At 53.4% G+C, this 139,578-nt stretch overlaps 6 protein-coding genes across 6 annotated transcripts; 4 read left to right on the top strand and 2 right to left on the bottom strand.

The window, feature by feature from the left end:
* Window positions 1–21,886: 21,886 nt before the first annotated feature.
* CLDN5 (claudin 5) lies at window positions 21,887–22,540 on the top strand (the record flags this gene model as incomplete). Its single annotated transcript, XM_080717948.1, has 1 exon — window positions 21,887–22,540. One exon carries the CDS (start codon window positions 21,887–21,889, stop codon window positions 22,538–22,540), a length of 654 nt encoding a protein of 217 aa, XP_080574074.1.
* Window positions 22,541–26,547: 4,007 nt separating this feature from the next.
* Window positions 26,548–55,297, bottom strand: CDC45 (cell division cycle 45; the record flags this gene model as incomplete). Its single annotated transcript, XM_080717841.1, has 18 exons — window positions 26,548–26,612; window positions 29,765–29,841; window positions 29,963–30,081; window positions 33,476–33,559; window positions 33,632–33,770; window positions 38,777–38,938; window positions 40,143–40,241; window positions 40,382–40,513; window positions 41,400–41,519; window positions 42,304–42,354; window positions 42,775–42,836; window positions 45,601–45,649; window positions 47,261–47,316; window positions 48,419–48,562; window positions 50,330–50,467; window positions 53,375–53,467; window positions 55,073–55,132; window positions 55,247–55,297. The coding sequence occupies 18 exons, from the start codon at window positions 55,295–55,297 to the stop codon at window positions 26,548–26,550; spliced, it is 1,701 nt and encodes a 566-aa protein (XP_080573967.1).
* Window positions 55,298–56,262: 965 nt separating this feature from the next.
* UFD1 (ubiquitin recognition factor in ER associated degradation 1) lies at window positions 56,263–68,540 on the top strand. Its single transcript, XM_080717927.1, has 12 exons — window positions 56,263–56,340; window positions 58,577–58,709; window positions 59,073–59,105; window positions 60,200–60,321; window positions 61,565–61,695; window positions 62,847–62,919; window positions 63,386–63,454; window positions 64,180–64,245; window positions 64,442–64,489; window positions 66,471–66,559; window positions 66,914–66,995; window positions 68,460–68,540. Exons 1-12 carry the CDS (start codon window positions 56,338–56,340, stop codon window positions 68,532–68,534), a joined length of 924 nt encoding a protein of 307 aa, XP_080574053.1. The 5' UTR covers window positions 56,263–56,337; the 3' UTR covers window positions 68,535–68,540.
* A 3,467-nt stretch (window positions 68,541–72,007) lies between these two features.
* LOC308277913 (synaptic plasticity regulator PANTS) lies at window positions 72,008–73,450 on the top strand (the record flags this gene model as incomplete). Its single annotated transcript, XM_080717419.1, has 3 exons — window positions 72,008–72,031; window positions 72,140–72,307; window positions 73,319–73,450. The coding sequence occupies 3 exons, from the start codon at window positions 72,008–72,010 to the stop codon at window positions 73,448–73,450; spliced, it is 324 nt and encodes a 107-aa protein (XP_080573545.1).
* Window positions 73,451–74,978: 1,528 nt separating this feature from the next.
* Window positions 74,979–79,046, bottom strand: MRPL40 (mitochondrial ribosomal protein L40; the record flags this gene model as incomplete). Its single annotated transcript, XM_080717397.1, has 4 exons — window positions 74,979–75,303; window positions 76,334–76,492; window positions 78,793–78,876; window positions 78,994–79,046. 4 exons carry the CDS (start codon window positions 79,044–79,046, stop codon window positions 74,979–74,981), a joined length of 621 nt encoding a protein of 206 aa, XP_080573523.1.
* Window positions 79,047–79,536: 490 nt separating this feature from the next.
* On the top strand, window positions 79,537–138,796 carry HIRA (histone cell cycle regulator; the record flags this gene model as incomplete). Its single annotated transcript, XM_080717396.1, has 25 exons — window positions 79,537–79,573; window positions 93,859–93,921; window positions 95,757–95,867; window positions 97,053–97,143; window positions 98,566–98,660; window positions 105,196–105,291; window positions 106,319–106,479; window positions 108,254–108,421; window positions 110,418–110,531; window positions 111,326–111,396; window positions 112,093–112,198; window positions 114,845–115,060; window positions 117,350–117,435; window positions 123,559–123,756; window positions 125,403–125,564; window positions 128,658–128,862; window positions 128,981–129,085; window positions 130,279–130,427; window positions 132,357–132,518; window positions 132,984–133,042; window positions 133,342–133,447; window positions 134,893–135,015; window positions 135,330–135,493; window positions 136,632–136,720; window positions 138,680–138,796. 25 exons carry the CDS (start codon window positions 79,537–79,539, stop codon window positions 138,794–138,796), a joined length of 3,054 nt encoding a protein of 1,017 aa, XP_080573522.1.
* Between the last annotated feature and the right edge of the window lie 782 nt (window positions 138,797–139,578).

Raw genomic sequence — 139,578 nt, 5'->3', positions numbered from 1 at the left:
ATGCCTGCCATCCTGGTCCTTGGGAGGTTGAGACGGGAGGATTTTTTTTGTGTGTGTGGTACTGGGGGTGGAACCCACGGGCTTTTTTCTACCTCCGGGCTGTGCTCCCAGACCTATTTTATATTTTATTTGGAAACAGGGTCTCACTAAGTTCCTGAGAGCCTCACTCCGTAGCTGAGGCTGGCTTTGAACCTGTGCGATCCTCCTGCCTCAGCCTCCCAAGCGCGGGGATGACAAGCGTGCCCACCACGCCCGGCTGAGACAGGAGGATTTGCAGGTTAGAGGCCAGCCTCTGCGATGCAGCAAGACTCTCAGAAACCCACCAAGACCCTATTTCTAAACAAACAAACAAAAAATAGGGTTTGGGCCGGGCGTGGTGGGCACGCTTGTCATCCCAGCATTCGGGAGGCTAAGACCGGAGGATCACGGTTCGCGGACAGCCTCAGCTACTTAGCGAGGCCCTCTGCAACTCAGTGAGACCCTGTTTCAAAATAAAGAATAAAAAATAGGGCTGGGGGTGGAGCTTGAAGTATCCCCCCAAAAAAAAAATTTAAAAAAAGAAGCAGCACGTAGTGAACGCCCCTGTTTCTCGGAAGCCGATAAAGATGAGTCCGGTTCTCTCTGGCAGAGTCTGGCCGGTTTTCCTGGGGCTGTGAGTTTTCCTGGGGCTGTGAGTGGGGCGATGGAGAGGGCGGGAGGCCTCGCTCGCTCAGCAGGGCTCCAGGGTTTGAAGGCAGCGGTGGTCGCAGACACTTATGGAAAAGTGACTGGGTTTGATTATATGCGGGTTGTCTTCCGATAAATTTGATTTGAAAAAGCCAAAAGATCCGAATCCCAACGTGTTCATCCTCTGAAGTAGTCATTAAACTAGCGAAGGCCGTGGAAGGGCTTGGACGCAGACAAACGTTGGCAGTCGCATGACTTTTTTTTCCCTTTAATGGGACTGGGGATGGAACCCAGGGGCGTTCCACCTCTCAGCCACACCCCCCGCCCTATTTTCTATTTTTATTTTTGGTTCTGGGGATGGAATCCAGGGGCATCCTACCTCTAAGCTACACTCCCAGCCCTATTTTTTATTCTTTATTTTGAAAAAGGGCCTCACTAAGTAGCTGAGGCTGGCCTCGAACCTCGATCCTCCCGTCTCGGCCTCCCAAACACTGGGGTTACAGGCGTGGCCACCACAAGCTTCTGTTGATCTTTTCCAAGAACTGGCCTGATTCATGTTTACCTGTTGGCTTTCCTCAAAAGATCAGTATTCTTGAGCTCACCGGAGCTGAACTTCCTTACGCCCCATGACGTCAGCTTTGACAGTAAATACGCTCCCAGACGCAGGACCCCCTCTTCCTCGCCGCTCAAAACAGTGACGGGAAGTGGAGCCAGGGACGCCACCGCGGTGCAGTCTGTGACCGAGCCGGCCGCTCCGGAAGGAAATGAGCGCAGGGCACCTGTTCAGGGGCGCGGACGTCAGGAGGACAGGACGGGAACTGCTGAGCACCCGCCCTCCTCCTGGGTACAAACTGGGTCACAGGCGCACGATGGGATGTCTGGGCTCCTTTCTAATTAACAGGGCTGGGGCTGGAAGAAACAAGAGGTGTGATCTGTTCGGCTGGGGGTAACGGAGGGAAGGGGATGTCCTTGTACCATTTGGATTTTATTTTATTTTATTTTCAGTACTGAGGATGGAACCCAGGGGCATTCAACCTCCGAGCCACACTCCCAGACCTATTTTATTTTTATTTTTGAAACAGGATCTTGCTAATTGATGAAAGTCTCACCATTTTCTTTCTTTCTTTCTTTCTTTCGTTCGTTCGTTCTTTTTTTTGGTGGTACTGGGGTTCCTGGAAGCCCTTCTACCTCCGGGTTACACTCCCAGACCTATTTTATTTTTGGAAACAGGGTCTCTAAAGCCAGAGGCTGGCTTCAAACCTGTGCGATCCTCCTGTCTCCGCCTCCCAAGCGCGGGGATTACAAGCGTGCGCCACCACGCCCGGCTCAGTCTCACCATTTTCTGAGGCTGGTTTTGAACCTGCGATCCTCCTGTCTCAGCCTCCCAAGCACTGGGATTACAGGCATGAGCTGCCATACTTGGTAACAATACCAAATCTTTTGTTTGTTTTTATGGCACTGGAGATTAAACCCAAGGGCATTCTATTTCTGAGCTACACTCATAGCCCTATTTTATTTTTATTTTGAAACAAGGTCTTGCTGGTTTAATGAGAGTTTCACTACTTGCTGAGGCTGTCCTCAAACCTGCAATCCTCCTGTTTCAGCCTCCCAAGTATTGGGATTACATGCATGGGCCACCATGCTCAGATAACACCAAATTTTAATATGGCTTCTAAAGAAAATAAAAGACCCAGCAATTCAGGAAGCTGAGACAGAAGGACTGAAAGTTCATAGCCAGCCTAGACAATTTAGCAAGATCCTGTCTCAAAATAATAATTAAAAGCCTGGTATGGTGACCCAGGCCTGTAACCCCAGTACTTGGGAGACTGAGCAGGAGGATCACAGGTTTGCAGCCAGCCTTAGCTATTTAATGAGGTTCTCTGCAACTAGAGAGACCCTGTTTCAAAATAAAGAATAAAAACTAGGGCTGGGGGTGTAGCTCAGAGGTAGAATGCCCCCAGGTTCCATCCCCAGTACTGCAAAAAAAAAAAAAAGGAGAGTAGTGGCTTTCCCAGCAGGGTGCATTTCAGACTGTCTCTAGCATCCAGACTGTGTCTGGATGGGGCTCAGGACCCAAGCAGCACAGACTAGAGGGCTGAGTTCTGGCTCCCTCGAGTGCCCCGCCCAGAGGGTCTGCAGAGCCGCCGGCCTCCCCAGTTCCCCTGGATCCAGGCCCGGCTCCCCTGGCCCACGGCGGCGCGACCATCAGAGCCACCAGGAGAGGTTGTGACCCAGGTCCTTGGCCCCAGGGACTCAGCCCTGGGGCATCGCAGCTCCAGGGCCCCACCAACCCAGCCAAACCCTGACTAAGCCGACCTGCGGCCCAGACCTCCCGGCTGTGACAAGAAGCGGCCTGGCCCCTCCTTATCGCAGATGAGACAAACGGACACAGATGGACTGATGCCAGTGGGTGAGACAGGCAGAGGAGGCGCAGTCACAGACACAGAACGCACAATAGTGGGCGGCCTGGCGGCTGGGCGCGGGCGGGGCTGCCGCATGGGTCCGAGGTCTCTTTTGGGGTGATGCCAATCTCCTAAAATTGATTGTTATAAGAAGCACAGAACTCTGGTGTACTAACAACGGCTGAGCTGGTAGTGGGTGAATTGTGGAGCATGTGGACTGTGTCTCAGTGAAGCTTCCAGAAAACCAATGAAACAGACAAAGAAGAGGAGCAGGGCGTGGTGGTGCACGGCCATGACCCCAGTACCCGGGAGGCTGAGACGGGATCGTGGTTTGTGGCCACCTCAGCTACTTAGTGAGGCCTCTGCAACTTAGTGAGACCCTGTTTCTTTCTTTTTTTTTTTTTTGGTGGTACTGGGTGTGGAACCCAGAAGTTTTCTACTTCTGGGCTATACTCCCAGACCCATTTTATATTTTATTTGTTTTTTTTTTGTTGTTGTTGTTGTTGTTTTGGTAGTACTGGGGGTGGAACCCAGAGGCTTTCTACCTCCGGGCTATACTCCCAGACCCATTTATATTTTATTTTGAAAACAGGGTCTCACTAAGTTGCTAAGAGCCTCATTAAGTAGCTGAGGCTGGCTTCTAACCCGTGTGATCCTCCTGTCTCAGCCTCCCAAGCGCGGGGATTACAAGCATGCGCCACCACTCCTGGCCATGAGACCCTGTTTCAAAATAAAGAATCAAAAAGGGCCAGGCATGGTGGCGCACGCTTATAATCCCTGCACTTGGGAGGCTGAGACAGGAGGATCACACGGGTTCGAAGCCAGCCTCAGCTACTTAGTGAGGCTTTCAGAAATTTAGTGAGACCCTGTTTCCAAATAAAATATAAAAAAAAAGGTCTGGGAGTATATCCTGGAGGTAGAAAGCCCCTGGGTTCCACCCCCAGTACCACCAAAAAAAAAAAAAAATCAAAAAGAGAGGTGGGGTGGAGCTCGGAGGTAGAATGCCCCTGGGCTGTATCCTCAGACCCCCCCAAAAAATAATAAAAACAAACTGAAGCAAGCAGATGCAGCTGGGAGAGAAGAGAGCAGCTGGCTGGGAGCCTTCTAACAGGACTCGCACCTCTGAGCCCTCAGGCTTCACATTCCATCCTCCCAGGATGTCGGGAGGTGCCGCAGAAGTCCCCGGTAGCAGCGGAGGCTCTTCCTGTGGCCACCTGGGAAACAGCCGGGGCGGGCTTGGGACCCTGCGATGATCCTCGGCTACAGCCCGGGGGCTTCCTGGCTGATACCAACTGCAGCATCAAACTCTGGGGCTATTTTAGGGTCACCTCAGAACGCTTGTAATCCCAGTACTTGGGAGGCTGAGACAGGAGGATCCAGGTTCCTGGCCAGCTTCAGCTACTCAGCAAGGCCCTCTGCGACTTAGTGAGACCCTGTTTCCGGATCTAAAACAATAACAAAAATAAAATAGGGCTAAGCCAGGCGTGGTGGCACACGCTTGTAATCCCAGCATTCGGGAGGCTGAGACAAGAGGATCGCAGTTCGCGGACAGCCTCAGCTACTTAGTGAGGCCCTTTGCAACTCAGTGAGACTCTGTTTCAAAAATAAACTAATTTAAAAAATAGGGCTGGAGCCGGGCGTGGTGACGCACGCTTGTAATCCCCGCGCTTGGGAGGCTGAGACAGGAAGATTACACGGGTTTGAAGCCAGCGCTGGCTTAAAAGACCCTGTTTCAAAAATATAAAATAGGTCTGGGAGTGTAGCCCGGAGGTAGAAGGGCTTCCAGGAACCCCAGGACCACACAAAAAAAGGGGGGGGGGGTCTGGGAGTATAGCCCGGGGGTAGAAAGCCTCAGGGTTCCACCCCCACCCAGTACCACCAAAAAATAAAAAATAAAAAAAATAGGGCTGGGGGTGTAACTCAGAGGTAAAATGCCCCTGGGTTCCATCCCCAGTACTGCAATAAATAAATAAATAAATAAATAAATAAATAAATAAATAAATAAAGTGAGGCTGAGAGTGTTATCTCCGCCGGCAGAATGCCTGTGGGTTCGAGCCCCAGTACCAGGAAAACAACACGTGCCCTTTGAAGGAGGAATTCCTCACAAGTAACCGAGCCCAGAGCCCAGAGGGTGCGGAAACCCGCGGGCTGGACATCGTTGAGTGGCCATCGCGGGCGGCCTGCCGAGCTGCTGACGCGCTCGCGGCCCGCTGGAATGGCCCCGAGGAGGAACTACCTCATCATCGTCAGGTGGTGAAGTTATTTGGACAGCAGCCGAGCCTTCCAGCAGCCGGCCGTCGCCTTCCCGGCTGCGCCACACAAAGAGATGCGCTGCCTGGAGTCACCTACTTGGCTGAACCGCGCACCTGCTGACCTCCTCGGGAGCTTCCTCCCGGAAGTGAGCTTTCCTACCGCGTGCTACACACACCCAGCACGACAAACAGGAAAGTCCCAGGAGCCCGGGCCTGGGAGCCCCGGCCCCTCGGTCCCATCGAGAGAAGAGTCTCATAAACTGGTGGCACATTTATTTTTATTTTTATTTTTTTGCAGTACTGGGGATAGAAACCAGGGGCATTCTACCTCCAAGCTACACCCCTAGTCCTATTTTTTATTATTTTATTTTAGGGGCTCACTGAGTTGCAAAGGACTTCACTAGGTAGTAGCTGAGGATGTCCTCAAACAGCGATCCTCCTATCTCAGCCTCCCAAATGCTGGGCATATAAGCATGTGGCACCACGCCCGGATCCTATTTTTATTTTGAAACAGGGTCTTGCTGGGTTGATGAGAGTCACACTACTTGTGAGGCTGTCTTTTTTTTTTTTTTTTTTTTTTTTTTGCAGCACTGGGAATGGAACCCAGGGGCGCTCTACCCCTGAGCTAAGCCCCCAGGTCTAATTTGTAGTCTTTAATTTTGTGTGGGGGGGGGTCTAAGGATGGAACCCAAGGGCATTTGACCTCCGAGCTACACCCCTGCCCTATTTTTTATTCTTTACTTTGAAACAGGATCTCACTGAGTTCACTAAGTAGTAGCTGAGGCTGTCTATGAACCACAATCCCCCTGTCTCAGCCTCCGGAATGCTGGGATTACGAGTGTGTGCCACCACACCCGGCTATTCTTTATTTTGAAATAGGGTCTCACTGAGTTGTGGAGGGCCTCACTTAGTAGCTGAGGCTGGCTGCAAATGTGCGCCACCACGGCCCAGCTTGCTGAGGCTGTCCTTGAACCTGCAACCCTCCAGTCTCAGCCTCCCAAGTACTGAGACACAGTGCCCAGCTGCAAGCCCTTCCCTCCCCCTGCCTCCTCCCCCCCCCTCCTCTTCTTAGTACTGGGGATGGAACCCAGGGGCATTCTACCGCTGAGCTACGGCCCCAGCCCAACTTTTAATTCTTTATTTTGAAACAGGGTCTCACCAAGTAGCTGAGTCTGGCTGTGGACCTGCGATCCTCCCGTCTCAGCCTCCCAGTACTGGGATCACAGGCGTGCGCCCCCACGCCCAGCCTTGATGGCACTTTTTCTGTGTCCCCTTTGAAACCGTGAACTACGGTATTGAGAGGAAAGTGCAAATGAGAATATGGGTCACCACACGCCCAGGGACAGACGTGCTGGCCCTGGGCGCCTCCGCAAACGTTTTCCCAGCTGCTGTCCTTGGCAGCCTCTGCTCCGCGGGGCTCGCGCGGTGCTACCGTCACCTCTGACACAACCGGGACGGGCCGAGGCTCCGCATCTCCAGGGGCAGGGGGGTGAAGGGACGTGATGTTTTTGTATTCCTCACTGCAATTATACAAAATAATGGGATTTAGCTGGGCGTGGGGGCGCACGCCTGTGACCCCAGGACCTGACCCTTTTATCTCAGCGTCCGGGATTACGAGCATGCACCACCACACCGCGCCAAGACACTTAAAAAATTAGCGAGGCGTGGCGGCACGCGGTTATAACCCAGTACTTGGGAGGCTGAGGTAGGAGGATTGCAGGTTCAGTCAGCCTCAGCAATTTCTCAAGGCTCCCGGCAACCTAATGAAACCCTGTTTCCAAATAAGAAATAAAATTGGGCTGGGGGGGGGGTGTAGCCTGGAGGTAGAGTGCCCCTGGGGTTCAATCTGAAGCAAACTCCCATCTCTGGCCAAAACACTCCAGGCATACGGCCTGTCCGTCTTTTCCTGCCGCCATGGGATTCTGGCTTACTCAGTAATTATCTTCTTTTTTTTCTGGGAGCAATGATAGGACCCTCTTTTGTATTTATTTATTTTGGTACTAGGGATTGAACTCAGGGGCGTTCTACCTCTGAGCTATACTCCCAGCCTTATTTTATTTTTTATTTTGAAACTTGATCGGCCCTCTGCAACACAGTGAGACCCTGTTTCAGAATAAAAGATAGGGCTGGGGGTGCAGCTCGAAGGTAGAACACCCCTGGGGTCCATCCACAGTACTGCAAATAAATAAAAACAAACGTCCTAGTGACTGCTGAGGACATTCAGGCGGTGGCGGTCCTGTGTCTCCGCAGCACAGCACGCACGGCCCCCGGCAGCCCACTGTCCAGACCAGGGGTCACCAAGCTCCACGTTAAGGGGAGGGTGCCAAGAAAGCCTGTCGATGACCATCTCTCAACCTCGCTGGAATCCCCGCGGCACCCCAGACTGCGGCCCCCATTCTTCCCCAGGACCGTGAGATTAACTTCCTTCCTCCAGCATTCCCTGGTACAGTTACAAATCCTGCCTGGTTCCTGCCAGGGTGACCGCTGCTCACATCTCGTGTGAGGTCCTAAACACCGCCTACAAAGGAGGCCGCCTTGGTCTGCAGGTGAAGGGGCTTTCGGGGTCCCCGCGCTCCCCCGAATCCGGTTCAGCCAGGCCGGTGGCGCTCTGCTGCAAGCCCTGTGCCCAGGAGGCGGAGACAGAGGGGTGGCAAGTTCCAGGACAGCACGGGCGGCTTGGCGGGATCTTGGCTCAAAATCAAAAGGGCTGGGGCATGTGGGAGGCTGAGACAGGAGGATGTTGGTTCGAGGACAGCCTCAGCTACTACTTAGTGAGCCCCTTTGCAATGCAGTGAGACCCTGTTTAAAAAAAAATAAGCCGGGCGTGGTGGGACACATTGTAATCCCCGCGCTTGGGAGGCTGAGACATGAGGATTGCACAGGTTCGAAGCCAGCCTCAGCTACTTAGTGAGGCTCTCAGCAACTTAGTGAGACCCTGTTTCCAAATAAAATGTAAAAAAATAGGTCTGGGAGTATATCCTGGAGGTAGAAAGCCTCTGGATTCCATCCCCAGTACCACCAAAAAATAAAACAAAATAAATTTAAAAAGAATAAAAAAAAAATAAAATAGGGCTGGGTATAGCGCGGAGGTAGAACACCCCTGGGTTCCATCCCCAGCACTGCAAAAAAAAAAAAAAAAAAAAAAGGGCTGGGGTGTGGCTCAGTGGTAGGTCCCTGGATTCAATCTCCCCCACTCCCCAGCCCAACGGTTGCCGCCCTCGTGAAGCAGGTGCCCCTGGCCACCCTGCACCACCGTCCTCTCCACCTCTCAGCAGACCCGGCGCCCTTTCCCCAGCCCTGGCACCGGCTGCAGTGCCCAGCACCAACGCGTGCTACGAGTCACTCAAGCGGACACCTGCTTCCTTGAATTTAATACTTTGCCGCGCTCAACACGTCGGCACCCTCCTCCCTGAACATGGGGAAAGAGACGCCCTGGCCTGCAGCCGCGCGGAGCCTGGCCCGGGTCGCAGTGCAGCTGGGGCGCTGGCTGCAGGCTCGGTCGTCCTTGAAGTGGACAGCCTCCTCCTCTCCCCTGAGTGGACAGCCTCCTCCTATTTCCAAGTGGACAGCCTCCTTCTCTCCCCCACCAGCTGACCCTTTCTCTTGTCCCACTGCTGATGGGAGGAAGCTGGCTTCCAGCGGGCAGGTGCAGGTGTGCGGAAAACCCAGCGGCTCCCCTGGGAACAGGTGAAAGTGGGGGATCACCCTCTCCTCCCCGCAGCTGGGCAACCCCCCAGTGAACTGCAACCGTGTCCCCGCAGGGCTTGCAGAAGGGTGCTGGGGGGAGGGGCAGGATGTGTGGGCTCCTCAACCTAAGGCACAAAGATGGAGAAGCAAGGTGTGTGTGTGTGTGTGTGTGTGTGTGTGTGTGTGTGTGCGCGTGCGCGAGTGCGTGTGTGCACGCGTGCGTGTGCGTGCGTGTGTGTGTGTGTTACTAGGACTTGAGCCCAAGGGCATTCTACCTCTGAGCTGCACCCCCAGCCCTATTTTTTATTCTTCATTTTGAAGCAGGGTCTCACTGAGTTGCGAAGGGCCTCACTAAGTAGCTGAGGCTGTCCGCGAACCGCGATTCTCCAGTGTCAGCCTCCCGAATGCTGGGGTTACAAGTGTGCGCCGCCATGCCCAGCTCGGCCCTATTTTATTTTTATTTTGAAACAGGGTCTCACTAGGTTGATAAGAGAGAGTCTCACCGCTTGCTGAGGCTGTCCTTGGATCTGCGATCCTCCTATCTCAGCCTCCCAAGTACTGGGATTACCAGCATGTACCACCACAGCCTGGCCGGGATGCAGGACTTGCACCTCTGTACCGACCATTGACTTAGTCATTCTCGTTTCGTGTCGACTAAGTTTGCAGCCAACGTGGTGCCCAGGGTGGTACCATCCTCTGCCTGTTCCCCGTGGAGGGCTGCAGCCCTGGCTCCGGCATCGTGGGCTCCAGCAGAGCTGCCCGCACTGCACGGCGGCGCCGGGCAGCTTCGTCCGAGCTTGGGCAGTCTTCCCTCTCTGTGCTCCGGCTCCCTGGCTGGGAGGGTTGAGCCGTCTACTCCATGGGGTGGACCATTAGGAAGAGAGCTGCGATGCCGAGTGGAGTGGGGGGGGGGGCTGCTGAGCACCGGGGAGGGGCTCTGGTGTTATTATTGCTGTTTTTATTAGCGCGGCATGTAACGGAGTGTTTAATGGGCCTTTTCCTGTTGCCCTGGAACTCGTGAGTCAGGGCACATGGGTGAGGACCCAGAGCCATTTAGAGTCCCACGCTGCAGAGAGAATCTGCAATACAGAAGCACCCAGGACTCAGAGGCAGGGCTGCGAGCCGTCCCGCGTGCAGCGCCACCACTCTTAACTGCAGAATTGCAGATGGGATGCCGGGCGTGGTGGCGCACGCTTGGAATCCCCGCGCTTGGGAGGCTGAGACAGGAGGATCGCACGGGTTTGAAGCCAGCCTCAGCTACTTTGTGAGGCTCTCAGCAACCTAGTGAGACCCTGTTTCCAAATAAAATATAAAATGGGTCTGGGAGGATAGCCCGGAGGTAGAAAGCCTCTGGGTTCTACCCCCAGTACCACCAAAAAAAAAAAAAAAAGAATTGCAGATGAGGCCGGCTTGGGCAGGAGAAACTAATAGGCGATTCCTTCAATGGCCTTTTAGGTACAGAATAGGAGGGTGCTTTGCTGTACCGAAGCCAGCAGAGTCTAGCTCCAAGAGGATTACCAGGACGAATGTATTTATTTATTTATTTTGCGGTACTGGGGTTGGAACCCAGGGGCATTCTACCTCTGAGCTACACCCCCAACCCAATTCTTTATTCTTTACTTTTGAGCCTCACTAAGTAGCTGAAGGTGTCTGCAAACCGCGATCCTCCTGTCTCAGCCTCCCGAATGCTGGGATTACAAGCGTGCGCCCCACGCCCGGCCACCAGAACGAATTCGGGTGCCTAACAAAGAGGGGCTGGCGCCTGGTTCCTTGCTTGGGTTTGGCAGGAACCGTGTAACTTGCTGCCTGCTCAGACCTGTCATTGTAAACTGCTACGTCTAGCAATTTCAGGAGACCCCTGGGCGGGGGCTGCAGCACACATGCGTATCATTGCTACGACTCTCCAGTGTCAGATCCCTACGTACATACCAAGACGGGTTCAAAATAGAAAGGGCAAGCCGGGCGTGGTGGCGCATGCTTGTAATCCCAGCACTTAGGAGGCTGAGATGGGAGGCTTGCAGGTTCCCGGCAGCCTCAGCTACTTAGTGAGGCCCTAGCAGTTTAGTGAGATCCTGTTTCAAAATAAAAAATAAAAAATAGGGGTGCAGCTGGGAGGTAGAACCCCCCTGGGTTCAATCCACACACACACACACACACACACACACACACACACACACACACACACACACACGAAAGGGCAGAACGCAGGAGGTGGTGGTCAGAGGCGGAGAGAGGCCAGAAGCAGACAGAGCAAACCCCAAGCGGACTCGGAGGCACAGACCCTAAACCCCGCGCCACCCGCCGCCTTCTCCAGCCACTCACCTCTCACTAGGTAACCACCCAGCCGGCCCATTAAAGGGATATTACAGCCCTGGTGGCGTAATCACATCAGCTCTGAACAGGAGCACGCGGTCAGGGGACGAGCTTGTCCACCATAACAGCCCCAGTACCAAAACGAGAAGAGAAAAGAGCAGGAAGAGAAGCTGTGAACAAAGCGCCCATGGTTTTGGGCTCCGGAGTTCAACAGGCCCTGGGTGTGTACACGCACGCCTACCGTCCTATGTCCTAGCGAAGCGCAAGGTCGGTCTGTCTGTCTCTGTCTTTCTTTTGTGGTACTAGGGATTGAACCCAGGGGCATCCTACCTCCAAGCTTCACCTCAGCCCTCTTTTATTTTATTTTTTTGGGGGGTTGAGCCCCTTTGGGCATTCTACCACAGAACTACACACCCAGTCCTTTTTATTTTTTACTTGAAAACAAGATCTCCCTAAATTGCTGAGGCTGACCTTGAACTTGCAATCCTCAGGTCTCAGTCTCCCCGGTACCAGGATTACAGGATGTACCACCATGTCCTGGGCGTCTGTCTCTCTCTTTCTCTCTCTCTCTCTCTCTCTCTCTCTCTCCCTGTGATACTAGGAATTGAACCCAGGAACACTCTATCTTTGAGCCACAGCCATGACCCTATTTTATTTTGAAACAGGGTTTTGCTAAACTAAGTTGCTGAATCTGGTCTTTTTTTTATTTTATTTTATTTTATTTTTATTTTTGGTGGTACTGGGGTTCCTGGAAGCCCTTCTACCTTCGGGCTACACTCTCAGACCAATTTTATATTTTTGAAACAGGGTCTCTTACCCCCGCGCAGCTGGCTTCGAACCTGCGCGATCCTCCTGTCTCCACCTCCCAAGCGCGGGGAATACAAGCGTGCGCCCCCACGCCCGGCTTGAATCTGGTCTTGAATATGGCAATCCTCCTGTCTCAGCCTCCCAAGCACTGAGATGACAGGCGTGCACCATCACACCTGGTTTTATTGGTTGGTTGATTATTTGATTGGTTGTCCAGGGGACTGAATCCAGAGGCATTCAGCCTCTGAGCTACACCTCCAGACTGGTTTTATTTCTTATTTGGAAACGGTCTTGCTAGGTTGCAGAGAGCCTCACTAAATTGCTGAGGCTGGCCCCAAACCTGCGATCCTTCTGTCTCATCCTCCCAAGTGCTGGGATTACAAGTGTGCACCACCACGCCCGGCACCAGCCCTCTAAACATGCCTTCTGCTGCTGCGGCGCTGCCTCCACCCCGAGCGGCAGCCATGGGCGTGGGAATGGCGCCAAGGGCCAGGGCAGAGACCGGGCACCCCGGGACCTCGGCTCCCAGCAGGAAGCCACACGGTGATGGCTCCCCAGAGCCAGGATGTCAGAAAGGAAGGCGGCCACGGTCGGGCCGGAGCGAGCTTGCAGGGGAAGCGGAGGTGCGGTTCTCGGTGTCCAGGACAGCAGGCCTGGCCTGGCCCATAGTGGAAATCGGGCTGTCTCAAGATGGCTCCTCTTTGGTGCCAGGGGACAGTTCTCAGAATGGAAATCGAGCTGTGTCAAGCTGGCGCCTCTTTGGTGCCAGGGACAGTTCTCCAGCGACCTCCCTGTGATGGAGGAGGAGGGCCTGCCCTTAGGAGAGAAGTAGCGACTGCCCCACCGTCAGTCCCATGGGCAGTCCCCCTGGGCGTGGCAGCCCATGCTTGGAATCACAGTACCTGGGAGGCTGAGACACGAGGATCACAGGGTGGAGGGCAGCCTCAGCAAGGAGTGAGGCTCCCATCAACCTAGAGAGAGCCTGCTTCAAGATTAAAACAAAATATGAGCTGCGCATATTGGTGCATGCTTATAATCCTGAGGAGTACTCAAGACAGAAGAATCATGGGTTCGAGGCCAGCCTCAGCAACTTGCAAGGCCCTCTGCAACTTAGTGAGACCCTGTTTCAAAATAAAGAATCAAAAACAGGGCTGAGGGTGTAGCTCAGAGGTAGAATGCCTCTGGGTTCAACCCCCAGTACACTAAATAAATAAATAAATAAATAATTAAATAAATAAATATATGTTTGGCCTTCCATTTTCCTTACTCGTTTCCCAGAAAAGCGCTCACCTAAACAGATTTTCTGGAGAGCTTCTCCACGAAGCTTCTCCCGATGTGATGCTGGTCCTTCGCCGTCCTCCCAGCCCCGGAGACTGTGCCGCGCGGCCCCTCACTCTGGTCACAGGCGCCCCAGCAGCGCCCTGCGCACTCCCCTTGGCTATGAAACACCAGCGTTTGGGCCAGCGCTGGGCTTCCTTTCTGAGTGGGCAGGAACAGTTTATGGCTGACAGCTCTATCTACGTTACTTAGTTTTGTCACCTTTTTCCTTTGTTTGTGTGTGGGATTCTTTAGGCTCAGTTTTCCAAAAAATCTACAGTGGTTGGTAGAAATCTAAAGCTGAGCCAGAGCCGGGCGTGGTGGCCACGCTTGTCATCCCCGCGCTTGGGAGGCCGAGACGGGAGGATCGCACAGGTTCAAAGCCAGCCTCAGCTACTGAGTGAGACCCTGTTTCCAAATAAAATACAAAAAAATAGGTCTGGGAGTGTAGCCCGGAGGTAGAAAGCCCCTGGGTTCCACCCCCAGTACCACAAAAAATAAAAAATAAATAAAGCTGAGCCAGGCATGGTAACACAGGGCTATAAAACCAGTCCTTGGGAGGCCGAGACAGGAGGATCAGAGGTTCACAGACAGCCTCAGCAACTAGTGAGACTCTCATAAACCTCGTGAGATCTTATTTCAAAATAAAAATAAAATAGGGCTGGGTAGCCAGGCATGGCGGTACAGGCTTGTAATCCCAGTACTTGGGAGGCTGAGACAGGAGTTTTGCAGGTTCGCAAACAGCCTCAGCTACTTAGAGAGGCCTCTGCAGCTTAGTGAGACCCTGTTTCAAAATAAAGAATGAAAAATAGAGCGGGGGTGTAGCTCAGAGGTAGAATGCCCCTGGGTTCCATCCTCAGCACCACGAAAAGAAAAAAAAAAAAAGAGCCAGGCGTGGTGGCGCAAGCTTGTCATCCCCACGCTTGGGAGGCTGAGACAGGAGGATCGCACAGGTTCGAAGCCAGCCTCAGCTACTTAGTGAGGCTCTCAGCAACTTAGTGAGGCCCTGTTTCCAAATAAAATATAAAATAGGTCTGGGAGTATAGCCCGGAGGTAGAAAGCCCCTGGGTTCCACCCCAGTGCCAATAAATAAATGAATAAATAAATAAATAAATAGGAGGAAGAAGCCTAAAGGTGTCCCCCACAAGACCCCGTCCCCTGGTTAGTCACTAATCTCACTAACCTGAACACTAATCTCAGCACTGCTGTGACAGGACACTGCTTATGGCACAAAGGTTATGCTGACTATAAATTAGAGAAACCTCCCTGGCTCATCTGGATGAGCACATGGAATCATATGAGCCCTGTATTAACCTGCTTCGTGTTGCTGCAATGAAACGCCCGAGGCAATTGACTTTATAAAGAGAAAAGGTTTACTTGGCTTCAAGTTTGGAAGGTCAAGTTGGTTTGGCTTCTGGTGAAGGCGGTGGATGGCATCTTGGTTAGAGTGTGCGTGGAGCAAAGAGTCACATCTGGAATGGAACCGAGACGGAGAGGGAGACAGACACCAGGGTCCCACATCCCCTTCAGGACGCATCCCCAATCACCAAAAGCCTCCTGCGAGGCCCCGCCTCCTAAAGCGTCTGTCTCCTCCTCACGGCACCACCCTGGGGACCAAGCCTTGAACACACAGGCATTCGGGGGCCGGTAGCATCCAAGTCATAGCCAGCCACTAGAAGTAGCAGCTGGCAGGGGTGGGGAGGGGAGGGAGTGGGACACATCCTCCGCCCAGTACTCGGGAAGCTGAGATAGGAGGACTGCAGGTTCACATCCAGCCTCAGCAACTCAGTGGGACTCTGTGTCTTCATAAAATAATAAAAAGGAGCAGGTGTGATGGTGCAGGCTCGTAATCCCAGCACTCGGGAGGCTCAGACAGGAGGACCGCACAGCTTTAAAAACTTAGTAAGACCACGTTGCTGTGTTTCAAAATAATAAAAGAGGGCTAGGGGTGTGGCTTGGAGGTAGAATGCCTGGATTCGATCCCTAGTACCACACACACACAAGAAGGAGGAGGAGGGGGAGGAGGAGGAAGAGGAGAAAGAAGAGGAGGAGGAGGAGGAAGAAGAGAAGGAAGAGGAGGGGGGAGGGGGAGGAGGAGGAAGAGAGGAGGGGGGGGGATAAAAAAGGGTCCAAGCTGGGTACGGTGGGACACAGCTGTAATCCCAGCTACCCAGCAGGCAGAGGCAGGGACGTGCTGCCTCTGAGCTACACCCCAGCCCCTTTTGTTTTGCTTTGAAACAGGATATTATTGCTAAGTTACCGAGGGCCTCACTAAGTTGCCGGGTCTGGTCTCAAGTCTGCAATCCTCCTTCATCCGTCTCCAAAGTTCTGGGCTTTCAGGCGTGTGCCACCACGTCCAGTTCGACTTTGGCTTGTTCCTTTTTTGGACAAAGGCTGGCCGTGGCCGGGCTCAGATGCCAAGTCCCAAGGCCTGCACAAAGGCAGGGGAGAGGCCGATAGCATCTGAGGACCAGCTTCTGGGAGCCTTGTGGGTGCCCGCCCTGTTTACACCCGCTTCCTGCTCCTGGCTCTCCGTCTGGCAAGCTGGGCGCGGCCGCAGGCTGAGGGGGTGAGGAGGTGGGGACATCCTCTCCTGGACCCCTGGGGCGACTCTGCTCCCCAGGCCTCGCCTGCCTGGATGGGAGCAGCAGCAGGTATGGGGCTAAAAGGGCCAAAGGTTTTAGGACTGAGCGGGAAGAGGGAAAGGTACTAATTTTGGGCATCACTAATTTTAGCGACCACTGAAATCGTTGCAGAAAATGCAATGGCCAAGCCGGGTGCAGGCACGCTTGTGATCCCAGCACTCGGGAGGCTGAGACCGGAGGATCCGGGCTCACCGACAGCCTCAGCTGCTTAGTGAGGCCCTCTGCAACTCAGTGAGACCCTGTTTCAAAATAAAGAATAAAAAATAGTGCTGAGGTTATAGCTTGGAGGTAGAATGCCTCTGGGTTCCATTCCCAGTAACACACACACACACACACACACACACACACGCACACACACGCAATGGCTAAGAAAGTGGGAGGGGGTCAGGGAAGAAGCTAAAGACACACGCAGCCGGTCCTGGTGGCGCTGGCTTGTAATTCCACTACTGGGGAGGCTGAGACAGGAGGATTGCAGGTTGGAGGTCAGTTTCAGCAATTCAGTGAGGCCTTCAACAATTTAGTGAGACCACGTTTCAGAATAAAAAATAAAACAGGGCTGGGGGCGTGGCTTGGAGGGACAACGCCCTTGGGTTCCATCCCCACTACCCGTTCACACACCAAACAAACGATTTCAAGCCAGTATGGTGGCACACACCTGAAATCTCAGCTACCCGGGAGGTGGAGGCAGGGGCATGAGTTTGACACCAGCCTCAGCAATTCAGCAAGACCCCATCTCAAAATGAAAAAATAAAAAGGGCTGCCGCTCAGGTTAATCCCCAGCACTACAAGAAGGGAGAGATTTTGTAGGAAATGCTGCCTTCCCAGTGACGCCATCTGCAAACAGGACGGCTTGAGCTCTTCCTTCCTGGCCGGTATCTCTCGTGAGTCTTTTTCTTGCCTCTTTGCAATGACTCGAACGTCCAGCACGGGGCCGAGGAAGAGCCGTGGAAGCGGCATCCTGGCCTCGGCCGCGCCCCTGGGAGAAAGGATCCAGTCTTTAAACGGTAAGTCCACCGTCAGCTGTAGGTTTGTGTAGATGCCCTTTCTCAGGCTGAAGGAGTGTCTCTCCTACTTACAAAGAGCTGTTATGTGAACAGGTGGTGAATTATTACTACCTACCTCTTTTGTGTTAATTGACATGACTGAGCTGGGCACGGTGGTACACGCTTGAGACAGGAGGATCTCGGGTTCAAAGCCAGCCTCAGCTACTTAGGGAGGGCTTCTGCAATTTAGTGAGACCCTGTTTCAAAATAAAGAATAAAAAATAGGGCAGGGGATGTAGCTTGGAGGTCGAATGCCCCTGGGTTCCATCCCCAGCAACAACAACAACCAGAAAAAGGGTGTTTTAGTGATACAACCTCCTGGGTGTGAGCCAGAATTTCTACTTCCAGGAATTTTTCCTAAGGAAATCATCAATACCAAGGCTTATGAATAATGATACTCATAAAAGTATTATTTATAATAGAAAAATTATCACTTATAAGTCAGGTGCAATGACATATACCTGTAATCCCAGTGTTCAGGAGGCTGAGTCAGGGGGATCCTAGGTTCAAAGCCAGCCTCAGCAATTTGGCAAGACTTTCGGCAACCGAGCGAGACCTTATTTCAAAATAAAAAATAAGCCAGGCGTGGTGGTGCATGCTTGTAATTCCAGTTCTTGGGAGGCTGAGAGAGGAGGATTGCAGGTTCAAAGACAACCTCAGCAAGTAGTAAGACTCTTAACCTGGTAACACCCTGTTAAAAATTAAAAATAAAATAGGACTGGGGGGTGTAGCTCAGAGATAGAATGCCTCTGGGTTAAATCCCCAGTAACACACACACACACACACACACACACACACACACACACACACTAAAATAAACAATCAATAGGACTTGAGGTGTAGCTGGACTTGAGGTGTAGTTCAGTGGGGATTAGAATGTCCCTGGGTTCAATCTCCAGGACCACAAAAATAAATAAATAAAATAAAGTAGAAATAAAAAAAGTTAAAAAATAAAAAAACCCGGGCATGGTGGCACATGTCTGTAATCTCAGTACTTGGGGAAGCTAAGACAGGAGGATCAAGGTTTGTGGCCCTCCTCAGCTACTCAGTGAGACCCTGTTTCAAAATAAAGAATAAAAAATAAGGCTGGGGGTGTAGCTTGGAGGTAGAATGTCCCTGGGTTCAATCCTCAATACCGCAAAAATAAATAAAATAAAATAAAAAGGGCCAAAGAGGTAGAATGATCTCGAGTTCAATTCCCAGTAAAAAAAAAAAAAAAAAAAAAAAAAAAAAAAAAAAAAAGACCACGAGGCAGGCAGTGCCAGGCGAGGCTGGTGCCACCCGGGTCCTGGTCACTTGGCAGGTGCCCGGGCCCTCCCATGCAACCCAGCCACAGGAGGTCCTGGGCCTCTGTCCTCAGGCCTGCAGGGGCCACGAGCCTCTGCAAGGCAGAGTCCATCAACCTCTGCAGAACTGGACAGAAGGAGCATTGGTCTGTCTCTTCTCCCGAAAGGAGACCTGTGAACTCGGCGCTTCCCCAACTCCAAACCCCAAGAACCTGGAGCCTAAATTTAGACGCCCCTGGTAGGCCGGCGGATCCCGGGGCAGGGTCAGCCTGCAGCTGCTCTAGATAAACGTGGCTTTTCTGCCGGCTCAGGCCTTTCTGCCACACAATTAATGAGATCCTGCTGCACTTCCCCTGGGAGAACACAACAATAGCTGCTGAGCAGGTGGCCTTGGCCAGGCGGCCTTCCAAGCCCAGCTCCTGATCCTGTCCCCGCGCAGCCCCAGACACCCTCTGATCCAGGCCTGGGGAGCGGGCGTGCTGGTGTGCCCCTGCAGTTCCCAGAGCCTGGGAGGCTGAGACCGAGGATTGCAGGTTCGAGGCCAGCCTGAGCAACCTAGTGAGACACTGTTACCTAATAAAGAAATAAAGCTGGGCGTGGTAGCACACACTTGTAATTCCAGCATTTGAAAGGCTGAGACAGGGGAATCTCGGTTTGAGGACAGCCCCAGCTACTTAGTGAGGCCATTTGCAACTCAGCGAGACCCTGTTTTAAAATAAAGAATAAAAAGTAAGGCTGGTGGTGTAGCTCGGGGGTAGAATACCCCTGGGTTCCATCCTTGGTACCTAAATAAATAAATGAGCCAGGAGTGGTGGCGCACACTTGCAATCCCAGCATGTGGGAGATTGAGACAGGATTGTGCAGGTTCGAAGCCAGCCTCAGCTACTTAGTGAGGCTCTCAGCAACTTAGTGAGACCCTGTTTCCAAATGAAATATAAAATAGAGCTGGGAGTATAGCCTGGAGGTAGAAAGCCTCTGGGTTCCACCCCCAGTAACACACACACACACACACACACACACACACACACACACATAAATAAATGATATTAGCTTGTGGGTTCTGACCACACTGGCCTCTTTCTGTGCCCCCCTTACACAGAGCCCCATTTCACGGCTAGATTTGGGGGAGGTGAGTATGTTGGGATCAACCCCAGGGCCTCGTGCATGCCGGGTGTGTGCTCTACCGTTGAACGACACCCTGACCCCAACATAACCGTGGGCACCGCTGGGTTCCTCCACTGGCCGCTTTCCCTGGACCCTGCTGAAGTGGCCTCTTCAGAGAGCCTTCGGGGATACCGGGTGACGGTGCGCTGTGTGCTCTGGCAGACAGGGAGGCCGGGCCCACAGGACGGGGGGTGGGGTCAGGCCCTCCATGAGCAGACGGCAGGGCAGGTGCGCCTGGCGCTGGGTTGGAAGCTTCCTCCACCTGGGGGCAGCGCCAGCCCTGGCTGCCCTCTCTAGACCCCTCTGCCTCGACTCCAGCTCCCCGAACTGCCAAAGAGGCCTGAGCTCCCCAGGGCCACCAGGATGGGTAAGCAGGAGAGCCTTGGCTGGTGGCAGCCCCAGGCTGGCCCAGATGCGCCGAGGCGCTCATCCTAGCCTGTGCTGGGGACAGGCGTGGGCCGCTCTGGCATGGACCTCTGGGAGCCATGCTCAGGCTTGGGGGCAGAGAGGTGTCCCGGGGAGAGCCCAGCAATGCAAACTAGTGGTGAGCACAGAGGAACTTGGACTGCAGACAGAAGAGACCCAGGGCGGGAGATGGAGCCCGGCATGTGCTCAGGGCCACGCTGAGCCCAGCAGCTGGACCGGCCAGGTCCCAGCACATGCAGGAACAAGTCTACCCAGCAGAGCACCTTGCCAGGGTGATGAGCCAGGGTGGAGCCTGGGGGCCCGAGGGGGCTGCAGCAGTTGTCCCAGGGTGGTGCTGGGTGGGAGCAGGCTCCCGGCCTGGAACCAGAGACAAGTGAGATTGCAAGTGTGGGCTCATCCCCGAGGGCCTGCGGGAGAGAAGGAAGTGGTCCTCAGGTTGCTGAACCAAGAAAGTGACTGCAGACTGGGCGGGGGCATCCTGCTGGGTGGGGGGAAGGCTGGGTGGGCAGGAATGAGGAAAGTTAGGCTTCCCTCCCTCCCCGGCCAGGGTCCGGCAAGCTCGCCTCTGGCACATTCCCAGGCCCAGTCACTCTCCTGGCCCTGACCTTATCTCATTCATCAGACTCAATCCATCTTAAAAGAAGAAATTTGGGGCCCAGAGGGAGAACTCTATCAAAGCGAATACTTTGGCCCCAGGGGGAGGAGGGAGGAAGCTTCCAGAAGTCTCAGTCCAGGGCAGGGAATCCAGACTTTTGCTGGAAACAAAGGAGCAGTCAGGGAACTGGGAGGGACCTGGAAAGGGGCTGGTGCCCCCCGCGGGCTTGCGAGCCATGGGCCTGGTGCCCCCACCTGAGCCTGCGGGAGCCCAGAGCGTCCACCCCAGCAGACCTTTCAAGAAATGGCTGGGCCATTGTGCAGAAGAATGCCCGGAAATCCCGCGCCTCCCTCCTCCAGCGAGGATGGGGGCTCTTCCTCCTGGCCAGGAAACTCCAAGTGGGCTTCCGGAGGGCCGGCTGGGGGCTGGGTGCAGAGCCCTGCTCACACTGGGGACCGGGCAGGGCGCAGCCCCGCGTGCCCCCGTGTGTCTCTGTCTCTCGTGTAGGTGCCGGGCCTGGGCCCGGGGCTGCCGGGGAGCACAGGCCGTGTACCTGGTCGCTGGGGAGCATCAGAGACTTCTTTAGGGGTCAGCCAGGGCCGGAAAGCCCACCGCACCCCGCAGGGCCCGGGGCAGGCCCCTGAGGCCGGGAGGCGGTGAAGGGCGTAGGTGTGGTGGCAGCAGGTCCTTGGCTCAGAGGGGCATCCTGGGCTTGGACCGTCTGGCTTGGGATGGCGCTGGGAGTGGAAGCTGGGAGACCCGGCCTGGCTTGGGGTCCTGGGCGGGCTTTCTGGAGGAGGGACCGGGGCGCTCGTCTCCTGTGGGAGAAGGGGCTGCGAGAACCCCCCAGGCGGGCTTCTCCGCGGTGTCGGCGTGCAGGGGGGCCTGCAGACCTGGGGAGCGCGGGACCCGGTCCTCGGTGGGAGGGCCCTTCAGGATCCGGGAGGAGAAGGCGGGGAGCGCCGTGCGAGCTGGGCCAGGCCGCCCCCGCGGCGGCAGCGCGGGCACACGCGGAGGTGGCCGGCCCAGGCGCGCGGGGCCGGGGGCGACCACCGGTGGGCTACTCCCACGCGGAGATGTTTTCCTAACTCGGGCGCCCGCGGCCCCACCGTGGGCGGCGCGCCCAGGGCCGGCTCAGGGATTGGCCGCTGCGGCCCGGGGGGCGGGGCCCGGGGGCCGCCCCGCCCCCGAGGCTTCTAGAGAGGAGCCCTGGGCGCGCCGCCCGCAGACCTCCGCCGCGGTGGGACAGCGCGGCATCGCGGGGCGCGGCGCGCGCTCCAGCCATGGGGTCGGCGGCGCTGGAGATCCTGGGCCTGGTGCTGTGCCTGGTGGGCTGGGTGGGCCTGATCCTGGCGTGCGGGCTGCCCATGTGGCAGGTGACCGCCTTCCTGGACCACAACATCGTGACGGCGCAGACCACCTGGAAGGGGCTGTGGATGTCGTGCGTGGTGCAGAGCACCGGCCACATGCAGTGCAAGGTGTACGAGTCGGTGCTGGCGCTGAGCGCCGAGGTGCAGGCGGCGCGCGCGCTCACGGTGGGCGCCGTGCTGCTGGCGCTGCTGGCGCTGGCGCTGACCCTGGCGGGCGCGCAGTGCACCACGTGCGTGGCGGCGGGGCCGGCCAAGGCGCGCGTGGCGCTGAGCGGCGGCGCGCTGTACGCGCTGTGCGGGCTGCTGGCGCTCGTGCCGCTCTGCTGGTTCGCCAACATCGTGGTGCGCGAGTTCTACGACCCCGCGGTGCCCGTGTCGCAGAAGCACGAGCTGGGCGCGGCGCTCTACATCGGCTGGGCGGCCTCGGCGCTGCTCATGTGCGGCGGCGGGCTGGTGTGCTGCGGCGCCTGGGTGTGCGCCGGCCGCCCCGACCTGGGCTTCCCGGTCAAGTACTCGGCGCCGCGGCGGCCGCCGGCCGGCGACTACGACAAGAAGAACTACGTGTGAGCGCGCGGCGCGGCGGAGCGGACCCGGCCTCCCGACCGGGGTCTTGCCCATCTCCAGACGGATGCACCTCCCGACCCCGGGGTCTTGCCCATCCTCCAGACGGATGCACCCCCGCGGCCCCGGGGTCTTGCCCATCCTCCAGACGGATGCACCCCCGCGGCCCCGGGGTCTTGCCCATCTCCAGACGGATGCACCCTCCCGACCCCGGGGTCTTGCCCATCTCCAGACGCGGACGCATCCCCCCGACCCCGGGGTCTTGCCCATCCTCCAGACGGATGCATCCTCCCGACCCCGGGGTCTTGGCGCTGCTCGGAGGGGCGGACGGAGAGCCCGGACCGCAGGAGGATGTGCACAGCGGCCGTTCCGCCCCGAGCCCGGCCTGAGCCCCAAGGACAAGAGACGTGGCCGGACTCCCCCGGCCCGGCTCGTGGGTACCGGGCTCGTGGGTACCAGGACTGAGGCGCTGCCTCCGCGCGGCTGGGTGGGGGCGGGGAGTCGAAGAATTCGCTTAGTAAATGGTTTTGTCCACTCCGCCCGTGTCTTGTCCTCTGTCCAGCCGCTCCTGTGCCCGGCACCCCACTCACCTGCCCACCGGCTTCTCCACAAAAGCCCTGGAGCCCGTCCGCCCTGCCAGTCACCTTCCACCAGGTGGGAGGCACTGGGAAGGTTGGACCCCTGGCAGAGGACCAAGTGGGGACTTGGCTTAGGAAGTGCTTACCCCTGCCCTCCCAGGGCCACCTAGCTCTGAGCACCAAGTGGCCCCGGGATGCAGCAGGTGGCTGCAGGTTGCTATGGGGAGGAGGGCCCATTGTCCAGACTCAGCTCAGCCCGGGCCCTTGGCCCAGGCTCCACGGGCACAGCAGGGCACTGTGTGGGCTCTGCCCACACTGCTGCATGGGCAGCCAGCCCAGTCTAGTACAGACCATCAGCACTCGTGCTGGCTGCTACTGGGGACACCGTGTACCTCCCAGCTGTGTGGTTGTGGTGGTATGGGGCGTCCCAGGGGAGGGCAGGGCAGCTATGTGTTGTAGCCATGGGGAGCTCATTGCCCCCAGCCTGGTGCTGGGCACTTTGAGTACATTTCTAGCCTCTTGCCAGAAGTCTAGGTGTGGGAGAGCAGCCATGGAAGGCGCAGGCTCGCCCCCAAACTGGGCGTCATGTTGGGTGCCGGCTGAAAATGCCTGGACCACATCCAGTGCCAGGGAGTCTCCAGGCCTGGCCAGGTGCCTATCAGGGAAAAGCCCTAGGGATGTGGGCACAAGGCAAATTCTAGGGTCTTTGGGGGAGGTTGAATTTTTTTGTGTGGTACTAGGATTGAAGCCGAGCTGCACCCCCAGCCTTAATTTTCTTTTAAATTTTGAAACAGGGTCTCCCTAGGTTGATGAGACTCTTATTTGCTGAGGCTGTTCTTGAATCTGTGATCCTCCTGTCTCAGCCTCCCAAGCACGGGGATTACAAGCGTGCGCCACCACGCCCGGTCTTTTTTTTTTTTTTTTTTTTTTTTAAATGAAGCTAGGTCGATGAGTCTCACTATTTGTACACACTGTTCCTGTCTCAGCCTTCCAAGTACTGGGATTATAGGTGTGCGCCCCCAGGGTGGGCGGCTGAAGGGCCACAGGGAGCCAACTCAGCTGCCTGCGCCCCAGGAAAGGCAGGTGGGAGCTCAGATGCGTGATCGGCGGCACCCCTAGAGATGAGGGTGGGGCGGCTGATAGAGTTCTGAGCCTGGCCTTCTCAGGGGCAGACCCACCCGCTGGCGGCCTTCCTTCCAAGCCACTGGGACTCTCCACTGACTTACAAAGTGCCCAAACCATCCCTGCCTCCCAGGACTGCCCAACGCGGGGTGCCGGCAGCCAGGTGCCCCACAGGTGGGTGTATCCCCAGCAGCGTGATCAACTCCCCACCGGAAGGCAGGAACCACAGGGACCACCGGCCTCATCTTCTTGCCCCTCAGGGCTGCCCGTGTCTGGGGTGTCCGGGAGGGCAGGAAGGCCGGCCCAGGGCCCGATGGGAAGCCCTGCTGTGCTGCAGGCCGCAGGATGCTCATGGTAGCGATTGACCTCCCTGGCCGATGCCCAGTGGCGTTGAAAAGGCAGACGTGCGGTGTGGCCAGGGCCAGGCAGGCAGGAGGAAGTGGTGGGCAGGGAGACAGAGCCAGGCCAGGCCCGGACCCACACCTGGGCCATGAGGGACCCCACCTGCCACGGGGTCGCCTGGGGACCAGGACGGGAAGACCTGGTCCTGTTGCTACGTGCCTGTGCCTCTGTGTGCAGGACGCCAGGACAAAGGACCAAGGTCCCCGGGACCCAAGGAAAGCTCAGGGCACACCCAAGTGCTCGTCCCAAGACAGAGAACGGAACCTAAAACAAGCCTTTTATTTGCTTAAAAAATCACTGTCCCAGCTTCTCAAACCATGTCCATAACTTACAATTTTAATAAAAGCAGTTAATATAAATAAAGAGGAGGCCATTTCTGAAGAAATCAAGCTCTGGGAAAAAAAAACAACAACAAAGTTTCAAAACAATTCTTATGTCTCTGTGCATATAACAAACACACAGGCCTCCCTCTGGAACACTGGGATGCTGGTCCCCAGGGGCCAAGGCCCCGGGACCAACCCAGACCCCTGGGGTGCCCCTGCCTTCTGCACTGCCCACCTGGGAGCCCTGATGTCCTTGGGGCCCCTGCAGCTTCTCACCTGGAGGACCCAGCCGGCCACTTCTCTGGCCTGGGCCCCGTGACGCCCTTGCCTCCACCCCCCCGCACACGGCACGGGGAGAGGGCAGGAGGCCACAGCAGTGTTGGCATCAGGCTACAAGGGGGGAGCTGCCCAGTCTGCCCCCCACAGAGCTCTGCGGACAGCCCCAGGCACCAGCTTACACCTCTGCCCACCTGAAGAAACATGGCTTGGCAACCCACTCACTGTCTAAGGAGGGTGTCAGCCCCCCGCCTTTTGGTAGTACTGGGATGAACCCAGTGGCATTCTACCTCTGAGCAACAATCCCAGCCTGATTTATTTTTTGAAACACGATCTTGCTAACTTGCGGAAGCTGGCATTGAACCCGACATTCTCTTGTCTCAGCCTCCCAAGTACTGGGGCTAAGGTGCTGAGGCTGGATCAAAGCTGAGATCCTCCTGTTTCAGTTTCCCAAGTACTGGGATTGCAGGCATGTGCCACCATGCCTGGCTACAATCCCATTTTTATTTTTATTATTATTTTTGTGGTACTGGAGATTAAGCCCGGGAACATTCTAACTCTGAGCTACACCTCCAGCCCTATTTTCTTTTCTTTATTTTGAAACAGGGTCTCACTGAGTTACAGAGGGTCTCACAAAGTAACTGAGGCTGGCCAAGAATCACGGTCCTGTCTCAGCCTCCCAAATGCTGAGATTAAAATACCCTGTTTCAAAATAAATAAATGAAATAGGGCTGAGGGATGGCGGAAGGGCCTCTGCTGTGGGAGCCGGGGCTGGGGGGTGGTCACACACAAGGAAAACCCCATCCATTCCCCAAGGGGACCTAGAGCGGGGTGGTGTCGGGCAGCAGAGCTGACATTTTGTATTGGCAGCGGAGCAGCTGCCAAACAGCTCTTTGTCTTCTCAAGGGTCAGGCACATAAACGCCTGGGCAGCCAGCTCTGGGCTCCAGCACTGGCCTGGCATGACAGCCCTGGGGCCCCGGGGGCTCTGAGGGCAGTGCCAGGGCATCTGCGTGTCACATGTGTGGCACACACTATACCCAGCCCCACTGTGTGGCTGGCCCAGGGCAGATGCCAGGCCTTTCTGAAGCAATTAAGGCAGCTTAATGAAATTAGCCTCCTCAGAAATGGCCCATTGTTGCCCTGCTGGCCACCTGAGGACAGACATTCTTGGGAAAAATACGTTGGCCCCGACCTCAGGAACCCTGCTCTGATCTGGAGCCCAAGGAGAAGCCTCGGTCAAGGGCGGACAAAGCCCAAGCTGGGGACTGCGATGAGGTGCGGCCCCGCCCCTGCCGATGCCCAGCTCACCCTCAGGACAGCAGGGAGACCAGGGCGTCCAGGAACTTGCTGCGATCCTCAGCCTTCAGCTCAATTACTGAAGTAATGAAAGAAAAACATCTGGTGAGCGGGAGGAATGAGCAGGAGAGAGGGAGCGTGGACTCCCTCTTCCGGACACTTGCAGGCCTGAGCCAGCCGCCACATTCCAGGCTGCGGGCTCCATCCCGGCCCCTTTTTCCTTCTCGAATCTACAGATCTATGGGGCAGTGAGAGGTGTGTGGGGCCCTGGTAGGCAGTCTGGGCCGGCACGGCATGGCACGCAGGGATGTCAGCTCACAGAGCTACGGGCCTGGATAGGTGCCTGTCACAGGAGGCTGCCCAGGCGACTGCAGAGGGCATGAGGCCAAGTCAGGCTGGCTCCGCGGGGTCTCAGCCTCAGAGTCCTCTCTGAAGAGGCCTGCATCTTTGTGTGTGTGTGTGGTGCTGGGGGTGGAACCCAGAGGCTTTCTACCTCCGGGCTATACTCCCAGACCTATTTTTTTAAATATTTTATTTGGAAACAGTCTCACTAAGTTGCTGAGAGCCTCACTAAGTAGATGAGGCAGGCTTTGGACCTGTGAGATCCTCCTGTCTCAGCCTCCCAAGCGCGGGGATTACAAGCGTGCGCCACCACGCCTGGCAAGGCCTACATCTTTTTTTTTTCCCCCATTTCTTTTTTCATACTGGAAATTGAACCCAGGGACTTTCTACAGTAGCTGATATACACTTCAAGCCCCCCCCGCCCCCGCCATTTTGTGGCAGTGGGGATTGAACCCAAGGGCATTCTCCCTTTGAGCTAAACTCCCAGTCCTATTTTATTTATTTATTTTGCAGTACTGGGGATGGAACCCAAGGGCATTCTACCTTCCAGCTACACCCCCAGCCCTATATTAATAGGGTCTTGCTAAGCTGCCCAACCCTAAGTTTCTATTTTTTTATGGTAACAGGGATTAAACCCAGGAACATTCTACTTCTGAGCTACACTCCCAACCCTATTATTTTAGTCTTATTTTGAAACTAACTCTCGCTAGGTTGATGAGAGTCTCACTATTTGCTGAACCTGTCCTTGAACCTGCAATCCTCCTGTCTCAGTCTCTCAAGCACAGGTGCACTCCACCATGGCTGACTTATCTTTTATTCTGCAACAGGGTTTCACTGAGTTGCCAAGGCTGACTTGAAACCTGCCAGTCTCCTGTCGCAGCCTCCCAAGTACTGGGATCACAGGAGTGCGTCACCATGCCCGGCTAACTGCCTGCATCTCAAAGGGGCCATCAGGCTCATCTGAACACGTGGATCCCGATCAAACAGCAAAACCTGGCCCTAGAACAGGGCTGGCCTGGTCTTGGGAACTGCCCGCACTGCCGGCCAGGCCCAGGCCTCCAGGCAGGTGCTGGCTCTCCAGAGGAAACCAGCAGCTGCCAGGCCAAATGCTTCCTGTGGAAGTGGGGTGGGTCTGTGCAGGCCGGAGGAGTGAGCCCCTACCATGGGCACGGAACAGGAGGCTCAGGCTGCTACGCAACTGGACCGATAGACACCACACAGCACCACAACCCTGACTGCCCTGGCACCAGCAGAAGCAACGCGAATACAGACCAGGGCTCAGGGACGGCCACTGCGGAGGGATGGGGGCGGCGGTATGGGAACCTGAGGCGGAAACCCAAGACAGAGTGCTGGAAGTGTTATGGGTTGATCTGTGTCCCCCCAGTTTCCTATGCTAAGACCTTAGTCCCCAGCACCGACTGTCTCTGGAGACGGCCTTTGAAGAGGCGAAAGGAGGCTGCTTCAGCCCTGCTCTGCCCAGTGTGGTTTCTAGCGTCCTGTTCTGTGGGAGGGGACAGGATGCTAACTGCCTGTATCCTGAGGGGCCACCCAGCCCGGCCAAACACAAGGACCCTCGTCAGAGAGCAGAAGCAGGCCCCAGTAAGATCAGATCAGGCCATCAGGAGGGCTCTAATTCAATGTGAGGACTGGTTTCTTTTCCCCAGTAATGGAGATGGAACCCAGGGGCATTCTACCTCTGAGCTACACCCCCTGCCCAATTTTTTTTTTTTTTTTTTTTTTTTTTTGTGGGTCTGGGAATGGAACCCAGGAGCATTTGACCTCCGAGCTACACCCCCTGCCCTATTTTTTATTCTTTATTTTGAAACCGGGTCTCACTGAGTTGCAGAGGGCCTCACTAAGTAGCTGAGGCTGTCCGCGAACCGCGATCCTCCAGGTCTCAGTCTCCCAAATGCTGGGATTACAAGCGTGTGCTACCACGCCCGGCTCCAATTTTTTTATTCTTTATTTTGAAACAGGGTCTGAGTTGCAGAGGGCCTCACTAAGTAGCTGAGGCTGTCCGCGAACTGCAATCCTCCTGTCTCAGCCTCCTGAATGCTGGGATTACAAGCCTGTGCCACCACGCCTGGCTTCCAGCCCTATTTTTTATTCTTTATTTTGAAACAGGGGCTCACTGAGTTGCAAAGGGCCTCACTTAGTAGCAGAGGCTGTCCACCAATCGTGATCCTCCTATCTCAGCCTCTCAAATGCTGGGATCACAAGCGTGCACCACCACACCTGGCCTTTCTCTCTAAAAGAAGACCCTGTGGAGGTTACGGGGAGAAGATACCACCTCACCCAGGAGAAAGGCCTCAGAAGGAACCAATGCTGCCCACACCTCCATTGCAGACTTCTAACCTCTAGGACTAATTGAACACCAGCTAAGCACACCACCTGGTCTGTGGTGCCTCAGGACATCCCAGCAAACCAGACTCATCAATCTGTTGGCCTTTAAAATCTGTGAACAGAGATAAAGAGCCAGGCATGGTGGCACATGCCTATAATCCCAGGATCTGGGAGGCCAAGACAGAAGGATTGCAAGTTCAAGGCCAGATTCTCAGCAACCTAGCTAGCCCATTTCAAAAGGGCTGGGGTGTAGCTGGGAGCTGGCAGGACCCTGGCGACGTGGCCTCTAGCCTAGTGGTGGCGGCGCCCTGGGTCTCTGATGTGTTCTCGCTCACACGGCGGAAGGCGACTGAAGGACGAGGTGGCCAGTACTCTAGGACGAGGGCTGGGTGGGGCCGCAGCCCGAGCTCCTGGGGCGCTGGGAGGAGCTCTGCCCGGGGCCAGTGGCCAGCAGCTTCTGGTATGGCTCTCACGCCTCATTCTGGGGCCTGTGCTGACTTGAAGGTTCAGATGGCACGGGGTGGGGGGCATATGCCAGGCTCTCACCTGAGAGGTCGAAGTGGTTGTGCAGCGTCCGGGAGCTGGTACTCTCTGCTGCCTTCTCAAACGCCCGTCCAAAAAAGCTGTGGACACGGGACCAACGCGTGGGGGACAGGCACCTGTCACTGGACTCGGCGGGGCCGACGGGCAATATGCCGACACCCAAGCCCCCCCGCCCCACCCCAGGCAAGTGGGAGCGCTCACTTCTTCCTGTCGGAGCCGTCGGTCTCCGGGGGGACGCCCACCACGGTCACCGTGCCCTGCTCCACGCTCAGCGGGGCGGCCATCACGAGGGGCAGCAGCTTGCAGCGCCGGTTCTTGGTCTGCAGAGACACGGCACCCTGGGTCACGTCGGAGCCAGGATGCCGCGCTCAGGAGCACCGGCAGTGCCAGGTCGCTCCCCAAAGCCTCCAGGGACCTGTCAACAGAGGACGCTGGCATCCCCACGTGTGAGGCTCTGCCCCATCCCGGCCCCACCATGCCCGGCTGTTCCTGGGGCCTCCTCCCCTTCGGGTCTTGCTGTGGCGGTGACCGTCTCTAAGAGCCCCCAACCCCACGGCCGGCTTGCCCTGCCCCGTCCTCTGTGGCAAGTTCCCGGACCTGAACTGCATATCCACTCAGCCCCATGCTGCCTGCAGCCCTCGACCAAGGCGACTCGCCCCGGTCTGCGCAGGACGCAGGGGCATCTCGGGATTGTAAGCGGATAGCGGGAGATGGAACTAAGGAGAGGACCTGGAGCTCGGCCTTTGTCCCTAGCTCAGCTTTTTCTTTTTTTTGTGTGTTACTGGGGATGGAACCCAGGGGCATTCTATCTCTGAGCTACAACCCAGCCCATTTTTCACTCTTTATTTTGAAACAGGGTCTGAGTTGCAGAGGGCCTAAGTAGCTGAGGCTGGCCACGAACCGCGTTCCTCCTGTCTCGGCCTCCCGAATGCTGGGATTACAAGCGTGCCCACCACGCCCAGGCTCCTAGTCCATCTTTTCCCAGGGGATTGTTCCATGCCCCCCCGCCCCCCCCCCCCCCCGTGGATACCAAACTCTGAGGAAGTCCAGGTCTCATAAAATGGTGTGGTCGTTCCATTTCTGAAATCCCTAATCACAACACTTGGGAGGCTAAGACAGGGGAACTCTAGGTTCAAGACCAGCCTCAGCAACTTACTGAGAGACCATTTCAAAATAAAAACCCAAAAGGGCTGGAATGTAGCTCAGAGGCAGAAAGCCCTTGGGTTCAATCCCCAGTACCACAACGCGCGCGCGCGCACACACACACACACACACACACACACAGAAGAGTATAATTTTTACATGGAACCTGTGCACATCTTCTCCTGTACTTTATTTCCTTATTGTTTTTGCAGTACAGGGGATGAAACCCAGGGGTGCTCCCCCACCGGGCGAGAGATTCAGCCCTCTTAATTTTTAAAATTTGAGACAGGGTCTCACTTAAGTTGCTCAGGCTGCCCTTGAACTCATGAGCTTCCTGTCTCAGCCTTCCTAGATTGCAGGGGTGCTCCCCGGCCTGGCCTCTCGTGTGCTCTATTTACCTACTTACTTATTTTTGATACTAGGGATTGACCCCAGGGGCCTTCTATCTCCAAGCTATACCCCCAGCCCTATTTTATTTTTTATTTGGAAACAAGAGCCTCACTAAGTTGCCAAGAGCCTCACTAAGTTGCTGAGGCTGGCTTCGAACCTGTGATCCTCTTTGTCTCAGACTCCCCAGTGCTGGGATAATAGGCGTGCACCACCATGGCCGGCCTCTCATGGATCTTTTTTTTTTTTTGCGGGTCTGGAGATGGAACCTAGGGGCATTCGACCTCCGAGCTATACCCCTTGCCCTATTTTTAAAATTCTTTATTTTGAAACTGGGTCTCACTGAGCTGCAGAGAGCCTTACTAAGTAGCTGAGGCTGTCCGTGAACCGCGACCCTCCGGTCTCTGCCTCCCGAGTGCTGGGGTTACAAGCATGCGCCACCACGCCCGGCTCCCTCATGGATTTTTTTTTTTGTGTGTGGTACTGGGGTTCTGGGTTCCTGGGTTCTGGGGTTCCTGGAAGCCCTTCTACCTCCGGGCTACACTCCCAGACCTATTTTTACTTTTTTTTTTGGTGGTACTGGGGTTCCTGGAAGCCCTTCTACCTCCGGGCTACACTCCCAGACCTATTTTTACATTTTCATTTTTGGAAACAGGGTCTCCTAAGCCAGTGCGCGCGGCTGGCTTCGAACCTGCGCGATCCTCCTGTCTCCGCCTCCCAAGCGCGGGGATTACAAGCGTGCGCCACCACGCCCGGTGTATTTTTACATTTTTATTTGGAAACAGGGTCTCCTAAGCCAGCGCGCACAGCTGCCTTGGAACCCGCGCGATCCTCCTGTCTCCGCCTCCCAAGCGCGGGGATGACAAGTATGCCCACCATGCCCGGCTCCCTCATAGATCTTACTCACACCTAGACTACTTATGCTCACACAACACTGTACCTTACTCAGATTCAGCGTAGTGTTCTGTACACAATAAATTCAAATTTTGCTTTTTGAAATTTTCTAGAATATTTACACACGCACTCAGGCACGCACAGGGAAGCAGCGTGCCACTGAGCTCCACCCCTATCTTTTCAAAATATTCTTGATCCAGCCGGGTGCGGTTGTGCACGCTTGTCATCCCAGCATTCGGGAGGCGGAGACCGGAGGACCGTGGTTCACAGACAGCCTCAGCTACTTGGTGAGGTCCTATGCAACTTAGTTTCAAAATAAAGAATAAAAAATAAAATAAAGAATAAAAAACAGGGCAGCGGTATAGCTCAGAGGTTGAATGTCCCTGGGTTCCATCCCCAGACCCGCAAAAAAATAAAAATAAATAAAAATAAAAATAAAAAATCTTGATCCAAGGTTGTTTGAATTCAAGAAGACAGAATCCGCGGATACTCGCAGCTAACTGCGCCTTCTGTCTCCACAGAGCATTTGGATATCTCTGTGGGTCAGTTCAGTAGCAGGAGCAAATTTTAACTTCCTGCTACACATTTGGTTCACCACAGCTCCCAGCAGCAGGCACCCTCATCCTGGAGTAGAGCAAGACTCCCAGTCCTGGCACGTGGGGACCACCGTGCCCTTCATCCGCTCGTTCATCGTAAGGGGTTGAACCGGGGCATTCGACCTGTGAGCTACACTCCCGAGCTTCTGTATTTTGAAACAGGGCCTTGCTAAGTTGCTGAGTATCCTGCTAAGTTGTTAGGTTGACCTTGCACCTCTAATCCTCTTATCTCAGCCTCCCAAGGAACCCCAGCGGCTCACAGGTGTGCGCCACCGTGCCTGGCTGGAGGGCTCAACCTCTCTACAGTGCCGCCTGGGAGATGCCAGATGCCAGCTGCCCCGGGATCCCGGCCCAGATACCAGCTGAGTTGGGAGCGTGTTGCAGGGCACAGCCACGTTAGGCCACAGGGAAAACAGACTCCCACACTGACAGTGGGCCTGGAAGACAAGGCTTCCCTGGGAAGCAACTGCCTCTTCTCCGGCCCCGCCTCTGTGTAGTCACCCACCCGTCCAGGCCACATGAACAGCGAGAGATGAGATCAGAGCTTGTGGAAACTGTCCAGTGCCTGGAGGTCAGCTGGGGGAAGCCCAGCTCAGGAAAAGCAAGGGGCAGACCCGCGCCTAGCTGGTGGGCAGCCATCTGGCACCTGGTGCAGGGGCTTGCCGGATCTCTGCTCACCCCGCCCGCTCCTCACCGAACACACGAAGGACTTGAGCAGGTGCCTGCTGAGCAGGCTCAGAGACGCGGGCTTGGAGAAGAGCAGGACGTCCGGCGTTCCCTGGAGGGGGACAGGACGGTCAGAGGAGGCCGCCAGCAGGACTGGCAGCACCTGTGCACCGGGGAGACTGACCTCCATGAGGGAGCAGTAGAGGAAAGGCCCCTGGGAGATGACGAGGTTGGTGCACAGGCAGCTGGCGATGGTCTGCTGGGTGGCTCGCAGCTGCTTCTTGGCGAGGTCCAGGCCCAGGTACAGCTTGTCCAGATTGCTCCTGCAACAGGGCGGACACTCAGCCTGGGCGCTGCTGGTTGGGAACGGCTTGGTACAATACCAGAGTCAGGAATAGATGGCTCGGTTCCTGGTTCAGGAAGGGGTTTAGAGATAAGGGCTTATCTTTTTTCCCTCCTGAGTTCCCCTGCATGTGAAAGGAAGAAATAAAAGCAGAAAGCCACAGCAGTGGAAGTAAGAGGTGGGAAGGGCTGGGAAAGGGTGCTGGTCCCAGAACACAGGGCTGACGTGCCACAGAGGAGGCCCAGGAGGGTGCTGCACGGCTCCGACAGAAAGAGGCCTGGGCGAGGGATGGGAGGAGTCCCTTCTGAACGCAAGAGATGAACCCTCCGTGGAGAAGTGAGGCCCCTCAAGCAAAGCTCTTGCACCCAGCACTTGGGAGTCCCAAAGCGTCAGTCAGGGTGAGGAGATGTCTTCTAGCCAGTAGCCGTGCCCGTCACCAGGGCTCAGCCAAGTGCGCACAGCATCCTTCCAAGATACGAAGGACATTAGGTCATTTGAGAAACAACTGTGGCCTAAAAGGCCAACCCCGGAGTAAAGTCATCATGTGGCGAGCAAATGAAACTTAAAACGAAATTTTGTATTTTCAAAGAGATTTGGGCAACTACCATAGTCCTAAACCAAGAACAGGATGCTACTGCAAAAAAAAAGAAAAACGAAAGCGCTTTCTCAACATCTGTAACAAAACAACATGAAAATTTCCTGTGTGTATGGCCGGCGTGGTGGCGCACGCTTGGAATCCCTGTGCTTGGGAGGCTGAGACAGGAGGATCGCACAGGTTCGAAGCCAGCCTCAGCTACTTAGTGAGGCTCTCAGCAACTTAGTGAGTTTCCAAATAAAGTATAAAATAGGTCTGGGAGTATAGCCCAGAGGTAGAAAGCCTCTGGGTTCCACCCCCCAGTACCACACACACACACACACACACACACACACACACACACACACACACCAGCACCGGCCTAACCCCTCGGCAGGCTCTTATCCTGGCCTAGGAGGCCCCAGTACCGGCCTTGCCTCACGGCAGGCTCCGATGCCGGCCTCGCTGGCCCCAGCACCGGCCTAACCCCTCGGCAGGCTCTTATCCTGGCCTCGGAGGCCCCAGTACCGGCCTTGCCTCACGGCAGGCTCCGATGCCAGCCTCGCTGGCCCCAGCACCGGCCTAACCCCTCGGCAGGCTCTTATCCTGGCCTCGGAGGCCCCAGTACCGGCTTTGCCTCACGGCAGGCTCCTATGCCGGCCTCGCTGGCCCCAGCACCGGCCTAACCCCTCGGCAGGGTCCGATCCCGGCCTCAGAGGCCCCAACACTGGTCATGCCTCACGGCAGGCTCCGATGCCGGCCTCGCTGGCCCCAGCACCGGCCTAACCCCTCGGCAGGCTCTTATCCTGGCCTCAGAGGCCCCAGCACCGGCCTAGCCTCATGGCAGGTTCCGATGCCGGCCTCGCTGGCCCCAGCACCGGCCTAACCCCTTGGCAGGCTCCGATCCCGGATTTGGAGGCCCCAGCACTGGTCATGCATCCAGGCAGGCTCCGATGCCGGCCTCGCTGGCCCCAGCACCGGCCTAACCCCTCGGCAGGCTCTTATCCTGGCCTCGGAGGCCCCAGTACCGGCCTTGCCTCACGGCAGGCTCCGATGCCGGCCTCGCTGGCCCCAGCACCGGCCTAACCCCTCGGCAGGCTCTTATCCTGGCCTCAGAGGCCCCAGTACTGGCCTTGCCTCAAGGCAGGCTCCGATGCCGGCCTCGCTGGCCCCAGCACCGGCCTAACCCCTTGGCAGGCTCCGATCCCGGATTTGGAGGCCTCAGCCCTGGTCATACATCAAGGCAGGCTCCGATGCCGGCCTCGCTGGCCCCAGCACCGGCCTAACCCCTCGGCAGGCTCCGATCCCGGCCTCGGAGACCCCAGCACTGGTCATGCCTCACGGCAGGCTCCGATGCCGGCCTCGCTGGCCCCAGCACCGGCCTAACCCCTCGGCAGGCTCTTATCCTGGCCTCGGAGGCCCCAGTACTGGCCTTGCCTCAAGGCAGGCTCCGATGCCGGCCTCGCTGGCCCCAGCACCGGCCTAACCCCTTGGCAGGCTCCGATCCCGGATTTGGAGGCCCCAGCACTGGTCATGCATTATTATTATTATTATTATTATTATTATTATTATTATTATTTTGTGGTACTGGGGGTGGAACCCAGGGGCTTTCTACATCTGGGCTACACACCCAGACCTATTTTATACTTTATTTGGAAAAAGGGTCTCAGTAAGTTGCTGAGAGCCTCACTAAGTAGCTAAGGCTGGCTTCGAACCTGCACTATCCTCCTGTCTCAGCCTCCCAAGTACTGAGATTACAAGCGTGCACCACCACACCGGTTTTAGTCTCTATTTTTGAAACAGGTCTGACTGAGCTGCAAAAGGCCTCACTAAGAAGCTGAGGCTGTCTGTGAACCACAATCCTCCTCTCTCAGCCTCCCAAATGCTGGGATTATAAGTGTGTGCCACCACGCCCTGAGTGTAGGCGCGTATTTTATTTTTTGTTTATTTTTGTGGTACTGGGGGTTGAACCCAGAGGCATTCTACCTCTGAGTTATACCTCCAACCCAATTTTATTTCATTTTGTGGTACTGGGGATGGAACCCAGGGGCATTTTACCTCCGAGCTATATTCCCAGCCCAAGTTTTCATTCTTTATTTTGAAACAGGGTCTCACTGAGTTGCATAGGGCCTCACTAAGTAGCTGAGGCTGTCCATGAACCGCAATCCTCCCATCTCAGCCTCCCGAATGCTGGGATTACAAGCGTGCGCCACCACACCTGGCTTTTTTTTCTTATTTAGAAACAGGGTCTAAGTTGTTGAGGCTGGTTTGAAACCTGCGATCCTTCTTTCTCAGCCTCCCAAGTACTGGGATTACAAGCATGGCCGCCCATGCCTGGCTTCTTAGTTTGATTTTGAATCAGATTATCGCTAAGATGCTGAGGGCCTTGCCAGCTGCTCAGGCGGCTCCAACCTGTGATCCTCCAGTGTCCGCCTCCCAAGTCCTGGGAGAGCAGTAGTGTGCCGCCCCGCCCGGGAACCTGCAATCTTTACTGCAAATCTTGGACAGAACTACTTTTACAAGCAAGTTGGTTTTCTTTGATTAGATAAAATCGGTAGTGCTAAAGAGATTATGTTTATTAGTTCACATCTCTTAGACCGACTGGATTGCTTGGCTCTCACTAACGTCTGTCCTTCTCTGGCCTGTAAAACCCTAACAATGCATCTCTAAATAAGCTCGCCCAAGAACTGATCCTTCTAAAACTTCTCGTTGCTTAAATTTGGTTAAAAAAAGAGGTCCCCTGACGCTGACTCACAAACCGTCAGTTCCTCTCCGATAAGGAATCATGTCCAGCTGTGGCTGGGGGGGTGCAGGGTTCCTTTTGGGGGTAACGAAAATGCTCTAAAATTAGATAGTGGTAATGGTTATAAAACCTTGTAAATATATTAAAAGCAACTCCATTGTATGTTACTTATTATTATTATTATTTTTTGCAGTACTGGGGATGGAATCCAGGGGCACTCTACCTCCAAGCAATACCCCCAGCCCTATTTTTTAGCCTTTTATTTTGAAACAGGGTCTCACTGAGTTACAAAGGGCCTCACTAAGTAGCTGAGGCTGTCTGCGTTTGAACCGCGATCCTCCTGTCTCAACTGCGCAGATGCTAGGATTACAAGCGTGAGCCACCGTGCCCAGCTTTATGTTAGAGTCTCACTAAGTAGCTGAGGTTGGGTGCAAACCTGAGATCCTCCTGTCTCAGCATCCCAAGTACTGGGATGACAAGCGTGCCCACCACGCCTGGCACACTGTATACTCTACATGGGTTCACTGTATGGGATGTGAATGATATCTCAATAAGGCCATGTAAAACAAATCAAAATGCTGGGCGTGGGGGCGCACGCTTGTCATCCCAGCATTCAGGAGGCTGAGACAGGAGGACTGCGGTTCACGGACAGCCTCAAGCTACTACCTAGTAAGGCCTTTACAACTCAGTGAGACCCTGTTTCAAATTAAAGGATAAAAAATAGGGCTGTAGAATGCCCCTGGGGTTCTATTCCCAATACCTCAAACAAAACAAAATAAAACACCCAAAACTGCACCAGGGAAAACCAGTAAATCCCAGAAAGTAGGCCCCCATATATGCATATATGAAATACATGTAAAATATATGTAATATGTTATTATATATTATAAATGTAACACAAATTATATGTATACTTTTTGCAGTACTAGAGATGGTACCCATGGGCATTCTACCTCCAAGCTACACCCTACACCCTATTTTTTATTCTTTATTTTGAAACAGGGTCTCACTGAGTTAGTTGCAAAGGGCCTCACTAAGTAGCTGAGGCTGTCTGCAAACCACGATCCTCCTGTCTCAGCCTCCCGAATGCTGGGGTTACAAGCGTGCGCCACCACGCTCGGCTTCCCTATACACATTTTTTCTGTTACACAAAACCACAGCAGCTCTGTGAAGCTGGGAAAGTTGCGTGAATCACGCCTCTTCCTAAAAAACCAGGCGAATGAAATTCACAAAGACAGAGAAGCACCAAGGGTCAGGTCCCCTTAGGGCCACTACTAGAAAGGAGACTAGGAGGCGGAGCAACATCCCTCCCGGCCGCAGGAGACCGGCTGCTTCCGACTGGCAGGATGCTAAAGACCCGGGGAACCGCTGCAGGACACTGGGGGCAGCACTAGAGATAGAACAGGAACCGAGGCAGGAGCACTGCACTCGGAGGACATAAACACCAGTACACATAACCAATGACGCCTCACGGGACTCAAAGGCGAGAAAGAGAAAAGCTTTAGCAGGAAGAGCTGAACAGGGCTGGGGAAGGCTGCGGAGCCAGGCACACCGCCCCCGCAGCCGCGGCCCCGTCTCCCGCACGTCCTCAGGACATGCTGCACGCGGGCCCTGCAATGGCCTCCTGTGCAGGGGAGGCTGCGCGCGGGCGGCCCCGCCACCCTGTTACCTGGAGAGGCTGTCCAGGGCCTGGATGAAGGGCTCCGTCCCCGAGCTGTCCTTCTCGGGGCTCTCCATCAGAGACATGGCGGCAAAGACCACGTCGCTGGCCAGGAACTTGTGCTTGAAGCCAAAATGGATGCTGAAAGTCTGCACACGCATGTCCTTCATCCTGCCCCGGGACGAAGAGGCGCTTGTCACCGCAAGTCAGACGCCCTCCCGGCATGCTAGCCAGCTGGCCAGGGCAGAGCAGGCAGAGACCACCTGAATATCGCTGCTTCCCGTCTCCAGGGAGGAGGGGGCCAGGTCCATCTCGGGCCCACAGTGACCCCCAGGATAGAAGCGTCCTGAACAAGGTTTATTTTGTGGGGGTACTGAGGTTGAACCTCGGGGTGTTCTACCACTGAGCTATACCCCCAGTCCCCTTTATTTTTTAAGTGCTGGGGATTGAACTCATGGCCTTGTGATTGCAGGTCAAGTACTGTCCCATGGACCTACACTCCTAGCCCTTCCGTTTTATTTTTTAATTTTGAAACAGGGTCCCACTGAGTTGCTGAGGGCCTTGCTCAGTTGCAAAGGGCCTTGTGTTACTCAAGCTGGCCTCGGACCTGCGATCTTCCTGTCTCAGTCTCCCAAGTACTGGGATCATGGGTATGTGCCACTGTGCCTGGATAAGGTTTACTTACTTAACTTGTGGCACAGAGGATTGAACTCAGGGGTGCTCCATTGCTGACCTACACCCCTAGCCCTTTTTATGTTGAGACAAGGGTCTCACTAGGTTGACCAGGCTGGTCTCAAACTTGTGATCCTCCTGTCTTAGCCTCCCAAGTAGGGAGGGTTATGTGGGATTATGGACAAGCACCACCACACCTGGTCAGGTCTAATTTTAACCCAAAGAGAATTGAACACTTCAAGAATGACTGGATTCAGCTAGGCGTGCTGGCATACACTTGTAATCCCAGTACCTGGGAGGCTGAGACAGGAGGATCCCAGGTCCACGGCCAGCCTCAGCAACACTAGGCTCTCCACAACTTAGTGAGACCCTGTTTCGAAAAAACACAATAAAATAGAACTGGAGTGTAGTTCAAAGGTAGAACACCCTTGAGTTCAATCTCCAGATTGAACTTTCTGTGTTGTGTTTCAACACAGAAAGAAAACAGAAGAGAATGACTGGATTTAGCGGGTGGTGTACCTCAGAGGGGGAATATGCCCTGGGTTCAATACCAGTACCAAAAAATTGAAAAGGCCAGATCCAGGTAATGCTTATTTGTACATTCTTGGGGCTATTTATTTATTTACTCTTGCACTATTTTAGAAATATGGTTAAAACAGAAACCCTAACTTTAAAGAAGTTTAATCCGGAAAAGAGTGTTTACCCAAATTTACTCGCAGACTCCTCAATCATCTCCCGCAAGTTCTCCTTCAGGGAGATGTCCATGGAGTGGAACTTCTGCTTCACCTGTTTGAGGGGAAGTCTGGAAAGAGCCGGCCACGTCATGGGGGACACAGCGGGACAGAGGCCCACACGGGGTCACCACAGGGGCATCTTAGCACCCGCTTCTCGGGGAAAGGCTCCTCGGGGCGGGCAGGGCTGAGCTCTGTGGCGCCCACTTACCCCATGTCCGCAAGGAATTCTTGGAGCCGCTTCTGCCCGTGCACGGACCACAGCTTGAACCTGGCCGCGGTGTAGCTGGTGTTGCACAGGCTGTCGTGAAGGGACCAGTGCTGGTAGAGCGCCAGGCGGAGGCTGGGTCTCAGGTCAAGGAGCGCAACCCATGACCCCTCCCACCGACCCTGGAGATCTTCCCACCCCCTATCATCCTCCCACCCTCCAGCAGTCCTCCACCGTCCCTGGAAAAGGTGACCTGCAGTACTTCCACTGTGGAGGACCTGTGAGGCGGCGGCACACTCTACTATCCCTCCCTTTTTTCCTTTCTCTCTTTTTTTTGTGTGTGGTACTCGGGATTGAACCCAGGGATGTTCTATCTTCGAGCTACACCCCAAGCCACATTTTTTAAGTTTTGAAATAGGGCTTTGCTAAGTTGCTGAGGCTGCCACGAACCTGTGACCTTCAGCCTTCCCAGTACCGGGGTTACAGATGTGGGTGCCGCCACATCTGGTCTACTATCCCCTTTGACAGGGAGAGACGGAGACGCAGGATTCTACCAAGCTCTGTGCTGCGGTCACACAGAGGAGTGGGTGACACAGAGTTGGCGTCCTGGCCTGCCTTCCCAGCCCCACCCAGCGCAGCTCACCCAGCGCCCATATTTTCTTGGACCCTGCACTGGGCTCCACCCTCACCCTCCCTGGAGTTCGCCTGTGTCGCTTGTGGGCCAGAGACATGAGCGGAGAGGAGAGTCCTTCATGGCTGGCCCTGACTGCTTCGTCTGATGACACAGTGTGGCCTACTTCCTGGATGCCCCACCTGTTTGCGCCCCCAATCCCGCCAGGGCCTGGGCTCCGGGGCCGCCAGCCTCTCTACCTCCACTCTCAGGGGCTCCCCGCCCAAGCAGCCAGCCAACTCTGTGGCAACAAACACGCCCTGAGCACGCCGCCACGGGACGTGGTAAGGGCGCACATAGCGACCAAGGAAACCAAGGCGAGCAGACCAGAGGCGGTGCCCGCCAGGGTACTCATATTCGAAGGAGATCCGCGTACAGTCCACGGAGAGGGTGTTCTCCTCGTCCTCATTTCGGTGGTTGTGCCGGGACACGTGGCGCTGCAGGAGGCCCACATCCATCACGTACTTGGTTCTGGGAAGTACACAGCACAGGCCGGGCGGCTCCTTCCTGCACTCAAGGGCCTGCCCACCACGCGGGAGGTTCCTGGCCAAGGGCTGAGGAAGCCCGGCCACTCCCTGCCTAGAAACCAAGCAGCCAGAGACCGACAGGCAGGGCAGCTGGGCCAGAGATGCACGCTCATCATTCCAGTGCTTGGGAGGCTGAGACTGGAGGAGCACAAAGTCAAGGACAGCCTCAGCAATTTAATGGGGCTGAGCAACCCAGAGACCTTGTTTCCAAATAAATGAAACAGGTCTGGGGATGCAGCTCGGAGGTGGAGTGCCTCTGGGTTCAATCACCAGCACCACAAACACAAACAGACAAATGATGCTAAAGCTGGCCTCTGACCTGCAATCGTCCTGTTCCAGCCTCCCAAGAATGGGGGTTACAGGAGTCCGCACTGCGCCTGGCTCCGCCCTCCTTGAAACTTCTCTGGAGCCAGGCCCTTCAGCCCACGCTCCCTGGCAGGACCAAGGCCCTCGCCTGCTCCCCTGCCTGTGCCATGTCTCCCCCGCACCACCACGGCTGGCTTCTCAGCAGCACCTGCCTCTAGGTCCGGCACCAGAAGAGACTGAGCCTCCTCCTGCGGATGGCTCCACCTAGTGGGCTCCTCCAGTGATGACTGGCAAGGGGGGCCAGCCACCAAGCTCCTCCCTGGGGAGGAGGCCCCCAGGAGGAGGGCCCCCCTTCTCCAGGGACCCGATGCTGCCCTGTCTCCAAGGTGCAGGGGCAGGGGAGGGCAGGCGGGCATCCTTACTGGGCGATCTTGTCTTGTACCCACTGGTCTGTCAGTCCAACGATGGCCCACCTGGAAGCAGAGGAGGAGGTGGGGGGCTGCCACTGGCCTGGGATGGGCGGGGTCTATTGTGTGGGGCCAGGCAACAGAATGGGGAGCCCAGGGACACCCCAGGGGCATCCTGCCAGCAATGGCCTCCCCACTCACACTTCCCTGCCCACGTAAGTAAGAATCTTTATTTATTCTTATTTTTTGGGGTACTGGAGATGGAACCCAGGGGCATTCTACCTCTGAGCTACATCCCCGGCCCTATTTTTTTATTCTTTATTTAAGTTGCAGAAGGCCTCACTAAGTAGCTGAGGCTGTCCGCAAACTGCGATTCCAGACGGGAGCGGCGTCAGCCATTCCCGGGGCAGGCCGGGGAAGCCCACACAGCACTGACCTTGGCCGGCGGGAGGGCTCCCTACACGGACGCCACAGGGGACTACGTACCACAGCATGTCGTTCAGGTCCTTGGACATCATCCACGCCAGGTCGAACATCACCATAGCCGACTGCAAGAGAGCAGAAAGTCTGAGGCCAAGGCTGCTGAGCTTGAGGGGCCACACAGCGGGGCCAGCAGAGCCCCCGCAGACCAGGGCGCTGGGCAGATCCCAGCCCGCTGTGACGAACAAGACCGCACGGAATCTAGGGAGAGAAGACTGAGAGCCTTTGAGCTCACCTACCTTTCCTCTGCTACCTGAGGTCTTACTGTGCGCTTTGTTGTGCAGTAAGAACGGGAAGGGAGCGCCACCTGGGGGACAGCGCGGGTATAACACCGGGCAGGGACCTCCATCCATCTTCCAGCCTCCACCAATCCCTGGAGGCCAGGAGAGCCCGCTGCCTGCGCGCTGTCTGCTAGACTGGCAGCCTCACCTGATCCCAGAAGGCCAGGCCGGGCAGGGCCCTGGTTCCAGTTACTTGGATATTAAAGAGGGGGGAACCTGAGGACGCCCCACGAGGAGGCTCTCTCCAACCAGGCTGCTTGCTCACGGACACGGCTGTCTCCTCCAGAGAGGATTCCCAAGGGAAGCACCCACTTAGATGGAGGGAAACGCCTCTTCTGAGTGTCAGCATCCTTCCTATGCGCCTGCTTAAAACTTTCCATTTGCAGGGGCAGAGTAGAAAGGCCTTTGAAGGATGACCCTTCACAGGACAATGGGACTTTGACAAGGAAAGGGGCATGGGAAACAGTGCTCAGAGTTCAAGGTCCAAGGGTCAATTTCTAAGACTATATACAGGATGTTGCACTGAAAACACATTTTCTAGGGCTATTTATACTAAAGGCCATGCGCTCTGATCAATGGTTAACACAGTGAGCACGGTAGGTTATCTTTCCTTTTTCTGTGGGGGTTCAATAAATAAGTAAAATATAAGAATAACAGTAAGAAAACGTATTGAGTATACCTAACTTACCCAACACGAGAGATAGATGTTTTGCTAATAATAATACTACTAATAAAACAACGTACAAAATATAACCTAACCTACCTAACATCAGATGTTTTCTAACATCTGTCTTTGCAAACAGAGCTCTGTTGCCTATCCCAAGGCTAAGCAGGACTTGGCTTGCTGCCTCTGCACAGCAGCGCCAAAGAATATCATCTGCCTGGGAACAGATGGAAACCCAAAATCTGAAGTATGGGGAACTCTTATTCTACTTTATAGATGAAGTGTTGCCTGACTTTAGAATTAGAAATAAGCCAATTATGATCTTTGAAAAATGTTGCCAGATATGACGGGTGTACCCATAATCATGAGACCTGGGGGCTGAGGCAGGAGGGGCACTTGAGTTCAAGGCAAGGCTGGGAAACACAGTCGACAGTCATCTTCTCTCTCTCTCTCTCTCTCTCTCTCTCTCTCTCTCTCTCATTTTTGTGGTACTGGGGGGTCGAACCCTGGGGCAGTCTACCTCTGAGCTACAGCCCAGCTCTATTTTATTTCTTTATTTTGAAGCAGGGTCTCACCAAGTTGTAGAGGGTCTCACCATATTGCCGAGGCTGGCTTAGAACCTGCAATCCTCCTGTCTCAGTCTCCCAAGTACTGGGATTACAGGTGTGTGTCACCACATCCAGTGCAAGACCTCATTTCCCTCCCTCCCTCCCTCCCTCCCTTCCTTCCTTTGTGGTACTTAGGATTGGAGCCAGGGGCATCTTACCTCCGAGCTACACCCCCAGCCCTATTTTTTATTCTTTATTTTGACACAGGGTCTCACTAAACTGAGGAAGGCCTCGCTAAGTAGCTGAAGCTGGCCAAGAATCTGATCTTCCTGTCTCAGTCTCCTAAGTACTGGAATTACAAGTGTGCGCCACCATGCCTGGAAAGAGCTCATTTATTAAAATAATTCAAAGCATGATCTCTACTGAATGCTGAAAGCATATGGCTTTCACACTGCAAAGTCAAAAAAACTGAATGTGTCGCTGGGCGTGGTGGCGCACGCTTGTAATCCCCGCACTTGGGAGGCGGAGACAGGAAGATCACGCAGGTTCTAAGCCAGCCTCGCTGGCTTACGAGACCCTGTTTCTAAATAAAAAAGTATAAAATAGGTCTGGGAGTGTAGCCCGGAGGTAGAAGGGCGCTGGGTTCCATCCCCAGGACCACCAAAAAAAAAAAAAAAAAGCTACATGTGGTGGTGGATGTCTATAATCTGAGTACTTGGGAGGCTGAACTGGAGCATCACAGGTTTGAGGACAGCCTCAGGAAATAGACTTTCATCAACCTAAAAAGATCCTGTTTCAAAATAAAAATAAACCAGGCTGGGGGTGTAGCTCAGAGGGAGAATGCCTCTGGGCTCAATCCTTTGTACCAAAAATAAAGTCAAAACATCATGAAGTTAAGCTGGGCATAGTGGCTCACACTTGTAATCCCAGCACTTGGGAGGCTGAGACAGGAAGATTATGCAGGTTTGAAGCCAGCCTCAGCTACTGAGTGAGGCCCTTTGCAACTCAGTGAGACCTTGTTTCAAAATAAAGAATAAAAAATAGGGCTGGGGGTGAAGCTCGGAGGTAGAAGGCTCTGGGTTCCATCCCCAGTACTGAAAAAAAACCACAAAAACCCAGCTTGGGAATCATCCTGTTCTCCCTCTTTTACAGAGAAGTATGAGGCCCACAGGAGCTCCTGTGGCGTTTGCCTAAGGAGAGCGGAAGCCGCGGAACTCAGATCTGAACCACGTGGCTGTGGCGCTAACACCCTCGCTCCTTCCTCACGTTTCCTTCGAACGGATCAGGACTCTCCCAGAGAGCCAGAACTTCCCGGGGAGCTCCACCAATTCCTACTTACCGACGTCCCATGATATTCATACTGCTCGTAGTCAAAGAGGATGTCTCTTCTGCAATGACAGAAAACGGGGTCTTTAACGGGGAGTAACGGGACAGAAAAGAGTTGCAAATGAAATGACGGGATCAATTGTTTTCACCTTTTGTGGGTGCGGTACTGGGGACTGAACCCAGAGGCGTTCTACCTCTATATTGCACCTCTGCCCTTTTTACTTTTAATTTTAAAACAGGGTCTTGCTAAGTCGCCGGGCCCTGGCCTCGAATCTGTGATCCTTTCTGTCTCAGGCTCCCAAGAATGAGGATTATAGGAGTGCACCACTGGGCTCAGCTGATTCCCTTTATTGACTATTTATTTATTTATTTTTGTGGTGCTGGGGATTGAACCTAGGGACATTCTACCATTGAGCCACGCCCCCAGCCTTTTTCTCTTCTTTTTATTTTCTTTTGTGGTACTGGGGCTGGAACTCAGGGGCATTCTACCTCCAAGCTACACCCCCAGCCCTATTTCTTATTCTTTATTTTAAAACAGGGTTTCACTGAGTTGAAAAGGGCCTCATTAAGTAGTAGCTGAGGCTGTCCTTGAACTGCGACCCTCCTGTCTCAGCCTCCCAAATGCTGGGATCACGAGCGTGTGCCACCACACCCGGCTTCCCAGCCCAATTTTTAAATTTTATTTTGAAACAGGGTCTTGCTAAGTTGATGAGAGTCTCACTACTTGCTGAGGCTGTCCTTGACCCTGCGATCCTCCTATCTCGGGCTCCCAAGTACTAGGATTACAGGTGTGCACCAACACGCCTGGCTCCCTGTTTACTCTTAAGTAAAATGGATACATGCACACTGGGAAGGCAGGTAAATGGGTACAAATCGCTTGTGGCAATGTACACTGTAAAATGACATGGTCCCAGAATCCCACTTCTGAGGACTTATCCTGAAACAATTCAAAGGAACAAGGAAGAGACAACATACTATGTGCACAACATTATTCACTGTGGCCCGACTTGGGATGGTAAAACACTGGGAGTGACATATAGTTCAAAACGCAATGAAAAGAAGCCGGGGTGGCGGTGCAGATTGGTAAACCCAGTACCTGGAAGGCTGAGACAAGAGGATCTCAGGTTTCATGCCAGCCTTAGCAAGTAGTGGGGCTCCCACCAACCTAGTGAGGCCCTGTTTCAAAATAAAAATAAAATAGGGTTGGGGTGTAGCTCAAGGTAAAATGCCCCTGGGTTCCATCCCCAGCACCACACACACACACAAAAAAAAGCAAAGCAAAAGTAAAAATAAGCACATATACACAAATAAAAAGGTCTGGAGCAAGCCAGGCGTGGTGGCGTACCCTTGTAATCCCAGCATTTGGGAGTCTGAGACTCGAGGATCGCGGTTCGCGGCCAGCCTCAGCTACTTAGTGAGGCCCTTGTAGCTCAGTGAGACCCTGTCTCAAAATAAAGAATAAAAAATAGGGCTGGGGTGTAGCTTGGAGATAGAATGTTCCTGGGTTCCATCCCCAGTACCGAGAGAGAAAAAAAAAGACGACCCAAGGTCATGTGTAGTACACGTGGCCACAGGGCTTTCTCCTGGAGTGGCCTTCTTATCCTAAAATGAAGGGAGGGGGCGCGGACAACGCAGGGGACCAGGGAGGACGGGCTCGGCCGCCGCACGCTCACCTCCGGGCCTCCCACTCTCTCCGCTGCCTCCTCTTCATGGTTTGCTCCACGATCTCCTGAGACAGGGACAAAGAGAAGGAAGGCTGAGCAGAGCAAGCATGGAGTGTCTCCCTAGAGCCAGAGAGGGTTTCATCTGGCAGAAGCCCTGGCTTAGGGCCCCGGGGGAGGGCAGGGGCTTCTCCATGCCCCACGTGCTGTTCTTGGCCCTGAGAACAGCGTGGACAGAAGGCAGGGGCGTTCTGAGAGCCTCCTCCACACAGCACTCCATGCTGACCACCCAGCTGCCCACACCCTACAGTGCCCGGGGCTCAGGGTAGCCGCCAGCCCGTACCGGGGTTCCCCAAGGACTTACCACAGTGCGTGTTTCTTACCTTCCCCCAGGGCCGGCAATGACTCTCACTTTACAATCTCATTTCATCTACCCCACAAAGACATGGCGGTAGTGCGGTGGGTGGTTTTTTTTGTTTTTTTTGGTGTATGTGGTACTGGGTGTAGAACCCAGGGGCTTTTTAACCTCTGGGCCATACTCCCAGACCTATTTTCTATATTATTTGGAAACAAGGTCTAAGTTGCTGAGAGCCTCACTAAGTAGCTGAGGCTGGCTTCAAACCTGTGCAATCCTCCTGTCTCAGCCTCCTAAGCGCTGGGATTACAAGCACTCGCCACCACGCCCAGCTCTAGTGTGGTGGTTTTAAAAAGCCATGGTCCTGCCGGGCGTGGTGGCGCACGCTTGTAATCCCCACGGCTTGGGAGGCAGAGACAGGAGGATCGCACAGGTTTGAAGCCAGCCGCGCTGGCTTAAGAGACCCTATTTCCAAATAAAAAAGTATAAAATTAGGTCTGGGAGTGTAGCCGGAGGTAGAAGGGCTTCCAGGAACCCCAGTACCACCAAAAAAAAAAAAAAAAGCCATGGTCCTTAGCCCGGCAAACTGGTGCATGCCTGAAATCTCAGTAATTGGGCTGAGACAGAAGGACCCCGTTTCAAAATAAAAAATAAAAAGGGCTGGGGGTGCAGCTCACTGGTCAAAATCCCCCCGGACCATACACACTGAAAAAATTCTGCTGTCCCCAGTTAGGCCTAGGCCTGGCAGGCTCTGGGGCTGACCTCTGAACTCTGGGAAGGCGGATCCCCCAGAATGCCGAGAGGCCCAAACACACCTCTTCTAACCGTGTTCGCTTCTCAGCAGGCTCTGACCCGTCGCTGTCGTCCCCTGAATGCTCCTCATCCTCGTCTCCGTCCCTGAAGATGTCATCGTAGGCAGGAACTTCAAGATCGTCGTCTTGTTTGATGAGTAGTCTGATCTAAGTTCAGGACAAGAAGCAATCAGCTCCCTCGACAGGACATCATTCACTGCGACGTGCTTCTCTCTTGTGAAATCGTACTATCTCCTCATCAGCTGACTGGTAAGTTTTCCCTACATACAAGTGTCCTCTAGAGGAGAGGCCCAGATGTCTCAGGACCCTGGCATCGCACCACAGGATATGCAGAAATCATAAGAACCTGAAAATGATTTTCTTGCGGTGCCGGGGATGGAACCCAGGGGCATTCTACCCCTGAGCTACACCCCAGCCCTATTTTTCATTCTTTATTTTGGAACAAGGTCTCACTGAGTTGCAGAGACCCTAAGTAACTGAGGCTGTCTGCAAACCCAGATCCTCCTGTCTCAGCCTCCCAAGTACCAGGATTACAAGTGTGCGCCGCCACGCCTAGCTCTGAAAACGATTTTACGAAAACCATCTACAGTGTACTTAAGTTGAGAAAAGCAACTCCCTCTTGCGTCACACATCAACAGAGGAAAGGCCCACAACTTGGCCTTTCATTGAGAGGCGAAGAGGTTGATCTGGAGAGGGTTTGCTCCGAATGGTCATCTGCTGGAAGGCTGGGTCCAGGGTGGCGGTGGAACCATTAAGAGATGGGACCCAGCCGGGCGTGGTGGCGCACGCTCGTAATCCCAGTACTTGAGAGGCCGAGACAGGAGGATCGCAGGTTGGCAGCCAAGCCTCGGCAACTTAGCGAGATCCTGTTTCACAATAAAAAACAAAAAGTGCTGGGGGTGCAGCTCAGAGGTACAATGCCCCTACATTCAATCCCGAATATTCCCTCTCCACACAAAAACGGGCAGGCCTGGTCTCGCAGGAGAGGATGAGTCCCTGCGCGTGTGGCAGATGCAAAGCTCCTCTAGCTTGCTTTCTCGTTTCCGGTCTTGCCAGGTGATCACCCCATCCCAACTCTTGCCCTTCCCGTCTCTCTCTCTCACTCTCTCCTGCTATGTGATGCCACCCACCAAGAGCTACTCACCAAGCAGCTGCAAGCACTGTGCTCTGGAACCTCCAGAACTGCGAGCTAAATAAACCGCTTTCCTTTATAAAGTACCTAGCCTCAGGTATCTTCTGATGACAACACAAAACAGACTAAGACAGATGTGAACCCTTAAGTGCATGCTGCTATCACTAGAAGCAATTTCAGGTTGGTTTCTCTTGGAAAGTTCCTCTTGTGAGATCTGGGGATTCTGACACCCGTGCGCAGGAGAAGATGACACCCGAGACGGCCAGGCTGTGTTCTCGACACCAGAGGTTCCAACAATAAGCACAGTACAGCGACCACAGCCTACCAAGTTTTGGTCCTTTCACCTCCTAGGTGAAACAAATCCCACAAATACATTCTGCACACACCCAGGGACGAGGTACCAAGTTTCATCAAAGATGAACGGGAGCCGGGCGTGGTGGTGCATGCCCGTAATCCCAGTACTTGAGAGTCTGAGACTGGAGGACTCCAGGTTCAAAGACAGCCTCAGCAACATAGCGAGACTCCCAGCCACCTAGTGAGACCTTGTTTCAAAACAAAAAGTAAAAAGGGCTGGGGGTGTAGCTTGAAGGTAGAAGTCCCTGGGTTCCACCCCCAGTGCCGCACACAGGAAGTGAACACAAACAGGTTCTGGTACTCAAGTGACTCCCAGTCTCACAGGGAGAGTGGACACACGCCTCGCCAAGGCCAGGCGCAACAGTGGCCGTGGCACAAAGAGGGCCAGGGAGGAGACAGCACACAAGGGGGCCCCGCGGGCCTGGTACCTGGGTGTCGTTATACACGTTCACGACGTTGACCGGCCTGTGGGTATCACACACAAAGAACACGGTGTCTTCATCGGGCTGCAGAATATCCAGGAGGTCGACATTCGCTCCACAGTTAATGAGAATAAAGTAACGGGACTGAGAAGAGGAGGGAGACGTTGTAAAGCAAAGCGCTGACGGGGCTCCTTCCCCTCTATCACACCGGGCCTGAGCCTTCTGCGGCGACACGTCACACCTAGACACGTAGTGCGGCCGAGGCGGAATGGCAAGGGCTTCAAGCGGCCGTGGCTGGCTTGCGCTGAGCGCCGTAACACGCCCTGTAGGTTGGTTGTTTCCAGGACAACAGTGCGAGGTAGGCTCTGGGGCTCTTCCCGCTTTCTGAGCAGCGCACTAAGGTCAGCCAACCCAAGCCTTGTGCGCCAGGTCAAGAAGCCAATGAGGAGCTGGGCGCAGTGGCGCACGCCTGTGGTCGCAGCTATTCGGGAGGCTGAGGCAGGAGGGTTGGAGGTTGCGGCCAGCCTGGGCAACTTAGCAAGACCTCATCTCAAAATATAATAAAAAGCTAAGACAGGGGCATCACAGGTTTGAGGTCAGCGTGCACAAACTTAGCAAGATTCTGTTTAAAGAGGGGGATCTAAGGGTACAACTCAAGGGTCGAATGCCTCTGGGTTCAATCCCCAGCACCAAAAACAGAAAAGAGAAGAAAAACAGCTAGGGACGTAGAGCCGTGGCAGAGCACTCGCCGGGCATGCGCAAAGCCCGGGGTTTAACCCCAGGTACTGCAGAAGGAAGAGAAGGACAGGAGGAGGAGGAGGAGGAGGAGGAGGAGGAGGAGGAGGAGGAGGAGCAAGAGAGTAAGGAGGAGCAGAACAAGACTTCACACGTGTAAGGGGAGCCTGGCATGGTGGTGCGGCTAGAATCTCAGCACTAACGAGGCGAGACAAGAGGACTGCGGGCTCAAGGGCGGCCTCGGCAACTAGCAAGGCCCTGTTTCAAAATAAAGGATAAAAGAGAACTGAGGGTGTAGCTCCGAGGTAGAGAGCCCTGGGTTCAATCCCCAGTATTTCTCCCCACCAAGAAACTACACTGCCAGCCCAATTTTTTATATTTATTTATTTTTGTTGTGGTACGGGGGATGGAACGCAGGGGCATTCTACTTCTAAGCTACACCCCCAGCCCTATTTTTTATTCTTTATTTTGAAACAGAGTCTCACTGAGTTGCAGAGGGCCTCACTAAGTAGCTGAGGCTGTCCATAAACCATGATCCTCCAGTCTCTGCCTCCCAAATGCTGAGATTACAAGCGTGCGCCACCACGCCTGGCTTCTATTTTTTCCTTTGAAACAGGGTCTCACTAAGTTGTGGAGGGCCTAAATAGCAGAGGCTGGCCTTGAACCTGCGATCCTCCTGTCTCGGCCTCCCAAGTACTAGGGTTACAAGTGTGCGCCACCACGCCTGGCTTTCCAGATCTTGAAATGCTATACCATGCAGGCTCTTCATGCTAATAGACTCGTATAGGTTTTTGGCCAATTTTGGGTAGTTCTCAATTCACGGGCCTCTCTATATTAATTCCTTCACTCGCGTATTTTTTTGTGGTGCTGGAGATTGAACTTAGGGGCATTTACCTCCAAGCTACACCCCCAGCCTGATTTTTTTTATTCTTTATTTTGAAACAGGTCTCATTAAGTTGCAGAGGGCCTCACTAAGTAGCTGAGGCTGGCCGCGAACCTGGATCTTCCTGTCCCAGCCTTCCAAATACTGGAATTACAAGCGTGCGTCACCACGCCCGGCTCCTAAATATTAAGTCCTTTAGCATATTCTATCACTACAGCAAAACCTTTACTCGTAAATACCCAACGGACACAGGGCCATCAGATTATGAACAAAACTCCAAGGGAGGATTTAAGTCAGAGTCCTAAAAGCCAGGCATAGAGGCGCACACTTGTAATGTTAGTACTTGGGAAGTGGAGACGGGAGGATCACTGGTTTATGGCCAGCCTCAGCAACACAGTGAGGCCCTTTGCAACTTAATGAGACCCTGTTTCAAAATAAAAACTAAAATAGGGCCAGAGGTATAGGTCAGAAGTAGAACACCCCTGGGTCCAATCCCTGGTACCATCAACCAACCAACAAACCAGTCCTAGAAGTGCCAGGAATTCCCAGACCTTCTTCATGCCCCAGCCCCTCCTGGTGCGGCTCACTGTCCCATTTCTCATTTGGTCCCGTGCAGGAGCAGGAGCAGCCCTGGCTTCTACTGTTTAAAATTCCAAAAGGACAGTATGTGCTCCTAGATTTCAAGGTGGAAACTGGATGCATTTTCTTGAAGAAAGAACATAAGATAATAATGTATCCTAAAATAATTTTTTTTTTTTTTTTTTTGCGGGTCTTAGGATGGAACCCAGAGGCATTTGACCTCCGAGCCACACCCCCTTGCCCAATTTTTTTTTTGGTGGAACCCAGAGGCTTTCTACCTCCGGGCTATACTCCCAGACCTTTTTTATATTTTATTTGGAAACAGGGTCACTAAGTTGCTGAGAGCCTCACTCAGTAGCTGAGGCTGGCTTTGAACCTGTGCGATCCTCCTGTCTCAGCCTCCCAAGCGCGGGGATTACAAGCGTGGCCACCACGCCCGGCATAATGTATCCTAAAAGAATTTTAATGCAATGCAGTTCTATTAAAAAACTGCTCAATTCCAAGCATCTCACAATCAAGTTTCTACGAAATAAGCTTATAGTTGGGTGTTTTCCACGCTCAGCATCTTGTTGTCAATTCTGTTTCTGTAAACTGAGAGTACGTCACGGGTATACACGGTGTGTTTTTGTCTTCTGTATTGCCTAATAAAAATTAAGTGTACATTTGCCAGCTGGGGGCCTAGCTTAGTGGGAGGGTACTTGTCTAGCATGCACAAAACCCTGGGTTTGATCCCAGCCCTGCAAAAAAAGAAAACACACACACACACAATTTACTGCAGAACTACAAAGAATGCTGAGTATTACGACTTCCAACTGAGCAAAAGAGAGCAAGTATTCTAGAATGTTCTCTCGTACCTGTTCTTTATGTTCAAGAAATGCAGCTTCCAGCTCTTGCCACCCGGAGACTGGGACCAGTGTGTACTGCACGTGGTCACACTGGAACAGGGCCTGGGGAGACAGCGTCTTCAAAGCCTATCTTATTTAGGACGGCCACAGCTTACATGGAAATAACACTAGAAATAAAAGCTGGCTGGGTTGAGAGACCACAGACATGTGATAAGCTAAATTTAGTCAAACAGGAACAGGATGGGGAAAGCCGGTAGGAATGTGAGCGTTCAAGGTACAGTTCTGTCACTTTGGCTGAATTTGCAAAAATCACCAAAGTAAACCATCGAGAGACATGCTGATCTTAATTCCATATATTCTGAAGAGTTCCTGACTCAAGGGCTTGACCCAAGCTCGGTGGGAAACCTGTACCATATTCAAAACTGATCTAGTAGCTAGGCATGGTGGCGCACACCTGTAATCTCAGTATGAGGCAGGAGATCACAGGTTCAAGCACAGCCTCAGTAACATAGTGAGACTTGTATTAACCTAGTAAGACCCTGCTTCAAAACAAAAAATAAAAAAGGGCTGGGGGGTACAGCTCAGAGGTGGAATGCCCCTGGGCTCAATCCCCAATACCACCGAACAAAACCCCCAAAACTCTATAAACTAGCGACCTTCCCTAACAGACCAAGTGCTCCTGTATTTCCACCACTATTCATGGCACCATTAAACCCTCAGTTGTGCCAGGCACAGTGGTACTTGGCTGTAATCTCAGTGGACAAGAGGATGGCAGGTTTGAGGCCAGTCTCTGCAACTTAGGCAGACCCTTGCCAACTTAGGGAGACCTTGCTTCAAAATAAAAAATAAGCCAGGTGTGGTGGCATGTGCTTGTATTCTTGGGAAACTGAGATGAGATGCTCTCAGGTTCAAAGCCAGACTCAACAACTTAGCAAGAGCCTCACCAACTCAGTGAGACCTTGTTTCAAAACAAAAAATAAAATGGGGCTGGAGATGCAGCTCAGTGTTGCTGGGGATTGAACCCGGGGGTTTTCCACACGGAGCTACACTCCCAGCCCTTTTTGTAAAATCTAGAAACACAGTCTCACTAAGTTGCTGAGGCTGGCTGTGAACCCGTGATCTTCCTGTCTTAGCCTCCCACATAGAAAAAAAAATTAAAAGTTAAATTAGACTACAAAGGGCTGAAGGTGTGGCCCCTGGATTCAATCTCCAGTATCACAAAAACAAAGCCAAGCAGTCATCTGACACGGATTTCTCTCTCAAACGCCACACTTGAGGGTCCACTACAGGTCCAAAGGTTTCTACGTGAACCCATTTTCTGCCAAGTTCCTATAAAACAAAAAACGACTTGCCTGGTATGGCGGGGCACACCTGTAATCCCAGGACGTGGGAGGCTGGGACAGGAAAACCACAGGCTGGAGGCCAGTCGCACAACTTAGTGAGGCCCTCAACGATTTAGTGAGACTCCGTTTCAAAGTAAACCGTGAAACAGGGCTGAGAGTGGAGCTGAGGTAGGACGTCCCTGGGTCCGGTGCCCGGGATCCCCCTCAAAACAAAGCAAAACAAAACATAACCCAGCAACAACAAGCCCACGGAGCGACTGCGCTGGGCTCAGCCTCTGGAACCCCAACACTGCCCGGACAGGGAGGTGACCCCAGGCGGCCGGTCTGCTCCCGGCTCCCCGCCCTCCGCCGGCCCACGGCTCACCTGAAGGATCTTGCACGCGCACAGGGCGTCCACGTCCGAGGCCACGAAGAGAAGGACCCTCTGTGCGGGAGAGCGGGTGGGCTGAGCGCGGCGCCCGCCCCGGCGCCCCCGGCCCGGCCCCCTCCTCCCCAGACGCGGCCGCGATCGGGGCTGGGCTCCTGGGCTGGGAGTCACCTGGGTCTGGACGAGCTCGTAGAACTCCCTGCGGAAATCGGACACGAACATAGCCACGGCGACCTGCCACCGGCGCGGCGGCGGACTCCGAGCGCTCCGGGCGCAGCCCCGACTTCCCGCCAAACCCCGGCGCTTCTCATTGGCCCGGGCCACCAACCAATAGCGTCAGGCTTCCCTTTCCTCCTTTCCGATTGGACCACTTTGGTGTGAGTGAGGGAAACGGGCCACAGCGCAAGGCCATTGGCGGTTGGCAAAGTCCTGCCCGCCTCCCAAAGAAGTATTATTTCTGAGGCAGGACGCAAACAACTTCAACTTTGACTCCTGTTTACCCAGAAACCCGCACGCGCGGTGGACATCTTTACTTTGGGACGAGACGCTGCCGACCTCACACTGGGAGGCCCAGGGAAGAGACACGTCTCGCTATGAATGACATTCAATTATACACGGATTGAAGGGGGAGCTGGGACAGGAAAACCGCGGGTTGGAGGCCAGTCGCAACTTAGTGAGGCCCTCAACGATTTAGTGAGACTCCGTTTCAAAGTAAACCGTGAAACAGGGCTGAGAGTGGAGCTGAGGTAGGACGTCCCTGGGTCCGGTCCCCGGTATCCCCCTCAAAACAAAGCGAGTTGCATTTTCAGTAGGTATCTGGTCCAGTTCGAAGGTCGATGGGAAGTGACTTCCGCCCGAGTCCAAGATGGCGGAAGGAAACCGGGGCAGGTCCCAGATGCATTCTGGGTAGTGTAGTCGAGAAGGGGAATGGACCGTACCAACTCCGCTTGGAGAGGAGCACCGTCAAGATATAATTTGATATAACTTTTAAATCATCTCTAGGCTGAAAAATAAGTCACTAAAAGGTGCTTTTAGAGCCTTTGCCGGTAAGTTTTAGATTCGAGTAAGTTTTTAGATTTCTCTCTTTTCTTTCGCAGCCGCCGCCCGGCCTCGACGCCCCCCGTCTCGGGCCGCCCACTTCCGGTGAGCCGCCCGCGGGTCCGGCTTCATTGCGGCGGCGGCGGCGGCGGCGGCTCAGTCTCCCGAGCGCCTCGGTCGTAGCTGCCCCTGGAGAAGCGGCGTCTGCGAAGCCGGTGTCCATCATGGTGAGCGCGGCCGGGGAGCGGGTGGGGCGCGGGGCCGAGGCCGGGTGGAAGCGGGGCCCAGGCGGGGCGCAGCCGTGGCCGGCGGCCGAGCTGCCGAGTCACCGGCCTGAGGCCGGGCCGGCCGGGCGCTGGCGGACCCGGGCTGCGAGCCCCCGGCGCGTCCCGGGCGGCCGGTGCGGGGCGCGCACTCCGTCTCGGCGCGACCTGAGCCCCTTGAGAAGGGAACCGACGCGCGGGCGCCCACCCCCGGCCCCGCGAGCGCTCGACGCGCCCCAGGTTTCCGTCAACTCGGAGTTCGTTGGAAGCCGGGCCATGGCGGACGCTCGTAATCCCAGTGTTTGGGAGGCTGAGGCAGGGGGATCGCAGGTTCGCAGTCAGCCGAGGACCTAGGCTGACAGCAAGTTAGCGCGACCGTGGTTCAGAATAAGGCTCAGGGTGTCTGTGGGTCAGAGGTAGAATGCCCCTGCGTTCAGCCCCCAGCCCCCCCCCCCCACACACACACACAGGGAAAGATGTCGGAGGGGATCAGGCTCCCCAGGGAGAACCCGAGGTCATGGGCACCCCGGCCTGGGAGCTCCAGCTCTTTGCCTGTTCCTCCAGCTGTATGCATTTTCAAAGTGCCTTCGTTTATAAACTGGCCGCTTTCAGGAAAGGTAACAATAGTAGCTGTTCTGGCTGAGGTGGGGTGGGAGTCCTGGGTATGGACCCCAGGGGCATTCTCCGTCTGAGCTGCATAGCCGGCACTTGTTTTTGTTTTTTATTTTTGGAACAGAGTCGCGCTAGATTGCTGAGGTTGTCTACAAACCTAGGGTCCCTTGTCTCAGCTTCCCAACTCCTGGGATTGCAGGCCGGGCGGTTTTTCTTTACACAGTTTTTCTTTGCTGTCTCCTTTAATCCCTGTCATCCCCTTGGAGACAAGGATGATATCTTTTAACCATGAGCAAACAGAGGTTTATAGAAATTGTTTCCTTGAGGTGGCAAAAGCGAGGCATGGAGGTTTGAAGCCAAGTCTGGCTGCAGAGCTGACTCACTGCCACAGTATATAGCAGCACCTCAGTGTCACCTTCTTATTAAAAACAGAGACTTGTGCCGTGCATGGTGGAGCACGCTCGTAACCCCCAGCGCTTGGGAGACTGAGACAGGAGGATCAGAGGGTTGAGGACAGCCTCAGCAAGTGGTGAGACTCAGCAACCTAGGAGACTGTGTTTCAAAACAAAATAAAATATTGGGCTGGAAGATGTAGCTTGGAGGTACAATGCCCCTGAGTTCAATGCCTAGTACCATGGGAAAAAAATTAAAAGGCTGGGAGTGTAGCTCAGGGCTCAGGGGTAGAATGCTTCTAGGTTCTGGGTTCAGCTTTCAGTGCTTAGATATAAGAAATAAAAAGGGCCAGTGTAAAAATTGGAGGTAGAATACCCCAGGTTCAGTCCCCAGTACCAATAAATAAGTAAATGATGAGCAAAGAGAAAAAGAAAAGCAAGGAGTAATTGTTAGATTTTATCCTAATACCAGAATAAGTAAATAAATAGGCAGAATTGTCAGTGGAAGAACTAGCAGAGGCAGGCGCGTGACAAGTGCGGAGCCTGGGCCTGTCTGTAAGTCTCAGAGGTGTGCCCAGCATGTGCCAGAGGCCCCGCCTCCATCCTGCCAGTAGAAGTGGGGAGGGGGACAGCCCTGAAAGACCGGAAGCGCAGGCTCGGCGTGGCCAGTTTGTCCTAAGACCCCACTGTCTGCAGGTGGAGGCCAGCGCAGGGACAGAACGGTGTGGGCTGTGCTGCCCAGGCCGGCAGAACGCTGGCTAGGCGAGATTCCCTACATCGTGGTCTCGGTCTCTTCAGCTGCCTTTAGCATCATTAGTGGCCCTGGTGTTCTGGCTGTGGTGGTGCACACCTATATTCTCAAGCTACTCAGGAGGATTGCAAATGTGAGGCCAGCCTCAGCAAGTGAGGCTATCGAAGTAAAAAGTTTGAAGAGCTGGGGATATAGCACAGTGGTAGAGAGTTCAGTCACCAATACTGCAGAGAAAGCAAAAACAAACCTGGTGTGTCTTGGCTTTCGGGGTAAAGACACGTACCTGTAAGCTGGCAGGTGCACATGCCTGTGGTCCTGAATACACACTTGAGCCTAGAGGTTTGAAGCCAGCGCTTGAGGACAATAGCGAGATCCCATCTCAAAAGAGAAAAAAGAAGCGTGCCTTTGTTCTGCTCTAATGCCAGCCCCACTTTCCTCCTTCCAGTTCTCGTTCAACATGTTCGACCACCCGATCCCACGGGTCTTCCAGAACCGCTTCTCCACACAGTACCGCTGCTTCTCCGTGTCCATGCTAGCGGGGCCTAATGACAGGTCAGATGTGGAGAAAGGAGGGAAGAGTATGTGCTTGTTTTTCTTTGAATAGTAACCTTTCCTGCCCTCGGTCTGCGGAGCGTGGAGCCTTCCCTAGCTTGCTTTGCATGTGGGCGCCAGAAGCTAGTTACAGCAGTGTCGCTGGTCCCGGGCTTGCCAAGTGGGTTGGGTGTGCTCGTTATGAGTACATTTATTGGACATATGCCCAGAAGCCATTTGGTCCCCCAGTAAGTGACATCCAGGGAGATTCTTCATGAAAGATCCTTGGGGAACTCTGCTACCCTGAAAATGCCATTTCAAACTTCTTTTAGATGTAACAGAAACTGCATCTTGCCTTTGGTCTATTTTTGTTTTAATTTTCTTAATATTCTTAAATATTCCTTCCACAGTAATTATGCCGCCCTCGGCCCTTGATCAGCTCAGTAAGTACTTTCTGAGTGACTTGAGAACGTAGATCACGCAACAGGGATGACTGGGGTCAGCACGGGCTCTGGGGTGCATCCAGACGCAGGTGACCTCGCCAGTGCCTAGTCAGGAGTTGTCCCCGGCGGTGCCTGCTGGCCGGGGGAGCCGCGTGTGGTGGTGACCAGCTGTGGGCTCCCCATTGCCCTCTGAAGGGGTCCTCTCCTGGCCCTGAGCGTCACCCTGTAATAGGAGGGGCGGCCATCCTCGCGGCTCCGGTGCTGCTTCCGGACCTCGCCAGGGCTTCTGCCCATTCGTCACTGACCTTGCTTTATTAGGATTTCAGGGGGAGCCCGCTTTCCCTCCTGATGCTGAGTTGATGTTTGCCCACCCCAGTCACACAGGGAATCCGAAATTACAAGACGCAGGGCCACTGCTCTGGTGGAAAAGATCAGGGGCACAGAGGTTGGGGCTCAGACACTTCTCTACGTCATAGCTAATGCTGGGTGTGATGGCACGTATTTGTAATCCCAGGACTTGGGAGGCTGAGACAGGAGGGTCGCAGGTTGGCAGCCAGCCTCAGCTACTTAGTAAGACCCTGTTTCAAAAACAAAAAGGTCTGAGAGTATATCTCAGAAATAGAATGCCCCTGGGTTTAATCCCCAGAACCAGAAGAAAAAAAAAAAATACATTTGGGAATCAGTAGCCTTGGGCCCTTGGCTGGAGCCTGATCCAGGTCCCCCTTGGCCAGCTGTGACTCCTCTGCAGTGGGAGGTGCCTGGGGAGGGGCCGGGCCCTGGGCCTGGGCTCCTGGCTGCCAGAGCAGTCACTTGTGATTGAGGCGGCCATCCTCGCTGCGCCTTGGCTCAGTGCCGCTTCCAGGCCTCGCCCGTGCTCTGCACAGGCTTTGTCTGGTTGGGACTGGGGAGGCCAAGGGAGCCCGCTTTACCTCCCAAGTGCTGCGTGGACTTCTGTTGCCGTTAGTCCAGCCTCACAAGCTCCAGTCGGCCTCTGTGGCTGAGTCCTCAGCCTTAAGCCAGTGGCGTCCACTGGGTGAACAGGGCTTCTCTCTCCACAGGTACCTATCTGACCCATGCCTCTTAACCTTTCTTAGGCCGACTTAACATCACCTATCCCATGCTGTTCAAGCTGACCAATAAGAATTCAGACCGCATGACGCACTGCGGGGTGCTGGAGTTTGTGGCCGACGAGGGCATCTGCTACCTTCCACACTGGGTGAGTGACTTTGACCCCTGAGTCCGAGTGTAGATGCAGGTGCTGAGCCCATCCCTCCTACAGGGACAACCGTGCCTGCCACGGTGAGGACGACCGTCCTCTTCAACAAGGGCCCAGGGCCCTTCACAAGTGCAGCGCTGGCCAGCTTCTCACTCAGGAGCGCCGCGCCCGTGCCTCCTGCTGCCGGGCTTCTCCTGAGCTGCTTTCTTGTCCAGGCTGACTAGGCCTGAGAGCAGCGGGGCTCTTACTTAGACCTCAGAACCCAGACCCGTCTTGCTTCCTCCGTGCCAGCCTGAGCACTCGGCCCCTCCTGTCCTTGCGGTGTGTGCAGTCATGGCCCCCGAGCTCTGGGAGGCTGGCGTGCCAGCAGCCCTGCCCTTCTGTCTCGCGAAACCCCTCTGCTCACCCACGGGCTAAAGAGGGGGTGCGGACACAGGGCGAGGGGCAGCTTGAAGGTTCTCTTCCAGCACAGACTTGGTTTGGGTCCACTGTCTAAGTTCTTTGAGCACAGTGAGCGAGCAGACTGAGCCCCTTCCTTGAGGTCCCCAGGAGGCCTCCTGGCGTGAGGCTGGGGGCCTGCCTGCCTCTCCCTGTGCTGGTCCGCCAGCTCCTGGCATGGGCAGCAGAGGGCGTGTGACCAGCAGTATCCCTCAACGATTGGCTGGGCTGGGTGAGAGCTGGCCTGCCTTCTAGGAGCTGGGCCCCACCCACTGGCTAGAGACCCATGCCGGGACCTGCGGGATTCCTCCTTCAGCCTGGTCTCCTTGTCTCTGGCCCGAGGCTCGCTGCACTGCAGTGCCCCAGCTTCTCACACGCCAGGTTTCCTGCCTTTGTTTTCCGCCATCGTCTGCCCAGCTGGGTGGTTTAATGGAGGTGTGGGGTGTCTGGTATCTCTGGGGCCTCCTCCTCTGGTGCTCCAAAGAGGTTTGCCTTGCCTCCTGCTGGCACTTAAGCGCAGGCCATGTGCCCAGGAGGTGAGCATCCCCAGGAGGTGGGTGCCCCGGAGGCCTGGAGTTGGTGGCAGCACACTGGGGCCACAGCGGCCTCGGTAGCACCCTTCCGTGGCCATCTTCCTTCCATGCGTTTCCCTCACTTGACCTCCCTCCTTCCTGGCGTTGCTTCACGAAGAAATGACCTGTTCTCTGGTCCTTGTCTCCACCTTCTTCGGGGAACCACACGTGCCTGGCCTGTTCCCGGCAACCACCTCCTTGTCTCAAGCTTTATGCAGCCTCCTTCCTTGTAGATGATGCAGAATTTGCTGTTGGAGGAAGGAGGCCTGGTTCAGGTGGAGAGCGTCAACCTGCAAGTGGCCACGTACTCCAAATTCCAGCCTCAGAGCCCAGACTTCCTGGACATCACCAACCCCAAAGCAGTGTATCCTTTGGAGATGCTCCTCCAGGTGGAGGCGGGCACCGGCCCCTCTGCACGACGGGCGCCTTGTTCAGCCTTCCTGCATTGGCGCCCGCCATCTGTGACTGAACTTGTGGTTTGAGAATGCAGCTGGACATGGTGCATGCCTGTAATCCCAGTTCTTGGGAGGCTAAAACAGGAGGATCACAGGTTCAAGGACAGTCTTGGCAATTTAGCAAGATCCTGGCCCAAAATGAATAAAATAGGGCTGGGGGTTTAGCTCAAGGTGAATGCCCCTGGGTCTGGGTTTAACCCCTAATACCCTCCCCCCAAAAAAGAATAATAGCGTTCAGCCAACCAGTCCGCCTGGCACCTGGCCTGGCGAGTGGGCTGACTGTCCCGCGGCCGCCTCTGCTCACTTTGCAGACGTTTCCTAGAGGCCACCGCGGGAATGGGTTTCGGCTCACCTGTCCCACCCAAGGAGGTGACGACCCATCATCCTGCACTCTCGGCCGCTCCGTGGACCCCTACGTTCCCAGCCAGGCAGCCGCACTGCACCAGGCTCTCTCAGAAGCAGAAAGACAGGCTTTAGGGCCCAGTGGTTTTTGTTTTTCACTTTTCTTTTAAATGTTCATCTCTAAACTGAAGCCAGGCCTGTGTGTTTCTTTTTTAGTGGTACTGGGGATAGAACCCAGAGGCATTCTTCTTCCAAGATACACTCCCAGCCCAATTTATTCTTGTGTTTTGAAACAGGGTCTATGTTGTGGAGGGCCTAAGTTGCTGAGGCTGGCTAGATCCTCCTGTCTTGGCCTCCCACATACTAGGATTACAGGCACGTGGCCCTTCAAATTTTTTTGGATTTTTAGACAGGGTCTCACTCAGTTGCCCAGGCTGACCTCGGCCTTGTAATCCTGCCTCTGCCTCTCCCCGGTAGCTGAGGTTGACAGGCGTGCACCACCATGCCTAGTTAAGCTGCATGGAGGGGTATTGTTTTGTTTAATGGTGCCAGGTATCAAACCTAGAGACTGGTGTGTGCAGGTCAAGTACCCCACTGCGTTTTTGGTCTCAGCGTGGGGCCCATCAGGGACAGCATGGGAATCACCCAGTTGCGCAGACACTTCTCGTAGATGAGAACGTACATTTTACCACGTTGCCTTGACAGTCTGTGCCTGCAGATTGGAAAATGCGCTGAGAAACTTTGCCTGTCTGACCACCGGGGATGTGATTGCCATCAACTACAATGAGAAGGTGGGTGAGCCTGGCTGGGCATAGGCGTGCCAGCAGGAGCTGGCTGCGTGGTCCATTCTGGTGTGTGAATGGGGCTTTTTAAAAGCTGCATGTGCTGGGTCTTCCCACCCAGCATGGCCCGCTGTTTGCTTTTTCAACTCTTCCTTGAGCTCTTATTGTGAGCCCTGATTCAACAGCTGCCTTTGTAGAATCGACGTGTTTACAGGTGAGAATGCTGTTGCATTTTCTGTGGGTGTCTGGCGAGGTGGTGAGCATGTTGGGCAGTGGGATGCTAACTGCCCTGTCTGGTGGACCCTCCCGTGGGGAGCAGTGGCGCCTCCCCAGCAGCACTGCCTGAGGGAGTGGTGTGGCCGGCATGGGTCATGGGCGTGAAGGCTGTGCCACAGGAGCCTGGTCGAGTGCCAGGCGCCGGCCACAGCCCTCAGTGCGGCCTCCGAGCCCAGCTGGCCCTGTGTTCTCCCTGCAGATCTACGAGCTGCGCGTGATGGAGACCAAGCCTGACAAGGCCGTGTCCATCATAGAGTGCGACATGAACGTGAGTGCTTTTCCTCGCTTCGCTGAGTTCAGACGAGGGCCCCGGGAGGGGCATGTGTGGCCTCCACTGTTTGGTGAACAGGAAGGAGATACTGCCAGACGCTCTGAGGAGGCCTTTCACCAGGGAGCGAGCCAGGGTGGGGGCGCAGTGTCCCGGTCAGCGCACACCTGCCGAGGAGTGCGTGTTCTTAGCTAAGGGTGCCTCAGCCTCCTGAGGAGGAGCAGCCGATCCCCACGCCCTCCGGAGGACGCAGGGAACGGCCCACGGAGGGTCGCGTGTTGTCTGTCATCATTGACGTGACGTTCTTAAGGCATCAGAACAACAGAACAGGGAAGACGGGCTTTGCAGGGACACGGGATCCCTATGGTACTGGGGGTCAAGACCTTGAGAACGGTGGCGGGAGCCAGGCGTTCCTTGGAGGCTGAGGCAGAGGACACAAAGCCTGGGGCCAGCCCGGGGAACTTAGTGAGAACACCTTGTCTCAGGGAGGAAATGTGCTCAGTGGCAGAATTCCTCTGGATACCTAGACCTCCGTGGCGAGAGCCGTTCTGTGTGGAGGCGCAGAGTTTGCCACCATCGATGTGCTGGCAGCGGTGCTGGCCTGGCGTGTGAGCTGCTGTAACTGGGCAGAGTGCACCAGGCGTTGTAGCCGCAATTTAACAAAACAGGTAAGGAATCTGAGCATGGCCTGTCTCAGACTTCTGCCCTTCATCTTGGACACACAGGTGGACTTCGACGCCCCCCTGGGCTACAAGGAGCCGGAAAGACAAGCACAGCACGAGGAATCGCCTGTGAGTGGCCCTCCGGGGCCCCGTCCCAGCCCACCGCCCGTGCCTCCTCGCACCGGTGCTGCTTCGCGTGGGGCTGCGCCGACAGCCATCCTTCTTGGGAGACAGTGTGTCCTTGCTTTGGGGTGGAGCGGCTTGCACTGGGGCAGCACTGGGCAGCCCTGCCCAGAAGCTCAGCCTCTGCTTTATCTCCCTGCAGGAAGGCGAAGCTGACCACAGCGGCTATGCTGGAGAGCTGGGCTTCCGAGTGAGTACAACCAACGTCCGCCCGGGCGCCTCTGGGCCAGGGCGCTCAGCGCAAGCTGCTCTCTGATCCCACCAACGCCCGTGTTGGTGAGGGGTGAGCTCTGGTACCTGTGCACACACAGATCAGGCCCTTGCTCGGCTCCGGGCCTTTTACACAGTTACTTGCTCCCCGATTCCTAACAAGCCTGGAAGGCAACCACAGCTTTGTCGTGTTCTTTTCTTTTCTCCAGTACTGGAGATTGAACCCCAGGGATATTCTACCTCTGAGCTACACCCCCAGCCCTGTTTTTATTCTTTATATGAAACAGGGTCCTGCCAGGTTGTACAGGGCCTCACTAAGTAGCTGAAGCTGGCTTCAAACCTGTCATCTTCCTGTCTCAGTCTCCCAAATACTGGATTACAAATGTGTGCCACCGTACACATAGTACTGAGCTATCTTATTCTTTTTATTTTTATTTTTATTTTTATTTTGGTGGTACTGGGGTTCCTGGAAGCCCTTCTACCTCTGGGCTACACTCCCAGACCTATTTTTTTTTTATACATTTTTATTTGGAAACAGGGTGTCTTAAGCCAGCACGGCTGGCTTCGAACCTGTGTGATCCTCCTGTCTCTTCCTCCCAAGCGCGGGGATGACAGGCGTGCGCCACCATGCCCGGCTGAGCTGTCTTATTCTTTTTAAAACATTTCCACCTGTGCCAGGTGCCGTGGCAAATACCTTTAATGCCAGTATTTGGGAAGCTGAGCTTAGAAGATTGCAGGTTAGAAGGCAGTGTGTAGTAACTTAGACTCTGCTTCAAAATTTAAAAATAAGCTGGGTCCAGTGGCATATGCCTATAATCCCAGTACTCAAGAGGCTGAGACAGAGGCTGGGCGTGGTGGCGCATGTTTGTAATCCCTGCGCTTGGGAGGCTGAGACAGGAGGATCGCACAGGTTTGAAGACAGCCTCAGCTACTTAGTGAGGCTCTCAACAACTTAGTGAGACCCTGTTTCCAAATAAAATATAAAATAGGTGTGGGAGTATAGCCCGGAGGTAGAAAGTCTCTGGGTTCCACCTCCAGTACCACCAAAAAAAAAAAAAAGAGGCTGAGACAGAAAGATCACAAGTTTGAGGCCAGCCTCAGGAACTTAGTGAGGTTTTCCACAACTTAGACCAGTTCCAAAAAATAAAATAGGGCTGGGGTGTAGCTCAATAGAATACCTCTGGGTTCAGTCCCCAGCACCACAAAGAAGAAATAAATGTAAATAAGATAGGGCTGGGGATGTAGCTTGGAGGTTCCATCCCCAGCGTGTGTGTAGGTGTGTATCTAACACGCATGTGCGTGCAGTTTCCCTACCAGAAAGTCAGAGCCGCTGTGCGTGGTGGCGCACGCTTGTAATCCCCGTGCTCGGGTGGCAGAGACAGGAGGATTGCGCAGGTTCGAAGCCACCCTTGCTGGCTTAAGAGAGCCTGTTTCCAAATAAAAATATAAAATAGGTCTGGGAGTGTAGCCCAGAGTTAGAAGGGTTTCCAGGAACCCCAATACCACCAAAAAAAAAAAAAAAACCATAAAGTCAGAGCCGTGTAACAGGCACACGGTCCGCCTCTTAGGTTAGCAGTTCCCACGTTTGCGTTATCCTCTTCTGAAATCATGCCGTTTTCTCAGACCACACCATCTGAAAGTAAGCTGCAGATGCAACCCTCGCACGGCTCCTGGCCAGGCTTCCTGGAGACAGGCGCGTAGCTCGTGTGCAGCACGGGGTGCCTTGGCACAGGGCTCGCCAGGACCCAGCTGGTGCTGGTGCGCCCCGCAAGGCCGGGCCCAGGCCCTTCGCCCATCAGTGGCCGCTCTCGGGCCCGGCACTCCTGACGGGTGGATGCAGCAGTAGCGAGCGAGGGTCTGGGTCCTGAGGAGTCTGGGTTGCGCACCCCGCGGCAGCGTGTGCGCAGAGGATGCACCTCGGCCTTGAGGTTTCGCCAACAGTCCTCCTCTCACCTGCCTAGGCATTCTCCGGCTCCGGGAACAGACTGGACGGGAAGAAGAAAGGGGTAGAGCCCAGTCCCTCCCCAATCAAGCCTGGAGACATTAAGAGGTGGGTGTGCTGCGGTCGGCAGGAGGGACTCCTCCCCCAGAGGGAGGTGTGGGTCTCCTCTGGCTGCATGAGTCAGCTGTCTACGAGACATGTGTGTGCAGAATTCCCAGCCTCTTAGGAACAAGCGAGAGGAGCCTAGGGGCTGTGGCTCAGGATGGCCCTTCGCCACGGGCCAGAAGCAGATTTGGGTTGCCACCCAGTGCTGGTGCTGAGCCAGGAGACCACCTGCCTCCTGGACCCTTGCTGGAAGGACCCGAGCTGACGCTCAGTCTCCTGCTCACCCTCTGCTGTCAAAAGCAAGTGCTAGTCCTTTTCTCCCTGGAACTAATGTTTCTCCTTGTGTCTCCTCTTCAGAGGAATTCCCAATTACGAATTTAAACTTGGTAAGATAACTTTCATCAGGAATTCGCGTCCGCTGGTCAAGAAGGTTGAAGAGGTGAGTCTGCCCTGCTGGAAATGGGAAGTTTTACTCACTGCTGCTGACAGGTTCTCACCGTTCTGAATGAGGCCTTTCTGCCCTGTTTTCCCCTAGCCGGGCCACATCTTGACAGCCTGTTGCTTCTGAGGCTTCTGGGGCTTATAGGCTGGGCCTGGGCCGTCAGGGCAGCTCCAGGTTCTGCCCCCAGAGAGCCGGGCACCAGGGGCCCAGGTGCACGTCTCATTTTGCTTCCTTTTGGTAGAGACCTGGAGCTTCCAGTCTGGACACCTTCCAGCTGAGCTGGATGACCGTGGGATGGGAAGGAGAGGGCGGAACACCCTACAGACGGGAGTGCTTGGAGGCGGGTGGGCTGGCTTGCTGCAGAGCAGCCTTCGGTGTGTCGCGGTGGGCTTGTCCCCATGCTGCAGTCTGCTCACTGGCGTGCCTGGCCTGAGATTCCTCGAGTTAGCACGGTGTTGGGAAGCAAACGTGGCGCCAAAGCAGGCCTAGCATCCTGCCGGCGCAGAGCTGCGGCCTAGCACGTTGCCCTCCAGGCGGGCTGTGCGTAACTAGCTCTATAGAAGGCAGGCACAGCTGGACTTGCTGGGCGCTGTGGGGGAACCCAGGGGCGTCTGCCTCTTATTTTTTTATTTTGAAAGGGTCTCACTAAGTTGCTGAGGCTGGCTTTGAGCCTGCAATCTTCCTGTCTCTTACCTCCAAGTACTGAGATTACAGGTGTGCACTACAGCACTTGGCTCAGATCTGTTTCATTCATAAATAGTTTAAGAAGTGTTTGATTAAGGCAGGAGTGGTGGCGCATGCCTGTAATCCCAGCAGTTTGGGACCCTGAGACAGGAGGATCACGGTTTGAGGCCAGCCTTAACAAGTAGTGAGACTCTCATCAACCTAGTGAAACTGTTTCAAAATATAAGTGAAATAGGGCTGGGAGTGTAGCTCAGAGGTAGGATGTCCCTGGATTCCATCCCCAGTAACAGAAAAAGAGAAATGCATTTTCAGTATTTTCAGCTTAACAGTGTTTCAACTTACAGTGGGTGTTTCAGGAGATAAGCCTTCCATTAAGTCAAGGAGTGTTTGTACGTTCAACCTGCAAAGGACTTCAGTGGCAGGCTCCTATTTGTGATTCAGTGTAATAAATTATGATTTGTATTTCTAGTGTGTGTGTGTTGGGGGTACTGGGCCTTCTACCTCTGGGCTGTATCCTCAGTCCTATTTCCGTAGTTTTACATGGACACAGGCTCTCACTCAGTTGCTGAGGGCCTTGCTGTACGGCCGAGCTTCCTTTGAACCTGCAGTCACAGGGATGTGCCTCCACGTCCAGCTTGTATTTATATTTGAGACATTTTTTTTATTGCAAATAATGTGAAAGTAAAGAAAATGAGTGGATAGTACATAACTCCACAGGATAAGCCATTTATTGTGAACCTCCAGGAAGATTTCTGAAAATGGTATCTTCACACCTAGGATGAAGCTGGAGGCAGATTCGTCGCTTTCTCTGGAGAAGGACAGTCATTGCGTAAAAAGGGACGAAAGCCTTAAGTTGGGACCGTTGGCTGATCGGAAAATAAAGAATCAATTGCAACACACTGGCTTTCAGTCACTGGCTCTGACGAGGATAGACTCCCATCAGAGAGTGCCCTGTCCCGTAAGCTTTGTTTAGTTACTGAGAATTACCAGGCTTGGCCAGGGCGCGGTGCAGCGGGGGTTGGTGGTTGAGTGCTGGGTCTGGGGAGAGAAGGCGCTGCCCCTGGGGTTCGCACTCAGCGTGCGGCCTTCCTCGCGCCCCCTCGCTTCCCACAACGCCAGCGGGGGATCAAGCTGCTCGCGCTGACCGTGTTCTTTCTCTTTGTCATTTTTCTTTATCCCCGGTCAGTCACATAGGCGTTGTCTTTGACCTAGAAAAAAGTGGTTTAAATAGATGTGTGCTCTAAAAATAGTGCCTATCCTGCTACCTGGCTGCTTTTATAAGTATTCAAGAAAGGGTGTTTCTCTTTTTATTTGACATGCTGATTTTTTCCAAAAGTATTACTACTCAGAAAGAAAACCTTATCTGTATGAGCTCATACTTTTTTTTTATTTCATATGGAAATAACTGGCTCATTAGTAAACCTATAATAAAACAATTCCATGATGAAGCCAGATGAAAATGTTAGAATGAATAAACTCTGAAGGTATGTTCATTTCTCCTTCTCTACCCCCAACATTGCCATTTTAATTATTAAATTCTCCCAGGTTCTGCTGGCCACAGTTTTGTCTGTTTAACAGTTTGTTTTGCTTTGTTTTTGGTGCTGGGATTGAACCCAGAGCCTCATGAACACTGAACTCTACCACTAGCTGCACCCTGGTCCCAATTATCTGGTTGAATTTGGCCTCAGATTTTCATTTTCTACGTGAGATCTCTTGCTTGACATGCTAATGCAACCATTTTAAGTTTGTTTTTTGGGAATAATTCGAAATTGAGTATTTTAAGTGAAGTTTTCTCTTTAAAACTTTTCTGTTATAAAAAGTTTGCAGACTTTGCTACACAGTATCTGCTGTGTATTCAGTGAAACTTACATACACAGATTAAAACACTGATGCCAGGAGCCTGCGTGAGGCAAGGCGGGTACTGGGGCCTCTGAGGTCAGGATAACAACCTGCCGAAGGGCTAGACCGGTGCTGGGGCCAGCAAGGCCGGCATCGGAGCCTGCCGTGAGGCGAGGCCAGCATCGGAGCCTGCCGTGAGACATGGCCAGTGCTGGGGCCTCCTAACCCGGGAACAGAACCTGCCGAGGGGTTAGGCCGGTGCTGGGGCCAACGAGGCCGGGATTGGAATCCTGCCAAGGGGTTAGGCCGGTGCAGGGGCCAGTGGCCAGCATCGGAGCCTGGCGTGAGGCAAGTTCACTCCTGCGGCCTCCAAGGCCGGGACCAAAGCCAGCTTAGGGGTTAGACCGGTGCAGGGGCCAGCGAGACCAGAACTGGGGCCTCCCATGAGGCAAGGCCGCTGCTTGAGCCAGCGAGGTCTGGATCAGTCCACTGAGTAGCCAGGCCACTACTGGGACCATCAAGAGTGGGATCGGTACTTGCAACGCAGCATGCACAGAGAAATATCGCAGAAAATATAAATCAGACGCTTCTCTTAATCAGCAATAACTAGGAGGAAAAGGGCAACAGGAAGAGGTTGAGCTATAGAAAGGGCCCTATAGTGAAGCAACTAATGTGACCAATCAGAGAGTATGTAATACTGGAGGAAGGAGCCTCTTTAAAACGCAGGAGGTACATAAACAAATGTATCAAAGTAAATCACCAAAGAAGCATGGGATGGAGGGAGGGGCAGGGAATGGGATGGGGGCTGGAGGAGGGCTAATTGGATGATGTGTGCTTGTATATCCTCTCAAGTCTTGTACTCCAATGTGATTGATATATGACTACAATGCACCAATTTAAAAAATAAATTAATAAAAAAATAATAAAATAAAACATTGATGCCCTCTAGGCTTTGCTTAGGTGCATGGATTGGTGGTTGGGCCACTAAGCAGAAGTTGGTGCCCAACTGCAGGGGCCCCATGTTCCATCCTGCTGCTAGAAAGTTCTTCTCTGGTGCTTGTCCCAGAGAATATGGGGACAAACAAGACATTCTGTCTCTGAGCTACACTTGAGTGCTATTTTATTTTTAATTTGGAAATAAGGTCTGGCAAAGTTGCGGAAAGCCTCACTGAGCTGCTGAGGCTGGCCACGAGCCTGTGATCCTTCTGTCTCAGCTTTCCTGCCAGGGTTGCAAGTGTATGCCACCACACCCAGCCAGGACTCTTCTTGTAGACAGGAAAGGGCCACTTTGGGCAGAGGTCCTCTTCACTCAGGAGAGGAGAGGAGCCAGGCAAAGTTGGCACATACCTGTAATCCCAGTACTCAGGAGGCTAAGACAGGAGGATTGTAGGTTTGAGGTCAGCCTTGGCAATTTGTCAGGATCCTGTTTCAAAATTTAAAAAAAAAGGGCTAGGAGTGTATCTCAGAGGTAGAATGCCCCTAGGTTCAATCCTCAGTTTAAAAAAAAAAAATAGTACTGGCTTGGTGCACTGGTGCAGACCTGAAATCCCAGTAGTTGAGAGGCTGAGACATGAGGATCACAAGATCAAGTCCAGGATGCAGAAACGTAGCGAGACTCTTGTTTGAAAATAAAAAGGGTTGGGTCGTAGTTCAGTGATAGAACACCTCTGGGTTTAATCCCCAGTACTACAAAAGGGGACAGGGAGAAAGAGAGGTTGGGATGATGGGTGGGTGGACGCATGCATGCCTTCTCCAGGTTGGTAACCCCAGGACCTACCCACATGTCCATGAGAACATTTCTGAGTGTCAGGATGTTCAGGGCTCGGCCCTGTGGCACGGGACGCGGTTTTGGAAGGCATGAAGCACAGCCATGACCTACTAGAAGACCCTTTGGGCCTCTTATCACCTCTCCATGCTGAGAATGCTCCCCTCTTGGCCTCACTTCCAGCTTGGGTTCCTGGGAGGATTGGAACTGATAACCAAGGAGTCCCCCTCCCTCAGCACCTCACACCCAACCAGTCCCAATTGCATTTTGACTTGACTTCCTGAGTTGAGCAAGATCCCCTGTAGGCGCAGACCTGCAGCTGGGAGGTGATGCTTAGTATGTACTTGCAAAAATCAACCCAATATTGGAGATTTTTCAATAGAAAACTTACTGGGAAAAACTGGCCTGAACCCTGGGGCTTTGGGGACAGCTAGCCACGTGGCTTCGCAGCCTGGTAAGCCCGCCAGGCCCCAGGTGGAAGGCCAATGTCCTCCCTTGGCCTGCTTGGACTTGCACTTCCGGGCACGCCTCCGCCGTGCCGCCTCCGGCCACTATTGGCCGCTCAGCCCAAGAGTCCTGCTCAGAGGCATTTCTCCAGGTGGGCGGGAATGCGGGCGTGGCATCTCGTTATTCGTTAGTTCTTGACGGTGCCAATTTCGCAAGCTGCTTTCCTCCGTTTTCATTGGCTGCCGAGCTGGAGGCGGGGCGTGGCGGTCTGGACATGGCGGACGGCGGTTCTTGGCGGGTAAAGGCGGTGGGCGCCGAGGGTCGGCGGGTGTCCGGGGGCGGCCGAGCGGGGCCCTCTGCGGGGCGGGCGGGCATGGGGCCGCCCTCAGTATCCTTCTCCCGCCAGCCGCCGCGGCCCTGCGAGACCTACCGCGCCGAGTGGCAGCTCTGCCGCAGCGCCTGGCACCTGCTGCACCACTACTACGTCCACGGCGAGCGCCCGGCCTGCCAGCAGTGGCTGCGCGACCTGGCCAGCTGCCGCGAGTGGGAGGAGCGCCGGAGCGCCGAGGCCCAGGTGCGCGGCCCGCGGCGAGCCCAGCCCCCGCTGCTGGCTGCCCGCCGGCCGCGGGATCCAGGGGGCCTCAGGAACGAGGGGGGGAGGAGGGGACAAAGGCCAGTAGACAGCTTGGAGAGGAGGGCCTGGTGGCCCAAGCCTCTGGCCCCAGGACTGGGAAGGCTGAGACAGGAAGATCGCAGGTTCGGGGTCAGCCTCTTTCACAATAAAAAAAGTCTGAGGTTCGGAGGCCATACGCCCCTGGCTTCAAACTCTCGTAGGAAAGAGAGAAAGGAGGGCAAGTCCATAAATGGAAGTAAAATAGTAAGTGCCTGCAGTTTCTATGGCAAAGATAAATACCAATATGGAAAACCCTGGTGTGGTGGTAACCCCTCGACGGGAGGGTACAATAGGATGATCACAGGTTCTAGGCCAGCCTCAGCAGCTTAGTGAGACCTGATTGAAATCAAAATGTAAAAAGTTGGCAGTATAGCGCAGAGGTAGAATGCTCCTGGGTTTGGGCCACACTGCCAGAAAGAAAAAAAAAAAAGCCTCATGGAGGCAGGCATGGTGGTGCATGTCTGTGATGCCAGCTGCTCTGAATGAGAAAGCAGACAGTTTAAGGCTGGCCTGGGCAACAGACACCCATCTCAGAAAACACAAAACAAGATCACTGGGCAGGCAGATGGCAAATTTGAGGCTAGCCCTGGACAAGTTAGTGAGACCATCTCAAAATAAAAAAAGTTGGAGTTGGGGCTCCTCAGTGTTAACGCATGCCTGGGTTCAATCCCTAGCACCAAAAAGGACTTGGGAAGTTTATAACATTCTTTGAGGCATGATGAGTGGCACAGCATTTTCCAGTCGTGGGGAAGAGTGATCCAGGTCACGTGCTAACGCAGAGATCATGAGCGCAGCCGGGGTGGAGGCCAGGTGGAAGAACAGGGCCGCTCTGCTCAGGGTGTGAGGAGCAGTGCAGGCCCATGGGACATCCACGAGGCAGAAAGTGCAGTGACCAGAGTCTCATTTGCACAGCGATCCCTTTGTGAGAGTGAGCGGGCACGCGTCCAGGCTGCACGGAAGAACCCCCTGGTGTGGGTCCTGAGGCAGAGCCCCCCTGCCGACTGGCACCTCCCTCTGCCACCACCGCAGGAGAAGGACGAGTGACAGGTGCCTAGCTCTTGGCCTGTGTAGGCTCCTCCTTGTCTGTTTTGAGTGTAGCCCCAGGACTGTGACCAGCCCAGTCTTGTGGGCCCTGCTAGCTCCTGCCGACCCGGAGCACAGGGCAGGGCATCTCCGGCCTTACTTGCCACCCCTCTGCTGCGTCAGGTCACCCCGTCACTGTAGTGATCTGACCTGCTGCCCAGCCCGTGGGAAGCCAGACGTGTCAGGCAGGCTGGCTCGGGCTCACCCCAGGAGTGACACTGAGCTATGGGACTCCCAGGTAAACCCAAGCGGCCTGACCTTCTTGGACATGTGGGTGGGGCGGAATGAGGAGGCTAAGCCACTTTGTTGCTGCAGGGCTCTCCCTGTCCTTGGGAGAAGAGCCGCCAGCCACCGTCCCAGGCCTGGTGACTTGGGTGTCCTGCAGCCCTGACAACTGAGCACGGAGCTCGCTTGTGCAACGCCCATGCAGGTGGAGCTCGCCAAGCACGCGGGGCTCCAGTCCTGGCCAGCACGGTTCACCGAATGCTCCTGGGAGGCCCCAGCACTAAAATAAAGATGATGCGGAAATGAATGATGTGTCAAGAAAACCGTGATGCTGGAGCCGGACCCCACTGCCTCCTGCGCCTCCAGGAGCTGCATCTCCAGCCTGAACTTCTTACCCAGATGAAACGTCTCCTTAGCTGTCTGCACTACGGCAGTTCAGACACCAAAGCTTTCCTAAGGCTGATGCCCAAGTCACTAGGAGGAACGGTGCCATTAAGCTGCACCTTTACCGTGACGGCTGAATTGTATCTCCAAGGTTCCTACTGTCAAGTCCTAACATCAGTACCTTAGACCGTGAGTCCTTAAAGACATAATTGTTGAAGTGTCATTAGAGTAGCCCCAATTCAGGGCGCAGGCTTTAAGCCACAGGTGGAGGGGCAGTCCTGGGAGGACACTGGGAGAAGGCGGCCACTTGCGAGCCAGAGGGGCGCCAAGATAAACCCACGTGCCAATACCTTGGTGCTGGGACCCCAGGCCCCCAAGCTGGGAGTCACACCACCCAGGAGGACTAAGGTGCACCATTCCAGACCAAGGGCAATGAGTGAAAGAGGCCGCCCTGAGGACAGCGGCCTTGGCTAAGGTGTCCCTGGCTTGCTCTGCTCTCCAGCCTCCCTGCCCTGCTTACAACCCCAGGGTCTGTCGCTCCAGGAAGCCCCACTCTGGCACGCCTTCCCAGACGGCAAGATCCCGCACGTGTCCTCTCCAGTCTAACAGTTGCTCTGCCTCCTGCAAGACGCATCGTCACTACACAATGGAACCCTCCTTTTCACCTGCGTGAACCCTGTAGTGCAGAGACTGACGTCTTCCTTGTCTTCTTCCCAGTACCTGGCTGAGGAGAGGCATCCCGTCCCCACCCATCCTTAGGTGAATTAGCTTTGAATGTAACACAAGATGAAGGCTTCTGATTAAACTTTATTCCCAGCATGCTGACCTCAGCCCTGTCACTCCGACTACTAGGGGCAGTGTGTTCGGAGGAAACCTGGCTCTACCTCTTGAATTCCACCTGTTCGTACACCTTGGTAATGTCACTGTACCTGCCTTCGGGGGGCTGGTAGTTAGTGACCGGTGGTGTGTGATTTGGGCCTTCCCTCTCAAAGGGGAACAGGCTGGGGTCCCGCTTGATGGCCTCATCGTAGAGCTCGGGGGACTCAAGTCTCAGTTCCTGCAGAGCTTCCTGCTGGGCGTGCAGCATGGCCCTGATGGCATCCTTCTCCACCTCGTGCTCCTGCTGCTTGTACAGGGACCACCTCTTCAGAAGCAAGGCTCTGCGCTCGTTCTCCTCGAAGGGGAGCTCCACCTGGGGCCGCTGCCTGGGAACACACACGTCCAAAGGCATGAGCCTGGGAGTGCTGGCTGCACTGGAGGGAGCCTAAAGACCATGTGCGCTGACCATCCCCACTGCCATGCAGACAAGTTAGGAAAGCAGTGAGCCAGGTGTGATGGCGCACACCTGCAACCCTGCTACTTGGGAGGCCAAGACAGGAGAATCGTGGGTTCCAGACCAACCTCAGCGACCTGGCGAGACTGTTCCAAAAAGGGGTAGAGTGTAGTTTGGAGATAGAATATGCCTGGTTTCAATCCCTGGTGACCCAGCAGGGCCTGGTGGCGCATGTTTGTAATCCCAGCATTTGGGAGGCTGAGACAGGAGGATCACAGGTTTGCAGCCAGCCTTGGCTACTTAGTAAGGCCCTCTGCAACTTAGTGAGACCATGTTTCAAAATAAAGTATAAAAAATAGAGCCGGGGGTGTAGCTCGGAGGTAGAACGCTGCTGGGTTCAATCCCCAGTACCAAGAAAAGAAAAAAAAGGAACATAATGGAATGTTGAATGTGGCAATAGCCACAAACTGATGCTGGGAGCCGAAATCTTTTGATGCTGGGAGCCGAAATCTTTTGCATCCCACCAGGAAAATGAAACATGTTCTGAGCAAACTGGTGCCACTTCCTCTGCCCTGGCACACTATCCTTGGTGAGGCCCCTGCACACACACTGCAGCACACACTGTGGGAATGGGGGCACGGGCTGCAACAGGCCCGCGTGACAACAGTTCAGGGAAAACAGCGTGAACCTCAAGACAGTGCTGATCCAAACTCCCTTGAGCACCTGGCCCAAATTCATCTGACAACTGGTCTAAGTTTTTCCCCCACCTTCAGCCACTCAAAGGCATCAATCAGAAAAGCGTCCAAACCCCAAAAGGACAATCAAGGAGAAAAGGACTCACACCAGAGCCAAGTCAACCCAAGCCAAAAGGCCAATCAGACATCAGACGTGCAGACGTGAACCCCAGGAGGAACTGCCTGAGGTTAACGGAACTCCTTTGCCCTGTGGAGGAAAGCGCCTACCTTGACTTATCCAAGAACTTCACAGGGGTAATGAAATCTTCAATGGGAACTAGCTCCTGGCTAGCCTTTTCCAGTTTTCGGATCCTCTTTTTCAAGCGGTCTTTTGCTGCTTGGTCTTTTTTAGGATCTACCTTCTTCTTCTTCCGCAGAGGTTCTGCTCTAGTAGATTAAAAGCAAGCATTAGGTATCTCCTCTTCAGTCTCAGGAGAACCATGGTGTGCACGCCGTGCCCTGTACTGCACCACTGGGAAGAGGCTGTGCATGGTTCTGAGCCCATGAGCTCAGTGCAGCAGGGAGACAACTTCCACCCTGCATCCTTGTGAGAGCTATCGCGGTGCCTTCAATTCCAGGAAGGGGCACAAAAGCATGTGGGGGAGTATTCATCGGTGCCAGTGTGTCTTTAGAAAATGGAGAATACAAAACAGATGGATTAAAAGCTCATAATTCAGTTTAAATGGATTTGTGATTTATTAAAATGCCGTTAAGACTAAAAGACAGCATAGTGAAAGTGACTGGCACATCTACATTTACTTGTCAGGATTTCCTTAACGTCCCCATCTTAGAGCTCTGGCAGAAGCCCACTTTACTCTCAGGAATACATTTCCCAGTTCAAATTTACTATTAGAAATAACTAAATCCGAGGTAGGTACAGTGGTGCACACCTGTAACCTCAGCTACTCAGGAGACTGAGGCAAGTGTATTGGGAACTGGAGGTCAACCTGGACAACTTAGTGAGCCCTGTCTTAAAATATTTTAAAAAGGGCTGGGAAAAATTAAATTAAAAAAAAAAAAAAGGGCTGGAAATGTGACTAAGTGGTAGAGCACTTGACTTAGCATGTAGAGGCCCTGGATTCAATAGCCAGTACTGAAAAAAAAGAAAAGAGAATAACCAAATTATTTGGCATTAAAATGGATCGAAGCAGGGTCCTGCCCTGGAAAGTTAAGAGTTCCAGATGGAAATACTTCTAGTCCTCGAACCTCCCCCAACCCAGGTAGTCAGAATAAGCAGTGAAGAGGAAGGCCCGTTAAAACACCCAAGACTCCCTCTAAAGCACAGATATTTATTTAAACTACTTTTATTTTTTGGTGGTACTGGGGATGGAACCCAGGGGACTTCTACCTCCAGGCTACACTCCCAGACCTATTTTATATTTTTTATTTGGAAACAGGGTCTCTTAAGCCAGCAGAGGCTGGCTTCGAACCTGCGCGATCCTCCTGTCTCAGCCTCCCAAGTGCAGGGATTACAAGCGTGCGCCACCACACCCGGCTCTATTTAAACTACTTTTAGAAGCTGGGTGTGATGGTGCATGCCTATAATCAGAGTACCTGAGAAGCTGAAACAGGAGGATCGCAGGCTCAAGGGCCAGCTTCGGCAATTTAGGGAGACCCTGTTTCCAAATAAAAAATAAAAAAGGCCGGGAGTGTATATCAGGGTAGAATGCCCTGGGTTCAATCTCTAGTACCAAGAGATTAAAAAAATATACTAGTTTTATAGCCAGATGAAATGGTGCACAGCTGTAATCACAGTATTTGGGAGGCTGAGACGAGAGGTTTGCAAGTTTAGGGCCAGTGAACAGTACTTGTTTCAAAATATTCAGCAGCCGGAGCTGGACTTGGGGGTGCACACTTGTAATCCCAGTATTTGGGAGGGTGAGACAGAAGGATTGCAGGTTCTCGGCTAGCCTCAGCAACTAAGTGAGGCTCTCAGTAAACTTAATGAGTCCTTGTTTCCAAATAAAATAGGTCTAGGAGTATAGCCTGGAGGTAGAAGGCAACTGGGTCCCATCTTCAAAATAAAAAAGGGCCGGAGGTGCATCTCGAAGGTAAAATATCCCTCGATTCAAATCTCAGTACCAAAAAATATAATAATCAGTAACTTAGCAAGACCCTGTTTGAAAATAGTAACAATAATAAAAGAGCTGGGGTATGGCTTGGAGGCAGAACGCCCCTGGGTTCAATCCCCAGTACCAATAAATGAATAAATAAAAACTAAAAACAGTAGGGCTGTGGGTGTAGCTGATAGAATTCTTTAAGGTTTAATCCCTAGTATCATATTTAATTATCATATTTACATTTAATTTTTCATTAGAAACAGCAATATATGGTACAAAGAACTTTGAAAGGGCAGAAAAGCCTCTGTCTAAATTTAGCTATAAACCAGGCTGGTGGCACGTGCTTGTAATCCCAGCACCTGGGAGGCTGAGACAGGAGGATGCAGGTTCACGGCCAGCCTCTGCTGCTGGTGAGGACCGCCGCAACACAGTGAGACCCTGTTTCAAAATAAAAGAACGAAATGGGGCTGAGGGTGCGGCTCGGGGGCAGACGCCCGGGGCTCCGTCCTCGCCGCCACACGCGCGGCGGAGGTCTGCGGGCGGGGGCGGGGAGCTAGGCGCGGCAGGTCGTCTCGCCTGGCCCTGCTCGCGCGGGCTGGGCCCGCCGCCGAGGCCGGGCCGGCTCACCTGGTGGGAACGAGCTCCCAGAAGGACAGGAGCGACGCTCGCTGGTGCGCGCCTCGGGTCTGCCGGAGCCCCGTCCCGGGCGGCCTGCAGGGGAGAGAGGGACAGGAGTCGCCCCGCTTCGCGGCCGAGGCCCGCGCCCACCGCCCGCGCCCGCGCGCCTCCGTCCTAACCCTCCGTCCAGCCCCGGGCCGCCCCCCTCACCGGCTGGGAGCGCGCAGCGCCCGCGCGGCCGAGCGCAGCGCCGCGGCCGCCATGGCCTCCTCCGCGCGGCTTCCGGGCGCACGCGCCTCGCGGTCCGGCCGGCGCGCGGGGTGCGGGTCCGGGCGCGAGCCGAGCCGCGCTCCCGCGTTCCGGCCTCGGCGCCCCGGCCGGGCTCGGGGGCGTCCGCGCCGCGGCTCCGAGCGCCCGCGCGGCCGGCCCCCGGGTGGACGCGCCGCTCCCCGCGGGACGGCCGCCGGCGCGGGCGGCGGGCGGGCGGGCGGGCCGGTCGGCGCGCGGCGCGGTTTCCCGCCGGGGCGCTTTGGCAGGTGCGCGCCGCGACTTCCGGCGTTGCCCGGAGCCGCCGAGGAGGAGCGGCGCGGGGGATGCGGCTGTGGCGGCGGCGGCGGCGGCCGGGCGCGGGCGGCGGCGCGGGGCGCGGGCCGGCGAGGGCGCGGCGGCGCTGAGGGCGGCGGCGGCGGCGGCTCCATGGCCCGCGCGCGCTGAGGGACGCGGCTCTCGCCTCAGCCCGGCGGCGGCCGAACAATGAAGCTCCTGAAGCCGACCTGGGTCAACCACAATGGTGAGCGCGCGGGGCCGCGGGCGGGCGCGGGGCCGAGCCGGCCGGAGCGGACGTGGTCGGCGGCGCGGGAGGCGGCACGTGCGCCGGCGTCCGCCCCGGGCCGCGGCCTGGCGCCGGCCGGCGTGTGCTCTGCCGGTCCCGAGCCGAGACCTGGCAGGCTCCCCTGGCGGCCTCTGGGGGCGGGCGAAGATCCAGCATCTGCAGAAGGAGCTGTGGGGAGCTGGTACCTACTGCCCGAGCCAGCGCCTGGAGCCTCTGACAGTGCCCCGCTCGGGGGCTGCGGTCCTGATCAGGCTGAGGGCCCAGGAGAGTCTCCCAGGAGCTGCCTTCACGCTCATCTGGGGCATCCGTGTGCATAGAATTGGGGCCTGCAGGACACAGGTGTGTGTGTTCGGAGGCCTCCCCAGCACAGTGCCGGCTAGTGACCCCAAAGCACCCCTTGGGGAGAGGAACTCATCCGCCCTGGTTGAGACCCGACTGTGTGGTTCAGAAAGGCCCACGGCAACCAGCAGTTTTGTCCCAGTGCCACCAGGACCTAGTGTTTGTTCCCCAGGGAGAGGAAGAGTGCGAGAGCCCGTTCTCCCTGCTGACAGTCCTGGAGTCCTAGGGAGGCACCGCCAGGCGAAGGGTCACCCCCACTCCTCTGCAGGCGGCAAAAGGTCACCCTGATGCTGTCTTGTTCCTTATTTCCACTTTGCAGTGCGTCTAGAGGGAGCTACTGTTTTCTTTGGGAGCGAGAATAGGTGCTTCTGTTCTATGCATAGCTCCACTCCTGCAACCAGACCGAGCCCAGCATCGCTCCTACGTTATCTGTCAGAAGTGTCTCTCCTTTCATCCTCTTGTATGAGTTCTTCTCCATTCAGGGCCAAGGGGAGGTCCCCTATTCCTCTAGGTGTGATGTGTCCCTAGCCCTGCGCTTTGTCTTGCATGGAAATTGTAGTTGTACTTTCCACAGCCCTGAGGCAAGGACTGCCTCGCTCCCTGGGGAACTCAGCAAAACCTTCCACGTAATGGGCGTGGAATGGTAAACACATAGGTTTCCATAACTTACAAAGATGCTACTGGTGTACTGTGCTTGAGAGCAAATGCCTCAAGCCGTACTTTCACTTCCCTTGTTGATCTCCAAGAGCATTTCCTGGTGTGTAGGGTGCAGGTCTTTCCCTGGACAACTGGGCATATGTTGATAATTTAAAGTATAATGCTTGGGATCAGGCAAGGAAACATTTTGTTAGGAACTAGTTCGTGTGTAAGTGAAGGTCCATCTGAAGTTTTTATTTTAAAATGTTTTGCCTAAACAGTGTGGTGGTGCATGCCTGTAATCCCAGTACCTGGGAGGCTGAAACAGGAGGATTGCAAGTTGGAGGCCAACCTCAGCAACACAGTGAGACAGTGTTTCAAAATAAAAAATAAAAAGAAATGGGGGTGTAGCTTGGAGGCAGAGTACCCCTGGGTCAATCCCCAGCACCCAAGACAACAGATGCTTTGCCTAAACTCATATGTATAGCCTGCCTTCTCCAACCTCCCGTCCGCCTACCGTGTAATTTCTTCCTTTTGTAAAGCTCCGTTGTAGGATAGAACTTTTATGCTTTGTAAGCATAAGTGTGTCAAGAGGCGTAAACACTTACTAGGTACAAATGAATGAGTCTGCAACCAGATTAGCAGCCAGATAGCCAGCCTGGCAGAGCAGAGCAGTGGGTCGAAGCCTGAAGCCCTGGAATGATTGTGCAGTTGAGCTGGGAACAGAGACGCAGAATCTCTTCCTAGACCATAAAATGATTTAGAAGTCTAAGAAATTATGATTAGTAATAAGAGGCGTCAAGAGTCAGGTATAGGGGTGCATGCCTGTAATCCCAGTAATTGGGAGGCTGAGACAGGAGAATCACAGATTCGAGGCCAATCTTAGCAACTTAGCAAGGCCCTCTGCAACTTAGCGAGACACTGTCTCAAAATAAAAAAATAGTGCTAGGGAGTATAGGTAAAAAGTAGAATGTCAAGCCGGGTGTGGTCGCAGCATTTCAGAAGCTAAGTCGGGGCGGGGGGCTCGCAGACAGCTTCAGCTACTTAGTGAGGCCCTTTGCAACTCAGTAAGACCCTGTTTCAAAATAAAGAATAAAAAACTAGGGCTGGGGGTGTCACTGGGAGGTAGAATGCCCCTGGGTTCCATCCTCTGTACTGCCAAAAAAAAAAAAAAAAAAAAAGAAGTAGAAGAATGCCCCTGGATTGAATCTAATATCAAATAAAAATAATGAATTAAAAGGACTAGGGGTAGCGTAGAGGTAGAACACCCCTGGGTTAAATCCCCAGTGCCACACAAGAAATAATAAAGACAGCAAGACTTAGGCTAGATGAGATTTAACTTGTTTTGATCGTGTCCTTTGTCAATTTTCCTTTCTTTTACGGTCTCCTAAAATCAACCTCATGGAGTAGTCAGGAGGACTGTTGGGAGTAAATTACCACACGTGGAGGAGATGACATTGGCCCTTAAGTACGGTGGTGAGTGGCGGCGCTGCTGTTCCCATCCAGAACACAGTGCTGGGCAGCGGCCGGCAGCATCGCACCTCCTTGGATGAAAAGGTCCTGTTGCTTTGGAGAGCACATCATCGCACTTTCGTTGTGTTTCCTGTCTCATTATGCAGTGTGGACACACTTTCTTCTCTTGTCTGAAAGTCTAAAGGCAAAAGAAAAAGAGCCCAGTATTTTCCCCTGGGATTGCAGAGGCTCCATTCAGACAAAAGTGAGCTAGAAAGGGGGAGGCTAAAAGCAGAGGGAGAAGTGTTTGCCAGAGTGTAGGTATACTTTAGTCTTCATTTTCCTGGCTGATAATAGAGAAACCTCTAAGGTAGAGTTTCTCAACTGCAACACTGTTGACATTTTGGGGCCATATAACTTTTGTGGGGACTGTCCTTGTGCCATGCAGGGCAACATCCCTGACCTCTGTCCACTAGATGCCAGGAGAACCCACCCCCACCACCCATTTGTGATAGCCAAAAATATCTCTAGACATTGCCCTATTGTCTATAGATAGACAAAAAATATCTCTAGACATCTCTAGACAGGTAGGCAACATTATACCCACTAGGACATTCTGGTCTAGGGTATCAGTATGTTAATAAATCTTGATGTTGTCTTATTGCAGAGAAACTAATCTCGGTTGTGAGATCAAACTGGGTATCGTTGTTGCCGAGCATGGTGGCACAGCACACCTGTAATCCTAGTACTTGGGAGGCTAAGACAGGATCATGGGTTCAAAGCCAGTCTTAGCAATTAGGCAAGACCTCTCCTGTCCAAAAATAAATGAATAATTAAATAAATAAAAAGTCATCATTTGCTAGTTATGGTTTCTTGGGCTTGTGACTCTACTCCTAGGCCTTTATAAAATTGGATGATGATGATGATGATGATGATGATGATGATGATGATGATTTTGGCATGGGGGATTGAACCCAGAGGCATTTACCTCTGAGCTAAACCTCCAGCCCTATTTTATTTCTTATTTTAAAACACGGTCTAACTAAATTGCGGAGGGCCTTGCTAAGTTGTCAGTGCTGGATTTGAACCTGCAATCCTCCAGTCTCAGCCTGCCAAGTACTAGGATTACAAGTTTGTGCCACCATGCCTGGCTTTCTTCTCTTTAATTTCACCCTGTAGCCGGGCATGGTGGCGCACACTTGCAATCCCCGCACTTGGGAGGCGGAGACAGGAGGATCGCGCAGAGTCAGCCACGCTGGCTTAAGAGACCCTGTTTTGAAATAAAAAGTATAAAATAGGTCTGGGAGTGTAGCCCGGAGGTAGAAGGGCTTCTAGGAACCCCAGTACCACAAAAAAATAAATAATAAAATAAATAAATAATAATAATTTCACCCTGTACACAAATGTAAAAGATTGTCTTGCTGGGCGTGTGGCGCACTCTTGTAATCCCAGCATTTGGGAGACTGAGACTGGAGGATGGCGGTTCACGGACAGCCTTGGCTACTTAGTAAGGCCCTTTGCAACTCAGTGAGCCCCGGTTTCAAAATAAAGAATAAAAAATAGGGCTGGGGATTTAGTTCGGAGGTAGAATGCCCCTGGGTTCCATCCCCAGACCCGCCAAAATAAGATTGCCTTAAGATATCAATGATAGCTAATATTATTGATCATTCATATAGAAGTTGTGTGCCAGGCACTACTCATCCGAGCACATATTTTATGTTGTTCTTGGATATAGAATTCTGAACTTTAGGCTCATCTGAAGTAAGCTTCATTTCTAAGTTGGTTGGTATCATATATTGGTCAGAAAGTGGAAGCCATGAGATTTTGGTTTTAAGATTTGTAGAAAAAAGTAGTTTTTTTGTCTTTAATGTGTGTGATGCTGGGGATTGAACCCAAGGGCATTCTACCTCCGATTTGCACCCCCAGCCCAATTTTTTATTCTTTATTTTTGAAACAGGGTCTCACTAAGTTGTAGAAGGCCTCACTAAGTAGTTGAGGCTGTCTGTAAACCTGGATCCTCCTGTCTCAGCCTCCCAAGTACTAGGATTACACGTGTGCGCCACCATGTCTGGCTGAAAAAAGTAGTTTTTATATTTAGAAAATTTCATTGAAATTTATGGCTGTTCTTTTCCTGGGCCTTTGCTTCTAAAAGTTTTTTTTCTGAAATTCTTGCTCATGGGCAGTCTGTGCTTTTGCTTAACTTCAGCGAAGCCTTTTCTAACCAAGAGGGCCGGGACTAAACGAACTCTTATCCAACTCTTGGCCTCTGGTTCATAGTTTCATGGGAGTTTTTTTTAAGTATTTGGTAAGTTTCCAATAATAGGATAATTTGCCAGTTAATAACATTGTTTTATGGTACATATTTTTTTCTCCCATCCAGTCTCATCCCAAAAAGGATTTTAAGACAACTTAGAGAGATAAGTCAGCTTACCGGGCAGCGCAGCTGGGCAGGAGCAATGTGAGGGCTGGCCCGCTGCTGGTGGCACTGCCGTCCTGGGCTGGCCGGGAATCGAAGGGTGATAGGTGATTGCAGTGCTGGGGAGATAAGCTTGGCAGTGGCTCTAGATCAGAGAGCTCAAACAGGACAGTGTCTGGAGACACTTGCAGTTTTACAGATACGGGGATGGAGTGCCCCTGGCCTGCAGCTGAGCATAGCACAGAATACAGAGGGCCCGTCCAGGAGGCTCTCCAGCCCGTGTTCGTTCTGCTGAGGGTGAGAAACCTCACGCTGGATAAGGAAGGTATTTGTTGTTACTGCTGCTGCCTTGTACTTACCTCACTGCTCCAGCTAGACAACCTCCTGAAGGTAAGAATTTTATCTTTTGTTTTGGGATCAGATCAAGTAAGTCTGCTGCTTATTTGACATGGGAGGTTTTCTCCATCTGTCTTCTGGTCTTGTTCAATGTAGCCATGAAACATACCTCACCTGCCCTTGTGAGGGCTCAGGAAATTCGGGTTCTCGCTAGTGTCTCTTGCTGACCTAAGCCTGAAGATGATAGGATTGACTTAGGAAGATAACAGAAAACATCTGAAGAGGGTTTGGAAGATGCAGTGGGGTTTTGCTTTGGATAATGTGCATGTCTGCCGGGCGTGGTGGTGCACACCTATAATCCCAGCACTTGGGAGGCTGAGACAGGGGGATCGCACAGGTTCAAAGCCAGCCTTTCAGCTACTTAGGCTTTCAGCAACTTAGTAAGACCCTGTTTCCAAATAAATTATAAAATAGGGCTGGGGGTGTAGCCTGGAGGTAGAATGCCTCTGTGTTCCATCCCCAGTACCACAAACAAAACAAAACGTGTGTATAGACCTTGCACTGGTTTACACGCCAGACATTGAACCTTTCTGGTGAGACGCTCTGGGGGATCCAGAGTTAGCAAGGCTTTCTGTATTTGGAAAGCTGCTTGGAAGGTAGGAGAGATTGATGCCTGCCTCATTCTAGAAGCAGGGTGACCAGAAGCCAAAGTGTGGGTGTAGGCCATAGTAGTCCCAGGGAGGGGCGAGTGGCCTCCGGGTGGTCAGGTTTGTGAACGTGTCCTTGGGCTGAGCCTTGGCACCAGCATGATGGCGATGGGGGCGAAGGCGCTGCGGCTCTTGGACGACAGGACAGAGACCTGGAGGGCAAGAGCACCTAGGAGGCAGAGAGTGTTCCAAAGCTGAGGCTGAAGAGGGAAAGGGCGGATGGGGAGAAGGCAGCCGTGAACACCTGTCCGAGGTTCGGCCTTCCTCTGCCCACATAGGAAGAGAACATTGGGGCTTCTGAGGAATCCAATGAAACATCCACCTTGTGTCTTAGGAAGGCCCTGGAGTCACCCAGAGTCCCCCCACTGTGTAACTCACTTTTCTTATCAAGTGCCCATTCCTTAGGTTAAAATCAGGGTGTAAGAAAACCCCGCTGCCTAGCCCTCATCCATACTTTCGCCAGCACACTCAGGAAATAAACTCAGGAGGTGACCTGGCTCTAAACTCACAGTGACCTGAATTATCTGTCTGTAGTGGCCGATCCCCGTAACTACCTGTATGTACCCTGTCTTCAGTGCCTCCCCACTCTTTCTGCCAGCATTGACCGCTGCCTCTCTCAGCACCTCTCACCCAAACCTGGGAAACCGCCTCCCAGCTAGATTTCTCTTGAGGTGCTTGGCAAACTTCTGGCATTGGTTTTTGAGAGCCCTCTCCTGTGCAGCGGGAGGCAGGGGCCTGTGCCCGGCTTTGAGCCCTAGGTCCTCCTGCGGGTCTGATTGGCTCAGCTGGGTCATGTGCCTTCCCTGGTACCAGTCGCGGTGGCCTGCTGGCTTGCAGGCATGTTGGAGGGGAGAGACACCTGAGCAAAGCTAGGATCCTACCAGAGAGGTCCCCATGGAAAGCCAGCTCCCAGAGGGCAGGGCTTGGCTGGCTCATACGCTGTCCAGGGGCCCAGGTCGGTGCCTGGAGCATGGGCAGTGCTGCTCAGTAGTTACTCCCTTGGATGTGTTGAGTGCTGAGGAAGGCGGTGGGAGGTGGCTGGGTGGCTGGGGGCGGGCAGGTGGCAGGAGCGTCTCTGCCCTTTTTGGTAGAATTGATTTGCTTCAAAAAACTTCTTGTTCATCCTAGCTGGTGCTTTCCTAGAACAGACTTTCTGATGGAATCCATTGGGGATTCTAGTAATGAGGGGGTGTGCTCTGCCCAAGCCTCTTCCTAAGGAGTTTATTTAAATGATTGCATTGTTTGGAACTTTCCATTTTAGGAAGGGGGAGTATAGATGAAACAGAACAGATAGTGAATAGTTTAACATACTCCTGGCAAAAAGAAACCCCATTTAGGTAAAAAAAAAAATTAGGGGGGGCGTTTGGGGAAGGAACCCAGGGGCTTTCTACTTCCCAGCTACACTCCCAGACCTATTATATGTATATAATTTTTTTTTAAACAGGGTCTCACTAAGTTGTTGAGAACCTCACTAAGTAGCTGAGGCTGGCTTCGAACCTGTCCGATCCTCCTGTCTCAGCCTCCCAAGTATTGGGATTACAAGCGTGCGCCACCACTCCCGGCTGGATAAAAAAATTCTTGCTCTTAAAAGCAATATCCAGCTGGGCATGGTGGCGCACGCTTGTAATCCCCGCACTTGGGAGGCAGAGACAGGAGGATCGCGCAGGTTTGAAGCTAGCCTTGCTGGCTTAAGAAACCCTGTTTCCAAATAAAATATAAAATAGGTCTTGGAGTGTACCTCAGAGGTAGAAGGGTTCCATCTCCAGTACCACCAAAACAAAAAACAATATCCATGTTAACGCATTAACCAGCCTAGGAGGCCAGGACACAGGAGGCTTCCTCCGCAAAGCCACCCTGGTGAGGGATGGACAGGGTCAGCAAGCCTCCTTTGAGGACCAAGGATAGACCTTTGCTGGTGCAGACTCTGGGCAGTACTCAATGAAGGCCCCACACAGAAAGCACCTTCAGTATATTCACCCATCTAACAAATGTTGAGCGGAGATGTGCCGGGGATTTGGGCTGCAAGCGGGAAAAGCAGTAAACCAAACAGTGTGCCAGGCTCTGTCGAGCAGCAGCACGAGCTACAGCCTCCCTGTCAGCCTGGGCTGGGCAGCTGCTGTCCATGTGTATAGAAGAGGAGGTGTCGCCGAACAGGGTGCTTCATGTTTGATCCCAGTACCTGGGAGGCTGAGACAGGAGGATCCGGGTTCGCAGGCAGCCTCAGCAATTTAGCAAGGCCCTCTGGTGAGACCCTGTCTCAAAATAAAAGAATAATACAGGTCTGGGAATGGAGCTCAGGGGTAGAATGTCCCTGGGTTCCATTCCCAGTACAAGAAAGGAAGAAAGGAAGGCCGGCAGGCAACAGAGGAAGTAGGAAGTAGGAGGGGAGCCTACTGAGGAAACACAGCTGACGTCCCAAAGAGCCACTGGAAAGTGCTAAGCAGGTGAGTGTGGGGAGAGACCACAGGCGGAGGGGTTAGGAGTGCTGAGGTGGGGTGGGGTGCAGAATCCTAAACAGGATGCTTTAGGAAAGCCTTGTCGCAGGAGTCTGCTCTGGGCTGCAGGATTTCCACGCAGGGGGACCATCAGGGAGCACTGTTGGGAGCCATACCTGGTATGAGTGAGGGAAGCAGGACGGACAGCGGCGCAGGTGGGCTGCGGCGCAGGCGGAGCAAAGCCACAGCTGCCCGTGTGGAGCTCTGGAGCTGGGAGAGCCCTTCTTAGATGTCCTGAACTAGAGGGAGGCGCCCAGGCCTTCGTGCACCTGCTTCCAGTCTCTGGATGTAGGCTGTCCAGGGAAGGGGGCCTCATGTTGGTCGAAGCAGTTCTGTAGAGGGCAGAGCCGGTCCAGAAAAGACTGCTGGGAGCTGGCTGTAGCTGCCACCTGTGTGACTGAGGAGTGCGCGTTAGTCCTTGGGTGGCGGGGACCTGGCCGTGGTCTCGCAGCATCCACCACAGGCCTGACAGGTGGGAGGAAGGTGCCACTGGAGGGAGGCACCGGGAGGCTTGCGCAACAGCAGGATGTCGCCCTGTTGTGAGCAAGGCCAAGGGCACTCGGGCGGGCAGGAGCTGGGTGTGCCCAGTGTGCTGCTGGAGGTCTCTTCCCACTGCGCCGGGAGCAGAGGACTCCCCCGTGCCGGACTTGGGACCTGAGGCCCTCTGGCTGCTGCACTGAGCCTAGTCTGGGAGCAAGGGAGAGAACTGAGAGACCAGTTACGAAGCGGATCTGGCTTGACCAGGGTGGCAGTGGTCATGATCGTGACACGCGGTTGCACTGTGTCCTGGCTGTGTTTATATGTACAGGTTGAGCATCCCGAACCCAGAGTCTGTAATGCTCCCAAGTCCAAAACTTTTGAGTGCAACATGATGTGACAAGTGGGAGGTTCTACACCATGAAACTCATTTCATGTATAAAAGGCCACGTGTGTGGTACACATGTGAAAAATAAATTTTGCATTTTGACTTGCATTCCTGAGATTTGAAATACTTCTGGCCACAAACATTGTGCATAAAAGATATTCAACCAGTATCACACCTTATTTATTTTATACATAACATGTTTGTATATTGCATGCTAGAGTGTGTATAATGTATAGAATATTGTATACCTGAGCCGGGTGTGGTGGTCCATTTGCAGGACCTGGGAGGCTGAGACAGGAGGATTGTGGCTTCAAGACCAGTCTCAGCAGATTAGCAAGACTTGCAGCAAACTAGCTAGACTGTTTGAAAAAAAGGGCTGGGGGTATGGTTTGGAGGTAGGATCCCCTGGATTTAGTCCCTGCCACCCTTCCAAATATTACATACCTGAAACAATATCAGTATAATACATGATACATTCTATATTTACCTGTACATGCATGTGCAGTATTCTTTTTAGGTATAATTTACATGATGAAATGGCAGACCTTACGTAAGTGTATACTTAGTGAGCTTTGACAAGTGAATACACTTCCTGACATAGTTCTTGATCAAGGTAAAGAACGTTTTCCTCTCCCCGGAAATTTTGGGTTATGAATATACTAGGAGGTAGGGTCTGCAGGTGGAGAGTTGGCAAGAGAGGATAGAAGAGTGGCTGGCTTCTGAGAAGGGAGCGTCAGGTGAGCTGGTAAAACAGAAAAGAGCCATCTGAAAGGAAGCGCGTGGACCCGGCTTCAGGCAGGGGCTGCTGCACAGGCCTTCCCAGCCGCCTTTCCACAAATGTGGCCTCCTTCCTTCCTTGTGAAGACGCCAGAGCTTCATTCTGATGCTGTTGTTAAGAAGCAGGACAGATGACTCAGTGCTCACTGGTGACAGCTGCCAGGTATGAGCATCCTGGGGCTCTACTCAGGTGCGGGCGTGGGGTCGACAATGAAGCATTCGATGACTCCGTGCTTTTTCTTTTCTTTTTTTTGGCGGGTCTGGGGATGGAACCTAGGGGCATTCGACCTCTGAGCTACACCCCCTGCCCTATTTGTTATTCTTTATTTTGAAACAGGGTCTCACTAAGATGTGGAGGGCCTTACTAAATAGCTGAGGCTGGCTGAGAAGCTGTCATCCTCCGGCCTCAGCCTCCCAAGTACTGGGCTTACAAGCATGTGCCATGCCTGGCTAGATGACTTGGTTCTTTTTCTTTTCTTTTTTTTTTTTTTTTAACTTGGTTCTTTATTTAAAGAAGTTTATTAAAAGATAGAAATACAGAGGATAGGTACAGCTCCATACCAGACTGGCATGGAGGGGTGACTCGAATGAATACACCCGACTTGGTTCTTTTTAAAAATACTTTTTTTTTTTAGTATACATACCACATTATGAGTGTCTGAATTTTCTAAGACCTTAACCAGATCTCTCCCTCAGTTGCCATAGCAAAGCCAGTTTTCTCGTTATCCTCCCTCATAGACCATGATTGTACATATAGCATTTTTTCACTTACTACTTTGGGTTTTTGTTTTGTTTTGTTTTGTTTTGTTTTTGCTGGTTTCTTTGTTTTGTGATGCTGAAGATTGAACCCAGGGGCCTTCTACCCCTAAGCTACTACACTCCCAGTCCCCCCTCTTTTATTTTGAAACAGGGTCTCACTGGGTTGCTGAGAGCCTGACTACTTGCTGAGGCTGTCCTCACACCTGCAATCCTCCAGTCCCAGCCTCCTAAGTATCGGGATTATAGATGTGCACCACCCTCCCTGGCTTGTCGTTTTCTTTCTTTCTCCCTTTTTTTATCCTTTGCAGGTCTGGGGATGGAACCCAGGGGCATTTGACCTCAGAGCTAGCCCTAATTTTTAATTCTTTATTTTGAAACAAAGTCTCACCAAGTTGCAGAGGTCCTCACTAAGTAGCTGAGCTTGTCCACTAACTTGGATCCTCTGGTCTCAGCCTCCAGAATGCTGGGATGACATGTATGCACCACCACACCAGGCATTGTTGTTTCTTAATTGTGGTTGTTAATACCCTCCACCCTAAGGGAGCATAGTTATTAATTTTCTAATGGAGGTAGGAAGAAGAGAGTAGATTTATAGAAATTCATTTTGCGATAATTTTTATGGTACTGGTGTTCCTGGAAACCCTTCTACCTCTGGGCTACACTCCTGACCTATTTTTTATACTTTTTTTTTTTGTAAACAGGGTCTCTTAAGCCAGCACAGCTGGCTTCGAACTTGCACGATCCTCCTGTCTCCACCTCCCAAGCGTGGGATTACAAGCGTGCGCCACCACGCCCGGCATTGCAGATAATTTTAAAGGACTATCTCTTTAGAGGGAAGCCAGGTGTGGTGGTGCATGCCTGTCATTTCAATAGCTGGGAAGCTGAGACAGGAAGATAACAGGTACAAGGACAGCCTTAGCAATATAGTGAGGCTTTTAGCAACTTAGACCCTGTTTCCAATTAAAAAAAGAAAAAAAAGAAGGAGAAAGAAAACGCCAGGCAAGGTGGCACATACATATAATCTCAGTACCTGGATGGCTGAGACAGGAAGAGTGCAGGTTTGAGGCCAGAGCAACTTAGCGGGACCCTGTTTGAAAACACAAAAATAAAAAAGGCTGGTGGTGTAGTGTGGAGATAGAACACCACTGGGTTCAGTCCCCAGTACCAAAACCAAAAGCCCTCCAAAAATTATCAGGAAAGGGGATGAAGAAACAAGGACTGTTACCAAAAGTTTTAAGTGTTGGCCAGTGTTGCATCTGAATGATGTACATGTTACTTCCTTCACTTTAATGGAGGGAAATGACCAAAACAGCTTGATGGTGGCTACAGTTTCCTTTCCTGCTGTGTTTTCAGTCTCCTGGCCACCTGACACTAGATGTCACTGTGTGGACCTTGATGGGGAAGGCAGAGAGGTCTGTGGTTGGAGGCATGGGGAAGCCGTAGGCAGTTCTGGGAGCAGCCAGGATGCTCCCCACCTGCAGGGGTTGGTGAAATCTGAGCCCCACTGCAAGGCCTCAGGGGCAGAGTGCCTGTGACCCTGAAGGGAGGTGGAATTCAACACTTCTGTGGCGTTTTATTCACAGTGATTGTTGAGGGGTTAATATGTGCCACACCACAGGCTCAGGGGCTTGGAGATGAATCCGTGAATAAACGACAAAAATCACTGAGCTCCTGGGCTTACTTGGCAGATGGGCTAGACAGACATACAGTAAAGGGATTTGCAGAGCCTCTCTGTGCCTCGGTTTCCTCTTCCATGTGCACAGAACAAGACTGTCAGAAGTAGCTACTCCAGGAGGCAGCCTGCGATTTCAAGTCCTGTGCTGCAGGAAGGCCTTGAGCTTTGGCTGGACTGGACCAGTCTGTAGAGGGCCTGGTCTTGGTGTAGGCCTGAACTCATGAGGGCCTCAGGACCAGGTCGGGCTGCCAGCATGAAGACGGCCCTGCTTTGGTTACCTACGTGGTAGCTTTGGTTGTTCTGGAATTCCAGGGGTACCAGAGATGAGATTCCCAACCTTTCCGGGGTCTCTGCTGGCTCCTCAGGACAAAACAGGGTGCTCGTGTTTTTGCCTGCTCACTCGTGGCCTCTGGAGGGCAGTGAGCGGAGTGCTGGGCATCGCCTGGGACCAGCACTGACTTTCCACGTGTGGGGCCTGGGGCGCCACCCACCTGCTTGCTGTATGGTTCTAGAGCTGGTGGCCCCCATCTCGTGTATAGTCCTAAGGATTGAACTCACAGGTATTCTACTTTGAGTTATTCCCCCAGTCTCCTATTTTTTTTTTTTTTTTGAAACAGGGTCATTCTGGGTTGATGAGAGTCTCACTACTAGGCTATCTTCAAACCTGCAATCCTCCTGTCTCAGCCTTCCAAGTACTGGGATAACAAGTGTGTGCCACCATGCCCAGCCCCTTGCAACTTTAGACCCTTAGCCTAGGAGTTGGACAGATGCCCACCAGGGCCCTTGATAACCCCCACAGTCTGCTTGGTTTCAAGTTCTCACAGCACTTCACCAGTCTGACCCACCCTGCTAGCTGTGGGTGCCTTCCACAAGCCCTGTGGGCTCCTGAAAACTAGCCACAGCCCTTTCCCTCAGCAGCTGGACTTCCACTTCAACACCAAGATGCTCAGGAGCGGACCGCTGTGGCTTTTGGTACAGCACAGACACCCAGGAAAGCTTTTGGGGCCTGAGCCTGATGGTGGAAGTGAGGCCCCTGTGAGTAGCAAGTCTTGTCCCTGTTCAGCTTCAGATGGCCAGTCAAAAAGCCCAGGAAGAGCTTGTGTCTTTTTTCTTTTTTTTTTTTTTTTTTTTTTTGGTCCTGGGGATGGAACCCAGGGACATTCTACCTTTGAGCTATACCCTCAGCCCTGTCCTGTTTTTTTATTTTTATTTATTTATTTTTGAAACAGGGTCTCACTGAGTTGCAAAGAGCTTCATTAAGTAGCTGAGGCTGTCTGCGAACCGTGATCCTCCTGTCTCAGCCTCCCAAATGCTGGGATTACAAGCATGCGCCACCACGCATTGCTGAGAGCTTGTATCTTTAAAAGAGCTTTGTGCCAAAAGAGGTTTGTTTGTTTGTTTGTTTGTTTGTTTGTTTGTTTGTTTGTTTGTTTTTTACCTGTGGGTCAGAGCTTTTCTCACAAGCAGCTCTGCAAACACAGGACCCAAAAGGTGGCAGATGAGAACCCCGCACCCTGCGGGCTCAGTGATGAACATTTGTCACTCTCTATGTTGGGCTGGCTAATGTTTCGTGGAGCTTTCTTCCAGCAAGTTCAGACGTTCACAGAAACTGTTAGATCGCTCCATCCGTATGATGGGTAGTTTATCTGTAGCCTGTTAATTTTGTCCTAGGTGCAGCAAGTAAAGATACTACTTGAATACTCAATATTTTAAAAATTCTAAGTCTGTTGTTCTTCTCCAGTGCATTATCAACCAAGTTAGATGTGTTTTTCTCCTTTGTTTCCAGGCAAGCCGATTTTTTCAGTTGATATTCACCCTGACGGGACCAAGTTCGCAACTGGAGGACAAGGTATGTTTGCAGAGTGCACGGGGGAGAGCGCTGCGGCCCTGCCCCTGCTCTACTTCTCCTGCTGTCCGCGGCCAGCTGCCAAGAGAAGGCTCAGTTTAAAGTGAACATGGTGGGCGCTACCACTGAGCTACATCCTCAGCCCTTTATTTTATTTACTTTAAAAAAAATTGTGGTGCTCAGGACTGAACTCTGGGGCATTCTACTTCCGATCTACACCCCTAGCCCTTTTATTTTTTATTTGGAAACAGGGTCTTACTAGGTTGCTGAGGCTGGCTTTGAACCTGTAATCCTTCTGTCTCACCCTTCCAGGTTACAGGCGTGAGCCACCAATGCCTGCTTTTATTTTGATACAGAGTTTTGCTAAATTCCTAATGCTGGCCTTGAACTTGAAATCCTACTGCCTCAGTCTCCCTAGTAACTGCAGTTATAGTCATGCACCACTGTACCTGGTAAAAATGTACTTTTGGGGGTACTGGCGATTTATCTTCGAGCTAAAACCCAGTTTCTTTTTCTTTTTTGTTTTCAAAAGGGCCTCACTAGGTTGCTGAGTCTTGCTAGGTTTCTACCGCTGGCTTGGAACCTGCCATCCTTTTTTCTCGGCCTCCCAAATACTGGGATTACTGGGGTGTGCCGTCGTGCTCAGCCTTCAAATGTGCAATTTTAATTCTGAACGAGTTAAATCAAAACTCTTTTTGTTTTTTGTTTTTTTTGTTGTTGTTGTTGTTGCTCTTAGGATTAAACCCAGGGGCATTCTATCTCCAGTTACACCCCTAGCCCTTTTTATTTTGATACAGGTTCTTGCTAAATTACTGAGAGTCTCACCAAGTTGCTGAGGCGGTTCTCAATCCTATCATCCCCTGCTTCAGCCTCCAGGTGCTAGGAATACAGGCGTGCTCCACCGCACCCAGCCAGGTATCTTTGTCATTCCTATTTGTTGAGTTAAATTTAGAATGAATATGCATCCCTGCACCAGGCTTTTGAGCATAGACAGTGGCAGGCAATCCCCAGGACAAGGACTCTGTCAGCCATTTTTCCCAGTGGGAAAGGGAAGGGATGATGAGACTACTAAGTTAGTCATGTAATCATTAGACACATTTTCTGGTCGAAGGAATTTGCTGTGGAGAGTAAAGATGCCCATGGCAGCTGGTACGGTGGCGCATGCCTGTAACCCCACAACTTTGGAAGGCTGAGATAGGAGGATCCCAGGCCCCAGGACAGCCTCAGCCTCAGCAGAGAAATACATCACCTATGACCATAGGAACCCCAAGTCCCCTCTTTGCTTGGTCTCCCGTTTATAGCTGACTGCAAAGGGAGAGAAGAAGGTCATGAGTCCTTTTCCTGTGTTCAGGGCACATTTCAAACTTGGGTCTCAAAGCAGCCCATCAGCTCTGGAACGGCCATGGATTCCAGGCAGTGATGTGAAGGAGAGGGAACCTTGGGAGAGACTGTGCTTTCTCCTCGCCTTCTAGGGTGCAGACACACGCCTGAAAGTGTCCTGAGGACATCTACTTCCATTCTCTTCGGCTTGCGCATGAGGAGCCAGTGTCCTGGCCAAAGTGGGGGTCTTCTGGGGGTGTCACAGCAGACTGGAAGCTAGACCGGAACTCAATCCCCTCTTCATTTCCTGCCCATAAAGTCAGGCTGCGCTCAGCAATAGCTGAGTACAAATTCTCTTGGGTCCTGCAGTTTGCATTAGCAATGCAAGCTCTGTCTCCTTAGATCTAGTCAGTTATAATTTATGGACTCTTAACTGAGGACTTCCCATAATTAATATTGCACACCAACATTGAGTTGGACTCTTGGCACATTAAGCTATTTCTGGCTCTTCGTTCCAGGGCAGGATTCTGGGAAGGTTGTGATCTGGAATATGTCTCCAGTCCTCCAGGAGGATGACGAGAAGGATGAAAACATTCCCAAGATGCTTTGCCAGATGGACAATCACTTAGGTATTACAGAGTGGCCCTTTGCAGGCTTTGCGTGTTGGCAGAGTGCCCAAGGTTAGCACATGTGTTTGTAATTAGAAAGATAAGGCCCCGTGCGGCGGTAACTCCCCTCGGCCTGCTGTCTGAAGGCACAGATGTTGGCTGCACACCTGGGTGAGTTATTCGGCAGAAGACTCGGCCCGCCCACAGAACCATCTTTGGACAGTCTGCAGGTACCTCTGGTGATTTCCTGCTCATGAGTCGTTACTGCCTGATTCCATGGGGCTTTGGGGCCAGCAACCGGACACAGTAGGGTTCTAGGAAAGGGTGCATAAGAGACCACTCACCAGAATGTTAGAGATTGGCACTGTGTCTCTCCAAGGCTCTGCCAGGACCCTTTGGGCTTTTGGACAGGGCTGTGGTTTCCGTTCCTGCTGTTGTGCCTTAGTGTCCCACCCGAGGTCCTCCATCAGTGTTGCTGGCCTTGGCTGGCAGCCTCTTCCTCTGCTCCGTGTGCTTGCCCCACACGCCTCAGTGTCCTCGCACCTGGAGCACACGTTACTCGCAGGCTGTGTGCTAGCTGCAGCTTGGTTAGTGTCCATCACATCCCATGTCTCCCAAAGGCTGAAGTCCTTGTTTCTGGAGGCTCTGCCTCCGCAGAGGCCCGGAGGATTTCTGCTGCTCTTACTTTATAAGTGCAGAATCAGTAAATATGCAGTGCTGACAGGTTTGGGAAATCCAAACTGGAAAGGACTGGCTCTGACAAGTAGGATTAAGTCAGAGTCACAGTTTTTATACCCTGCCAAGTTATTCCCCTAAAAGTTCCAGAGAAGGCATCTTGGCCATTTTGGCAGAGGCTTTCATTCTGAGAATAATCCCTATTCAGAAACGCATCTCAGCAGTAGGTGGCCCTTTGAATAATGAAGTTTGTCACTTTTCATGGGAATAAGTTCTTGTCTCTTCTGCTCAACACCAGCAGTTCTCAGATGATGATACCCCTACACACAGCTCGGTGATTTGTTATGGGATAAGCGGGGTAGTGCTCTGACTGAATTGTTTTTCTGGGGTCCTCACACAGTAGATGCCTTAATTCCTTAAATAGATTCGATAGCTTAGATTTTATAAACCCCTTACATCTTGCCAAATTCTGCATAAAGCAAGCAGGCATACTATTGGATTTTCATCACCCTATTTTTTTTTTCTTCCCAGCATGTGTGAACTGTGTGCGGTGGTCAAACAGTGGGATGTATTTAGCTTCTGGGGGAGATGACAAACTGATTATGGTGTGGAAACGGGCTACGTAAGCATCATTTTCCTTTCTTCACATTTAACTTTTAGAAGCTGCTTTGCTGGTCTTTATCAAAGTCGCCTTTCCCACCCTGGTGCTGCAGTCCACAGAGGACTGACTTCATAAGGAGCAGGAAGCGCGCATAAATCAGGGGCAGGTGGCGCGGCCGGGAGGCCACCAGCCCGCCTGCTGACTGGCCAGCCACCACTGGCAGGGCCGCAGGGCTGCCACCCGAGAAAGGAAGGGCGATCCCTTCTGGTGCTGACATGGTGCCCGTGTTGGTTTTGTTCCTCACGCGAAATTTCACATGGAAACCTAACATACAAAACCCTCTAGAAGTTGCGGTTCCGAGATGGAATCCGGGTGGGATCCAGAGCCTGTCCTCTCTGCCAGTTGCTTCAGTCTCTGGCAGCCTCAACCTGGGCGGCCCCTTGCCCTGCACCCAAAATGAGCTAAGCATCATCTGGAAAGCGGGATTTTTCTTTACTGCTTGGCCAACAGTCTCAAGATGAGCCCCACAGGAGGCTCCCAGGCGACTGGGCCAGTTGCTTGGAGCAGTAAACGGTGTGCCGGCGTCAGCCACAGGGCCCGGCTAGCCTTTCTATGGCTGTGGCCTTTTGGCGCCGGGGATCGAGCTCAGTGGCATTCTACCTCTGGGCTACACCCAGAGCCCCATTTTGTTTTTTATTTTGAAACAAGGTCTCCCTAGGTTATGAAGGGCCTCACTGAGTGACTGAGGCTGTCTTTGAACCTGTGATCCTCCACTCTCAGCCTCCCAAGCACTGGGATCACGAGTGTGCACCACCACGCCCAGCTAAGCAGAGCTTTCTGAGAGCCAAGGGTGACCGAAAGCGCATACCGCCTTCACCAGGCCTGCTGGGCTGCTCCTCCGGAAAGCATCGCTGCCCTAGGCTCACCTGGTCTCGGTGCCTTGGGGGTTAAGGCAGGGCCATTTGATTCATTACCAGGGGATTTTAAAATTCTGTCGATTTTGCTACTTTAGCCCACATAAATAACATTTAGTATACAGCTGAGAAAAGTAAAAAAGTATAAAAAAAGAAAACCCTCTCACTACTCTAATAACCATGTTCAATATTTGGGTTTTTTTTTTAATGTGTATCCCTTACTTTTCCATGTATGGATGATAGCCATGTTGTGTGTGTTAGGTGGTATCATTTTGTATATGATGTCCTGTGGCCTACTTTTTTCACTTAGTAGAATGTGAACTTTTTCCTGTGCGAGGTTTGTGTGTTATTTCATCAAGTGCATGGATCATAAGTTACCTAATCAGCCCCTTTGTTGAAAACCTAGCCCTTTGCAGCCATTGTGTATTTTGCTTTGTTCTGTCTGCCACGCTAAGCCACGCTGCAGGGAATATCTCTGTTCAGGGCCCGAGGACTCCAAGAGTTCCTGTCTGACTCCTCTTTTACACAGGTACATTGGGCCCAGTACTGTGTTCGGCTCCAGTGGTAAGCTTGCCAACGTGGAACAGTGGCGGTGTGTCTCCATCCTCCGGAGTCACTCGGGCGGTGAGTGGGGCCGCCTGTGGGGTTGGGCTGGTCCCTGGCAGTGCCTCCACGTCACCTACTTGTCAAGGCCTGTGCAGTCACTTTCTCTATAGTCTGCTGCCGGCCATATGCAGTCCCCCACTCCAACCCTCCTGGGCTGTACATTTATGTCTTTGATGTAGAACTTTCCGCGTTCTGCTGTTTATCCTGCTGAACTGAATCAGTACCTTCATCAGGGGATCATTGAGTCTGTAAGCATAATTTATCTATTCCCTAGAAACCAGCCCACAGGTTCCCAGTAGAAATCTTCTCAGCTCCGCCTGCCTAGGTTTGCAAATGGAAGAGGTGCGTTGTATAGGTTTAGGCTGAAGAGGAGTAAGGGCAGTCTTTAACACTCTAAAGGCCATTGCACTTTAGGTACCAGGGTGCCAAATAAACATAATTCCTACTTGTCCTGGAAGCCTGTGGTCCAGCCCAGGCAGGGGCAGCGATGATGGAGGCTAGGTGTGAGTGGTACGCAGGCGGCGTTTTAGCGCGGCTTGATCGTCACATGAGCAAGAGCAGCGCAGAGTTAGGCGGGCCCCGTGTGCGGGGCCAAGTCATGACATGTTGGTGAGGGGTCACTCATCAGGCACAGAGGGGAGAGGTGTAAGGATCTGCAAGACACAGGGCACTGTTGTGGCTGCTCCCAGGGAAAAGAAGGCTGTTTCTGTAAAGCTGCAAGGGCCTGAGCAGCCCTGCCCTTTGGGTTAGAGAGAAGAAGGAAGGACAGGGCATGGGGCGATGATGGCAAGTCCACACTGGTGCCTGCATCGCCAGAGGGTCCAGTACTGAGACTGCAGGGCAGCAGGCATATGGGAACAGACACCAGCTTAGGCCTGAGGATTGGGGGAATGTCTAGGACATAGGAAGACAGGACAGGAGCAGGTGGTTGGGAGGCATCAGCTGAACCCACGAGCGCTTTATCTTCAGCAAGCACTCTGTAGACAGCTTAAGGTGAACAAACCTCCCTCTCTGTTTTGGGGAGGCAGTAGTACTGAGGAGCATTCTCTTTCCAGGCTATACCCCCAACCCTTTCTTTTTATTTTTTCTTTTGAAATAGGGTCTCACTAGATTGCTGAGATCTCACTAGGTTAGGTTGCTGAGGCTCTCTGTGAACTTGCAGTTCCATCTTAGCTTTCCAAGGACTGGGCTTGCATCACCTTGCCACATCTACTTATGTTTTGGACTTCGAATGCAGATATTCGGGGGGGGGTTGTTTGTTTGTTTGTTTGTTTGTTTGTTTTGGTGGTACTGGGGATGGAACCCAGGGGCCTTCTACTTCCGGGCTACACTCCCAGACCTATTTTATATTTTTTATTTGGAAACAGGGTCTCTCAAACCAGCGGAGGCTGGCTTCGAACCTGCACAATCCTCCTGTCTCAGCCTCCCAAGTGCGGGGATTACAAGCGTGCGCCACAACGCCCGGCTGTTTTTTGTGGGGTTTTTTGTTTGTTTGTTTTCTGTGGGTCTGGGGATGGAACCCAGGGGCATTCGACCTCCAAGCTACACCCCCTGCCCTATTTTTTATTCTTTATTTTGAAACAGGGTCTCGCTGAGTTGCAGAGAGCCTCACTAAGTAGCTGAGGCTGTCCACGAACCGTGATCCTCCAGTCTCAGCCTTCCAGATGCTGGGATTACAAGCGTGCGCCACCATGCCTGGCTTGTTTTGTTTTTGTTTTTGTTTATGTTTTGTGGTTCTGAGGGTGGAGCCCAGGGCCTTTTCTACCTCCAGGCTATACTCCCAGACCTATTTTATACTTTATTTGGAAACAGTGTCTCACTAAGTCGCAGCCTCACTCAGTAACTGAGGCTGGCTTCGAACCTGTGGGATCCTCCTGTCTCAGCCTCCTAAGCGATGGGATTACAAGCATGCCTGACCACGCCCAGCTGACATTCAGTTTTCCAGTGTACGTGGACATCTACATAGGCAGGTGGAGATAGGCTTCTTTGAGTAGAGAGAGGCCCTGAGTAGAAACAGTCCAGTGGTAGAGCCAGGTTTGGAGCTATGGGAGTCGCAGGAGAGGTAAGTTGAGACAGTGAAGAGCACTGGAAGGAAAAAGGGATGAGTGACATGTGCACGGAGGGGAGGTCAGGCCGAGGGCTGGCCAGTGCGCTGGGCAACGTGAGCCCCTGGATGGCCTTGGCAAGTGAAGTTTGCACTGGTGTGGATGGGTCAGAGCCTCGTGGAGGGTGCTCCAGAAATACTGGGGAAAAGATATCAGAACTGAACGGAGCTGGGTTTTGTCAGGAGCCAGAGGAAGAGAATGGGACCGAGGGATCTCAGTTGGAAGAGAAGTGAGCACACGAACAGGGGGTGGCAGACTGGGGGAGTGCGCCCTTAACGCTGAGGCTGGTGGAGGGGTTGAGGGTGAGCGAGGCCACGGCCGGAGTGCGGAGGGTTAGGGATGAGACAGGGAGGGGTGGCCTCTGGGCCAGCCTGCGGTGAGAATTAACTTAGAAGCCAAGGTCGCCAAAGGAGAACAAGAAGGGTGAGGAACCCACAGCCTTGGTCTTAGAGATCCATCCTCGGGGAGTCACCAAGAATGATGGCAAGAACCTGATCAGAAATGGAGATCAAGTGCGGGAGGGTCTTGGCTTTGTATTAGTACACAATAGGAAGAAAAGGGGCCAGGCATGGTGGCACATGCCTGTACGTAGTCCCAGTACTTGGGAGGCTGAGACAGGAGGACGCAGGTTCCAGGACAGCCTCAAAAATTTAGTGAGGCCCTCAGCAACTTAGACCCTGTTTCCAAATAAAAAGGACAGGGAAGAGGGTAGTTCAGAGAGTAGAACACCCTGGGTTCAATCCCAAGTACCACCAAAAAAAAAAAAAAAAAAAGAAGGAGAAAAGGGGATTGCACATACACTTTGAAGACAAGCTCCAAACCTGCATGTCAGAGAAAGAGCTGCTGCATGGTGGGTTCCTGGAGCAGCAGGCACTGATCTCAAAGGGCGGCTGCGTGGACAAGTAGCCTTCAGAACAAAACATTCAAAGTTCCTGTAATTGAAACGTGGTGGGTTTGGGATAAAACTACTACCACAAAGAGGGCTACATGTGCCAAATATGTAGATGTATTGCCATGGAGAGGCCTCAGTCGCTTACCAAAAGGGGATTGGTTTCTCCCCACACGACATCCTTAAACAGTATGTGGGTAAAGAGAAATACACTTAGATCCCTACTAAACACAACATACACCAATTAAATCTAAGATGTTAAAGAAATAAACACTAAATAATTAAATCAGAGCCGGGCGTGGTGGCGCACGCTTGTAATCCCAGCATTTGGGAGGCTGAGACAGGAGGATCGCCTAGGTTTGAAGCCAGCCTCAGCTTCAAAATAAAGAATAAAAAATAGGGCTGGGGGTTTCCGCTTGGTAGTAGCATGCCCCTGGGGTCTCATCCCCAATACTGCAAATAAATTAAATAAATATTAAATAAATAAATCAGGGGGAAATATAATTGAATATTTATCAGATTTCAAGCAAGGTTGTTTTTTTTGTGTTTTTTTTTATTCTTTTTCCCAGTACTGGGGATTGAATCCAGGGGCATTCTACCTCTGAGTTACGCCCCCTAGCCCTATTTTTATTCTTTATTTTGAAACAGGGTCTCACTGAGTTTGCACAGGGCCTTACTAAGTAGCTGAGGCTGGCTGTAAATCTACAATCCTACTGTCTTAGCCTCCCAAGTACTGGGATTACAAGTGTGCACCACCATGCCCGGCTTAAAGAGAACATTTTTGAAGGTTAACAGGTATAGAAGAAATCACAGAGTTCTATATCTAAAGTGCCTTATAGGTAGGTGACTTGGTGGGGTTTGCAGCCAATGTCTATACTATAAGTAAGTCTGGAAGTTGCTAAGAAAACCATGCCTCATTTTGGGGTCCTATCTGACCACATCTTTCTCTGCTATGAAACGTGGTACTACAGTGAAATTCTGGTCTTTATTTTATTTTATTGTGATACTAGGAGTAGAAATCCAGGGGATTTCTACCTCTGGGCTATGTCCCCAATCCCCTTTTTGTATTTTATTTTATTTGTGGTACTGGGGGGTGGAACCCAGGGTCTTTCTACCTTCGGGCTAAACTCCCAGACCTATTTTATATTTTATTTGGAAGCAGGGTCTCACTAAGTTCCCGAGAGCTTCACTAAGTAGCTGAGGCTGGCTTTGAACCTACGTGATCCTCCCATCTCGGCCTCCCAGGTACTGGGATTACAAGTGTGCACCACCATGCCCGGCTCTATTTGATTTTTTATTTGGAAACAGGGTCTAAGCCGGGCATGGTGGCACAGGCTTGTGATCCCAGCATTGGGAAGGTTGAGAGAAGAGAATCTCAGTTCGCAGACAGCCCTCGGCAACTCAGTGAGACCCGGTTTCCAAATAAAGAATAAAAAATAGGGCTGAGGGTATAGCTCGGAGGTAGAAAGCCCCTGGGTTCCATCCCCAGTACCACAAAAATTAAAAAAAAAGAAAACCCAAGGCCTTGCTAAATTGTCGCGGCTCTCTTGCGTCAGTCTCCCAAGTGCCGGGCTACGACGCGGCCCCGCGCCGCGACTCGTGTCTGTGCCTGCCCTGCGAGTTCCGAGCACCTTGCTTCGCGCCTACTGTGTTGTCGCCATCCTACATAAAGCTCATACCGCGCACTAGTCACAAGAGAGGAGCCGATAGACACGAAGCCTCACCTCGCTGATGAGCAGATCAAAGTGAAAACACAGAAAGTCAATTAACTAACAGGAAACTGGGCATGACTGCAACTCCTGTCATCTCAGCACTTGGAAGGCTGAGGCAGGAGGATGGCAGGTTTGAGTCCAGCTTGTGGTAATGTAGTGAGATCCTCTTTCACAATAAATAAAAAGGGCTAGGAGCTGGGCATGGAGATGTATACCTATAATCCCAGTCATTCTGAGTCAGGAAGATGGCAGATTCGAGGATGGCCTCAGCAACATAGTGAGACTCTCAACAGCCTGGTGAGACCTTGTTTCAAAACAAAAAATAAAATTAAAGGAAAGGGCTATAGGAATAGATTGGAGGTAGAACACCCTGGATACTATCCCCAGCGTCACAGAAAGGTGTGGGGTAGAAAGGGGGTGCCTGTGAATGTGACTCAGGTAGAACACCCCTGGTTCAATCTGCACCACAAAAGAAGGTAGAAGGAAAAAGGAAGTCCCGAAGTTGGCACTGCACGTGGAAAGGCACAGAGGCCTTTGAAAAGCTGTCTTCAGTGTTATGAGAATGCAGCCGGTGAAGATGTCCAGGTCTCTGCCCAACAGTTCCTCTTTGGGATATCAGTCTCAAAGAAATCATCTGCAGTGTGGAGGGTTGCACAGGACACATGTGCATGAGAGACAGAAGCCCTTAGTGTCCGCGTCAGCTTGGCACTGTTCGTGGTGATGGGTCCTCTCGGCAGTCTAGAAAGTGGAGTAGAGCAGGAGCCTTGAACCTCTCAGAGGTGGTCTGAACATGAAATGAAGCATCAGTGCGTCACAGCACCATCCTCCAAGCCCTTCGCAACCGTCCCTGGAGACCTTGGAAAACTAGGGAAAGAGGGCGGTGGAAATTTTGGGTGTTTGGCTTATTCTTCTAAAAAAGACAATCCTAGCCGGGCATGGTGGCACATGCCTGCAATGCCAGTACTTGGGAGGCTGAGACAGGAGGATCACAGGTTCACAGCCAGCCTCAGCAACTTAACTTTCTTGGAGTGCTAAGGACTGAGCTTAGAGCCTTGTGTCTTCTAGGCAAACATTCCGCCACTGGGCTACACCCACTTTCTGCGTTTGGGTTTTTGGTACTAGGGATCGAACCTAGGGTGCATTATAGCTCTGAGCTATACCCTTGGCCCTTGTTATTTTGAAGTAGTCTCTAAGTTGCTGAGGCTGGCCTTGAACTTGAGATCCTCCTGCCTCAGATTCCCAAGTACTGGGATTATAGGCATGCACCACCACACCCTGCTCAAAGGTGTGTGTGTGTGTGTGTGTGTGTGTGTGTGTGTGTGTGTGTGACTAGGATTGACTCCAAGCATTCTATCTCCAAGCTATACCCCCAGCCTTCTTTTATTTTTTGTTTTGAAACAGGGTCTCCCTAGGTTGCTGAGAGTTTCTCTGAGTTGCTGAAGGTGGCCTTCTTAGAACCTAAGGTCTTGTCTCAGCCTCCTAAGTATTTGGATTACAGGCATGCTCCACCATGCCCCATAGTTTTTTGCTTTGTTTTTTGCCGTATTGGGGATTGAATCCAGGAGCATTCTATCCCTGAGTTATGTCCTAATCCTAGTTCTTATTTTTATCATGAAACAGGGTCTTGCTAGGTTGATAAGTCTCTCCTTGCCGAGGCTCTCTGAGGAAGGCCAGTTAGCTGAGGGGGCAGGCCCAAGGCCACAGCCCAGAAGAGTTATCAGGCCGTGGTCTACTCATCATGACGATGGTCATGGTCGCGTCCTGAGATGAGACCCCAAGGCTGCTGTGAGTGTCCACCCGAACCTGCCGCAGCGGGAGGTCTCACCCCCTCCTCTGTCTTCTCCCAGATGTCATGGATGTAGCGTGGTCCCCCCATGATGCCTGGCTGGCCTCGTGCAGTGTGGACAATACTGTGGTCATCTGGAATGCTGTGAAGTTCCCAGGTAAGGGGTCTTCCCTGCTGGGGACTGAGGGGAAGTCTGGCACTGTCTTCTTAATCTTGGTGTCAGCAAGTATCTCAGTGGCCCAGGTGTGTGTCTTGACAGTAACCCACTTTTGCTTTTTCTTCAGTCGTCATCTCTGACACCCTTGAGCAGGTGCCAGCTAATACCAACCCAGTTTGCCAAAGGTTCTATTACGCCTTGCGTTTTAAAGTCCTAAGCTGGCCTAGAGCTGCGGTGCTCAGCTCACAGCTGCTCCTCACACTCCCGCTGAGCCTCGGGAGCGCATTTCCTCATGAGCCAGAAATGTGCCGTCCGTGGCTTACCCAGGCCATTCTGCCTCCACGCTACACCCCAGCCCTACTTTGCTCTTTTATTTTGAAGCAGGGTCTCTCTGAGTTGCTGAGGCTGTTTGCAGTCCTCATCTCAGCCCCCCAAGTAACGGGGCGATCTCAGTCACTTTAGTTACCTTTGACAGCCGCCGCCAGCATGAGTGGGCCTTCCATTCTGGCTGCAGGGGGGCCGTCTTAGTTATCTGTGTCATGTTTGAATTGCACATCTGTATACCGTGCTTTGGGTACTTCTTTGTCTTCAGTACTGACTCACAAAAGACTCCGCGTGGTGACGGCCCTTGGAGCCGTGAGACCTGCTGCCTACCAGGTAGCTGCTGAGTAGCTCGTCCACATCGTGAGGTCATGGCCCGGTTGGCACAGCCTTCTGTCCGTGAGGGCAGCTGCAGGCAGATGTGGGGCACATACGGCAGCTGTGCTCAGGCCTCAGCGCCCTGTCCTGTGGGGCATGTGCGACCTTGGTGGTCAGCAGCAGCTGAAGGAGGCCCGGGAGCCTCCCTCCTGCTGCGGGCATTCCTCCTGTAGCTTTGGTGGAGATCCACCTAGGAGGCCCTTCTGCTTGTGCTCGGTGGAGGCTGGCCAGGGTACTGCTCCAGGACCACTGTGGCTCGTGTGCTTGGAGTTACCGTTTGGTCCATGTGTGCCATCTGGAGGGACTGAGTGAGTATTTTTCTTCACAGAAATTCTTGCTACTCTTAGAGGTCACTCTGGCTTGGTGAAAGGGTTAACTTGGGACCCTGTGGGTAAATACATCGCCTCTCAAGCTGATGACCGCAGCCTGAAGGTGTGGAGGACACTGGACTGGCAGTTGGAGACCAGCATCACCAAGCCTTTTGACGAGGTAACTGGAGAAGGCCTAACGTGGCCCAGCCCCCGCTGACCCTGTGTCCAGAGAGGAAGTGACCACGGGCAAGGGCAGAGTGTGAGGCTGAGTGGCCCACTCGGCTTTCTCTGGGGATGGGCACTCACCCTAAGACTTGGGTGGAAAAACTCTTGCCTTTCTGAGAAGATGTGAAATGGCCAGCTTTGAAGTGAAAAGATTTATAGGTTTTACAGCTGAAGAGAACTTAGAACTGTCGCCATAGCATAAACCTTTTCTGGAAAGTTTACACTGGAGCGGGCGTGGTGGCGCACGCTTGGAACCCCAGTGCTTGGGAGGCTGAGATAGAAAGACCAGCCTCAGCAACTTCGGGAGGCTCTTCTCAACTTACTGAGACTGTTTCAGAATAAAGAAAAAAGTAGGGCTGGGATGTAGCTCAGAGGTAGAATGCCACTGGGTTCAATCCCCAATACCAAAAAAAAGTTTACACCGAGCCGTCCCGCAGAGGGCCTTGTTGCTGGGAAGGGGTCATGGAGACTTGTGTGTGCTGGTGGCTGGGCTGGCAGCTCTGCTCCTTGGCGTCTGCTCTGTAGGCCCGTTGGCTTCCTCCTGAGGAGAATTAGCAGTGCGCCGGCAGGTCCTGTGGGGTGAGGCCCAGTGGCTTCTCAGTATCTTACTAGCTCCTCCTCTGTTTTCATTTTGATTTCATGTGGAATCAGAGCTCGAGGCCTTTCCTCAGTGCCTTCTGCATGTGAGGTGGGAGTAGGTGTGGGGAAACCAGAGTGGGCTGAGATGGGGTCTCCCCTGGGTGCTTGTAGCGCTGTGGTGGAACAACACTCGTGGGTTGCAGTTATGGTGACATTGTGGTGCAGCCTCACAGTGACTGTGTGGGAAAGGCTCTCAGAGCAGGCATGCAGGGTGTGGGTTTGCAGGAAGAGCAAGCACTTGCCTGCTGGTCAGGAGTGGCTGCAGGAGAAAGTGAGGTCCTGGACCAACCCCAGCTACACAGCTGAGACTGAGCCCCCGACTTTGCCTTCCTCAGTGCCGCCCTCCTTACCTTCCGCTTCTTGGTGCAGGTGAGGTGACCCCCGCACCATTCAGAGCGCCTCGAGGCTATGCTGCCAGGCCGCGGGGCTACTGGGAGGCTGCAGGGACCTGGCGGTGCTCTTCAGCCTCTGCTGGGGGATCCAGCCTTCCTGGAGACTGTAGGCAGGTGACACCGCGGCGCTCAGGCCCTGAGCTCAAGATCTTAACCTCCAGGTCTTGAGGATGACCTGGGCTGACTTTGAGCTCGGCTTTGCTAGGACTCCTATGGTCTCCCTCTGCAGAAGGTGTTACGCGGAAGGACACTTTCCTTCCACCTTCACACCAGGTCAAGGGACAATGCCTTTCTGTTACACCTTGTACAGGCTCCTTTTGGCTCCGGGGTGCCCACAGGGCACTCTCCCTGGAGCAGCGCTTCTTGAGAGTGCTCTTAGACAGTGCTGGGTTAACAGGACTGTGTAGAAGTGGCAGGCCATGCAGAGCTGACAATTCAGATGCCTTCCTCCAGACCCCTCAGAATCCACACTGTGTGCTCATTCCCGGGGGTGGGAGGTACCTATTCCCCTGCTCATCTGATAGAGAGCCCTTCTTGTCGTGCCACCGGGACAGATTGCAGTGGTAGCAGTCGTGTATCCAGAACCTTGGGGTGTACACCCACCGCATTTGTAAATCACAGTGGCACTTCACCCTCGGAGCAGATGTGGGTCACAGGCCGGTCTGGACGCCTTTCACGCACGGGTGTTTCTTTCAGTGTGGGGGCACGACCCATGTGCTGCGGCTCAGCTGGTCACCTGATGGGCATTACCTCGTGTCTGCCCACGCCATGAACAACTCTGGCCCCACTGCCCAAATCATCGAAAGGGAGGGCTGGAAGACCAACATGGACTTTGTGGGCCACCGGAAAGCTGTGACTGTCGTGGTGAGTGTGCCCTGCCCTGCCCTGCTTGGACCTGGGTAGTGCTCAGTCTCAGTGTGCCCCAAGACTGGCTCACGCGGGGAGCCGCGGCTGTGGGTGCAAAGTCAGCATGATTTTATTTTAAATACATCTGTTTAAATATCTTCAAGCTGGTTTTACAAAGCGGAATACCTGCATGTGTTTGGGCAGACTTCAACGGCGTACATCACCACCTCCGTCTTCTGTCGGGAGCCTTGTGGCTCCATGCCCACCTCTGCATACTTAGGGCTCTAACAGGCACTGCAGTGCAGGGCGCCCTCCGCTAGCCCCAGGGCAGGCAGAGCAGTCCTGAGCACCCCAGCAGAGCAGCATGTCTCACACCTGCCTGAGCAGAGCTTGCAGCTTCCAACTTGTGCTTGTGGTTGCTGGCCGCTCAGTGCTGCCCACGTAGAGGTGCAGAGCCAGAGAGCCGCTATTGAACCTGGAGGCCCGAGACCGTGTCTGCCACGCTGGGTAACTACGAATGTCGAGGCCCAAGTCAGGCTGTGACGTAGTGACAGATAACCTGCGGGGACCATGGGTTTCTCAGCGCTGCACAACCAAACAAAACAGAAAGATTGATGTGCCGTGATTGAGGGGAGAGAAAGGTCATCCAGGACCTTGAGCAAAACGACCTCATCGCTGCTTGTAATAAATAATCTTTCTTTCTTTCTTTCTTTCTTTCTTTCTTTCTTTCTTTCTTTCTTTCTTTCTTTCTATTGGTGGTACTAGGGATGGAACCCAGGAGCTTTCTGCCTCTGGGCTATACTCCCAGACCTATTTTTTATATTTTATTTGGAAACAGGGTCTCACTAAGTTGCTGAGAGCCTCACTAAGTAGCTGAGGCTGGCTTCAAACCTATGTGATCCTCTTGTCTCAGCCTCCCAAGCGCAGGGATTACAAGTATGCGCCACCACGACCAACTTATTTTGTACTTTAGGATATAAATATTTTAGGAATGAAATCTTGTTTCTTTTTGTGCATGTGTTGGAGTCTAAGTTGGGTTTTGTGCCTGCTCGGTGGTAGCCGAAACGCAAGTCTGGGGTTCCATATTCTCTGGTCTCTGTGCAGCCCTAGCCATTTCCTGCCAGGCCCCAGAGTGAAACCCCTCTAGGCCATCTGACATTAGGCTCTGAGGAGCCACTCTTCCCCTGCCCTTAGACGTTCTGCCTTAGAATTCGAGGAGCTCCCGCCCCCTCTCAATCCAAGAAGGCTGGTAGCATGTGCTTCCAGCCTTTCCAAAAGGGGGTTAGTTAGCTTCTTGGGCTGAGCAGATCTCTGCTAGGGAGTGAGGGCTGTGAACAGTAGATGATGATGGAGAAGACGTTACGCAGACAGGCTCTCTCCTGCCGGTCCTTGGCCTCCTCAGGAGATGGAGACAGGCTCTCTCCTGCCGGTCCTTGGCCTCCTCAGGAGATGGAGACAGGCTCTCTCCTGCCGGTCCTTGGCCTCCTCAGGAGATGGAGACAGGCTCTCTCCTGCCGGTCCTGGGCCTCCTCAGGAGATAGAGACAGGCTCTCTCCTGCCGGTCCTGGGCCTCCTCAGGAGATGCGAGTGAATGAGGCCTGGCGCACCAGCCCCTCACAGGCTTGCCGTCTCCCTGGGTGCTAGGATAGGGACCCTGCAGTCTGAAGGCAGGGCCATTCCAGCATCTCCCAGGCCCTAGACCTGGCTGCTGGCTCCAGAAGCGGGATGTTTGGGAGCACCAGCTTGGAATCCTCATTCCCCCACTTCCTCCGTGAGCATTTCCTGACCTCCCTGAGCCTCCATTGCATTATCCGCAAAGTGCCTCAGAGGTAGTTTTGAAGATGAACTAACTCCTCCAGGGCTCAGAGGCTCTGTGAGGGATCCCTCTAGTGGCCCGGGACTTGGGTGGTGTGGGACTTGGGTGGTGTGTTCCGATGTTTAATCATGGGATGTGTGCTCAGTGCTTGGTGACTTTTTTTTTTTTTTTTTTTTAATATTTGTTACTTGGTTTTAGAAATTCAACCCAAAAATCTTCAAAAAGAAGCAGAAGAACGGGAGCTCTGCGAAGCCCAGCTGCCCGTACTGCTGCTGTGCCGTTGGCAGCAAGGACCGCTCGCTCTCCGTCTGGGTGAGCAGCCACTCCAGCTCTTGGGGCGGGAGGGGTGGGGTGGCGAGGTGGCTAGCCCCAGAGGCCTGAGGGAGGAAAGGCCTGCTGCTCTTCAGGGCTCAGTAGGTGCTCGGCGTGCTTCTGCCCTGTGCCTGGCTGTCGTGCAGGAAGGGGTAGCTGGCAAACAGGCACGTGTGAATGCCTTAGGCACCCAGCAGTGAGTCCACGGTGTCACACACTGTGTTCCCAGTGAGAAAGCAGGCACGAGTAGCCTTACTTGAAAGAGTAAAATACAAAAGGTAGCCAGAAGAAAATAGGTCATAGAAATGTTAGTAGTATTTAGGTTGGGTTGAATCAAGGGCCATTTGTGCTGTTCTTGTGTTTGAGAACTATCCACACACTGCAGAGGAAGCCTGTTGAGCTCATGTGAGTGGCTGTGCCATGCCTTGGTAATGTGTACCAGAGCTCCTTGGGCCCAGGGAACGTGAGCTGGTGCTCGCCTGCTCCATAGTGCTCCCTGCGCTCCCTTAGGCCCTGCTTGGGTCCTAGCCCCGCAGACCTGTCCACTCTGCCTCCCCTACTGTGCATGAAGCTGTCTCTCTGCTGAACCCCAGCAGGCTTGACGGGAGCCACTCCAGTGTGCTTATTTCTCGCAGGCTTTGGGTTCCACTTTTCGGGTCTGAGCAGTGGCTGTTTGGAGCGAGTCAAGTGTATGCTGTACATCAGCAGAAACTCTGACCAAGTGCTGCCCGAGCTGAATTTGCAAAAGGGGTTCCCAGTAATTCCATTAATTTTTGCGACTTCTTGTTTCGTAGCTCACGTGTCTGAAACGGCCTCTGGTTGTCATCCATGAGCTATTTGACAAATCGATCATGGATATTTCCTGGTAAGGTAGATTCTTGTGGTGCGGGGTTCACAAAAAGCCATGAGGCCTCCTGGATACTATTAGGGCCTGGTAGCCAGCACAGACCCCAAAGTCCTGTTTGTACATGATTCAGGAACTGGCAGCTTTATACCCACTGTAGTGAGAATGTCCTGCCCAATGGTGGGCTGACCCCAAGAAGTTCTTCTCAGACAAACTGGGACCCACACTTCCTCAAGGTCTATTTTAAAAGGTTTCAAAATAAAAGAAAGTTGAAACTTTAAAAACCTATGGTAGCCGGGCGTGGTGGCGCACGCTTGTAATCCCAGCATTCGGGAGGCTGAGACCCAGAGGATCGCGGTTCGCGGACAGCCTCAGCTACTTAGTGAGGCCCTCTGCAACTCAGTGAGACCCGGTTTCAAAATAAAGAATAAAAAATAGGGCAGGGGGTGTAGCTCGGAGGTCGAATGCCCCTGGGTTCCATCCCCAGACCCGCAAAAAAAAAAAAAACAAAAAAAAAAAAATAAAAACCTATGGTAAGAGAGACTTTGTACATGAGCCAGGCCCTCTGGGGTGCAGTTGCTGCTGCCCCTGCCATCCAGCCTCAAAGGGAGCCAGGGTGTCCAGCAAGCACTGGGGCCTGTCTGCTCGGGCCAGCCACTGTGGCATGGGCATTGCTTCCCAGGCACCTGCCCGGCTGCTAATGGCTGTCTCTTCCAGGACTCTGAACGGGCTGGGCATCTTGGTGTGCTCCATGGACGGCTCTGTAGCATTCCTTGACTTCTCCCAGGATGAGCTTGGAGACCCCCTCAGTGAGGAGGAGAAGGTAGGCTGGTGGCCTGTGTGTTGCCACACGCTTTGTGGCAACAGGATTAGTCATTATGGAAAAGTGCTTTGATTAGACTCTCTTCTTGTGGGATACACAGACACATTGTTTTATTATACAGTGTTTATCTTTATATATTGTAATTCTTACCTGCTTTGCAAAATAGATGAATAATAAGTCTCTTCATGTAAAAAACGAGTCCTGAAATTAACACTGTTTGGAGCCAGACATGGTGGCACACGCTTGTAATCCCTGCGCTTGGGAGGCTGAGACAGGAAGATCACACGGATTCAAAGCCAGCCTCAGCTACTTAGTGAGGCTCTCAGCAACTTAGTGAGACCCTGTTTCCAAATAAAATATTAAATGGGTCTGGGAGTGTAGCCCAGAGGTAGAAAGCCTCTAGGTTCCACCCCCAGTACCACAAACACCAAAAAAAAAAAAAAAAAAAAAACACTATTTGGGGCCAGATGTGGTGGCATACACCTGTAATCCCAATACTTAGGAGGCCAAGACAGGAAGATCATAGGTTTGAGGCCAGCCTCAGCAACTTAGCAAGGCCCTCTGTGATTTAGTGAGACCCTTTTTCAAAATAAAATATGAGCTGGGTGTGATGGTGTATTCTTGTAATCCCAGTACTTGGGAGGCTGAGACAGGAGGATTGCAGATTCACAGCCAGCCTCAGCGACATAGTGAAGACCCTCTGCAAATTAGTGAGGCTTTGTTTCAATAAACGAATAATAAATTAGGGCTGAGAGCATAACTCTAAGGTAGAGTAATCCTGGGTTCAGTCCTCAGTACCAAAAATAATAAAAATAAAAAATGAAATAGGGTTATGGGTGTATCTCAGAAATAGAACACCCTTGTATCCATCCCCAGCACCATAAAAAAGTGTAAGACTGTTTTGGGGCATGTCTGCTTGAGCTGATAACAGGCCACCAACTGGGATTTTTCCATCTTGAGAAAGACCTAGGGTGACTCCCCAGAGGTCCCTACTCCCCCATTCCATCATCTGGTTCTGTCATGGCAGTGACTATGTCAGCTACGTTGGTCAGTTCTTAGCTTTCACCGTATGCCAGGCTCTGGGCCACGTGCTGTGCCTGTATTTTATTTACACAAAGTTCTTCAAGGTGGGGCTCATCTGCCTCATCAGTGAGGTCGCTACACCTCAGAAAAGGCAGGGTTCTTGTCAGGGCCATGTGCGGCCCATGGGCATGGGACAGAGCAGGCTGAGGCCCACTGCCTTCCAGCGCGGCCTCGTCTCCTCTGTGCTTTGCCTGGTGTGGGGCTGTGTTCTCTGCAGGGGCTTCGAGAAAGGCTCACTTTCCCTGCCCTTGACTTGGGTGCCTGTGGTTTCTGTCAGCAGGCTTAGGCCAATACCTAGTGGTGTGTATTTGTCTGGTCAGAGCTCTGTGACAGCTCAGAGAGGGGGAGTGGCTCTGCTTTAGTGATGTTATACTGGGGAGAGCCCCCTCTAAACCACTGGTGTGACCCCCCAGCCCCACCCATTAAGGTGTCAAAGTGAAGCTGGACATGGTGGCGCACACTTGTAATCCCAGCATTCGGGAGGCTGAGAAAGGAGGATCTCAGCTCGCGGCCAGCCTCAGCTACTAATGAGGCCCTTTGCAACTCAGTGAGACCCTTTTTCAACGTAAAGAATAAAAAATAGGGGTGGGCATGTAGCTCAGAGGTAGAATGCCTCTGGGTTACTCCCGCAGACCTGCAAAAAACAAACAAAAAAACAGTCAAAGTCGTCTCGGCGCAGAGCTCTGCCTCATGCACTGAACCTAGAACAGCCCTGGCATTCTGCAGGTGACTTGGGCCAAACTGACTTCTGGCTTGTGAGTTCAGAAGAGATAGGGCAGGGGCCAGAGTGACCAAAGCAGAGGTTGCTGGCCATATCCAGGCCTGACCCCTCTCCTGGAAAGCTGCCTCCCCCACCCAGCATCTTCTGGTGTGAGACTGACACCCATTCGCCACCATCTCTCTTCCTGCGTGGGCTATAGCTCCCATCATTTGCACCCCCTTGGGTTAATTTGCTCTTTGTGTTTTACTGAGAACTCGGCCCTTAGGTTTGCCAGAGGCACTGTCCCTGCTCTCTTAGGGTTTCCTGTCCAGCTTGTTATGGTGTTGAACTAACCTGTTCAGAAGGATCAGGACATGTTAGGCAGGACCACAGGGTGCAGAGAAGGGTCCTCTGGGGTCTGCTGTGCCAAGCTTCCTTGGATTTTAGAGACTTCTGGTCTTGTGGGGCCCTCCACATCGTGGTGGCTAACATCTGCCAGCAGGAACTTGTAATGCAGCCTTCTGCTTTTGATATCCAGTCTCTAGGGAGTGTCTTGGTCCTTGCAGGGGTCAACCTACGAGCCTCAGGTCAGGGTCTGGGCATCTGCATTCCATTTGAGGCCACATTGACTGCCATTTCCTCTGCAGCAGAGCATCAGCCCCAACGGTAGATACCAAGTGGGCATCGACATCTACTGAGGGATGAGACTTCAGCAGAACTGTGTTGCCAGGGACAGGGAGGGAGCGGTGGAGAGCTGGCCTCTAGCCTTTCTGCCCTCTGCCAGGAACTCACACTCTGCAGTGCACTGCTGGTGGGCAGCTTGGCCATGGTGATGGGCCCTCATGTCGAACATCTTCCCACAGAGCCGCATCCACCAGTCCACCTATGGCAAGAGCCTGGCCATCATGACGGAGGCCCAGCTCTCCACAGCTGTCATTGAGAACCCCGAGATGCTCAAGTACCAGCGGAGGCAGCAGCAGCAGCAGCTGGACCAGAAGAGTGGCACCGCCAGAGAGACAGGCTCGGCCTCCTCAGTCACAGGCGTCGTCAATGGGGAGAGTCTAGAAGATATCAGGAAGGTGAGGGCCTGGACCGGGGATGTGGCACGTGCCCAGGAGCATTGACAGGGCTCAAAGATGTGGCCACAGGCTCACATGCTAGTGAAAAGAGGGTGCTGAGCCTCCTGCAGGACCTGTGGCCTGCCAGCTGGGCAGCGGTCCCCTTACCTGCCACCGCATGAGGCCCTCATGGGACCCGAAGCACCTTTATCAAAGGCCTTCTTGTCCCAGGAGCCTTTGAGGAGGCCATCTCTCGGAGGAACTGCCAGACTTGGCCTCCCTCCTGTGTGTGTGGTGTGTGTGTGTGTGTGTGTGTGTGTGTGTGTGTGTGTGTGTGTGTGTGAGAGAGAGACACACAGAGACACTGAGGATTGAACCAGGGACATTCTACCTCCAGACTTCACCCCTAGCCCTTTTTCATTTTATTTTTGGAAACAGGGTCTTGCTAAGTTGCTGAGAGCCTCACTAAGTTGCTTAGGTTGTTCTCTAACCTGTGGTCCTCCTTTCCCATCCTCCCAGGTACTAGGAATCCAGACACGCACCACCACGCCCAGCAACTCCTTATGTTTCTAGGCAATTCTAGATGCTGAGAAGAGTGCATTTCAGGCTCTGCCCATAAGAGGCTTCTGCAGGTCCTCTTCCTCTGGAAATGTTTGTCTGTTTGGGGTCAGAGCATTGGAAGTGGGCCAGAGCAGAACAGAACCTGTCGAATTCTCCTGAAGGGCACCAGCCTTCTAGGAGCTTTGCTGGTTGTTGGTTCAAGCAGCTTGTGACTAGGAACCTAAGTACTAAAGACTGACCCCAGAGGTGATATGCCTTTGAGCTCCATCCCCTGCCCTTTTTATTTTGTATTTTGAAATGGTCTCTTTAAGCTGCTGAGGCTGGCCATGAACCTGTTTTCCTCCTGTCTCAGGCTCCCAAGCGAAGGTATTACAGGCATGGGCCAGCACTCCCAGCGGTTACCAGCCTTTCATGGAATGAAGGGCCCTGTGGTGAAAGTCAATTTGAAAATTGCTGGGTGTGGTGGCGCACGCTTCTCATCCCAACATTTAGGAGGCTGAGATGGGAGGATCCGGGTTCACAACCAGCCTCAGCTACTTAGTGAGGCCCTCTGCAATTCAGTGAGACCCTGTTTCAAAATAAAGAATAAAAAATAAGGCGGAGAATATAGCTCGGAGGTAGACTGCATCTGGGTTCCATCCCCAGTACCGCAAAAAAAAAAAAAAAGAAAAGAAAATCACTAGCATAGGGACAAGAGTGTGGCGCACACATGCAGGTCCAAGTCCTTGTCGGATGGTGCCGGCCAGCTTGGCAGGTGATCCCAGCCTGGGAATCTAGCCACCTCTGTGGTACTGATGACAGAGAGGAAGCCACGTGGAGCTGGTTCAGCTGGGCTTTCTGTCTTTGTGTCTTCACTGTGCAGGAAGCCAAGCACATACTCTAATAAAAATACTTGTACTACAGCTGGCACAGTGGTACACACCTGTAATCCCAGTACTTGGGAGACTAAGACGGGAGGGTCACAGGTTTGAGACCAGCCTCAACAACTTAATGAGACCCTATTTCAACATAAAAAATAAAAAGGGCTGAGGCTGTAGACTGGAGTCAGAACACCCATGGGCTCAATCCTTACTACAAAAGTGTGGGGTGTGTGTGTGTGTGTGTGTGTGTGTGTGTGTGTGTGTGTGTGTGTACACACTTGTGCCATGATTAGCTGGCTTAGTTTTATTGTACCAAAAAATCTGTAGAAAGGAAAGTTAGAATGTGGTGTCCTTCCCAGTGCTGGGAGGCTGAGACAGGAGGATCGATCACACAGGTTCAAAGCCAGCCTCAGCTACTTAGTGAGGCTCTCAGCAACTTAGTGAGACCCTGTTTCCAAATAAAGTAGATATAAAATAGGTCTGGGAGTATAGCCTGGAGGTAAAAAGCCCCTGGGTTCCACCCCCAGTACCACACACACACACACAAAAAGCTATACGTATTTAATGTTCACAACTCAGCAACAAGCCAGACACAGGACAGATGCTCCTGGGTACCATTTACAGGGGCATCTGGACTAGTCCCACCACGAGGATGAGGACGGGTGGGCCGCGTGGATCAGGGTGCCAGCGCCGGTCACTCAGGCCAGAGTGCTGCTGTGCGCCCATACACTGCCGGCAGCTCACAGTCCCACAGCGCACGTTTACGCTAAGGCTAGAGTGTACGCTGAGTGTTCTTACCGCAGAAGAAGAAACCAGCAGCTTTAGTTTTCACATTTGGAGCTAGCCGGCAGAAACTTTTTCCTTTATTTATGTTACTCTGCTTTGCCAGAATCTTCTGAAGAAACAAGTGGAGACTCGGACGGCGGACGGTCGGAGAAGAATCACGCCTCTCTGCATAGCACAGCTGGACACCGGGTACTCGCTCCCTCGCGGCTTCCCTGACCTTAGCTGGGGAGACCTCCGCTCTCCCTTCACCAGTTTCAGAGTCAGGGTCTTGACGGACTCTTGAGCCAGCGCGAGTCCTTGAATGTGGACGCAGGAGAGGCAGGCACAGCCCTCGCCAGCCTCCGCCCCGCGCCCTCTGCAGGCTCCTGTGCTTGCTTCTTGCGGAATCTGGGCAAAGATGGCCTGCGGGCCGGCGGCCTGCTGATGTGTCTGCCTCTCTTCACTGTTGGTGAGGACACAGGGAAGGAAGTCAGACTGAGCTGTGTTCTTTCTTTTTTTTTTCTTTTATAATCTTTTTCTGGTTATGAAAGATATATATTCACATTTTTGGAATTTTAGAAAATAGTAAAAGCTCAAAGAAGTCATCTATAACCCAGTCTCAGATATAATCCCTGTTAATATTCTGATAACTGTATTTCCAGTCTTTTCCCCACTGTTAGTGTCTCCTGACCTTTCGTCCATGTTAATAAATAGTCCTCAGAAGCACTCGCTCACTGACTGCAGGTTCCCGTCGTGAATGTGCCACAGCCTCTGAGCCTCCTCCCCAGCTGTGGACTCGTAGTTTGTGTTCGGTTTCTGTGGCTGTGAGTGAATCTTTGCGTATGCCTGTGGCTCTGTCCTGGAGCGATTCCTCAGAGTGGAGCTGCGAGGTTGGGCTCTGAGCCACTGCCCTGAGAGGCAGAGAGGAGGAGTGTGGGCGTCCTCCCCACTTGCTGTCCCCTCGCTTTCTGTAGTCAGATTGCTGTTGTCCTGGTTGCTCTCTAGGAATGACTGGTGTTGATTTCAAGGATGATAGGGCCCTCTTTGAGAGAAATAGACTCCGCTGTCAAGGCGCCACGCTCTGGGTTCTGTGTGCAGGCAGAGCAGTCTGCTCGGGTCTGAGGAAGTCCTCTGCACTCTGCAGTTTTTCATCCGTGGGCTGTTCCAGATCTTCCCTGAGAGCTAAAGAGACCTCCAATTCTTTGATGTGCTGACCTAACCTCTCCTGGTAGGTACATGAGCACTGAGGCCCAAGGGCAGAGGTCTGGCCAGAACCAGGTCTCCTGCTTCTCCTAGATCAGCAGTTCCCTCTGACTGAGCCTTCTCCTCTGTAGACCAGCAGGCTGCCTGCCTGGTTTTCATTAGGATCAAGCAAGAGCAGTGTGAGTGTCTCTGAACTCCACTAGGCTCTGGCAGTGAGGGAGGCCATGGTGGTCCTTTCGTTCTGTGGCTCCTTCCAGAACGCAGGAAGGAAGCAGAGGAGTGAGGGCTTCCTCGCTGGCCTTCAGCTAGCTCTCTGCCACTGGATAAGGATTTCTGGCACCAAAACTTGATTCCACACTCCTGATTCCCTTGTTCAAACAAATAGCCAAAGGTATAATTATTTGCTTTTCTACTCAAGAAAAAGAGGAAGAATCACAGATATTCATAGTGGTTATAAGTGGGAAATGATTATAACGAATAAATCAAAAGGATAGGAAATTTCTGTGCTGACTGATGTGCAAATAAGTCTGAAAGTGAATGATTTTGGAGAAAATAAAGTTGGAACTGGAGAATTACTATAGAAATAGAAAGTGCTGTCAAACAATAACCCCTCCCAGTTACAGGCACATTGGTGCATGCCTATAATCCTAGTGCTAGCCAGGCATGGTGATGCACGCTTGTAATCCAGCATTCGGGAGGCTGAGACGGGAGGATCGCGGTTTGCGGACAGCCTCAGCTACTTAGTGAGGCCCTCTGCAACTCAGTGAGACCCGGTTTCAAAATAAAGAATTAAAAATAGGGCTGGGAGTATAGCCCGGAGGTGGAAAGCCCCTGGGTTCCAACCCTAGTACCACACACAAAAAAAATAAAAATAAAAAATTTTTAAAAATAAAAAGGACTGGGAATGTACCTGGGAGATAGAAAGCCCCTGGGTTCCAACTCAGTACCTAAAATTAAGGGGAGGGGCTTAACATTTACATCAAAATTTAACAAAAATAGCCAAGCAGAGGCAGGAGGATCACTTGAGCCCGAGAGTGGGTACTGTGTAATGAGACCCTATTTCAAAGAAGAAAAAATAAATAACAAAGGTTACAGTCTATCTCATTTCTGAATGTTAGGGCAAAGTTCTAAATAATAGCAAGTAGAACCTTTCAGCCCATTGAGAAGCTAATACTCATGACCAAGCAAGATTTTTCTTCAGGGTCACAGGGATGTTCAGGTTTGGAGGAATTACTAAGTCTCCCTGTCATTTGATCAAAAGAGCAAGTGTCCAGGAGTGGTGGCACACGCCTGTAGTCTAGTACTTGGGAGACGAATACAAGAGGCTGGGAGGTTCTAAGCCAGTCTCAGCAACTTAGTGAAATCCTGCTTCCAAATAAAAATAAAATCAGGCTGGGGATGTAGTTCAGGGGTAGAAAGCGCCTGGATTCAGTCCCTAGCACCACCAAAAAAAAAAAAAAAAAAAAAAAGAAGTAGTAAATATGCTTATTTCCAATAGGTGCTTAAGAGGCATCTTTACAAAATTGAACATTGTTCTGATTTAAAATTCAGCTAAATCCTTAACTCGGACTCTCATTTCAAACCAAGTTTAGGAACTAAAGTTTTTATTCTGGTGACTAACATTGTTCTGGAGGCTCTAGCCCGTGCACTTAGCAAGAACCAAAGAAGGCTGGGATGTAGCTCAGTGGCAAAGCGCTTGCAAGCCCTGGGTTTGATCCCTAGTATCAAAAAAATAAATTGGAAAGAAGAATACGAAATATATCATTATTTAAGGAAGTTATAATCTGTAAGAATTAACTGGAAAAACTGCCATAGAAAACAAAACAAGTAGCCAGGTGTGGTGGCGCATGTTTGTAATCCCCGCGCTTGGCAGGCGGAGACAGGAGGATCACGCAGGTTCGAAGCCAGCTTCAGTTGGCTTATGAGACCCCGTTTCCAAATAAAAAATATAAAATAGGTCTGGGAGTGTAGCCCAGAGGTAGAAGGCCCTTGGGTTCCATCCCCAGTACCACAAAAAAAAAAAAAGAAAGAAAAGAAGTAGTTGGATACAAACAACATGAGATCAAGAAGCACCAGCCTCCTTTCAAAGATACGAAGGGAGATATCACTCACAAATGAGGCATCGGAGCGGCAAGATGTGTCGGAGGGAGGGGAGGCAGCGCGTGGCTTTTGGGACAGCATCTTGCTGTACTCTCTAGGCTGGCCTGAAACTCCGGCAGTCTGCTACTGCAGATTCGCAAGTACGTTGCACAGCTAAGAAGTGTGAGTCCTTACAAAGAAGAACTTGAAACCTCCTAAGAGACCTAAAGGAAAACTCGAAGGAAATCAAGCTGGAGATGCACGCTCATGATGAGCTAAGATGACTCGGCATCACAACGAGGCCAGTTAGTTCTCTCAGCCTGTGACTTTGACGTGAACGAGTACCAGTGATCAGAGGAGGTTTCAGACTCAGACAAGGGGATTCTGACTTTATGTGCAAAACCAAATAGGAAGGGCTGTAATGTTTCCTTTATTTATTTTTATTTTATTTTATTTTTGCCATAGTGGAAATTGAACCCAGGGGCATTCTACCTCTGAGCTACACCCCCAGCCCTATTTTTTTTTTTTATTCTGTATTTTGTTTGGGGTTTTTTTTTTGTGGGGGGGGGGTCTGGGGATGGTACCCAGGGGCATTCGATCTCCAAGGTACACCCCCTGCCCTATTTTTTATTCTTTATTTTTAAACCGGGTCTAACTGAGTCACAGAGGGCCTCACTAAGTAGCTGAGGCTGTCTGCGAACTGCGATCCTCCAGTCTCAGCCTCCTGAATGCTGGGATTACAAGCGTGCGCCACCACGCCTGGCTTATTCTTTTTTTTGGAACAGGGTCTCACTAAGTTTTGGTGGCCCTCACTAAGTAGCTGAGGCTGGTCATGAGCCCCGATCCTTCTATCTCAGCCTCTCTAGTACTGGGATTAAAAGTGTACGCCACCATGCCCGGCGGCTGAAATGTTTCTGAATAAAAAGACTAATCAGATCCTAGCATGGTGGTGCTTGCCTATAATCCCAGTACTTAAGAGGCCGAGGTAGGAGGACCAGCCTCCGCAACTTAGCAAGACTCTAAGCACCCTAGTGAGACCACGTTTCAAAGCAGAAAATAAAAAGGACTGGAGGTGTAGCTCAGAGATAGAATGCCCTGGATTCAGTCCCCAGCACCACAAAAGAAAAACTGTAATCAGGGAAGACAAGCACCACCAGAAATGAAGACTTTAACTGAGGTTCCAACCCGTGAGTCGTGGAATGTAACGGAATTTCCAGAATAAGACCCAAAGAGAACAAGCCTACCTGCCACTCCACAAACCATTTTAGATACTGACCTCACAATTTAAATCTATGAGCATACTATTGACAGCTCAGAGATTGGTTGGTTATTTTCTCCTGTTTACTTTTTTTGTTGTTGTTGTTGTTTAAAGTAAATTTTAAAGCTTTAGAAAATTCCATAGGAAAATATTTTTAAATCTCAGGGGTAAAAACCTTTTCTGCCAAGCTGGGCATGGTGGCCCACGCTTGTAATCCCCACGCTTGGGAGGCTGAGACAGGAGGATTGGACGGGTTCAAAGCCAGCCTCAGCAACTTAGTGAGATGCTACAGCTACGCCCTCTCGGCATCTGCAGTGAGACCCTATTTCCAAATAAGATATAAAATAGGTCTGTGAGTACAGTCCATAGAAAGCCCCGGGTTCCACCCCAGTACCACAAAAAAAAAAAAAAAAAAAAAAAAAAAACTTTTCTGCCAATGACATAAAATTTAGACCTTACTTAAAATTATCATCTTTTTGACCAGGCAGAGTGTCTCCTGGCCAAGTACAGAGGTATGTGCCTGTAATCTCAGCCACTGGAGAGGCTGAGGCAGGGGATTGCAAGTTCAAGGCCAGCCTGGGCAACTTAGATGCTTTGTCAAAAAGATCTGGGAGGTCGGGCGTGGTGGCACACACTTGTAATCCCAGCACTGGGAGGTGGAGATGGAGCATCACAGTTTTTGGACAGCCTCAGCTACTTAGCGAGGGCCTTTGTAACTCAGTGAGATTGTTTAAAAAAAAATTTTTTTTAAAGACTAAATAAATAGGGCTGGGGGTGTAGCTCGGAGATATAATGCCCCTGGGTTCCATCCCCAATACTGGAAAAAAAAAAATTTTTTTTTTTTTTAAGAAAAGAGCCGGGAATATAGTTCAGTGATAGAGTGCTCCTGGATTCACTCTCCAATACTCATAAGGGGGTGGGGGTGAAAAGTTAGGATATAATATATCTTGGGGAAAGGTTTTCTGCGCATATAAGAAATGGTGGGCTTTTACGAAAATATTTACGTTTTACAAATCAACAATGATAACCAGTAATCAAAAAGGATAATAAATGGATCTAAACAAAGTATTCACAAAAATAAAAAAGAAGAAAAATCAAATGGTATAATAGCGCACATCTGTAATCCCAGTACTTGGGAGGCTGAGATAGGAGGATCACAGGTTCAAAGACAGCCTCAGCAACCTAGCAAGACCCTGTTTCAAAATTTAATAAAATAATAAAAAGGGCTAGGGTTATAGCTTGGAGGTAGAATGGCCCAAATTCAGTTCCCAGTACCACACACACAAAAAGGAAGTGATTGGTGTGCACAAGGTCAGGAGCCTGTGGACAGCAGAGGAGTCAGCCTGGCTGGTCTGGCCCCAGGCCCGCCATCTTGACAGCAGTGTCAACCCTCCTGTCACAGTGGTGTCATAGAGGCAGCGGGCTGGTAAATTAGATGCATCCACCCAATGGGAAGGCCCACGCCTTAACATTAAGAAAGAGAAGTCCTCCTCCTGAGACACCTGTCACCTTTCTGCCTCTGCGACCAAGCCACGTCGTGCAGGCCATGGCGTCTGTCAGTGGGAGCAGCATTGCTGTCTCTCTGGGCTGCGCACAGTACTAGTGCGTCTTAGAATTGGCTAAGTGTTGCATATTAAGTGCTTTTGATTTTCTTTGGATTTTCCGTTACTTTCCAGTTTACCTGCCATGAAGATTTCTTGCCTCTAGCCCCAGGGTCATGCTGCTTAGCAGGTAGAAAGCGTTTGACATGGTGTCCGGTTTCTGTGCTAACTCTGGTTCTTGCTTGGCAACAGGGACTTCTCCACGGCCTTCTTCAACAGCATCCCACTCTCGGGCTCACTGGCAGGCACCATGCTCTCCTCCCACAGTAGCCAGCAGCTCCTGCCGCTGGACCCCACTGCTCCCAACTCCTTCGGCGTCTCGAAGCCTTGCACAGAGCCGGCGGCAACCACCGGCGCCAGGCCTGCAGGCGAGTCTGTCAGTAAGGACAGGTTAGTGGGCACCAAGGCCACTGTCCCTGGGGAAATTCAGGTGTGGACATGGCTCCAGGGATGAGAATTTCATTCAGAGTAAAAGGAAGGAAGTCAGGCAGGCAGGCTCGATGTCAGATGAGGGCCCACTTGGAGGGAAGGCATGGTGCCGCCAGGACCTTCACAGAGATGGTGTCACAGCCAGCCCGGGAGCAGGCTACAAATGTGGGGACTTGCCAGTGAGCTGCCGCTTGCCACAGGGTCCTCCCCACCTGTGGCGGGTCTGCCCTGCCATGCTGTGCTGTGAGCCTCGCGCACCGTTCACCCCAAGCAAGGTGTGCGTGTGCGAGCTCACAGCACCTCACACTCAGAACCAGATCACTCAGAGAGCCCGTGGCGTCACTGAGCATTCCCTGAAGACCAGGTTAGAAGTCAGAAAGGTCCAGGCAAGCATGAATAAGAGCCAGGTGAGAACCCCTGCCCACATCTGCTCCAGCCTGCACACCACGCAGAAACTGGGCATCCGCATGGGACTGACTGGGGGGCCTGGACCTCTAGGCATGTGCAGGCTCGTGATGAGACCGCCCAGGGTGGTAGCATCGGTCTCAGGGAGGGGCGTGGGGAGATGGCAGAAGCAGAATGCTAATTCCTGAGGAAAGGGAAGAAGAGAAAGGCCAGGATCCTCTGCTCAGCCAGACAGTCTGGGCTCTGCCCACGGTGGAGACACGGCTTTGGGACACGCATTCCAGGAAGATGGTTTCAATAAGCACTGGTGCCAAAGTGTGACCAGCCGCGGCACACGGAATGACCCTCTGGGAGTGAGTCTCCGTCGGTCGGCTCGGGGGCTTTTGAGTGCACAGCCTTCTACTCTGTGTCGGGCCTGGGCGCACCGGCCTTGAGTGAGGGCAGGTTCACAGAGGAAGCCGTGTGGGAAGCCAAGCCTCCAGAGAGGAAGGGTTTCAGAATGAACAAAGCGCCAGGGTGGACGGTCAGCCCAGGGCTGGCCTCAGCGAAAGACAGAGGACGCCAGAGCAGAGGGTCCTCCCAAGGCTGGCCCCACAGGAAGGGCAGAGCGTGCCAGAACAGAGGATCCTCGCAGGGCTGGTCACAGAACAACAGAGGGCGCCAGAGCAGAGGATCCTCCAGGACCACATGCCGCCCAGGATGCCTGCAGGCGCTGGGCGAAACAGAACCCGTGCAGTGAGAGTGAGCCTGCACAAGGTCAGCAAGGCCCAGGAGTGTGGGTAGGCATGGCAGGAGGCCCGCCTGGACAGGCTCCTGCCGGGCCTTTGCTTGCACTGTGGAGTCAGAGGCAAGGGTCCTGGGGTGAGCACTCGGCGGTGAACACTCATCACCGCTGCTGGCTGAGGAGCAGCCAGGCAGTGGCCTGGCTTCGGAACCCAGGCAGCAACTTTTCTCATCCAGTGTGTGTGGAAGTAGCAACGGCAAGGGGTTTGGGCTGGTCAGGTTGTGGGATCAGCCCCCGACCCCAAAACTCTCAGACTACCACAAAGGGAAAGAAGCAGAAATGATAGGTTACATGCTGCGGTGTTTTTGGTCATAGGAGTTTGATGTTTGTACCCCTTTTTGTAGGCTTCAAGTAGTAAGTTCTAGCGTTCGGTCCTTAGAGGCTTTACTTGACGTCTCCCTCGTCTTCTTCTCCCCAGTATGAATGCTACCTCTACTCCTGCCACGCTGTCGCCCTCAGTGTTAACAACCCCGTCCAAGATCGAGCCCATGAAGGCATTTGATTCCCGCTTCACAGAGCGCTCCAAAGCCACGCCAGGCGCTCCCGCCCTGACCAGCATGGCTCCGACCGCAGTTGAAAGGTAGGGTTGCGTGCAGGGGGCCGAGAGTGTAGAGGCCCTGCGAGCCACCAGCACTCAGGAGGAAGGGCGCTGCGTAAGGCCAGGAGGCTCCGCAGAGCGGTGGGGGAGACATACTGTAGGCAAAAGAAAAGCAAGGGCAGAGGCACAAGGCTGGTCCGTGCGGCCCGCCGAGTGCTGCCATCTCCACTGGAGCTCGGCTGCCCAGAAGAGAGGGAGAGATGAGTGCGCAAGACAGGCTGCACGATGCGAGCCGCTGGCCAGAGGCGGAGGTTCAGGGACAGCATCGGCAACCTAGCAGAGCCTGTTTCAAAACCAGAGACGGGCAGGGGCAGAGCTCAGCGGTAGGTTGCCCTGGGTTCACTCCTCGGTGCCACCCAGAAGAGGAAGGCAAGGAGCGCTCGTGTGTGCTGCGCAGGAGCAGGCCGTGAATGCTCAGCTGACTGAAGAAGCCAGTGGCGGCACCCGTGCAGTGTTCTGTTTAGACGGAGCGTCCGGAGACACGAGACCGTGGTGCCAGTGTGGGGAAGGGAAGCGTGAGGGGATGCTGGTGGATACAATTTTCTTCTGGAATTAGGAAAAATGCCCCTTAATTCAACAGTGGTGATGGCTGCAAAACTTTATGAATGTTCTAAAAACTGAATTCTATACTTTATCTTATTTTTTGGTGGTACTGAGGGTAGAACCAGGGGCTTTCTACCTCCGGGCTACACTCCCAGACCTATTTTATATTTTATTTGGAAACAGGCTCTCTTAAGCCAGCTGAGTCTGGCTTCAAACCTGTGTTATCCTCCTGTCTCAGCCTCCCAAGTACTGGGATTACAAGCGTGTGCCACCACGCCCGGCTAAATTCTATACTTTATAAAGAATTTTGTGAGCTGAGCATGGTGGCGCACGCTTGTAATCCCAGTTCTTGGGAGGCTGAGACAGGAGGATCGCAGGTTCACAGTTAGCCTCAGCTACTTAGTGAGGTCCTCCACAACTTAGTGAGACCCTGTTCAAAATAAAGAAAAAGCCGGGTGTGGCGCAAGCTTGTAATCCCAGCATTCGGGAGGCTGAGACTGGAGGATCGCGATTTGCAGACAGCCTCAGCTATTTTAGTGAGGCCCTCCACAACTTAGTGAGACCCTGTTTCAAAATAAAGAATAAAAAAAAAGGTCAGGGGGTATAGCTCAGAGGTCAAATGCCCCTAGGTTTCATTCCTAGACCCACAAAATAAAATAAAATAAAATAAAGAATAAAGAATTGGTTTGGGGTTGTAGCTCAGAGGTAGAATGTCCCTGGATTCAATTTCCAGTACTGCCAAAAAAAAAAATAATGATTCTATGACACATGTATTATGTCTTAATAAGAAATACACCATCAGAAAAGACCAGACAGATTTTGAAATGAAGGCAAAATATATAGGCGTGTGTGGCACTGGCACCCCGCAGCATTCTACCTCTGAACTAAGCCACCAACTCTATTTTATTTTGAAACAGGGTCTCACTAAGTTGCAGAGGGCCTTGCTAAAGTGTGCTGAATCTGGTCTCAAACCTGCAATCTTCCTGTCTCAGCCTCCCAAATACTGAGATTACAGGCTTGCCCAGCTCAAAAACTACTTCTAGAAAAGAAAAATAACATTAAGTCTATGCCATTACTTCCATTAGAAAGTCAGTAGGTGTTCAAGAGAGCATTTAATCTGAAGGTGCCCTTTGAGGACTTGCCCCCGACGCTTGGCAAGAGGGAGGTCGCAGACACGCTGGAAGGTGATGGAAGCTGCTTTTGCAAATGTGGCAGGTTCAGAACAGAGTGAGTGCAGATAAATGCCCCTGAGAAGACAGCGGAGCTCCAATTGCGAGCCCTGTGCTCCTGGAGAAAGTTGCCTCGGGGTTGCCTGGCCTGACCCCTGATCTGGCCCAGGCGTCCCCCTCCAAGCTCTTAAGGTCACAGACGTCCTGATGGAGAGCAGAGGCAGCCCTCCCGGGGCAGGCCACCAGAGGCAAGTGGGGTTTTGGTGCCGGGGGCTGGTCTGTGGCCTCACACACGCTGGGCAAGTACAGCCCTTCATTTTAGTGTGAGGGTTGCCCAGCCTTTCCTCCAACCTGCAGTCTTCCCACCTTGGCCTCACAAGTGACTGGGAATACAGGCGTGGACACAGCACCCAGCTGAAGGCAGATTTCTACTGCAAAGTCTGGGTCCCGGTGCCGTCGGGGTCGCTCCCTTGCCAGCTCTGCCTGCACAGCTCACCCTCGCAAGGCCTGTGAAGTGAGATGTGGCCCTGGGCCCTGGTACAGTGAACGGGCTGGCCATGTTTCAGCCCAAACCCTCACACTGAGAACCCGGAGGAGCCTCGGAGCAAAAGCAGCACCTGAGCCGGGCGTGGGGGCGCACGCTCGTGATCCCCGCGCTTGGGAGGCAGAGACCGGAGGATCGCGCAGGCTCGAAGCCAGCCTTGCTGGCTTAAGAAACCCTGTTTCCAAATAAAATAATAGGTCTGGGAGTGTAGCCCGAGGGTAGAAGGCCCATGGTTCCACTCCCAGTACCACCAAAAAATAAATAAATAATTTTTAAATAAAAAAAGCCGGGTGTGGTGGTGCACACTTGTCATCCCAGCATTCGGGAGGCTGAGACCTGGAGGACCGCGGTTCGCGGACAGCCTCAGCTACTTAGTGAGGCCCTCTGCAACTCAGTGAGACCCGGTTTCAAAATAAAGAATAAAAAGTAGGGCAGGGGGTGTAGCTCAGAGGTCAAATGCCCCTGGGTTCCATCCCCAGACCCGCAAAAGAAAAGCAGCAACTGTGTGGGTGCCCTTCTGCCACCGCCAGGAGTGGTGACTGTCCAGCTTGTCCAGACTGCCTCTAGCACCATGATGGCTGCCTCGGCTGTGTCCCCCAGGACCCATGCTGGCTCCGGGCCAGGGCAGCTGTGGCATTCTGTCTCTGTCCATCTCCCCATGTTCAGGGTTGGTTCTCTGGTGGCTCTGAGAAGAGCTGTCACTCCGCAGTTGCCCAGCTTTCTCCCTGCCATGCAGGTGGAGTCTTGGAGTAGAAGGCCCAAGTGCTGTTTGTCTCCTAAGTAGCAGAGGTGTGAGGAGGTCACGCATGGTTTGTGCAGGTTGAAAGAACAGAACCTGGTGAAAGAGCTGAGACCGCGGGATCTCCTGGAGAGCAGCAGCGACAGCGACGAGAAGGTGCCTCTGGCCAAGCCGTCCTCGCTGTCCAAGCGGAAGCTTGAGCTCGAGGTGGAGACGGTGGAGAAGAAGAAGAAAGGGCGCCCTCGGAAGGACTCGCGCCTGCTGCCCATGGCCCTGTCTGTCCAGGTGAGCCCCCGCGGCCGCCTCCACTGAGGTGGGCTCTCCCTTCAGAGTGGCTGGGGTGACCTGCCCTACCTGTGCTGCCCCGGAGCACAGGGTGGGCTCAGAACCCTTCCTCTTCCAGTCCCCAGCTGCCCTGACCGCAGAAAAGGAGGCCATGTGCCTATCTGCACCTGCGCTCGCCCTGAAGCTGCCAGTGCCCAGCCCCCAACGAGCCTTCGCCCTCCAGGTGAGTGGAGGTTGCGCCGCAGGTTACCCCGGTGCGCACCTTTTCACTCCTGGCGTTGGCCCTCGTCAGTGCCTTTGGGACCGTTTCCAGGGGCGCTCTCCATCTCCTCCTGGAAGCCTACCAAGTCTTAACAAGAGTGAAAGCCCAACTTCTAGGGTTGCCCTACGGTCACATTCTCTGGCTAGCCAGCTCTTTAAGACTGGTCTTGAGTATCCCTTCTCCTCGAAGCCTCCTGCGTCTCCACCCTTGACCCCAGCAGCCTCTACGTCCATGGACTGCGCAGTCGCAGCCGGGCCAGGGTCATCAGAGCTGCTGGGACTGCTGGGGCTTACTCCAACACAGTTCTAGAGCAAATGATCCCCATGCCCAGCACCCTCTGGCCACTGGGCCCAGCACCAGTGTCGGCCAGTCCCTCCACGGCAGCTCTGCATGCACAGTGGCCTCCCTCTACACCCTTCGGACCCAGCCCCAATGTGAGTCCTCTGGTGACCTTGGGCCTGGGTGCGTGTTAATTCCCCAGGCTGGACTCCACGGCCACTGAGGGATGTCAGTCCTTCCCAGCCACTGGTCCTTTGGGCCGAGGGGCAGAGCACAGGAGCAGCTCTGGGCAGGACACAGAGCTTGTTCCTGTTGCTGGTGTGTGTGCACAGAGGCCGGACTGCTAGCAGCCCCACTCAGACTCCTCTCTGGCTCCTCCAGCCCTGCCCTGGGTGGCCACACAGCACAAAGCAGTCAGCCGTTCTGCTGGATTTCCAACCACGTGCTTTTGGTCAGTTTTCCAGACACCCCCAAAGCTGCCCCATCTGGTGCCAGATGCTGAATTAGGCACTTGGCATGCGTGCTGTGCCGGGCCTTCCCACCAGCATGGTCGCACATGAGCAGACAGGCTGGTGACCACAGGGACTGGAGAGCACCTGGAGGCTTTCTGGACTTTCTTCCCTGGACCATTACCGCTCTCACCCAAATACTGCAGTCTTTGAAGCTTGTTCAAGTAGGAGGCTTGCAAACCAGGTTCACCCCAGCTCCATCCCTGGCTGGCTGCAGTCCTTCCAGTGTGCTTCCTGGGAGATGAACGGTGCCCTGCTCTGCCCTGTCATTCCCCTGCTGCAGAGCCCCGAGCATCTCACCTGTCCCGTGAGCGCGGTAGGCCTGCCATCACCCGAAAAGCCGTGTGGTTGCTTTTCCCCCTCCAGGTGAGCTCTGACCCTTCCATGTACATCGAGGTAGAGAACGACGTGACCACGGCAGGGGGCATGAAGCTGAGCCGCCTCAAGTGCAGCCGCGAGGGCAAGGAGTGGGAGACGGTGCTCACCAGCAGGGTGCTCACCGCCGCCGGCAGCTGGTAAGGTGGCAGAAGGCAGCCTGCTGCCGCAGAAGCTCATGGGCCTTGATTGAGCCAGGCGTGTGCACTGGTCATCCTGGGCTGTATGACACCCGACAGAGTCTATGCCATTGTCTCTGTGCTGAATCAGATGGAGGCCCCAGCCCTGGAGGGCCGTCACACCACGCTCTCACCCTGGTGGCCTCGCTCCCATATCTGGCCAGATGCCTGAAGTCTCGGGTTCTAGAGTGAGGCCTTCCTGGCTCTCCCTAACCTGAGCAGGGGCTTGCCCTGGACTGCAGATTTCACACCAGGTACCAGGTGATCAGGACAGGATTTCTCACATGCCCCTCCCCCAAGAGCCCCCACCCTGCATGCCCCAGATTTTGCACTTTGGGGAAAGGTGTGAGTTCGGTGGTTAGTCACCCAGGGTCTTCGCACAGCGCCCTGGCACTGAATGTGAGCTCTGCTGTCCTGAGCTCCGTGGAGGGAAGGTGTTTTCCTTGTGCTAGATGCAGGACCCTATCGGGACACTTGGCAGCTGGTCAGTGTTCAGTCACGCCTCCATCACCTGTCAGAGGTCGCGCATGACTGCTGTCACACATCCCTCTAGACAGTGGCCACAGGTCTGCAGCCTGGAGGGCCCGCCATCTGCCCTCCCGGAGCATACTGAGCTCCAAGCCCAGGTGTCTCATGTGTTGGGTGCTCTTGAGAACTCCCCCTCTACATCCCTGGTCCCAAGACAGAGGCGTGCCCCACCTGGGGGGCAGGAAAGTTAGCAGTCTCCCAATAGCAACACAGCAGGTGTTGGGGCGCCTGCCAGCTAGCCAGGCCTACCCACACAGGACTCAAGAAGGCCCCAACCATCAGAGACGTGTGGACAGAATTCAGTCACAACAACAAAGAGTGCCCTGTTCCCCCGTCCTGTTCAGAGTTGGCTCTGACTTATAATTTCAAAAGAGATGGTTTGTGAATGAGCCTCTCATCTCTCAGAGGCCAGGAACATGCCTCAGAGCTTTCCTTAGCTATCCTCCTCGGTCTGTGTCCAGGGGGCAGGGCTGGCTTCATCCATGCAGACCATACGCCTGGATAGGTTCAGCAGGATAGAAGGCATGAAGGGTTGCCAGGTGTGGTGGCGCATGCTTGGCATCCCAGTACTTGACAGGCTGAAACAGGAGGATTGCAGGTTCCAGACCAGCCTCAGCAATCTAGCAGGATTCTCAGCAACCTAGCAAGATGCTATTTCCAAGCAAAAAATAAAAAACGGCCAGAGTAGATTAGAGGTAGAATGCCCCTGGCTTTAATCCCCAGTACAAGGGGGCAAAGTCACAAAGCCGGGCTCTGGGCAGTCTGCTGGGGCAGGGCCTCCATGCTGGCGGCATACCTCCCTCTGCCCAGTCCCCAACGCCAGCCTTTGCCTGCTCCTGTGGCTGAGCCTCCAAGATCCCTTCCTGGGAAGGTAGACGCCGGCTGCTGGGCCTGGTGGGCAGTCGGGAGGCGTCGTACATGTGCAGACACATATTCTCCTGTGAGGTGTTCTTCACGCGGAGCGAGGGCATGGACGGTGTCCCCACACTCTCCCAGCATGCCTCAGCAGAGGCCTCGGCTGAACTGCCCTGTCTGGCCATGACCAAGATTTGTCACATGGGCACTGTGTCCGCTAGTGAGCAAGGCAGGCTTCCTGGGGGACTGTCAGGAGCAGTGGCTCCAAAATCCCCTCGCTCCTGGGCCGGCATCGGCGTGAGCTGAGGGAAGCGCTGGCAGCCCGCGGGCAGGAGGAGCCTCACGCGGAGCCCTCTGGCAGCCTCTTCTGCACGGCTCTCTCCTGGCCTCGGACGTGGCATCCTCTGCTCAGCAAAGCGGTGTCCGGACCAGGCTGAGGAAAGGCTCTGCATCGCCCATTGCCGTGGCCTCTGCACAGCGCCTGACGCCGCTCCTCTGCCTCCACAGTGACGTGGTGTGTGTCGCCTGTGAGAAGAGGATGCTATCGGTCTTCTCCACCTGTGGTCGCCGCCTCCTGCCTCCCATCCTGCTGCCGTCCCCAGTCTCCACCTTGCACTGCACTGGCCCCTATGTCATGGCGCTCACTGCTGCGGCCACGCTGTCTGTCTGGTGAGAGGCCGCCTGGTGGGCAGGCAGGGCTGGGCAGGGCCAGGGAACGCAGCAGAGACGCAGCCACCCAGGAGGAGGCGGAGCTCGATCAGCAGGCCCTCACATGCTGCAGTGCTGGCTGCCTGTGTGGCCGGAGACCCAGGGGTGTGTGAGGGAACCAAGGCAGACAACCCACCCTGCTGGCCTGGCAGGGGCCAACTGCTGACAGGCAGCACTTCCTGAGCCTTCAGGCTGCTTGGGCAGGTTCAGCTGCGCTGGGTCTGGTGGCCACACCCCTGGCATGGCTGCCACTCTTGGGTGCTAGGAGTGGCCCGATAGCTCCGCTACCTGAGACCTACGCCCTCTGACTTGCGTAGACATGGACAGAGGGCGAGAGCCCACGCAGGACCCTGGGTGTCTGAGTGTCCACATGCGCTCCAGGGTGTGTACCTCAGGGGAAGTAAGCGGGTCCTGTCTCCCTCGCAGGGATGTTCACAAGCAGGTGGTTGTGGTGAAGGAAGAGTCTCTACACTCCATCTTGGCAGGTAACCCCCGCAGCGGGCACCCTATTCCTGGGGACCAGGTCCTCGTCTGACACGGAGGGCCCCCTAGCAAAGAGGGGCACGCTCACATCGTGGGGAGACAGGCCTGTGCTGGAGATGGAGGGGTTGCTGGAGGTGACAGGTCCTGCTTGGCACCAGTGAGAGAGGCCAGTGCCGAGCACGGCCTTCCCGGGTGGACAGGTCTGTGGGTAGGGGCCTGCTGTGGGGCGCAGCGGTTCCCCTCAATGAGGGCACTGACCGGCTGGTCAGAACACACCAGACTGACCCTGTGCTGCCCCCAGGAAGCGACATGACGGTGTCGCAGATCTTGCTGACGCAGCATGGGATCCCGGTGATGAACCTCTCCGATGGGAAGGCATACTGCTTTAATCCGTCACTCTCCACGTGGTAAGAGGCTGCCCGGCCCTGCTTCTCCCGGCAGTGGCGACGCCGCCCAGGACAGACGGGCACTCCCTGCCGTCCTCGTGGGCAGCTGCTGGCTGCGGCATGTGCTCCAGGGCCGCTGTGTTCTGCACTGTTTTCTGTGGCTTTTCAGCACTGGGCACTGAACCCAAGGCATGCTAGCCCTGGAGCCAGCTTTTACTAGAAAGGATATTTAAAGTTTTGTGGTTCTTGACAGGCTGGCCACTGTAGCCATCAACACCGCAGAAGATGGGCTCACAAGGCTTCACCAGTGTCAGCCTGTGAGCTGGCAGGAACAAGATTGCCCTTTAGTTCACTTGGTGAACTAGTGCAGTGCACACAATCACTCCAGCAGGGTGATTCATGCTCTCACTCTGCTCGGTTTGAAATTGGAGCCTCTTTCTGGTTTTGTAAACGCTCCTTATATATCAGATCTTAATCCAGGCATAAGAAATATATAAATTGTGTGCCAATTGCTCCAAGAGACTCTACCTGCCCACACCTTGGTCCTTCCTGCCCAGAGTTTGCTGCCTTCTAGGCCTTCTGAGGTGCCCAAACTTTTGTCCTAAAGTTAAAAAAACAGCAACCAGGTATTGTCTCAGATTGCAGAGAGTTGCATATTATGTGTGATTGTATAAAAATGGAAACAAGTCAATTATTTAAGAAAAGGAAGGTTGGCTCTTTATAGGCATCTTTGTATTTTCTGACTCATTCACAAAGGTACCACCTTGCTGTTTTAAAAGTACATGGAAATCTGGGCAGGGTGGCGCAGGCCAGTAATCCCAACAACTTGGGAAATAAATGTAGAAGGATCCTGAGTTCGAGAAAAACATGGAAGCCAGGCGTGGTGGCACACACTTGTAATCCCAGCATTTAGGAGGCTGAGACTGGAGGATCACGGTTTGCAGACAGCCTCAGCTATTTAGTGAGGCACTCCATAACTTAGTGAGACCCTGTTTCAAAATAAAGGGAAAAAAAAAAAACAGGGCAGGGGGTATAGCTTGGAGGCCAAATGCCCCTAGGTTTCATCCCCAGGCCCACAAAAAAAAAGAAAGAAAAAGAAAAACATGGGCGCCAGGCACAATGGTGCACACTTGTCAGCCCATCCCAGCACTTGGGAGGATGAGAGAGGATTACAGGTTCGCGGCCAGCCTCAGCTACTTAGTGCGGCTCTCTGCAACGTAGTGAGAGCCTGCTTCAAACAGACCATGGAGCTTCACACAGATCGTGGTCCACATCAAGAGCTTGTCAGCAGCTTGTGCCTGGGCTCCGTCCCGGGTCAGACCCCAACTCGGTAACCTCCTGCGACAGATACCTGTGCTAAAGCACAGTGTCCTGGGTGGGACCTGCGTCTCCGTGGCCTTCTTGCCAGCCTCATCTGATAGGTCTCCTGATTTTTCTGGCCTCTGATACCATCTTTGCCTCCCCAGGAACCTGGTTTCTGACAAGCAGGACTCACTGGCCCAGTGTGCAGACTTTCGGAGCAGCCTGCCCTCCCAGGACGCCATGCTGTGCTCAGGACCGTTAGCCATAATCCAGGGCCGCACCTCCAAGTGAGTGGGCTGAGGCCACTGTCCACGTGCTGCCCCGGGAGATGGCCAGGCCTGCTGTCTGACTGGCCCCTGTGCCCTTGTCCTGCTCGGCACAGGCCAGGGCTCCGAGCACTGTTGGTTCACGGGGAGTAACGGCAGGCTGGGTGGCCGAGGTGCCTGTGGGGGCAGGCGAGAGGCTGCTGGCTTGTTGTCTCGGGGTGGGTGCTCCTGGAGGGCTGTGAGGCCCCAGCTCCACAGGGTCCGGCCCTCCCACAGCTGCGCTGTGCTGCACTGGCCCCTCAGCCTCATCAGGCCTGCTCTGTTGGTCTCTGCAGCTCCGGAAGGCAGGCTGCCCGGCTCTTCTCCGTGCCTCATGTGGTGCAGCAGGAAACCACGCTGGCCTACCTAGAGAACCAGGTTGCAGCAGCCCTAAGCCTGCAGTCCAGCCACGAATACCGCCATTGGCTCCTTCTCTATGCACGGTACCTCGTGAATGAAGGTGAGGTCTCCGGGACCCCAGTGGCCCTCTGCTTCTCTGTCTTCTCGGCCCTCCAGCCACTCCTCAAGGCCCCAGCCAGCCCCCACCCGCCAGCCTGGGCTGTGGTCAGCAGACACCAGCCCCCTCATGGGCTTAGACTCTGAATATGGTGGGCCTGAGGGCGACCATCAGAGGAGCAGGAGGGTAGGCAGTGGGGAGGACGGACGGATGCAAGGACACAGACCCGCCTGGCAGGAGCCGGCTCCATGTTCTGACTCCTGCCCTAGCAGCAAGCTGGCAACCCCAGGGAGGGCATTTTCTGGCAACGTTTGTCCTCTTGCTCTGAGCCCCTCCTGCCTAGTGAACCCCAGTAGCCTCGCCCAGGCCTGCCTGCCAGGACTGGCCTCACAGCATCTCCGCAGAGCAAATGTGCTGGCCCACGAGCACCCTGGAAACAGGTCTTGCTATTGAGGCTGGCTGTAAACCTGCGATCCTCCTGTCTCCGCCTCCCAAGTACTGGGATCACAAGCATGTGCTGCCTCGACCTCCACCTCCACAGCCCTCCTGGCAGCTCCACCTCAGGGTAGTGCGCAGACCCTTAGGCCCCTGAGTTGCGCCCTGACTCCCCCTCCCTCTCACCTGCTCACACAGCTGCCACCAGGCTTGTTCCCAGCAGGGCCCGGCAGCCCATACCCCTCCCCCCTAGCTTCGCTGCTCCCCACCATCCCAGGGAGTCCGGCCAGAACTGAGGTCCAGCTCACAGAACACCGCACTGCATTGTCGGGAACGTGGGGATGAGCGGGAATCTGAGAGTGTGGGGCTCGGTGCTCCTAGCTGGGCAGACAGGACTCTGCCCATAGCAGGCAGTAAGAGGGGTTCGTTCTCTTTTAATGGACACAGCAACTTAGCATATTCTTTTTTGCGGGTCTGGGGATGGAACCCAGGGAGATTCGACCTCCAAGCTACACCCCCTGCCCTATTTTTTAATTCTTTATTTTGAAACAGGGTCTAAGTAGCTGAGGCTGGCCATGAGCCGCGATCCTCCAGTCTCAGCCGCCCGAATGCCGGGATGACAAGCACGCCCCCCACACCCAGCTCATGGTATTCTTGATTTTTGTTTCTTTTTGTAATGTGTTTCTGTTTTGTTTTCTATAACCAGGGTTTGAATACCGACTCCGAGAAATATGCAAGGACTTGCTGGGCCCAGTTCACTCCTCCAGCGGAAGCCAGTGGGAGTCAACAGTGGTGGTAGGTGCTCCTTCCTTCCTGAAGGTGGAGCCCACATCAGCCGGTGTGCCCCAGCACTCGCCGCCCTAGCTCCAGCCACGCTGAGAGGCCAGCAGCCAGCACTCCACCCGAGCAGAATGAGGCTCAGCCTAGCAGGGAGGCCTGCAGGAGCCGCGGGCAGCTCCAGGGGAGTGGGAAGAGGAGGAGCAGGGCAGTGGGCAGAGCGCCTACCCACGAGCATTGGCAGGACACTCTGGTGGCACCGCAAATGAGGGGCAGCACTGGCAGGTGCTAGTGCAGGTGGCGAGGGGGGCACTCCAGGCCACTGTGACCACCCTGGGAGCCAGGAGTGGAGTGGCGAGGCAGGAGGTGCACAGGCAGGCTGCGAGGCCTCCTGAGGACCTGGAGTCGTTTTCAAGGGCGTCCCGGCAGTGGTCCTAGGTGACCGGGGGCAAAGGCGGGTGCTAGGTTGGTGAGGGCTGAGAGCCACTGGGTCCAGGGCTGCCCACAGCTTCCTTCAGCATCTACAGTTGCCGTGGAACACCGGGCCGCCGTGGCGACCAAGTCAAGCGCAAAGCCAAGCGCAGTTGCACGTGCCGTGATCCTAGTACCCAAGAGACTAAGACAGGAGAGGAGGATCACGGGTTCGAGGCCAGTGTCAGCAACTTAGCGAGGCCCTTAACAACATAGAGAGTTCCTGTTTCGATTAAAAAATAAAATGGGAGCCGGGCATGGTGGTGCACACTTGTAATCCACGCGCTTGGGAGGCCGAGATAGGAGGATCTCACAGGTTCGAAGCCTGTGAAAGAAGTAGCCTCAGCTACTGAGCAAGGTTCTCTGCAACTTAGTGAGACCCTGTTTCCAAATAAAGTATAAAATAGGTCTGGAGTATAGCCCGGAGGTAGATCCACCTCCAGTACCACCAAAAAGTAAAATAAAATGGAGCTGAGAGTGTGTCTCACAGGTAAAATACTCCTGGGTTTAATCCCCAGTACCACAGCACACACGCGCACGCACACAGTCTAGATCATGTTTTCAGTACATTAAGTTTTATTTTATTATGAATCTTGGTGTCGTTTCTAGGGTATATGCTCTTATTTAGAAAACATCCCAGTTTTCCTGTCCTTGATGTCCTGGGGTTTGTTTCGTTCTCATGTCCAGGTGTTGGTTCTGTCTTTCTTGATCAGCGCTCGGTGGAGCCTCTGAATCTCAGTGGCTCACCTTTCTAGTCACCCGAAGCCTCCAGGTGTTCCGCCTGTGCCCCTGGCCGCCGGCCGCCTTCAGTCTCCCGCACAGCTCTCTGTGGGCTGCTCCCCTCAGCCCCGGCTTCCGCAGCTCCCTGCTGCTGCATAGCCTCGCCCCGCGCCCGAGCCTAATGTCTGCTGGGCTCCTCCCGCCATCTCCAGTCCTGGGGCAGGCTTGTCTGTCCTGCTTGTTTTCAGCCCCAGCCTTCTGTGCCGGCTGGATTCCCTGTAGGCAGCTGTCCTGCTTGGGGTCTGCTCCTCAGGGCCCACGTTGCGGTGCACGTTGCTGTCTGTGGCACCGCTGTGCCAGGGCTGATACCGAAGCCTGTTGCTGTCACGCGGGTCTCCTCACCCCGGCTTGCCCTTGAAGCTGAAGAGCTTCAGCAGGAGGACAGCACTCCTGGGGACCGACCTCCTGACCCAAAGCCCAGTGTCTACCTCCAGCCCACCTGGGAGCAAGCCACGTCCTCAGGCCCTGCCCTGCTGATGCCTTGTGGTCAGCGGGGGCCGTGCCAGCGGACCTGGGTCGGGCAGAGAAGCAGGACCGCTCAGCTGTCTGCTTTCTGAGTCCTGCGGCATGGCGCCCCCTCCGCTGACCACCCTCAGCTCCCTGGGTTTATTCTGTGCAGAGAAATTTCCCTTCTGGGTTTCTCCAGTGGGCAGATGAGGGTCTCCCAGGCCGGAGGAGAGCCGTCGGGCTCCGGCTCTTCCCTGACATCAGTCGCTCTGTCCACAGGGGCTGCGCAAGAGGGAGCTGCTGAAGGAGCTGCTGCCGGTCATCGGGCAGAACCTCCGCTTCCAGCGCCTCTTCACTGAGTGTCAGGAGCAGCTCGACACCCTGAGGGACAAGTAGCCTGCCCTGGGCTGCCCGGCTGCCGCGAGAGCAGGACTGTGCACCGCAGGCGCCAGCCAGGCTCCCTCGACGTGCCCTGCGCCCCGGGCCTGTTGTTACCTCGGAACAGGCCGTGTCTCTCCTCCAGGGCCCCTGCAGAGCTGGGGCCGGTGAGACGCTGTGGGGCCCCGCCGTCTCGCACGCCCGAGGTGGGTAACCTGCCGCCACGGCTGCCTCAGCTGCAACGAATGAGCCATTGGTGAGTGCGGGTCTGGGAACGCGGGCATCACGCTGCAGCGTCGGCGTGACCGGGACCTATGGGAAGGAAAGCTGTTCCGACACGGACTATTTTTGTACTAGAATTTGCTAACTTGGAATATGGAATTTCTCTTTTGGCCAATAATCAGGATTTCCCTATAAGTAACTTGGACGTTGGTCACTTGTAGGAGATTTAAACTCTAATTATGACAGCTACACTGAAAAAGAATTGTACTGAAATTAACTTGTCTATCTTCATTTGGTTTAATTTTTAAATGTTTGTAAAAAGAGACATTTTGGGGGGGATGGGGCAGAGGGGAGGGCAATTTCTTTTGTAAGTGTAAAATAAATGGATACGCGTTGGATACCAAATCAGCCTGGCTTCCCGCCTTTTCCATCCATGTCCACTTTCCCTCCTCTCTGGCTCTCCTGCCGTGGGCCATGACAGCATCAGAGCCTGAGGTCTTCCGCATTTTTCTGACCCCATGCAGAAACCTGTTTCTCAGTGTGGGGGCCACTCCTCGGATGGTGCAGCACCAAGGACC

This window comes from Muscardinus avellanarius (genome assembly GCF_963383645.1).
Source record: "Muscardinus avellanarius genome assembly, chromosome: 21".
Classification (NCBI taxonomy): Eukaryota; Metazoa; Chordata; class Mammalia; order Rodentia; family Gliridae; genus Muscardinus; species Muscardinus avellanarius.
This window is presented reverse-complemented; position numbering and strand designations above follow the sequence as displayed.

What these genes read in the sequence shown, in the direction of transcription:
- UFD1 (XM_080717927.1), top strand. An exon ending in TGTGGAGAAAGGAGGGAAGA is followed by an intron (nt 58,710 to 59,072) that starts GTATGTGCTTGT and finishes TTCCTTCCACAG; the next exon opens with TAATTATGCCGCCCTCGGCC. An exon ending in CTCGGCCCTTGATCAGCTCA is followed by an intron (nt 59,106 to 60,199) that starts GTAAGTACTTTC and finishes AACCTTTCTTAG; the next exon opens with GCCGACTTAACATCACCTAT.